This window comes from Uloborus diversus, chromosome 7, assembly GCF_026930045.1.
Source record: "Uloborus diversus isolate 005 chromosome 7, Udiv.v.3.1, whole genome shotgun sequence".
In the NCBI taxonomy this organism is placed as follows: Eukaryota; Metazoa; Arthropoda; class Arachnida; order Araneae; family Uloboridae; genus Uloborus; species Uloborus diversus.
Genome location: NC_072737.1, coordinates 165,096,975 through 165,241,153, shown reverse-complemented (window position 1 = coordinate 165,241,153; position 144,179 = coordinate 165,096,975). Strand labels below are relative to the sequence as shown.

The 144,179-nt window shown below is 34.7% G+C and overlaps 1 protein-coding gene across 1 annotated transcript; it reads left to right on the top strand.

Annotated features, from left to right (window-relative positions):
• Positions 1 to 79,157: 79,157 nt before the first annotated feature.
• LOC129227052 (TD and POZ domain-containing protein 4-like) lies at positions 79,158 to 143,538 on the top strand. The gene is made up of 3 exons (XM_054861694.1): positions 79,158 to 79,245; positions 130,485 to 130,926; positions 142,822 to 143,538. The coding sequence occupies exons 1-3, from the start codon at positions 79,165 to 79,167 to the stop codon at positions 143,472 to 143,474; spliced, it is 1,176 nt and encodes a 391-aa protein (XP_054717669.1). The 5' UTR covers positions 79,158 to 79,164; the 3' UTR covers positions 143,475 to 143,538.
• Positions 143,539 to 144,179: the final 641 nt, after the last annotated feature.

Below are 144,179 nucleotides of genomic sequence, written 5' to 3'. Positions count from 1 at the left end.
TTTTATTTCTGAAATTGAGTACGAACCCTGTGAATCAGCCGTTTTATGGAATCTAAACTGTTTAGAGCAACCGTGGTACGCGGCAGCCACTGTAAAAGATTTCTACGCTGTTTGAGGCAACAGGGAAGTACTTTTTTCCCTTTTTCCCCACTCATGCTGCGTCATAAGAATTGAGTTACTGTTAATTCGACCTGCATAAACCCAGGACGAAAATTATGTACTTATGCTTTGATTACTTAAAAATTTGTGCTGTGAAACAATCTTTTAGGGGTGCTGCAGCTTTGCAGCACATCTGGACAACCCGAAACTGACCATCTCAAAGGTTCACAGTTTGAAAATTTTTAACTAGAAATTCCGTTAATGTGAGTCAAGGTCACAGGTTGAATGTGTAGAATATGCATTTAAATCACCTATGCATAAAAATGTGATATATAAGAGTCATGCAGGAAGTAAGTTTCCCCAAAGCCGATAAAAGAAACAAAAACCATCATCTGGTAAGATTAATAGCAAAAGATACAGCAGTATTTCAGTTATTTCTTGACGTAAGAACTATTAGAATATTAGCAGCTGTTAGGGTAAGTTTTTGTCTTCCAGTGTCATAGAAGTCTGCAGTCAGGGAACGGAGTCAGTGTGTCACAGTTGCCAACTCTTTTATTGCCAATTCCACAAAAAAAAGGAAGGAAGTTTCGTTAAAATTTATTTGGCCATAGACCCGATAGTTCCGGATCTTGCTCCCAGCGACTTCCGCCTGTTCTTGGAAATTACTGTCCAGACATCACTTTCTCGCAGACAAAGTGGAGCAGACACCTCTGCCACGCTAACTTCATTTCCATGCAGTATACTATCATACAAGCAAACGCCAACAGTCCGGTTACGACATCCAGACTTAAATTTCTCCCTTGCTTTGGACACTTCATCCTTGAGTATTCATAACTGAACTGGAGTCAGATGTTCTCTCGTTCGTTAACATGAGACTTTTGTGTCTCGAAAATCCCCGTTCCAAGTCCGAAAAAAAAAACCGGTCGGAAAATTCACCATTCACATGTGAAAAGAGGTTGTACCCGAGAAAGCGGTTTCACCCAGTATCCTTAGCGGTACTGTACCCAGCAAATAAACAAACTCGTGTCGCATAGGGGTAGAAATACTTCTCGTGAACAGGGCTATTGAAGTTGAGATTACCTTCAAACAGGTAGCTAAAATTAATTCGTAGCAATGGTACCGCTCAACTAGTCGTCACCGGGCTGTCGGCGTTTGCTCTTAGTTCTGCCTTAGCCCCGGTTGTGAGGCGGAAACCTACAGCTTTTATTAAGATATATTCTTATGTTGATAAGTAGTTGAAATACTGCTGTTTCTTTCGGAATACATCTTTTCAGGGAATTATGTTTTGCTTCCTTTTATTTGCCGCAGGAAACTTAGTTCCTGGATGACCCCGTAAATATGCTACTTAAAAAGAGTATATATATTTAAAATGTCTATGTTGTTAGAAAAACAAAATGTTTCTTAAATTTTATTGCACTTGTCCGTTTCTAGAATATTTGATGTCAGCAAACAGAATTAAAATATGTGCTGCTTAAATAGTCGATGGATGTTCAAAAAGATTTTAGAAATAACTTATGTGATCTTTATATATGCTTTACATTCCTTACAGAATTTTTATAGAATATACTTTTAATATTAGTGTTTTACATACATGTACATATTTATATTGCATGTACTGCCATTAATGTATGAAAGCTTTGTAATAAATTACGTTTTAAATGTAATAATTACTTAAATAAAAACTAACGAGCGAAGAATTTATAAATGTTGATTGTTTTAGATTTGGTGCATTTTTTATGAATGACAGCAATATTTGTGCTTTACAGTACAGAAAATCGATTTAGCAAAGTGACCGGGACCGGACCTCTATTGACTTGAAATTTCGACTTAGCAAAAAAAAGTAAAATAGACCGAGGCAAATTGAAATGTCGCCAATGTAGCAGCATCACTAATCTAACCAGGAAACCATACGATAGTAATAATAAACAAAATTAAACAAGTAGGTATCGAAAGAGCCCAGTAAAAAATTTCTAAGTTATTTGCAATCGTGTCTCCGTTATCGAAATATGAGGTCTTATAAAGTCGCCAAGTTTAGCGAGTTCTGGTAAGGAATGGAAGACATCTTTCACGCACTTTGCACACGGATGTCTTGCCACACGCAGACGGTGAAATCACCTGGTTCTTCTCGCCAAACCTTCAAATTTGGCGCTCGTTTTTAAAATTTCAGCAGACTCGAGTAGCTTATTTCTCGTTACAGGGAAGGGGAGGGGGGGCACGAAGGCACGTAATTTTGTCCTCAAAAAAAGAAAGAAAGAAAGAAATATCGATAAGAAATCGAGATTACATTGCTACCTATTTGAACCTTTTTCATTAATACATGTGGTTCCCTGGTAAATTAAAGTTGCCGTATGATGCTATTTAGCACCCAATTTACTTGGAGAAATTTAAGCCCATTTAGAGAAAGACTCCCGTATGTTTTATGAAATGCAAAATGTCAAAATCTACATAGATTCGAATGGAAATTTTATCTAAAAACTGCTTTATAATTTCTTCTACGTTACATAACTGAAACAGCACAACACGATCTTTTAACAAAATTCTGGTTACAAACAAAACATGGTAAATTCGGGGACATTCAATTAAGTTGTACATTTCTAGAATAAACAATACACAAAACCTACTTTTCACAACCTGCACTTTATAAGGTGACATGAATCACTCATCAGCTTAATATCCGATTACATAAAAACAAAAAGTTTTAAAAATTACCACGCAGTTCCACACATAAAACAAAAATTTCACAACCCTCACTTCATAGGATGACTTGACACAAGCATCTGCTCTCTCCCATTGCATAAAAATTAAAATTTTAAAAAATTTCTCCCAGTTTCACACACAAAACATAAATTCCACTACACTTAATGTGATGACTTTACGCAAACATCTGCTTAATCTAATTGCAATTTTTTTTTTTTTTAAATTTTCCCCAGTTTCACGCACAAAACATAATTTTCACAACCTTATAAAGGGTGTCCCAAAATTAACGCAAGATTTGAATTTGCCACCATTTTTTCCATAAATTGTTGGCAGCCATGAAAAAAGAACAATTTGACAGTTGAGAGTTTAGGGTTAGTAAAAATGGGGTGTTATTGTACCATACAGCTAGAGAGAGAGTGAAACATTTCAATTACTGCATAAGGCATTTCCTAGTCGCGTACTCTCTCATTTCGGTGATCAGAATTGGCACCCTAGATCGTGTGATTTAACATTATTAAATTTCTTCTTATGTTGTTATTTGAATTCAAAGGTCTATGTCAACAAGCCCGCAACCACCCGTGCATTACCATGTTGCGATACCGAACGCCAATAACAGTAACTGCTTGACCAGCCTCAACTGTCATTATTTTTGAAACAATTGTTCAATAATGAAAACGCGTTGTTGTATCGTATAACGCTCCATTTTTGATTACCTTAAACTCTCAGCTGTCAAATTGTTCTTTTTTCAGGGTTGCCAACCATTTACTGCAAAAATGGCGGCAATTCAAATCTTGCGTTAATTTTGGGACACCCTTTACTTCACAGTAGGCTTGCCAGACGTCCCGGTTTTGAGACAAAATTCCGGTGTCCCGGCCGGTTTACTTCACGTCCTGGAAAAACATAAATTTGATTATATAGATGACCAAAAAAGTCTAAAAATAACTAACTGTGAAGAATTATTTAGGATAATTCTTCACAGTTTTTTTTTAGACTTCTCTGTCCTTTGTAACATTCATATTGAATTAGCTTGTGAAGGTTCTTACAATAAAATTAAAACCAAAAGAGTTCTAGCCAATGAAAAGTGCATTTAAATATTGTTCAATTTTTTTCCTTATTCAAAGTGCTTCTCCTTACTTAAGTAACTTGAAAATAGGAACATGTAAGAAATAAAATGTTGAAATTTATCTGCTTGGATCATGTACTAAATACTCCTGGTTTTGGTTCATAATTTAGTACCCATTCATTAATAATGTACTACCCTCTAAAACCAGCTAAGGATGTGAATCCTTTTGGATCCTCGCAACGTGGGAGGGCGGGGGTGGGGTGGGGGTTCTCTTCCGGTGTCCCGGTTGAACATTTCAGAAATCTGGCAAGCCTACTTCACAGGATGGTTTGAAGCAAACATCAGCTTAATCCAATTGGACAAAAAATTAAACTTTAAAAAAATTACCCCCAGTTTCACACATAAAATATGAATTTACAACCCACACTTCATTGGATGGCTTGATGCAAACATCAGCTTAATCCAATTGGACAAAAATTAAACTTTAAAAAATTACCCCCAGTTTCACACATAAAATATGAATTTACAACCCACACTTCATTGGATGGCTTGATGCAAACATCAGCTTAATCCAATTGGACAAAAATTAAACTTTAAAAAATTACCCCCGGTTTCACACATAAAATATGAATTTACAACCCACACTTCATAATCACCTGCTAGATCCGATTAAATAATAAAAAAATAATAATTAAAAATCAACCACATTCAATTCTATCTCTTCCACCAATCGTCTTCTTCTATTTTAAGAACAACTGAGGTTAAAAGCTGGAGCAAGCGAATCGAAGTCATCATCAGGACAGTATATGATATAAGGTAGAACAAATAAATAGATACTGTCCAACCACGGATTGCATGGAATTTTCAAACGTCCAGATAAGACAAATCTATGTGAATAAGGGGGAAAAGTAAAAATTTGATGCGCGTATTCTGCTCATTTGAATGCGACTGCTTCTGCAAAACCTGACATCGGTAAAAAATAATAGATTCGTCCATTTCCGGCTGTAAAACGGATGTTTGTCTTTCCATACAATCCGTGGTCAGACAGTATCAGTATTGCACACAATACCAACTGAAAGAAATGGATAAAACTTAAAAACAAAGAGATGGCGTATGAGCTGGCAGCGAAAAAACTTCATTTTGTGATAGGTTGAATCAGCGCGAACGCGCTAACAGTCAAGTTGCTAATTCTCCTTCATCCTACCTACTACAAAATAAAGTGGTCCGTTTCTGCTTCGAGTTCACGCGCCATCTCTACGTGGTAAAGACTTGGATATCAGAGTTGTAAATAATATCAACAGAAACAAATGGGTAGATATCAGAAATGTACACTTTGTCAACTGAAACAAATAAATCGAACACATCATCATCAGACCCTTACACACTGAATCCTGATCATCATCATCAGAACTTCATAAAATGAGTTGAGCAATCATTTGCTACATCCGATTACGTAAAAAAGTAAAATTAATAAAATAAAAAAAAATTACACCCAGTTCCATTTTTTCCACCAGTAGTCCCACCTTTTCATTTTAGAACGGCTCTGGTTAAAAGCTGGAACAAAGGAATCAAAGTCATCATCATCATCAGAATCGTACCTTAGATAAGTTGGAAAAAATGCATCGATATCAGAACAGTACACAAGATCAAAGGAATCAAGCACATCATCATCAGAACCGTACACCAAATCCTGATCATCGTCATCATCAGGATCGTACATACAGTCGAAGAGGATGCGATCATTTGGCACGGAAGATAGTTCTTGGAGAGGTTTTTCCGTTTCTATAAAGTTCTTATTTTCCATTATGTCCTCTCTCAGTACCAAGTTAACCTTTGTTAACAAAGTATTCGAGTTATCTGCTGCTAACGCAACAAGTGAGAGATCCTCGTTTATAAATTCATATTTCAAATTCTCGGAATGCCAGAAAACTGTTTTCTTCACAATTTTCCGCTTGCTTTTCTCTTCGCTTTTCTTTGGTAGATTCGTCTTCTTTTTCTTCTTCTTTTGACCTGTTATCGGTTTTTTCCTTGTAAATTGTGCGTGAGGAAGTTTTACAAACTCATAACGTGCAAAACTGCTCTGCAAAAATTTCCTCTTATGTTCCTCGCGCTCCCAAACCGATAATTCCCTCAGCTTGAACTCAACAAAACTGTTATATTTTTCACTGCAGTCCTGAAGTCCTTCTACAGAACCTTTTCTTGTCACAACACCTCTTACTTCTTCATTGCATTCTTTGCCAACTTCTTCTTCGGTGAATTCTTTTTGCCTTTCTTCTTTAACTAATTCCTCCTCTGCCGCGCCACATTGTTCAGCCTCAGCTAGTCCCAAACATTTCAGAGACTTTCCTGATTTGTTCGTCAGGGAGATGGTTCTCGGCTTCCCACCGCCTTGTTTTCTTACAATCATTCTGCAATATGGGTAACCAGCATTAGATGAATTGAACGCTCTTTCTGGCTTCATCGTCGTAGCCTGTAAGCTACCCCCTTCTTCTTTAATGTGTACATCAACCGCAATCTGATGATCTGGGACAAAGAAATCTTCCCTACGGTGCCCATTACCCGCGATTTGATTGTCTGGGACGAAAAAGTCTTCTTTATTGTGCATATTACCCGAGATTTGACGATCTTGGACGAATAATTTAGCACCCGATTCCGAACCACTCTTGGAGTTTAGAAAATTTTCTTCTTTATTCCTTCCTTTTCCTACAACATTCCTGTCATTTTTGAATGCTGTTTTTATGTCAGTAAGTTGCTTATTTCGGGATGAATGATGCAGCTCTGTTACTTTTGTAAATGGGAAACGTTTTTTCGTTTTGAATGCTGGAGGTAAACTTTGGTGGCTATGCACATTACCCGCAATTTTATGATCTGGGATGAAGAATTCAGCACCTGATTCTATACCACTCCTGGAGCTTGAAATACTTTCTTCCTTATTCCATCCATTTTCTGCATCATTCTTCAAATTTTTGGTTTCTGTTTTTACATCAGATGGTTGATTATTTAGAGTTGAGTAGTGCGGTTTTGTTTTTGAAAATGGGTAATGTTTTTTCGTTTTGGTTACTGGAGGTATACTTTGGTGACTATGCACATTACCCGCAATTTGATGATCTGCGGTGAAGAATTCAAGACCTGATTCTGTATCACTCCTGCAGCTTGAAATATTTTGTTCCTTATTCCATCCGTATTTTGCATCATTCTTCAAATTTTTGGGTTCTGTTTTAATATGAAATGGTTGATTATTTAGAGTTGAATGGTGCGGTTTTGTTTTCGAGAATGGGTAATGTGTTTTCGTTGTGGATACTGGAGGTATATTTTGACGGCTACGTACATTAGACGCGATTTGATGAGCTGGGAAGAAGAATTCAGTACCTGATTCTCTACAACTCAATGAGCATGAAATATTTTCTTTCTTATTCCCTGCTTTTTCTATATCATTCTTCGGATTTTCGGTTGCTGTTTTTACACCAGAAAGTTGTTCCTTTTGGGAATATTTGCGGTTTGTTTTCCGGATAGAACTGTTGGTAAATGAGGATAGCGATGCGTTTTCATATTTTTTACACAATGCTTCAGGTTTGGCAATGGAGACACGTTGCAACTTTCGGTCCTGATTATATTCTGCTATTTCGTACTCGGCACTTTCTCCTTTCTTTGTCACAATATTACAAGTATTATCGTCACTATTTCTTCGAGTCTGTGAAAATCGGATGCTTTTGCAAAATTTAAATAACTTTTCTTCCCTCCTCAACAATTCTTCGCTTTCACTCCCGTCCACTGCTTGCAGTTTTGAAGATTTCAAAGTTGTCGGAAAACTTTGGCCACTGCAATGTTTACTTCTATTCTGCTGAACAGGGTCTTTTGGAATATCAGAGTTTTTTTCCTCTGAAATATTGGAAAAAGTTTGATCATCAATATTTCTTCGCGTCGGTGAAAATCGGATGCTTTTGCAAAATTCAACTAATTTTTGTCTCCTTAAAAATTCTTCGCTTTCACTTCCGTCCACTGCTTGCAGTTTTGAAGATTTCAAAGTTGTCGAAAAACTTTGGCCACTGCAATGTTTACTTCTATTCTGCTGAACAGGGTCTTTTGGAATATCAGAGTTTTTTTCCTCTGAAATATTGGAAAAAGTTTGATCATCAATATTTCTTCGAGTCGGTGAAAATCGGATGCTTTTGCAAAATTCAACTAATTTTTGTCTCCTCAACAATTCTTCGCTTTCACTTCCGTCCACTGCTTGCAGTTTTGAAGATTTTAAAGTTGTCGGAAAAATTTGGCCACTGCAATGTTTACTTCTATTCTGCTGAACAGGGTCTTTTGGAATATCAGAGTTTTTTTCCTCTGAAATATTGGAAAAAGTTTGATCATCAATATTTCTTCGAGTCGGTGAAAATCGGATGCTTTTGCAAAATTCAACTAATTTTTGTCTCCTCAACAATTCTTCGCTTTCACTTCCGTCCACTGCTTGCAGTTTTGAAGATTTCAAAGTTGTCGGAAAACTTTGGCCACTGCAATGTTTACTTCTATTCTGCTGAACAGGGTCTTTTGGAATATCAGAGTTTTTTTCCTCTGAAATATTGGAAAAAGTTTTATCATCAATATTTCTTCGCGTCGGTGAAAATCGGATGCTTTTGCAAAATTCAACTAATTTTTGTCTCCTCAACAATTCTTCGCTTTCACTTCCGTCCACTGCTTGCAGTTTTGAAGATTTTAAAGTTGTCGGAAAACTTTGGCCACTGCAATGTTTACTTCTATTCTGCTGAACAGGGTCTTTTGGAACATCAGAGTTTTTTTGCTCTGAAGTATTGCAAAACGTTTTATCCATCGAGAACATGTATTTGCATTTTGCTTTTTTTCTTTTCTTTTTCATTTGTGGATCAAAGTCTTCATTTTTCTCAAAACATATTTTACTAATGGGTTCATCATTTAGTTTTTTGTCAATGTTACGTTCTCCATTGTCACATTCTGCAAATCCTGTTTGGTTTGCCTCAGTGCCCAAAGTATTATCTTCTATGTTCCTTTGAGTCTGTGGAAGCCCAATGTTTTCGGAAAGAACTGTTAATTTTTCTTGCTCTGCCGATAATTTTTCGTTTTTAACTTTGTCATGTTTTTCAAATGATGATTTTGAAGTTATTGGACGACGACTTTGGCCATTGCCATTCTTCAGAGCAAGCTCTTTTGGAATACCTCGCTGTTTTTGCTCTGAAATATGAGAAAGCGTGTCACCCACCGAGAACATGTTTTTGCATTTTGCTTTTTTTCTTTTCTTTTTCATTTGCGGATCAAAGTCTTCATTTTTCTCCAAACATATTTTACTAATGGGTTCATCATTTAGTTTTTTGTCAATGTTACGTTCTCTGTAGTCACATTCTGCAAATCCTGTTTTGTTTGCCTCAGCGCCCGAAGTATTATCTTCTATGTTCTGTTGAGTCCGTGGAAGTCCAATGTTTTCGGAAAGAACTGTTAATTTTTCTTGCTCTGCCGATAATTTTTCGTTTTTAACTTTGTCATGTTTTTCAAATGATGATTTTGAAGTTATTGGACGACCACTTTGGCCATTGCCATTTCTATTCTTCATAACAAGCTCTTTTGGAATATCTCGGTGTCTTTGCTCTGAAATATTAGAAAGCGTGTCACCCATCGAGAACACGTTTTTGCATTTTGCTTTTTTTTTTTCCTTTTTCATTTGTGGATCAAAGTCTTCGTTTTTCTCAAAAAATGTTTTACTAATGGGTTCATCATTTAGTTTTTCGTCAATGTTACGTTCTGTGCTGTCACATTCTGCAAATTCTGCTTTATGTGCCACTACGCCTGAAGTATTATCTTCTATGTTCCTTTGAGTCTGTGGAAACCCAATGATTTCGGAAAGAACTGCTAATTTTTCTTGCTCCGACGATAATTTTTCGTTTTTAACTTTGTCTTGTTTTTCAAATGATGATTTTGAAGTTATTGGACGACCGCTTTGGCCATTGCCATTTCTATCCTTCGGAGCAAGCTCTTTTGGAATGTCTGGGTGTTTTTGCTCTGAAATATTAGAAAGCGTTTTATTCGTCGAGAACATGTTTTTGCATTTTGCTTTTTTTCTTTTCTTTTTCATTTGCGGATCAAAGTCTTCGTTTTTTTCAAAACTTATTTCACTTTTAAGAATAGGGACAACGGGCAGTCTGTTGTCAATATTACGATCCATTTTGCTTGGCACGGTATCAGAAGTATTATCTTCATTGCTTCTTTCAATTTTAGGAAACTGAGGGTTTTCGGGAAGAAATACTGATTCCTCTTGCGCAATCATCGATTTTTTGCCTTTACTGTTATCTATCTTTTGTCCTTTTGACGAGTTTGAAGTTTTTGGACGGCACATTTTGTAAGCCTGATTACTTAATCTATTTTTCCAACTACCAAGTTTATAAGCATGCTGGTTCTTTGGCTCTGCAATGCTGGAAACTGTTTCATCTAATTTAGGATCCTTACTAAGATTTATTATTTCTTTCTTTTTCCTTTCTTTACTTACAAAAGGTTGTCCTGAAAGTTTCAAGCTAGGGTCCGTATGCTGGTTCTTTGGCTCTGCAATGCTGGAAACTGTTTCATCTAATTTAGAATCCTTACTGAGATTTATTCTTTCTTTCTTTTCTTTACTTATTACAAAAGGTTGTCCTGAAAGTTTCAAGATAGGGTCTGTATGCTGGTTCTTTGGCTCTGCAATACTGGAAATTGTTTTATCTAGTGTAGGATCGTTTCTAAGATTTCTTTTTTCATTCTTTTTCATTCCTTTACTTGCTACAGAAGATTGTACTGAAAGTATCTGACTAGTTTCTGGGTAGATATCAGTCATGTTTGCTTTACCTTTATCCGAATTCCGTTTGCTTTTCTTCTTTCCGGGTCTTTTATCCTCGTAATTAATGCTGCATACAGTCGGTTTAGTAGTTGACGAAATATCGCGTGCCGGTTCATTGGAGTTTCGACAATAGTTGTCATTTTTGGCCACGCTCGATCCCGCCATGTTATAGGCTGACGATTTATGCTGCAATGGAGGACTCTTGTCCCTGACGCTTCTGTTTGCGTTAACTGATACCCATTCCATATTTCGGGCGCTAAAAATATCACTTGGACTTTTTTTTTCAACTTTAACCCAAAATCCAAAACAGATCATCTGCAACTTGACGAAGAAGTAATCTTCAACCGCATCATCAAACGGCTTGAAGCTGTTTTTCACAGTTTCTAAGTTCAAAATGTGTAAGTACCTTGTGTTGTGGTAGAGTCTCAGGCAAGACGAAAGCTGGCGATTGATTCCAGAAAAGAAGTCTCTCTCGGCAGAATCCAAAAAGAATACGATCGACTCAGGTCGTAACTGTTGATATATATCCTGCAAAAGAAAGGGAAAATTCTAATTGACATTTCCATATAAACATCTGTCTTGGAGCAAGAACAGGCAATGCCAGATTTTAAACCAGGGGCCGACTGGCCCGCCGTCCCGATGCGTCCTCAAGCCTGAGCACCTTTAAAAAAAAAATTATCTTTTAGTGCAACTTTCTTTCGGTTTTTTTGAGCAATCACGATTGCTTATTGTTCTCATTTGGCGATCCTTGGCGTTGTGGTTCCTTTTTCATCTTGGACCAGGGGCCTCTGCAGCACCACCACCCATCGGCCTCCTGCCCTGAGCACAGTTCCCCGATAGCCGCTTCTCCTGGTCGGTGGCGTCCATGCCCTGCACACACGTACGCTCACACACACGCATCGTTACGCACATACACACTTCCACGCATAAGCGGTTACACACATACACACAGGTCTACGCATGCACGCACGTGCGCCGTAGTACACACATACCCAAATATACACAATTAACCCCCAGGAGAAAGGGCAGGCTTGGGGGGGGGGTCTTTTCTAGAAGCAATAAGTCAAATGAGTAGGGTCCTGTCGTGATTGCGAAAAACATAATTTGAATTCAAAAATTTCAGAATTCAAATTATTATTATTATTATTATTTTGCGGTAATCAACTTGTGCGACTCCTCTTCGTTTTTTCTTTCCTTTAAACCCGTTCACCTGTGCAACATTTTTTTCCCCTTTTTTTTCTTTTTGCACCTTTTTCCTTTTTGCACCTTTTTCTTTTTTACACCTTTTTTCTGCGCCCTTTGGAGACCAAGGTTGGCGCCCTCTTAAATGATTTAACACCTCAACACCCCTGATTCTTCACTTTATGTTTATAAGGTTTGACTGCAGAAGACCCCCAAAAAATGTTTGTTTAGGGTCCCACTGCATTACTCGGGCCCTGAAGGTATTATATAAAAAGATCCAATTCGTCACACATCACGTTTAGCAAATGTATGCATAGCAAGAACTTACAAGTTGACCTTAATTCGTTGAAGCGTTGATACTAAACTTGCCAGATATTTACTTCATGTAGTGAATTTTCCTGAAGTAACTGTGCTGCAAACTGACTATAGAGCAAATGTGCTGGAAGCAATCCTTGTTTCATTTGATTTAGAAAAGCATAAAATGAAGTTAAAATTAATATTATTAACTCCAGTTAAAATATTAATTTTAACACATTTAATGGAGTTTAAATGGTTATGGCTTGCATAGTATTGTCAAAACAGATGAACTTATCTGAAAAGTAGAGTTGCTGGAGAAAAACTAATTTCATATTTTGATTCAGAGCCCCAAACATATTGTAACGGATCCGGTGCGACTTCCAACTTTCTTTAAATGACGACACAGTTCTTAAGAAAACACAGGAGATTTATTTACACTATGTACAGGAAAGATCGTTAACAACTGCTAAATTAATCATCAGCAATTAACTGCTGATGATTATTTCCAATATTCACCTAATATGGAAATGTTATGGAAGACGATGATATTTTTTGAACTGCCTTGGCCGGCTAACAAATATTACAGTATTATAAAAATATATGATCACGGGAATTTTTCGTTTCTTGCAAATTTGCTTGTTTAGCAAAAAATTTACGGTATCAATGTCACCTGCATATTACTGTCGAATTGCAACGCGAGGGATGCGTTCCAAGGCTCCTAGCGTAGGTTGAAATTTCGCGTCGTGGGAAAGGGTATCTATACGATTTTTTATTGAGTATAGTATAGTAGCTGTTGCGCGAGTCCACTGTAGTTTAAAATTGCACATTGAAGTAAGCATTCTTAGTTATCTTTCATATTTCAGATATTTACTAATATTTGATTATAAATACTAGTACAGTTTGGGGTATTTTCCCATTTGTTTATTTTTTCTTTTTCACTGATTGAATGTTGATATATAAACATGATAAAAGTCGATTAGTAAATATTTAAGTTTTTAAAGTTATTCGGTGAAATTGAAAAAATGCTCTTATTTCATTTTATGAGTAGCGTAAAAAAGATGTTGTTTTAGTCCGGGCCTCTAGCTTGAAGCTCTAAATCAATTAATTAGTTCCTTCAAAAAAAAAGTTCCTATAAAATTAACTGATATAATGAAAATTAATGTTTTTCTCTTTTGTTTAAATTATGTTTTTCATCATCTAAATCATTTTTATATATATATGTACTACAGGACCCGACAGACGTTGTTCTGTTCAAACTTTGTAAATTAAAAAGTTAAAAAAATTCAATAAACTATCAAGTGTTTGAACCGTTTTGTTGAAAAAAATAAGTAAAAAGAAAATGTTTTAAAATGCTTGGTGTCAGAATGCGTATATTTATTACAACTTGATTTATCTAATGCCCATTGAGCAGTTGTTTTATTAACTATTTTTTCTCCCGTACTTGATATTTTGTTCCTTCCGCCATACTCAAAGAATAAAAAGCGTTCTCATATCTTAATATATAAAAATCTTTTGTGCGGACGTTTGTCACCATAAGGCTTTTAAACGGCTGGACCGATTTTGATCAATTTTTTTCTGTGTAATTAAATTGTGGCAAGCATGGTTTCGAAGCGCGATGGATCGAATTGGAAACATTTTGTTAATTAATTAATTAATTTAAACATTAGATGGTTATATCTCCCCAATGATTAATATATATTTTAACCTATTGTTGAGCGATAACTGAAATAAATATTTAACCCGTTGCCAAAGGACAATAAGAAAGCTCCGCTTTTTGTAATGAAATTTCCTACTGTGATATATCAATTGATAAAACGTAGAGAGAGAGAAAGTGAAGCCTTCATTTCTTTCTCTTGAAAGCAACGATTTTAGGTCCCGAGATCAGGGCCGTCGCCAAGTGGATTCGTTTGGGGGGGGGGGGGGTGTTGAAACTGATTTTGCCGACTGACTCCCGACATTTGCCGACAAATACATACGCACATAATATATATATATATATATATATATATATATATATATATATATATATATATATATATATATATATATATATATATATATATATATATATATATATATATATATATATAAATTGCCTTTGACTGAATTTTGTTACATATTGAAGTCTGGAACACGCATTGTAGACTAGCATTAGTAATGCTAAGGGGATGCATTAATTTCGATAAAAGTCAATATATACCGTCTTCCGGAATTGTCATCCTAAAAAATTTAGGCTTTGTTCTTTATTTTAAGAAAGAAAGGGCGCAGGTTCCTTCCCATTACCTTTTTCGCTGGGATCAATTTTGGACTTTATTATGGAAAGGATGGTTTTGGGTGCTTTTCTGTAAAGATTTCTTGAGAAAAAGATTTATGCTATCTTTGTTCACGCGAAGAAAAGGAATGGGGGGTTCGAAAGGTTTTTGAAACTAAAGTTTTAAAACCGCAGTTTTAGGCTATTTATTGGAGACTTTAGGTGAGAGGATAGGTACTGACAGATCATCAGTGGACAATGGCAGATTAGCTAGAAAAAAGGGAATGGCATAAACAAACATTCATGACCCTCGATTTTAAAAGACTTGATTGTTTAGGAAGTTTACGAGGAATTATATTTACTTTTAGAGGAGACATATTTAGGAAATTCGACAAAAAAAAAAAAAAAGAAGAAGAAAGGAAACATATTTTAACCATCCAAAATTTAAGTTTAACCCATAGGAATATTTTCTACTGACACAAAAAGTTTTCATACTACATGGTGAATTAATTATATTACATAAGCAAAGCATGTTTTTGGAAGAAAAAAAAATTTCACTGTAATCATCCGGTTAGGTATCTTTGAATACCTTGTTTCTGATTGAATATTTCCATAGCGCACTAAAAAGGAATACAAATCAAAAGAATTGCATTGTAAGCCGAGAAATAGAGTATATAATATGATATAGAGAATATAATATGACTTATACCATGATAATGAAAGGTCTGAAATAACGGGGTTCGGGAGGTTCTCCCCCTGAGAATTTAAAAAAATGTTATTCTGAAAATGAAATTTTGGACAACCTTTGACGATTTTAGGGTGAGAGCAGGCTCGGAAATTTTTTCGAAACCGAAGACTTAAGAATGCGATTTTAAGCTATCTTTGGATCCGTTAGGGGAAGGGATGGGGACTAGGGGGCGCTCCCTTTGCAATTTTGTGAAATTCAAGTTCCATAGGCAAACATAGACCACTATTAATCATATTAAAGAAAGAAGAGATTAATGACATGTTTTTAGTGTTGGGCGGAAACAGTGGGGTTAAAAGACTCATCCCCGAAAATTTCTGAGACTGAAATTCGAAAAACGTATTTTTACACGATCTGTGATGATGTTCAGAGGCTGTCCCTCGAAAAACTTTAACATTTCTTTTCTGTCTCCAAAAATGGGGTTTTTAAAATTCCCTTGTCAATAAAAGGCCATGTCTACCTAGTCGGAAACTAGGGGTCTGACCAGGGGCCCAGCTCGAAATCAGACTAGTATAAATTTTATCAGTTTAATGGGAGGAAAGGGGCCCAGAAAGCAAACCAACGACCAACAAGGGACCCGCCTTGGGCCTTGGCTCTCGGTGGCCCTGCTTTCAAGCCTCCATTTTCAAACAATTCACTCATCCCCTTTCATCTCTACACATAACCTAAAACTTCGCTTTTGAAACTTCAAAATGAAAGATTTTCTTGAGACATCCGCCAAGAGCTATATTTTCCCAAACGTCATCAAAATTAGCCTCAAACGCGTTTTAGGATTTCAATTTAAAAAAAAAAATAAATGGGGGTTTCCGAGCCACACGCTTTCCCAAGCATCAAAGATAGCCTGAAATTGCGCAAAATTTTGCCGAGATAAATTCTGAAACACCACCTCTCACCTTATGTCTGCAAAAATTGTCTAAAATTGCGTTTTGAAAACTTCCAAATCCGAAAAATTATATGTAGGAATATTGTAGGTGAAAACATTTCAGTATGTCTGTCTCCTAGTTAAGTTTCAATCATATTACTCATGCATAGATTTTGCGGCTATTTGTATCTTTTTAAAAATACCCAGATTCACAAATACGAGTGTATTGGAATTTTAAATTATTAATTAATAATTAAAAGCTACCAATTATTAGCCATAATTCGTAATGAAGCCTATTTAGCGATTCAACGAAAAATAATCCTAATATGAATAATAGCCCATGACCGAGTAACCCGCGTGTTTCAGCAATGAAACTCTCGCCATGATAATTTGATAATATATTTTGGTAATGTTTAACATGCAGGGAAAGGCTTTATCGTGACAAGGCTGAACTGGATCCGGTAACTTAACTGATTTACAGTCAGTTGAAATTGAATACCAAAAATCGAAGTTTCAGACGACGTATTTTGCAATGATAGCTTAGGTAACTTTTTACCCTTAAAAATCAGGAATCCTGAATGCCTGTATCCATCGATAACTTTTAACTTTACTTTTTTAGCGTTAGAGCGACTGGTATGACTTTTCATTACTAAATTTTAAATATTTTTCTCTATTTAAAACATAATTTTGGCGGTCTTTACTTTTCTCCACTTAATCTGATTTTCGTGATGATATCGTGGTTTATAAAAAAGTAGAAGTATAGATGTGAGGGTTGCCCCTCAGAAACTGTCTTGTTTGTTTATTTATCCACTTTTTTAAACTGAAGTTTGTCAAGCATTTCAATACCGCACTCACTACTTTTTTTTTTCTACTTTATTGGTTAAAAAAAGTGTTTGAAACGTATTTCAGCTGCCTTTAGTTTGGTAATTTTAATGATGTACATTTTGAAATGTTCTTAAATAATATTTTAAGATAGCATTTTCTTAAATTTTACAGTAAAAAAAACATTCATTTGTTTTCTTTTTCTTTCTTTCATTAATTTTCTTTTTTAACTTTCAACACTGCGAATGTGTAACAGGGGCCAATAGACATCCATTTTTCCATCCCGGCCAGCATCCAATTCATAACTTTTATTTTTCAATATTTTAATAGAAGATATGTAAAAAAGATAAGCTCAAAATAAAACTTTGAAAAATTACATTAAAATAATCATACCTCTTCTGACTGCATTTTAATAAGTTTTTTTTTCCTCAAACTAAGATCATATGCTTTCAGATTTTTCTTTCCTTGCCACAAAAAGAACATTATTGCTCGTTCACTTGCAAAGTGAAGTTCAAAATTTCAACTAAACTTTTTTTGTGATGTGCTAAATAAATAAAATAACCCTATGCAGGATAGTCATTCAAGTCGTCTGCTCTACTCCTTGATGCAGTCAGCATTGAAAATCAAACTCAATGCAATAGTCCGGTCAATTTAGACAATGGAAATAACAAAAATTCCGGGAAAGCTAAATTTTTGTAGAGACCTTGGGTTTAGCATTACAAATAAAGTGCCAAAAGTCCCCGTCGATCCCATGTGCGCTAAAAAAGTTATTCGGGGTCAAAGGTCAAAATTTTAGGTGTTTTGGATTTTTCTCAAAAACGGGAAATTTTATCGAAAAGTACCTCAGACCAAAGTTGTAGATCTCAAAATTCTCTATAAAAATGGTCCTTATGATTTTTATCTCCAAAACCAAACCATTTCCCAGATATTGCGTACTCTCAAAAGACAGCCAGCCACTTACAGAATCCCCTCTACTCGCATGACCCTTGAATAACATCTGGCTTAATCCGTGTGGCATCGTTCACGTACCCGGAGGTGCCCAACCCACTAAGGGCATGGGCGCACCCCTCAATATCGTGGAGCCCCCCTCAAAAGCAAGAGCAACCCTCGAAAAACTGAGAAAAATACCCCTCAAAACAATCCCCCTAAAAATTTCGATGGCGCAGTCTGGGCCATGACCCCTTCTAGGTGGGCTGACGTACATGCTTCTTTTAGAGTTAAACGTGCAATTCGAGTGAATAAACGTATTTATTACAAGCGTCTATTTTTTGAGCCGATCAATATTTAAGAAAAATGTCACAATTTTGCTTTATTGGCAACAAATTTTTGACTGAAGGTGAAACTGTTGTGCTGGGCAGTCGTGGAATGCCAACTTTAATCGATGCAAGTGTCGGGAGAAGTTATAAGAATGCTGATTATTTAAGAAGTCAAAAGTCCGTTACAATTCGCGTGGATTGCAGAAAATCATACACCCGGAAAAGTTCAATCTCTGCAGCAACGTGAGGATTTAATTCCAAGGCCAAATACTTCAAAAGTAAGTCCTGCTCGTACTGTAGCGCGATTAAGTGAATTTGAATCCAGCTTTTGTTTTCAAAAACACTGCTTATTTTGTGGCTGTGAAACGGATGAAGAGGCTGAGAAGAAGAAAGCGCAGAATTATCGCAGAAATATTCATAAAGCAGCGACTAAATCATACTCAACATTAAAACGTGCAAGGGCAGCTCTTGGTACACCTCCGAACGATCTTTAGCTAATTGTAAAAGGGATTCTTTGAATGCAAGTGTAGAAAATTTAAGAATTTTCTGCGATAATTCTGGGTTTTGTTCTTTTCAGCCTCTTCATCCGCTTCCTCACCACAAAATAAGCAGTGTTTTTTACAACAAAAGCTGGATACATTTTCACTTAATACCACTCTAGTACGAGGTGGACTTACTTTTGAAGTACTGGATATCTTCATTAGGGTGGATTGAAAAAAATCAAAATCTGATAAACGCTAAGTAATAACCCGGAAAAGTTGCCTTTTGTAAAGATATTTGGTTATGCAAAAGGATTTCGACCGCAAAAAATATCTTGAGGTGTCGCTCCGTCTTGAAGTTGATCATAAATGCATAAAAACTGGAAAAAGTTACAATAATTTCATCAAGTATCAAAATTTGATAAATTTGATGTTATCGCTCTTAGGAGCAGGCTTTTTGTGTAGATTACACATTGCATTAGATCATTTTAATAATAAACTATTTTAAAGTTCCACACATGCGTTGAATCTTGAATTTGACCAATATAGTGTCAGAATTGATTAACACAGTGTTGCTCCGTACCTAGAGAAAAAACATTAGAAGTTATGATTTGTAAAAGTTTGCTTTCATATTAATTAATTCTTACATAGATACGGAAAAAAAGAGCAATAGAAGCATTTCTTATCTAGTAAAAAAAATGTTAATTCTTCACTTAGCCTATAATTTTGGCTCAAAATGTCAAATTTACCTATGATAGAGAACAAAGGTTAAGTATAAAAATTTTAAAATATTAATGTTGCTTGCAACAGCCCACATAAGTCACCCTTTAAAACAAAAGACGTAGCTAAAGAAACTTTAATGGGTTTTGAGCCCTCAAACTGTAACCACATTGATTACAATAAAACATAAGTTTGGCGTGCGAGTTGAACTATTTTGCTTCTCATAATTTTCGGTCTTGATTGAAATTGTGGCTTGATGGTATTGTGGCTTAATATTTCTAGATTCTAATCTGAATTGAATAAATCCATCTCTTTTGGTTAGACAACAAACTGTACCTGACACTTCTTTCTGTTATTTTACCTATCGTCTCGCTGCTTTAGTATGACATGTGAGGTTTTGAAAGCCATACTACTCAGTAGGTACGCTATCAAGCAATTTCTTTCAAAGTTTTATCGAAAGTCCCCTTTTTGAAAGAGGGAGCTGCCGAGTTTTATCAGTTGTGCTTATCAATGAGCTCATAGTATTCTCTCAGCTTCAAAATCGAAATCTGGAATTGTAAATGTTCTTTGTCCATCTTCGAACTGGTCGTCGTAATCCGTCTCGAAACAAGTTCTCTGATGGTCATCCGCAATACATAGTGTTATATTTTTTAGATTCTCAAAGTAACCAGTTTGCAGAACAAGAGCTGATGATCCAAACATAATACGATGACAAGTTTGAAGAATTCGATTGTACAGCGAAAATTTACAATTCCAGATTTTAATTTGAGTTCTTTGATAAGCAGAAGTGGGTAAACTCGGATCATCTTCTTAAAAAAGGAATATCAGATACTAATGCGACTCGCCAGGCAAACTATGTTTTATTGTATGAAATGTGGTTACAGTTTGAGAGCTCAAAAAACATTTAAGGGGGGGGGGTTGTTTAGAGGGGTATTTTTCTCAATTTTTGGAGAAGACTCTTGTTTTTGAGGGGGGGGGGGTCCACGATATTGAGGGCTGCGCCCATGCCCTTAGTGGGTTGGGCATCTCCGAGTACGTGAACGATGCCACGCGGATTAGAATAGCCAGATGTTATTCAAGGCCATGCGAGTAGAGGGAATTCTGTAAGTGACTGGCTGTCTTTTGAGAGTACGCAATATATGGGAAATGGTTTGGTTTTGGAGATAAAAATCATAAGGACCATTTTTATAGAGAATTTTGAGATCTACAACTTTGGTCTGAGGTACTTTTCGATAAAACTTACCGTTTTTGAGAAAAATCCAAAAACCTAAAATTTTGACCTTTGACCCCGAATAACTTTTTTAGCGCACATGGGATCGACGGGGACTTTTGGCACTTTATTTGTAATGTTAAATCCAAGGTCTCTACAAAAATTTAGCTTTCCCGGAATTTTTGTTATTTGATCACTATTTTTATGTCTAAATTGACCGGGCTACAACTTTTGTCATCAAGGCTCCACAGCGCTAATAACCATTTTCTTCTTTTGGCGGAAAGGTCACACAGCAGGGCTCCGGACAGACCGTTCAAAACTAAACGCAAACAAAAACACAGTTGATCTAGGATTTCCTTAATTTTCCCTCGAGCTCCTAGTTCCCCCCTGAAGGTCCGACATTTCTGTGTTTCTGTTTCTAGTGTCAAACGGGTCTTTCTTATATACCCCCACACGACTACGCCGTCTCGGCGGCGACATTTCTGAGTACTACAATTGACGGACAAATGTCCTGACACTTGTGTGGTCGACAAATTACCGCAGCTAGTAAAATACTATTTCGATTTTTACTCGTTAGGCGTAGAAAAACTGGAAATAGTGCTCAATGTGCGTTCAGAAGTTTGTTTCAAAAACAAACACTTATGAGTGCAAATGTGACTTTGTATTGCAATATTTTCACTATCTTTCTCTCTATTTTAATTTGCTTTAGTTTCGGCGTCCCATGTATTTTTTCCACTTTGATATGGTTTTTATTGATGATACAATTTCATAAATGTGTCGACGGCCAGAAGCTATTGTATTTTTAAACTGAGAATTTTCCTGGGTTTTTCAAGTAATGTTCTAAATAATTATTTTTAAAAAATTGTTTGAAACGTGCATCTTGATTGCTCATAGTTTGGTAATCTTAATGTGCAATACAGATTTCCGGGTAATTTCGAAATAATATATTAAGGTTTCTTTTTCTTTTTAGATTTTACAGAATATACACTCGATTAGAATTTATGAATGTCGGACGGTTCAAATCCAAAACGTCCATGACATTCAGAATCTATATATATAAAAATGGACTTTGGTAAATTTGTTCCCTAAGATCTCAGAAACTACCCGGCAGATTTGGCTGAAACTTTCACCGTTTGTTCTTTTTGGTACTGGGGAGGTTTGTAGACTATTTCGATAAAAATCCGATTGATAGTTCCTTTTTTATTCTAATTTGTCCAAATTTTCGCATAAATGCCCCAATATGACGGTTAAAAAATACGTGCACATATTAAAATTATGGTGTCCATCGAAAGCGCTTATTTTTCTGCTGAAGATGGCATCTGTTAGAAAGTTCTAAGTTGTATGAAAAACGAGTTATGGACTTTTTTTGTTCCATGTTCGAAGGCTTTCCTCAACCCAATTCATTATTTAGTGTATCATCTCAACTCCCAGTTCATAGTTAGAATTGTTGAATGTTTTTGTGTTTCGTCTGACTATTTGAGGCTTTTCTCAAGTCAAATCTTAAAGTAACGTTTTTTCCCCAAGATTGGCTAATAATAACTAGATTTGGTTGATTATTTTCCATTTAAACGGAACTTTAGTGTAATTAATGGTTTTTTCTTTATTATTTGTGCTGATTGGATTTTTTAATCGTTATCCAATCTAACAGCAGAAACCTCGAAAAAATTTATGCAGAAAGATTTCAGTAGCGGATGCATTTGGCAGTTTTTTCAACTGTCGCGGTTTTTGAAGTCAAAGACTACGTAATAATGTTTGTCATCTTTCACCATGTAAACAAAATATCGTCAATCAAAGAATCTTTAAAAACTTTTTTAACTGTAAAATAATCCAGCAACTAAATTAGGCAAATCCATAAACAGCACAAAAACTTCCATTAATGTGACTTTGTGCACAAATTCAAACCATCGCAAAATTTTACTACTTATTTTGGAAACATTTCGGATTAAATTGTTTAGCGCCATTTTATGGTGACCAAAAGTATCTTAGCATATGGCGACAATATCTCTTTAACAAAAATTAGTAACATACCGTTTTACAAAGTAAGGAGGGGGAGCATTATCTAAGGTATCCCAAAACGATTCCCTCAAATTCGGTAACATTTTAAATCGCACCAAGAACCCACAATAATTGAAATTTTCCAAAATAACTAAAGCAAGTTTAAGGGGATCACGGGCGCGCGGCTACATTTTTTTAAACAGTTCGTTCTTCAATAGACATACAGAGAAAGTAAGACTCCGAGTAAAAAAAAAATAAGTATTAACTGATAAATCTTTTTAAACATGTGAAGTTTAATTTCATATTTCGGAAATTCTTCAAATTTGTATACACTTAAATTTCGTGTTTCAGTTTCTAAATGAATACTATTTTGCTCTTTTTACTTACTGCTACTTTAGTTTTATGAGTAAGGAAGAAGCTAGATTTTAAATCACGTCAAAAAGGTGTGTTTTAAGTTCTTTCACTTAAAACAGAAAACAAATGCAAGTAACGATTGTTTCTCATAATTATTGCTAACCCAGGCAACGCCGGGTATTTTTGCTAGTTAACTCTAAAAATAAAAATTGTCGATTGTAGCTGAAACTGCCGACTGATCCTGTGGCTTCAGCAAAATATTCTTATTCGGCAAAACTTGTTTGATGATTCGGCAAGTTTTGGGACATTATTGCTTTTTTTTTCTTAATTCCTGAATTTTCCTTCTCATGTGTGCATTGCATACCCATATTTTATTCTTCGGCAAATTGAGAACTTCTCTCAAATTGAGAATTTTCCAAAAATTTAAGTTCGGAACGTCAATAGATCAGTGTCGGCAAAATCAAATTTTGTTCATATGAATGTCGGTAAATTGGAAATACGGTGCAATTAGCAGTTGGTGAGTTGATTATGTCTTTCAGAAGAACAGTCGTCAGTATGATCGCAGGATACACTAGACACGCCTATACAAGCTATACTAGTATATACACGTTTTTGATTTTTCTTTCATTATTAAAACAAATTACTATGTATTCAAATATTTTGAATCTAGAATCAATTGAAAAGCAAAAATGCCGACTCTATAGATTAACTTTCTGAGGGGATCGATGCTTTATTGTGTCGGCAAAATGAGCTGTCGCAAAGTAAGCAATCGGCATAGTGAGCAAATGAAAAAAATGTTCGTGTCTGCGATATGAATTAGAATGAACATGAAGCGCAGTCAAACATGGTATACATACCCGCACAAACTCTTCGTGTTTTCTTTCATCCCGTAAATGCTTATTATTAATTATAAATCTGTGCATATGTGTATTATACATATTTAAAATTAAAAAAAAAAACACACACACACATTTTGTGTACTGAATGCTGAAACTAATGAGTCAAAAATGCCGACTCTGGAGAATTTGGTGATTACGCACTGGGTAGTGCGTATTTACGCAGTCGGTAAAAGAAGCGCCCTGAAGATGCACGCTCAATGGAACAGTCGGCGAAAGAATGCTGAATGATCGTGTTTGCTGTACGTAGTGTGAGCAAAATAAAAATGAATGTAAATAAAGATCCTTTTCACTATTTTCTCTTGCGCAAAGTACCCAAAAGATTAGATTTGCAACTTTGAAATATGAAAATGCGAAATTATTTTAAAAAAATTCAATCAATAAAAACTTTGAAAATCCGAAACATTGAAAATGCCGACTTAAACTGATTTTGCCGACTGGATAAAATCTCTGGGAGGGTGAGACACCCCCCTCACCCCCCTATGGCGACGGTCCTGCCCGAGATATATTTTAAAGTAAAGTACTGGAAGGTTCACGCAAAACATGTGTTCTGTCGTTGTAGTTTAAACATGTGACCGGATCGGTGCTTTAGGTTTTCCTAACCTAATGATCAGAAAGCACCGTACCTAGCAACATTTGTTTCTCGGCTCAAATCCATCTGAGTTTTGGCACCAATGTCAAGAATACTTTAAAGACTATCAAGCTAATCAGTACATTTTTAAAGGAAAAGACGATGGAATTTAAAGACGAAACGAATTTTATTTTCGTCCAGATAAATTACAGCTGGGTAGTTCTGTACACAAAAGATCAGTGCAGTGAAGATCATCATCTCTGGGTGGAAAAAACAAATTAGACAATATATGAAGTTTTAAAAGTTTTCTTTCAAAAAATCGGACCGCTAATCGGTCGGAGTTGGCTTCGCTTACTGATCGGCTGAATTACAGTAACGTGGTGGCTTGACGACTTTGGCTATAAACAATAGAGTTGCGTGATCATTTGTTTACAGCTTAAAGCCACTGTTAATGTAATTTATTGTATTTTTTGTTTAATTGGCGAAATATTTCAAATTGCAAAGAATTGTTTTTCGTTTTTAAAGAGTTTTTAGTCATTTTAGTTGGAGAATGTTTTTATTTTAGGGATGAGTGATTTTCACTTCTTCAGAGAATTGTTTTTACCTTTATCACTTTTTTAAACGATATCCTTTCGATTGTTTTATTCTTTTTCATATGGGGGGATGTTGCAGCGGGATTTCCCGTTTGTTCTAGATGGGTAGTTAGTTTTTTTACCCTCAATATCTGAGGACGCTTTTTATCCTTGAGTATGGCTAAAGGAACAAACCATCAAGTACGGGAGAAAAAGTAGTTAATAAAACAACTGCTCAGTGGGCATTAGATAAATTAAGTTGTAATAAATATACGCATTCTGACACCAAGCAGCTTAAAACATTTTCTTTTTACTTATTTTTTTCAACAAAACGGTTCAATCACTTGGTAGTTTATTGAAATTTTTTAAATTTTCAATTTACAAAGTTTGAACCAGAACAACGTCTGTCGGGTCCTCTAGTTAAGTGTAAAAAACTAACTACCCATCTAGAACAAACGGGAAATCCCGCTGCAACATCCCCCATATGAAAAAGAATAAAACAATCGAAAGGATATCGTTTGCCTCCCCCCCCCCGGCCTTCCGCCTTCCGATGCAAAATAAAGACATTATTCAACTAAAATGACTACACTCTTTAAAAATGAAAAACAATTCTTTGCAATTTGAAATATTTCGGCAAATAAACAAAAAATACAATAAATTACATCACCAGTATCTTTAAAATATAAACAAACGATCACGCAACTCTATTGTTTATAGCCAAAGTTGCCAAGCTACCGCGTTACTGTAATCCAGCCGATCAGTGAGCAAAGCCAAAGCCGATCGATTAGCGGTCCGATCTTTTGAACGAAAACTTTTAAAACTTCATGTATTGCCTAATTTGTTCTCTCCGCCAAAGATAAAGATCTTCCACGGCACTAATCTTTTGTTTACAGACATTTATTACAGACAGTTATCATTTAGTTAGGAAAATCTAAAGCACCGATCCGGTCACAGAGTTCAACTACGACGACAGAACACACGTTTTGCGTGAACCTTCCAGTACTTTAAAATATATCACGGACCTAAAATCGTTGTTTTCAAGAGAAATGAAGGCTTCACTTTCTCTCTCTCTCTACGTTTTATGACATAATCACAGTAGGAAATTTCATTACAAAAAGCAGAGCTGGCTTTCTTATTGTCCTTTGGCAACGGGTTAAATATTTATTTCAGTTCTCGCTCAACAATAGGTTAAAATAAATATTAATCATTTGGGAGAAATAACCATCCAAATTTTAAATTAATGAATTAATTACCAAAGACGTTTCCGATTCGATCCATCGCGCTTCGAAACCATGCTTGCCACAATTTAATTACACACAAAAAAATTGATCAAAATCGGTCCAGCCGTTTAAGGATAGTCAGTACCCCCTATACCATCAATGTTAATTTGCAAAGGTTCATGTACCTTTTTCTGAAAATCTATTAAAGATACAATAATGAAATTTTTTCTGTACCTTAAGTAGACTCTTTTCTCTATACTGCAGTAAAATTTTACAGAAAGGAAGCTTAGTTTTTATTTAAAAAATTCTAACGCGTAAGTCACTGTATTTTTTTCCAAAAATGCCATTTTGAAACACGAAATCAGCTCTATAACAAAATATATTTGGAATATGAGAAAAATTTTACTTCAGTATATGCATCTAGATATATGGAATAGGTGATAAAAATTTCAAATCCTAACACAATTTAGTTTCTTAGAAAAAAGAACATTTAGTTTCAAAAACACCATTTCGAGATATTGCAATTTAAAGGGGAAAATCATACCTTATCAACATATGTTTACCTTTTTTTGAAGCACTTTTTAACTTACTTCTAATATGAGCACGAACAAGAAATTTGTATCATTAAAAAGGTATTGAAATGGAGTTTCAAAATATATAAAAATCAAAAAATCAATTTTTTGAAAGTATTTAGGGTACTGACTCTCCTTAAAAGCCTTATGGTGACAAACGTCCGCACAGAAGATTTTTATATATTAAGATGACTGTATAAAATTTAAAACTAATTATGGACTGCATCCAGGGGTGTGCACAGAAATTTTGGGGCCCGTCACAAATGACTTTTCCAGGGTCCCCTCCATATTGTTCAGCCCTACCCCTAGATTTATTTAATCCCCTAGTTTTAAAAATATTGGGCCCTTTCAGACTCGGGCCCGGACCAACAGGTGTCCCTTCTCCTCTCCTCGAACCCGTGCACGCCCCTTACTGCATCTATTTACACTTTCAAGTAGCCGAGTTGCACTTCTTGAATGAAATATTCAGTCAGGAAAGGATTAAAATTTTTAAGGTTGATTTTCTTCAACTTTTAAATCCTTTCCTGCAGCGAATATTCGTAAAAATCGTTAAAAATATTTGGAATGACAAATTGGCTCAGCAAACGACGGAAAGAATAAATAATTCTTGGTAATATTCCATGTTCAAATGATTCAGTTTATTATTCTAAATCATTTTTTGAATCTTTTCGTTCAATCCTCAATCGGTGTATGCTTTTAATTTATTTATTTTTTTAAAGTAGCTAAAAAGTAGCGAAGTAGCGACTACTTTTCAAAGGTAGTTTGTAGTTGCTACATTTTGGAAAAAGTAGTTGTAATTGTAGTTAACTACATTTGTAATAAAGTAGTTGTAGTTGTAGTTCGCTACAAATAAAATGTAGTTTTTCCAACCACTGCTTCGGCCGAATGTAGGGGGGCTGTATATTCATTACAAGAAACTATTTACAGGTTACATTACTACAATAATTTTAGATGAAAGATAATTTAATAAACGCCAAATTTAGCTAGATTATAACAAATTAATCATAAAAATAACTACTATTTACTGAATTTGTAACAATATCTAAGATCCATTCTCAAACTCCGCACCAAACATACATTTTTTTTTTGTTCTCCTGTGTTATTTATTATTGCAAAAGCTCTAGAAGAAGATGCTGGGATACTTGGTGTTCCTCCCAAAGGGGTAAAGTTAAATAAACAAAAACTAACTTAACTATTTTAAATTTTATTTCTTCGTTTAAACAATTTCTTTAAATTAAAAGAAGAACACAAGCACCCACAAAGCATCTTAGTAGTTAGTTTGCTACTCCCGTAGCAAACCAAATCACACACAGCTCGTTCATTACTTCTTCGTTGATGGGGGGGGGGGGACGGTTATTTGGTTTTTACAACATCAATGATTAAATCAGCAAAAGTCAAAATGAATCTTTCCTCCCTCAATATATATTTTTATTATTAAACTGAAAATGATATGGTCAGTTCAGGGGAAAAATACTCGAATTAATACTAATAAGTCGATGCATCAGTTGCAATTTTTCAACAGTAGCAAATAAAGTCACCTACAGTACATTAGTAAAAGAGAAGAGAAAGATTGAACACTTGGAACCAGTGGCGGCTCCTGACTTGAAAAAGTGAGGAGGCCAGATCATGGGTGCACTCGCACCCCCCCCCCCCCCCCGCCCCCAGTTTTTGAAAAAAAATTAATTCTTTAAATTTTTTATTCATTAAATTCTTCTTTTTTTATTTTAATTCTTTCCGGCGCTGCAGTACGCTTTCCTTGCAGCTCCGGTAAGGGGCTGCAAGGGAGGCACTTTCACCGGCTTTTCACCCCACCTCATAAATTTTACCTTTCCAACGTATAAACCGCGGATTATACGCAGGAAATATGGTACAATCCATTTTTTATTTCAAGTACGTACGCACAAAAAAAAAAAAGGAAAATAAATAAAAAGTTATAAATTATTGTCTGAAAAAAAGTGAGGGGGCCCGGGCCCCCTACCACGAGCCGTCACTGTTTGTGGTTAACTGTAAAAAATGTCTACTATTCTAGTGAAAAAGTGACTAAAAGACATAAATCGCCCTTTTTTTTTTTAATTCCTGGGGCGAAAATTTTGTAAAATATTTGAAAATTTGCTCACATGTTTACCTCTTAGTTGGAGAGAAAAATTGGAACGTTTACCCACGGTTTTTTTTTTTTTTTTTGGAAAATAAACGTTTTAAAAAGTAGGAAAATGAAACGTAATGAAAAGTATTCACGATCAGAAATGCGTGCTGTTCATATTTTTAGACGAAAAGTTCCGTTTTTGCCCCCCCCCCCAATCGCGATTTTCGTAAAGGTTTCGTTTTTGCAATCCCGATTTTTGTAAAGATTTCGTTTTTGCAATCGCGATTTTTGCAAGTGATAACTTTTTCTTTTGCGATTTCTGTAAGAAATTTCGTTTTCGCTATTCTGCTTTTTTTTTTTTTTTTAAGTGTGCTTGCAATCTGAATGAAAGTCGGTAAATTTTTCTTGATTTTTAATTTCTTGTTGCCTTATTATAAATTTATTTCTGAATACGAGTGCTGATTTCTACACGATCGGAACTACCGCGAATGCAGCGTTTCTAGTACAGTAAAACCTCGCTATAACGATATTTCGGGGACCAAAGAAAAATATTGTTGTAGAAGGATATATTGTTATATCGAGGGCCTATATATTTTGATAATACAATAGGTTTTTTTAATTTAAATGTTATAGTATATGCATTACCTATAGGTGTAAATGTTTTTATATATAGTATATTTGTAATACATTTATTGACAAGGTGTTAATTATGATTAAATATTACTATCAATTGAAATAAATTCCGAAAATAAGTTCGTAAACATACCTCAAATCCGTTTTTATTGAAAAAAATTCAATATTTTTGTTTGTTTGGCCGCTTTTTTGACTGTTAAGTCAACCAACAAGGTATACATTGAGTCCAAAGCACGAAAATGATCCTCGTTTGTGGATGGAAGACTTGAAAAAAACGTCCGCAGGGATTTGACTGATTGAAGTGCTTCCTGGGTCGACAATAGGGATTGTGATGGACTCATATTATCATCATCATCATCTTTTTCCTCCTCATCATCTTCATTTGCCACTTACTCAAAAAAAAAAAAAAAAATTGAACATTTTCTGTTTTTTTACTTGGCAAGCATTTTTAGATGTTTAGTTTCCCTCTCCATGTGCATGTTTTCTTTTCCCAAAAAAAAAAAAAAAAAAAACACTGGTTTAAACAAAATAAAAGAACAATCTCAGGGGGGAGGAAGGACAGTTTCAGCTCTTTTTTTCCTTTATTCTAGACGCCTTTTTTATACAAGGGCGCATTTTCTTTTTGTTCATATGTGTAGCAAAAGAAATTTATACAATTGTACTGCTTTTTTATTTATTTTGGAAGGTGCATTTTTGTTTTGACTTGAGACAACTATCTCCAGCGCGACGCCATTTTGGAAACGCATTTTTTAAAAATGTAGCGCGAAACTTAGAGCTAACCATTTTTAAAGAAAAAATAAAGTTTTAAGGTTTTTTTTTTTTTTGAAACTAGGAGGGGTTACTTTCAGGATTTTACTGTACTTGAAAACCAAATAAAGAGGGGTTGAAAACTTAAAAAAACATCGCTTTACAGGGGTTTATTGCTGTAGAGAATATCGCAATATTAAAAGGAGGATAACATTAATTCCTATGCGAGTTCACTGGGACCACGAAATATTATCGTTGTAGAGGGATTTATCGTTGTATCGGATAGCGTTGTAGCGAGGTTTTACTGTATACTTTTTATGCAGTCAGTCTTTTACTGTTGTCTTTAATTAACTGTCAGACAATGAGAAGTTTTACCAGAATGTGTCAGCATTTGGTTTTTCAGTGTTCATTTTAAAAGTTTGGACTAAATGACTTTTGAGGGTTTTTTTTTTTTTTCTTTTCTAGAAATGTTTAGGGAAATTTTGCTATGCTATGTACGTCTAGCCCTTAAGGTTCCATTTTTTTTCTCTCCTGGGAAATAAAAATGGGGGTAAACATATGAGCAAATTTTCAATTATTTTACAAAATTTTCGCCCCAGGAATAAAACAGAAAAAAAAGGGCGATTTATGTCTTTTAGTCGCTTTTTCACTAGAATAGCAGACATTTTTTACAATTAACCAGAAAGTAGCCGTTTTTGAAAATATTTTGGCAAAAATAGTCGCAAGATGCGCGTTTGCTTGAAATTACTAGCTTCAGTCCATCCACTATTTAGAAGCCAGTGGCAGCTCTTGAGGCCAGTCATTTCAAAAACTTCCGGGGAGTGGGGGCAACGGGTTTGTATGTACTACATTTTATAAGGGAAAATCAACAATAAACAAAAAATTCACAACTACAGTATGTTTCTAAAATCCAGAGGGGGTCGATGGACGGGCATGCAGCAGGGTAATAAGCTGGCAGCTATGATAACGCGCTTACCATTAGGGATAAATCTGTATCCTTTGCATGCGCCAGAAAAAAGTTTTCATATCTGCTGTATAATTATCACAATGTGACTTAGGGGCCATTCATTAATTACGTAAAGGTCCTGAGAGAAAAGGGGGCGGAAAAATCTCTACATACCCTTACTTTGGGGGGGGGATCAAACCCATTCTTACGTAACATTTTTCCAAGTCGTTGTTTTACATTAGAAATCTTGCGGTCAAGTGGTTTGGCAGGGATCATAAACACTTGGAAGATAAAAACGTATTAGGATGAGCTGTTTTTTATTTGTTTTACAAAGAATGAAAAGTGTAAAGTGTAATGAAAGAATTGCACTATTGTATGGCATGTTTTATTTTTAGTTAGTATCGCATCTTTAATTTAATAATAGCGAATTTAATAACGATTCAAGTGACGTAAATTCCGTTATTTTGTTATTGTGAAAAACGAAATAGAATCTTATGTAAAAATAGGGGGGAGGGGCTTGGAAAATCTTACGTACCCTTACGTGGGGGGGAGGTGGGGGTCAAAAATTGCCAAAATCATCCTTACGTAATTAAAGAATGGTCCCTTACGTTCTTCTGGCTCTGAGGTACAGAAACTTTAGATCAGCATTTTTTTTTTTTCTTTTCAATGCTATCGCCATTGAAAATCACTCTTTGAAATGAAATTTTGTTTTCGATGCATTTAAGGAACTTTTATTAAAACATTTTCAAGAATGCAATTCAGTTTAAACTGAAATTTATATATATAAAAATGAATGTTTGTCTGTATGTCATCAATGAACTCAAAAACTACCCGGCAGATTTGGCTGAAACTTTCACCGTTTGTTATTTTTGGTACTGGGAATGTTTATAGACCAGTTCGAAAAAAATCCGATCGATAGTTCCTTTTTTATTCCAATTTAAGTCACAATCCATTGGATAAATACGAATAAAATTATCGGCTGCAGAAATTAATTCGCGTGAATTAATTCGTGTCTCATTGATAAGAAGTGAGCTGTTGCCATTTTTCTTGAGTTTGAACAAATAAATTCTTTCTTTATTGTTTTATGGCTTTTCATGCAACGGGGGGATTTAAAACTTTTTCTATTTGATATTTTTAGCGATTGATTGATCTTGCAAACTGCGTGAGTACAAAATTTGAGTATAGTCACGGCTTCACTTGATACTTGGACCGATTATTATGAAAATTGCTATATATATGTATTTTTCCACGGAGAAGGTGCATAATATGCTCATTGAAGCCACTCGCCACCAGGTGGCACTGCAGAGTAGCAACTTCTGCCCCGTTCAACCGATTGTCATGAAAATCAGTATAATGATGTTTTTTTTTTTTGTTGGCGTAGCAACGCGCGTCGGGTACAGCTAGTAGTACATAAACATATTATTTTAAAAAATATTTTTATCTCAATCAAAACATGTCACGTCGCATTTGTCGGTACCTCATTTGTCCCCGTTATCAAAAACTGTCACGATTTCATGAACCCTCCCCCCACCCCAGAGCAGCACACACACACGTACAAGAAAAATAAATTTCTTTCATTTTACAGATAAGAAATTTTATGGGCCAGAGCTAAGCTCTTTTACCCTGTATGATGGAGAGACATGAAGAAGTTGATTTGAAATTGTGTGAGGGGGGGGAGGTAAAATATACAAAAAGGAATCTTTTCAAGGCCACACTATTTACATATTTACAGTTGGTGCATTATACTTAAATTGACAGGAGTCTAGAATGCTGCCTATAAATAGACTTGTCAAATTTCTGAAAAGTTCAACTGGGACACCGAAATGCCCCCCCCCCCTCTTCACCTCCAGCGTTGCCATTATTCAAAAGGGTACACACCTCTAAGACTTTGAATGAGGAATAAAAAATTGAGCACTATTTTACTTTTCACTTTATAGGACTTTTTTTAGTATTTTTTGGTTTATACCTTGTTGTAAAAATCCTCACAAACTAATCCAGTTTTAATTTTATAAGTCAATGTTTCAAATGAGTAAGTAATTATCCTAAATAATCCTTCACACTTAATTATTTTTAAACCTTTTTGGGCATTTACAATCAAATTTATCTTTTTCCGGGACATGAAGTAAACCGGCCGAGCAGGGTTGGCAAAAACCCGGGTTTTTTTTAAAAAGCCCATGGACCCAGGGTTTTTTTTCAATAAAATCCAAAAAAACCCAACTAAAGCTGGGTTTTTAAAAAGAAATGTGGGTTTTTTTGTCTTTTTTTAGGGAAAATGTGGGGTAGTAGCATATTGTATCGTAACTATATGGACAAAGCACAAAAATTGTCTTGGGGTAAAAAAAGCTGGAAAATTCAGCGTTTTCTGAAGAAAAGTAAAAAAGATAACAAAACCCAAGAATGGCGAAGTTTCTGATTTTTTTAGTTTCCATGATTATCAACAGTTAAGGCAGAGTTACTTCTCGAGCAGTGGCGTAGCTACACTTTCTGCCGCCCGGGGCGGTTCCTCAATTTGCCGCCCTTTTGATGGGAAATAATTAATACATTAAAAAGTCAAAATTATTTAATAAGATTTTTAAAAAGAAGAAAAGAAACTTATCTTTTTTCTTTCGTATTTTTCCTGCAGAAGAAGAAAAAGGGAATTCAGATCCCCAACGAAATATTCCAAAAGTTAAGTGAAAAATTCGGAATTTTAAGTAACGCTTATAGAAAAGGGGCTTGGAGCTCAATCCAGATTTTTTTTTTTTTTTGTTCAAAATTAAAATTAATTTTATGCTTTCTTTGGTGACGTTAGGGGGTCGGAACTTCTCAAGCAAATTTTCCGAAATTGAGATGTTAAAAAAAGCAATTTTAGGCTATTTACAAAAACTTCAAGATACTGAAGAAGGTTTGGGGGTGCTGTACGGAAAGCTTTTTAACTAAACTGAAAAACACGTAACTGTAGGCTGTATCTAGTGGAGCCTCCCCAAACTCCAACAAAGATTGGACTTTCCTCCCGAAATATTTTCGAACTTGAAATCAATTTTAGTCTATCTTTGATGGCGTTAAAGAGAATAGGGAATGTTAGGGATCTCTCTGGAATTTTCCGATGAGGAAGCTTCAAAAACGCAAAGGCTGTCTTTGACGGCATAAGTTCCCAAAATGTTGGGAAGTCAAGTGGTTTTCCCGTCTCCCCATGAAACTTTTTGAAAATGACGTCCTAAAAACGCAATTTTAGCCGTTGTTTGGCAAACAAAGTTATGAGAGAGAGAGAGTTCGGAGGTGGTTTCCCGCCCAAAATCTTTTTCGAAACTTGCTCATTTTAAACTCTTCATCACTGAGAAAAAAAAAGCTTTGTGGTCTTCCCTCAGAAATTTCTAAAAAACGAAGTTTGGAGCCAACTGTGATGACGTTAGGTGATTTCGTGCACATTTGGGGTCTTTACCTAAGAATTTTTCTGAAATTTAACTTTCAAAAACCCTACTTTAAGTTCGAAGTTGATGTTCTAAATACACATTTTAGACTATCTTTAATCACGTTACAGGAAGCGTCAGAACTTGACCGCCCTCAGGAATTTGTTGGTATTGAAGTTTTAAAAACTCAATAATAGGCTAAAAGATGAGATAGGAAGGGATGGGGTGGGCATTATCCTTTGGAAATGTTTCGAGACTCGGGGCCTAAATCTGCACTTTTGGGCTGCTTGGTGACGTTAAGAGATAGGAAGGTTCGGTTGCTCTTCCCGAAAAATTTGACATTTTTTAAGCGTTTAAGAAAACAATTTTAAGCTGTTTTTGATGGGTTAAAACTCTGTGGCCTTAAAACACATTTTAAAGCTTTCTTTGGCAACGTTAGACAGCGAAAATGGGGGAGGATTGAAAATGGAGCCCCACAAAATGCTGTTTTAGGCTATGTTTGGCCAAGTTAATGGAGAATGGGATGGTTAGTGGCTCTCCTCTGGAAATTTTTCAAAATTCAAGTCCTGAAAATACATTTTAAGCTTTTTGACAGCATAGGAAAGATCTTAAAGGTCGGGGAAATTTTCCTTATTTTAAGTTTTAGAAGCGCTAATTCAGGGTCAATTTGGTTTCTCAGGGGGAGTTATAACTCCCTTTTGGATCCGTGCTATAGAAAATCACTTAATATTGAGAAATTCAGAAGTTCCCACCCAGGGTACGAGCAAGACTCACCCCCTCCTCCTTCCCTAGATCCGGTACTGCTATATTGCCAAATTTGGATGACTCTATTTTTCAGATTGAGGACGATAAGGTACCCTTTACATTCGATTCACCATACTGTGATTCATGAGAAGAAAAAGTTGAGCATCAAAAATCATTACTTTTGATGTAAATGTGAAAGCCTTTGCCTAGAGAAAATTTTACTGATTAAAAACCTTTCCTTAAACTGAATGACTAAATAAGTTTCTCTCTGAAACTCATTTAACTCATTTGTTTAAAGGATTTTGCTGATATAAAACAGTAACACCAGCAATTATTATTCGAGTTGCGAATAAATGTTTTTTTTAAATAAAATAAAATTCATTCTGTTTTAGTGAAAATTTTGTAATCAGTGACCAATCAAAGCAATTGTTGAAACAGATAATGCTATCTTCAAAATAAGCAAGAAATCGCCCACCATTTGATACCTCTCTCCTTTTACTCTTGTTGTCACTTTCCTTAAAAAAAAGTGATTTTTTTTAATTTAAATAAGGTGATTTCTCCAAGGAACTTTCTTAAAATAAAGTGATAGCTTCATTATATAACGAAACGTTATGAAGTGTATTTCTTTTGCAATAGTGAACCTTAACAGTAAAAGGGGAAAATCAAGGTCCCTTGACTTTACACTACCACCTCCCTCAATCTGTAGCTTCAGACGAAGGAAAAGAAACAACAAATAATAAATAGTGCTGAGATGTCCACAAGAAAAACACATGTTTTGTGTAAGAGTAATTTAATGATCATAGTTGTACCAAAACCTTACAATTCAAAGACCTTTTTTTTCCTTTCTTTTTTTTTTGCCTCCAGTTATAGATCAAAGGCATAATTTTCTTTTTGGGAAAAAAAAACTTTGAATTTTTTCGCATCAAAAGTGGGAAATTGCCGCCCCTCAAAAGGTGCCGCCCGGGGTGGACCGCCCCCTCCGCCCCTCCCTAGCTACGCCACTGTTCTCGAGTGATAAAATCTATTGTTCGTTTGTAATTACTAATTTTTTTTTTCATTTTACTTTATTGTATTTCATTTTGTTATGCAAAACTACTGTAGAACCTCAAGTAGTTTAAATCCCTTTTTACTGAATTCCAGCTTAATCAAGACATTTCTTTGAATTTTATGTTGCCTGTTTTTCTATTTCTGTGTACAGAGTAACAAATATTAAACTTTTTCGTAAGATAATGAAAATACTGTACAGTACATCCTTTTCTGTTTTCTGTCCGACCGTTTGAAAACCTGTTAATTTCTAAAAAATATACCTTGTTTATTCGAGATTTGTGACTTGTTGGTTTGCAGAAAATAATTCACATGAAAGCCTTTTAGCTAGCTAGAGTAGTTTCCTCTGTATAGTCTACAAATATTGAGAAAATCAGACGTGACAGGACTTAGTCAAGATAATTTGAGTTATTTATTGACCAGTTAAAGAAAAAAGTTAAATATATTTATTTAAAATCTTTGAAGTATTTTTTTTAGTGCTGTTAAGAGAAGAAATACTATTAAAGTTCAAAATTCATTTTTTATATCCATTGTCTGTGGTGAAGAACAAATAAAAAAGAAGTTTAAATTGTGAAAGTATTTAAATTAATTAATTTTTTAAAAAGCTTCTCGGAAAATTTTAAAAAACCCAAAAGTGGGCTAAATAATGGGGTTTTTTTAAATGGATTTTTTCAAAAAAACCTACTGGGTCCAATCCGGCCAACCCTGCGGCCGAGACGCCGGATTTTTGTCTGACAAACCGGGACTGTCCCGACAGACCGGGACGTCTGGCAAGCCTACCTATAAATGATGCCGCAGTATTTTTCAACACGATCATAATATCGTGGTCGCTCAGAAATGTCGTCACGCTCTAAGGAGAAGTGGGGTTCGTAAAGTTTGTGACAGTTTGTGACAAGCGGAAGAGAGGGGAAAACAAGAAGTGTGACATCAAATATTTTGGCTACATTAAAAGTATTTTTTAACCCGTTTTATTAAAATGTATAAGTTTTTTCGCATTCTGATGCCAAAATATGTATTAATTTGAGAGCATTAAATACAACTAATTCAACAAGCGACGACGTTTCAAATTAAACTGCACACTTCCAACATTTCCAGGGTTGGCTTTCTGCCGGCAGAAACTAGTTTTTGCCGTGCCAGTGGCAGAAACTGGTTATAACCGGTTAAAACCGGCAAAAACTTAAAATCGTTTTAAAAAACTAAACTACTTACTAAATGATATTTGTTTAAACTAAAAAATCAAATTTCATTTCATCATTGTAAAAAAATAAAATGTTATGCTAGTGCCCTTGATTTAGTTCAGAAAGGGAACTTTTCAATTGCTGATGCTCGTAATATTTGGATTAATCTAACAAAGGACGAAAATTCTATGGGTTCTTAGGATAGAGGAATGACATACAGAATTAAACTGGCATTACTGTTTGTAATTTGCTCGCAAATAAGCTTCATCTAAGTTGCTTGTGATTGAAATTATCATGTGCTTCAAGAAGAAAGTCAAATTTTACTTCCCAATATTAATCTAGATTTTGTACCTAATATCACGGCTTTGTAAAACAAATTGGCCCCACTTCTCGAAACTCATTTTTTCAGTTGAATTTTTACCACTACCCTAGTTACTACATGAGGGACCAGTTTAAAAAATATATACAATTTGAAAGTTTTATGAATACTGCTTGTTCCTTGATGCATTGCTTGCTAGCTCTTATGTTGCAAGAATATTCTAAAGTTTCTCATTCGTGCATATTAAATTGAGAAACTATTTAGATTTTTGGAACCGCCTTTTCCAAGAAGCAACTGCAGGGTCCAAACAATGTAGCATTTGATTCTGAATTGAGATAACATTGTAAATTAAACTGTGCTTTGGTTAACAATTATTTTTTCCATGCATTTTCTACTGTCAGTCTTTTTTTTTTTTTTTTTGTCATTTTGAGAGTTTTTGCCAGTTTCTGCCGAAAATGTGGCAGAAAGTGGTTTTTGCCATGCCGGTTTTAACCGGTTTCTACCAGTGGTTTTAACCGCCACGGTAGAAACTTGCCAGCCCTGAACATTTCACAATAATTACTTCAGAAAAAATATTAGTTTCTGATCTAAATTTGTGCAGTCGACAGAAATGGGCCACTTTTTTGCAATCATAACAAAAATGTTTATAACATTCAAAAACCCATACTAAGGGCTATTCCACCGTATGGTGCGGGACAAAAAAAAAAAAAAAAAAAGCTTAAATTTCATTAAAATTTTGTCATTTCTCTGAACATTTTAATCAAGTAAGGGTAGGCAAATTTTTTAATCTTCACATTTCATACAAAGATACACCTGACACAGTTATATTTTTATAAACGATTTTGTTATTTAAAATTTAATTTATTTGCATGCGTCACGTGTGGGACATCCAAAGTCAACCTTTTGTATATTTTATTAATTAGTTAATATTTTTGCTCTATTAATGTATTAATGTTAAAATTAATTTTAGATTTTGGAGAGCAAAGGTTCCAATCAGGGGTGCCCATCCCCCCCAAGCTCAATGGCGCAAATCCCCCCCCCTAAATTTTCACGCTTTCGAATCGGGTTAAAGATAACAGTTTTTAGAGTGTTTAATATGCAGTCAAATTCACGAGGGGGGGGGGGGGAAAGCGCTAACAAATACCATTTGATTACTGTTGGATTGCTGACCCGCCTTGCTTTCCTAAATTTTACAATGTGGAGCTTGAGTAAACAAGTTTTGGGTACCCCTGAAGTTTGCTACGTTTTATTTTTTTTTCAAACGTATAAATAATTACGGGGAGAGGGGATTCACCTTTCTGGCTTGGGATGGAGTAATTACTAGAATTATACAATAAAAATCTATACAATATGAATTTTTTTTTTTTTTTTTTTTTTTTTTGTCACTCAGGTAGGGGACCGGGGTTTCTCCCCGGAAAATTTTCGAAATCGTAGTTTTAAAACCAGTTTTAGAAGATCTCTGGTGATGTTAGGTGGGATAAAAGGTTTGGTGGTGCCTTCCCGGTAATTTTTCAGTATTGAAACTTTAAAAGTGCAATTGTAGATAGTCTAACGTTGTGTTAAGGAGGGCTCTCATTTGTTTTCAAAATTGTAGTTCTAAAAACGCAGTTTTAGACTTTCTTAGGAACGAAGAGATCCTATAGGGCTCGCCCCAGGAAATTTTTCAAAATTAAAGTCTTGAAAACGCTAGCTATGGTTGGGAGAAAAGCAGTTTTCTAAAACTGAAACTCTAAAATCGCAATTGTAGCCGACAGTTGTGACGTTAAGAAAAATAGTTTTCGGAAGCTCTCCCGGAATTTTCTCGAAATTGAAGCTCTGAAAACCAAATTTAAGGTAATTTTTGAATAATGTTGACGAGAGGGGGGGGGGGGGAGGAAGGGCACTCTACTTAAATTTTCGAATTTGTAGCTTGAAAAACGCAGTTTTAATGGATCTTGATAATATTAGTGGAAGGTGAATTTCGGTGCCATTCTCCTGGCAATTTTTTGAAATTGATGTGCCAAATACGCAATTCAAGGTTTGTCTTTGATCGTGTTAAGGAAGAGGGAATTAGGGGCTCTCTCCTATAAATTTTTCAAAATTGCAGTTCTCGAAACGCAGTTTTAGATGACTCTTGTTGATAAAGAAGGTGCTATTCTGGCGTTACAGTGGAGGCGCTCTTCTGGAAGTTTTCCAAAATTGACGTCGCATAGCCAGAAAAGATGGATCACACACACCGTGACAGATATTTGTCGGAAATCCTCAAAAATGGATTCAGCAATTCATCAACATCGAAAATCAGAATTCGAGAACTTTAACGAATCAAATATCCTTCTATACATATCCAGACAAAGAAGAAAATAAATATGATTTACGAAAAATAATTTAAACACCTTAAAAACAGACTGTACTACTTCCATCAGCGAAAACCAACACCACTGAAAGTTTTAATAAAAATCATCTAATGATAAATTGAAACAATCAGTTAAAAATGGTAGTGAAGATGGGAGTAAAGTGAAATGAGAGAGAAAAATTCTTTATAAGCTTAAGCAAGTTAATAAAGAAAATACGTTAATTGTCGATTGGAGGGGAAAAAAATATGTTATTCGCAAACTTCAAAACTAGTTCTTGACAATTGTCAAGGTGCAAATAAATCAGTGAAAGACTAAGAGCATACTAGTCAGAATTATTACAAGTAATAAAACATTTTCGACCTCTCTCCCTCTCATCAGTGTCACACGTATTCATCATGCAAAATTGTGCTACTTTTGCCAGAAAATTTATGAAAAATTGAAAAGAAATCAAATCGTCTGATCCACCTTTGAAACGGACACCAACTCCATGCCGTCTGTGATGTTTCTTTCATTGAAAAAGGGACGCGGTCATTAAATTTTGGAAAGAGTACCAGTGCTGTCGCTAGGTCAAAAAGCTTGGGGGGGGGGGGTGAAGGGTGTACGCTTTTGGTGGCCCCTTCATTGTTTCAAACTCATGTTCAAATATGCAGAGAGAGAGAGAAGATTTGGCTTCTGGTTTAGCAGGGAAAGTCATATTACTAGACCTTAGTGCTAGCAATATGAATTTAATTGTAAGGATAATATTCAGTCAGAATTAGGGGGCGTTGGAGGGATACCTTCTTGCATTATTTCGAAATTGAAGACATAAAAACGCAGTTTTAGACTATATTTTAAGTTTGGTAAGAAGGGGAGAGGAGGTCCAGGATAGCCTCTCCCGATAATTTTTCCAAATTTAAGTTCCCAGCACAATCGTACGTCATATTTAATTATTTTCAGAAGAGGGGGTCCGGGGGCTCGCCCCCGAGAGTTTTCAAGATTGTTATTTGAAAAACAGTTTTACACGATCTTTGGTGATGTTAAGGGAGGAAGAGACTCTGGGTCATCGTTCTATAATTTTTCAAAACACAATCTTCAAGCACACATTCCCTATTGTGAATTATTTGATTGTGAAATCCAAAAGACGAAATTTATTCGACCTTGAATGAGGATGAATGATTAATTGAGAGGGCGTTTCTCGGAGGTTACGTCGGGAGCACTCTCATGGTTTATCGAAATTGCAGTCCTAAATACTCAGGTGTAGGCCATCTTTAATGACGTTAGGCTAAAGGATGGGGTTTGAGAACTTTTTTCCGGGATATTTTTCAAAACTTAAATTTTTAAAACTCACTTCCAGGCCAAACTTTGAGGACGTAAAAAGAAGGTTTGGAGTTCCCCACTCTTCCTTTCAGTTTGGCTACGACTCTCCTATATTCATTGCAAATTTTAATTATTGATAAACATATTGTGGAAATATTTTTTTCCAATTTTCCTTTGCCAAACACGTTTATTTGCTTGGATTTTCCCTAATAAAGTTTTTCAATTCCCAGCCCAATATTTATTTTTCTTGTAATACAAGCGTTTACAGCCTTAGAGAAAGGACGTTTATCATTTTGAACGGATGTGGTAATTTTCTGCAATACCTTAGGTCTCTATTCCAATTCATTTTAATTTAAATGTGCCACCTGCATGTCCTGATCAAACTTTGATTTGCTTACGATTTTTACATTCAAACATTTAGAATTTTTGGCGTGAGTATTCATTACAATACTTTGGATCTCTCTTTGCATTTAACTGTTTTTTTTCTCTCTCTCTTGCTCTATTTCAAATTTATTCCGGCGACCCATACATTTTTCTCCTCTTAGCAATGATTTTCAGGACATTTTTCATCAAAAAAAAAAAAAGAAAAGAAAGAAAAACACGTGGGAATGTTTCGGCGACTCCTATACTATGGGGTGTCCTAATGAAGCTGTCCTATTTATTTATGTTGTTTTTTTTTTTTTTTTTTTTGACTGAATAACCATGAAGCACAGTTTTGCTTAACCAGGGCCGCCGAGAGACAAGTCGTGCACCATGTTAGTTTGGCGCCGGTCCTCCCTCCCATAATGCTAATTTTACTCTATGCACAAGAATTTGAGCCGAGTCCATAGTTTCCGACTAGGCAGACATACCCACTCTGGACTTGTGAAGAGTGTGCTGTATTGAATACTTTTTTTTGTGTGTTAATAAAAATGTTTGAAGCGTACATTTCTACGGCCCTTACTTAGATACTCTTAATAAAAGAGAATCATGGATGTTCCTAAATCGAATTTTAAAGTTACATTTTGTATTAAAATTTTACAGAAAAAATACTTTCTGTCACTATTATTTCAATTGTTCATTATAATTACTATTTTAATTTTTCAAAACAACGGAGAGTTTCCCTTTTTCTTCGTTAGTTGCTTCGTCAAAATGATATTGGCGACCCCACTTCTGAAAAACTGGGTGGAGAGGGGGTGGGGGGCTACGGCAACGGCCCTGAGGGGTATGTGAAAAAAGTATTATTAATGCATCTATTTTTTGTTGAATGTGTTTAAATATTTTTTCTTTCCAAAATTCAAAAAATTTCATGTTATAAAGAAAAAAAAAACCTTCTGGAAAAAAAATCCCCCCCCAAAAATTTTGATGGCGCAACTTGCGCCATAATCCCCCCCTGTGGGCACCCCTGGTTCCAATGTAGAAGGAAACAATACTTTAAACTTTAAGGCATTGAAAAAAAATTACAATTGGGACATTCCACGAAAGAGTAGTAACTTTGTACCGCACTTGACGTTTCATATATAACATTAAAAAGTAATTATTTTAAAAAGTAAATCTTCTTAAGTAATCATACATTTGTTTGTAATTTGTTAAGCAATAAAATTTTATCATTACCCTTTTAAATTATTACTTTTAATGAAATGTACAAGGTTTCAAGTGTGGAACAAAATTACCGTTTTTGGGAATGGCTCATTTTTTAAACTCTAGAACGAAATTAGTTTTTGCAAAAAAGTGTAAAAATGTTCAAAAACTTTTTGATGCAATTAACTTAAAATTAGACGTTAAAAATTACACTTACTTTGTATACTTCCCAAAACCTTCGCTGACAATTCTGATTTTGCGAAAAGAATTTGACCATCGTTACAATTTTCGAAGTTTTAATCACTTGCTGAACTTCGTCAGGCAATTCCCCAGAAATATTGATATTGATAAACTTCACATGTTCCATATCAAGTTTATAATTTTCTAGGCTCTGTAAAACTTTTAAAGATATTTGCTTCCAACTCCTCGTGCAACATATAACAGTCACTTTAAAACGAAGGTGAGCCGTTAAGTTTTCGAAAACCTGGACTAAAACTAGAACAATGGCTACCACTTCAGCACAAGTACCATCACAAAAGCAGCAAATACTTATTAAGTCGTTTTCTATCAGTCGACTGAATAAATTGGCGTTCTGGTCCAGTAAATCTCTAAATAATACAGCAACTGCACTAGAAGTAAACAAGCTGTTTTCGAATAAATGAGCAAATTTTTCATGGTAATCGTCAGCCAGGGAAACTTCAACTTCTTCTCGATCAACATTTTCAAGCTCGTGCGTCGGGTTCAAAAATCCTTTAAATGTTTTTAAGTTACACGGTTTGTTCAGTTTTAAACTGTTTTTTAAAAAATCACTATAGAATCTGCACAGTTCTAGATCAGTATCCATTGTCGAATCAATGAGTGTTAAAAATAGTAACGAATTCAACTCATTTGAACAGATGTAATACGAATTTCTTGTAGGAATTAAACTCAAGACTTGTCATCATCGCTCCTTTCTTCCGAGCTCAATCTCATACACAGCACAAAATTGTATTTACAACGTCTGCACCACACACCCAAACGTTTTGTTTTTCATTCTTCGCGCATGCGCACGTCATTGACGTTATATTATCTTCGTTATTCGCGTCATAACATGGTGGCGTAGTGCAGAAGAAGCAAAATACAATTTGAAACCTGGTTTTTCTTTTTTCTTTCTCGGAGCCATTGCAAATCTATTTTTTCTTTTCTTTTTTATTTTAGTCTCGTCTTTAGTTTAAGCAGCCCGGCTCCTGGGGTAGGCGGTCGTCTAGGTCGGCAGATTTTAGGGGCGACAACAAGGGCGCCCATGTGCAAAATTTTAAGGAGGGGCTCAAAATTTTTCCCCATGGTTTAGCAGAATATTTTCCCCATGGAAACCGATTTCAGAACAGATTAGCGATATTAAAATTTGACAATTTTTAATAACTTATTCATTAATGGCTAGAAAAGAAATTTTTATACATTTTTGCAAAGAAAAAAGCACTAAAAGCAAGGAAAAACTCATTTCTAAGGGGGGGGGGGCTTGGGGCTTGAGCCTCCTCCCCCCTGCCCTCCTCAGCGCCATAAGAGATTCACTACTTCAATGCTAAAAAAATTAAAAATAATAGTAATAATTTGGAGTGTGCACCAGTGCTTGGGCAGGCAAAGCAATAGTTCGGAACTAAACTAAAAATTTAATGTAATTTTAGAGGAAGCACATTGCGTGATTTAAAAGTCTTTTGAAAATATTACTTTCTGTTACAATGACATAATTCAATGGAGGTTGGGGGGGCGGCACTACTAGAGCCGGCGCTGAGTTTAAGAATGTTTCTCAAGAAATTTCATGAAAAAGGGAATGAATAAATAAATTAGTTAAAGGACCCTCCAACCGCGGCGGCCCTAGTTCTTGCGAGGTTCTCCTTTATAATTAGGAAAATGGCAGTGAAATAATGCCCGAGTGCAGACCCCTCATTTGAGGGGGTCAGGAGGAGTTAATTGCACCACCCCCTGGCTTTAAGAAATTAATAGAAGTAGTGCGATGCTACATAATATAAATGGACTGGGTTTTTGTTGTTTTCCAATAAAGTTTGCATTAAGCAGGCCCGTCATTTAGGGGGTTCAATCGCCTACCCCCCCTCCCGGCTTTAAAAAATGAAAGCTTTTACATAAAATATGTTTAAGTGCGCGCTTTTTTTTCTTGTTTTCCTACAAAATTTGCGTTGAGTGCACACCCTTTGACCCCCCCCTCCCCCAGAGCCGAATTTAGCTCCATATACCGCCCCTAGGCAGATTTGAAATATGCTTCCCCCCCCCCCTCTAAGAGGAGCAAAAACTCAAAAACACGCAAAAAAAAAGTGTTCCCAAAATTTAAATTGTCAAGCTTATGAAGAAATGATGACGTTTCACATTCAGGGGCGTCCCGATGGGAGGTATGCGTTCGATGGTGTTTCATTAGTAAATTGTAATTGGATTACTTTGCAAAGAGTCCTAGGTTTCCGCTTCTAAAAACTGCCCATTTGAAAACAAAAATATATCACGTTTAAAAAATTTTTGAAGACCTTTTTTTTTTGTTCTTCGGTTTTTAATTTAGCATGTTTCCTTTGTTTAAAATCAATCAGAATTTTTTGCTCGTCAATCATTTTCATTTGCCTCCGAGACTTAATATTAACAGAAAACAATTTTTAAATATTAATAATGTAAAAAAGAATAAATGTGAAGAAACCAGTACTGAATAAACTTTAGTTTAGCTCTAAAAATTTTAGTCAAACTCCAATCTTGTTGCGACTTCTGAATAAACGCAACGACTTTCTGAAATCGAGACCCGCTTTTCGTCTTTACGATGATCAATTACCATGATGGAAAAACATTTGATTTTTTTAAGATGTGTGAAAGTAATCATTATTAAATTACAAGAAAATATTGTCTCTGTGAAAATTGAAAGAATGCTTTTATATATTTTACTTTCAAGAATAAAAAAATCGCTTAAAAATGTGTGGTTAAAGCAAAGTTAGTTTTCCGCTGAACTCGTAAACCTTGTTAAAACAAAGCTAGCAATAACAAATTTTTTTTTTTAACTAACACTGGAATAAAAATATTTGAAAAGTTAAGTGCGAAACAAATAAAAACATTCATTATGATTTTTTTTTTTTTTTTTTTGGGGGGGGGTCTCTAAAGCCCGTGCTCCTCGGGCTTACACTTAAATCAGGCCCTGACTGGCCCGCTGGCTTATCGGCCCCCTGGGCCTATGCGCCCTCCAGCATGTGCACCCTCTGTGCGCCTTCGTTTTTTTTTTCCCCCTGCGTCCTCAAACCTATGCGTTTTTTTTTTTTTTTTTTTTTGGCACTCTCGAACTTTTTTTTTTTTTTTGCACTCCTTGAGAGAGGGAAGAAAATTTCTCTCTCAAATATTACCAAAGATCATCTAAAACTGCGTTTTTATAGCTACAATTTTAAAATTCACCGGAAAGAAATACCGGACTCTCCTAATTCGGAATGATTATTTAACTGTCGAAAACGATTAGGTTCATATTGCTAATGCGTAGAGATCGATCAATGTGTGTGTGTGTGTGTGAGACCACCTTTCTCCCTTCCTAAATACCAAATCAAAAAAGATGAAAATACTCTCTCTCTCCCTGCCACCCCCTTCTATACGCACTCGCCAGTTTTTTGCCCATGCGACGGCTCTTCCTGAAATAAAATATCCAAGTTTTACTATTTTTCTTGTTTTAATTATTTAATCATAAGAGAATCTTTGTAATGTTTTAATATTTATTTTATATTTTCTTCTAAAGTTTTTATTTTTTCTTTCAGTAAATCTAAATGTTTATTGCACTTCTTCAAGTGTTTCTAAGCAAAAATACAACTTCATGCCCTTTTGGAAAAAACAATGCATTGTTATAAATGGAACTGAAAAATGTAACCTGTCCTTGGTTCGAGAACGAACACTATTAACATTTCATAATGAATTCAGGTCCCCCCCCCCACCGAAGAGGGGTTATGGCGAAGACTGCGCCATTGAAATTTTTTGGGATGTTAAGGATGTTTTCCGTTTGGAGGGGGGCTCTTGCCTTTGGGGGCGTTTTCACGATTTGGGAGGGGGACTTGCTCTTATGGTGGCCCCCCTGAAGAATTGCTAATGTTATTAATCTTACTAAATTTCCACAGAATAGTGCGGGGGAATTGGCGCCCTCCCTAGTTCGCTTGGGGCGCAATACCCCATAGGTAGGCCACTGGAGAGACTTGTTTGTAAATCACTAAAATTGCGATTCCTTTACTAGTTTCAGTAGTAACTATTTTACCAATAGTTGACTAAAGAATCATCTCCATATATATAATAGCGATTGCACTGATGGAGTAACGTTCTGACGTCATCAACAATGAAACTCGCGCCATAGCATGATAATTTGATAATATTCCTTGGTAATGTTTGACGTGCAGGGAAATGCTTCTTAGGGTTCAACCCCCCCCCCCCCCGAAAAGTTCGATTTGACATTTAAATGTTCGTTAATATTTAAAAATTTCCAAAAAATATTATTCCATAACTCAAATGTCTTTCATATGTATATTAATTGCATAAAACGCTTTCATAATAGATAACCCGACGACTTGAACATTAACACAAATCGTGCAAAGCTCCGAATGAAACCCTCCCCGAAATTATTTTCTCGTTAGGGCCCTGAGGAAAACTCCGAATAAAAGAAAATGTAAAGATTAAGTAAAATTTACTCTTTTGGTATTTCCGGTTGTTGCACTTGAAATGCAGTTAATTGTTTTATAGTAAGCAGTTATGGTTCCCCCCTCCCCCACTATTTTTTCTTCTTTTCCCCCTTTTCTTTTCTTTTTCCTCCTTTTCCTTCTTTCCCCCTTTTCTTTTCTTCCCCCTTTTTTCTTCTACTCCCCTTTTTTTCCTTTTTTGGGGGGCAGGAGGGGCCCGGCAACATAACTGACAAGAGGCCCGCCTTGGCTCTCAGCGGCCCTGCGTCAGCGGAAGGATGGAGGTGGGGGGAGAGAGGAACTGTCTTGGAATTATGAAAAAGGTAAAAATAAACAAAGGAAGATAGATAAAAATGAGTGGGGAAAAAGTGGGGGGGGGGAATGGGGAAAGGACAGTATTAAAGATATGGGAGCCAAATGTTAGAAAAATATGGAACTGCACTAAGATCGTTAACTAAGTTAGAACTGTTCCTCAAAATATGAAAGGATTCCCAAAAGTCAAGATCTGATGAATTTAGGCATTTTTGGACAATCTGATAAGAGTTAAAATCAAAAGAGTGATTCGAATCCAACAATGTTGAGCAATACTAGACTTATTTAATTGTTGTTTTTTCACATAATTTTGATGCTCTTTCAAGCGAATTTTTAAAGCACGCCGAGTCTGTCCAATATAGGCAAGTTTACAACTACAATTAATTCTATAAATTCCATAACAATTAATAGGGTGAATAGGATCTTTAAGAGAAGAGAATGAAAGTTTATTAATAGGAGAGAACACCACCTGGAATTGGAAACGTTTTAGAATCTTAGCAACCTGATAGCTTACAGATGGAAAGAATGGCAAAACAACCAAATTCTTTCTGATGAATGTTCGGTTAAGAACATTAGTTTGGGATTTATTTGAAAGTTTTTTATAAATGGAATCAATCAAAGTTGGCGAATAGTCTCTATCAATTGCCACAGCTTTAAGATAATTAAGTTCCACTTTAAGAAGTTCCGACGAAGAACAAATATTAATTGCGCGATAAACAAAAGAATTGAAAGCAGAATATTTTTGATTTGGAGGATGAGACGATAGTCTATGAGGAGGTAAAGAAACAGCAAAAGGTTTGCGATAAACAGTAGTTTCAAAACCAATTTCAGTACGAGAAACAAGTACATCAAGAAATGAAATGCAATTATTCCGTTCTTTCTCACAAGAAAACTGAATATGAGGATCAATGGAGTTTAAAATAGATAAAACCTCATCACTCTCAAACTGATTCTGGTTCATTAGAACAAAACAATCATCAACATACCGAACATAAAATTGAAACTGCAGTTTTTGGAACAGCTTAACCTCAAAATAATGCATGTAAATATCACTAAGAATGGGGCTAAGTGGGTTACCCATAGCCAGACCATCTAACATAATATAAAAATTCCCATTAAAAACAAAAGAACATTGCTTAAGACAAGTACGGGTAAGGAAAATTAAATCCTCAATTTCCGTATTGGTGAAATGAAATTCAGAAAGTCTTCTACGAAGGCATAACAATGAACCCTCGACGGGAACGTTCGTAAATAAAGAGTTAACATCAAAAGAAGCCATAAAAGAATTATTTGGAACGAAACTATGAATTTTTTTAACAAACTCAACAGAATTTTTAATAGTAAATAAATTGTGACTCCTAAGGGGAGAAAACACCGAGACTAAATATTTTGCAAGTTTGTACGAAGCCGTACCAATATTGGAAACACTCGGCCTGAAAGGAATACCAGCTTTATGCACCTTAGGTAAAGCATAAAATCTAGCACAATTAGCAATAGATGGAACAACAGAGCGTTTAACATTTGAAGGAATAGACTTAACAGACTTGACAGCAGATGAAATAGTTTTTAACTCTTTATCACTAGGATCTTTAGAAATTTCAGCATATGGCCCAGAAGAAATCAAATCATTAGTTTTATCAACATAAGATGATTTGTCAAGAACAACAATTTGGCTACCCTTGTCAGCTTTGGTAACAACCAGATTAGAATTCGAAACTAAATCTTTAACAGAACGGCTAACAGTATTAGCAAATACAGGTTTAGAAATTTTCGAGTTAAAGTCAATATTAGAAGCTATAAGATGCCGAATCGAATCTTTTTGCGAGGAAGTTAAGGCACTAAATTTAAAAGCTTTCTCAACAGGAGCAATAAGCTTTGAAAAAGAAGGATTAACACTCACAGCAAAATTATGATTACATTTTAGAGCCTCAATTTGAGAATTACTTAATGGAACGCTAGAAAAATTAACAACAACATTCTTATTAACAACAGGTAAATTATCAAGAGGAACGACATGAGAAGATTTACAAAGCATAGCTAATTTCTTTTTCAAAACAATTTGATGTTTATCAGAGGAACGAAGGGTTCTAGACCAAGAATTTCTGTCAATAATGTTAAAGTTGGGAATGGAATTAGAAACCGAAAGATGTAAATCATAAAGTTCACGTTCAATAAACGATAAATGTTTCCTAGTTTCCTGGATCGAAGCTCTGAGTAAAGCCAATTTCGACCGAAAGATTACTTTGTCAATTTTGACAGAACGTGGTAAATTACATTTCGAAGAAATAAACTTCGGAATAATTTTCTTGCGCCTACACTCTTGAAGAAATTTTAAATGGTTCAAAAAACGAAATTTCTTAATCCGAAGATTGGCAAACCTATTGATTTGAGACATAATCAAAAGCAAAACCAAAACATATGAAAATAAACAAAATCAAACAATAACAGAATGAATAAGAAACAAGAAGTGAAAAGTCACGATCAAAATACAACAATAGACAAAAATTCCGAAAACAAAAACAAAAACACAAATTGCATAAAAGGCGGAAAATGTAAATGTAAGGCCCGTTTAAGCCACAAATAAGATAAATAAATACCTTTGTGCTGAACAGTAAAATCAGACAAAACAACATAAGTAGAAGCACAAATTTGTAAATTACAGCAGACACGTGTTTCGGCGTTACAGGGAACGCCTTCTTCAATGCAAAAAATAATGAGCTTATGGATGAAAAGACATCCGATAAAAGCCAAGAGCAGATAAGCATGCAGCTTAAAAGATAAAAACAGCGGATTAGCCAAACACCAATGACAAAGTTATTAACCGATCAGGAACCAATAGGAATGCAAGCAAAGGTCAAGAGCTTTCTCTTAGGTACGAACCCAGAAAGAAAGAATTCAATTGGACAAAGATTAAGCCGAAGCTTAAACGAATTGAAACTTTATTTTTTATTTTTGGTAGTAAGTTTATGCCTCCAAAAAAAAAAAGCGGAAAAACTCCTCCCTTTTTTTTTCTTTTCATGGGGCAAAGTGAGGAAAAAATATTTTTCTAATGAAATTATTAAAGATATTTTTGATCAAATAAATAAGTAAATAAAAGAAAGAATTTATAAATGAAAAGGAATTGAAAAAATACACGAATGCATTAATAAATAAATAAGTTAGTAAATGAGAAAAAAAAATAAATGAGTGAATAAAATAGTGAACGAATAAGAAAATAAGTGAATGCACGAACGAACAAATATAAAGGAATTATTCAATGAAGGAAGAAGGAATGCATTTTTACTAATTAATAATTGAATAAGTTAGGGATTTGATAAAAACCGAATTTGTAATAGAAATGAACTATTTCACTTCGCCCCAACACTAATGTTTGACTTACGACAAATATTACAATATGAGTATCAATTTTTGATAATAGTTAAGTTTTCGATTTTTCAATTTTATTTTTATATGATAGAGTAACATGTATGAACATAATAGGTGAAAAAAAATTTGCGATACGATAAGTAGTTTTTTTTAAATTAATTTTTAAAGTTCAAGCGCTTGTGACGTCAAATGGCATAGGAAGTGACGTCATGGGCTCTTCCGATAGGGGAGAAGCCGAAGGTTACGCATTCGACTTCGAAGACGAAACGTAAAAGGCTTATCTCCTCGCATTTAACTCCTCGCGTTTCTGGAACATTAAACCTCTCATCCTCTCGGAAATATTCGAATATCATCATTGATGTTAATGAGGAAGATTATTTAGATTGAGCTTTAACGAATCCGGTCTCCATAGTGTGTTCAAAAGGATTATTGAATTTCTAAAATATATAAATATCAGCGCGCTCAAAATGTCCGTAGCGAAAACAAGGGATCTTCTGCGGAAGGCTGCCCATTCGCGCCCTGTGACGTAGGCTCGTGACGTTTCAGAAGCACGCACTTTTGCGCATGGATTTTTAAAAATTCATTAAAAATCAACCACGGTGTTTTAAAATTCGGCGACGGTGAATTTTTTAGTTTTGAGGGTCAATTAACAATATCCAATAGCCAAAATATGAACATTTAATAGGTTGCAACTTCCCTATTGCTTGTAATATCATATTCTTTGATTTTCAGAGGTAATTTTTTCCTGACTGGAATAGACTAAATGTGCTACGCATAGTTAAAATATTTCTAGATAAGTGGCGCGAGGAAGCAGAGTAAATATCTCACCATTTCACTTTGCCCTACATTCCCGCAGTATTTCGAAATTGTAGTCATGTAGTCTAAAAAACAGTTTTAATTAGTCAATCTTTTATGCAGAGGCAGCGCGGCGATTGGGACTGAAAAGTGGAGGGGGGGGGGCGACAACAACTAAAAGCCACGAGATTTCTTAGCGGCAGCAAAAAAAAAATAATAATAATAATAATAATAATGCTGATGCTGGTTTTTAGAGCACATGAGTGGCAATTGATGTAAATTTAGCAGCTTAACTTAAGTTTTTCTTATAATTTTGATGAATTATGTACACAATAACTTTCCCCAATTAAACACGTAGCCATGAATTAGACTTTCATTATTTACCCCAAAGTATTTTGAGATGTTACAAACACTTGGTAATCATTTCATTAAGCAAATATGACTTGTTTTAGTTAAATAATTGATTTACTAATATCTAAACAAAGAATGCATAAAAGTTACTGCTTGTGCTCTTGTGCTAAATAATGTTTTGTAAACAGATATACAAAGTAACACAAATAATTATGATATGAAAGTTTTGACACTACTGCTTTTTTATAACTTCTAGTTTTGGTTTCTAAATTAGAAAATAAAATAAATAAATGAACCATAAAAAGTGGGGGAAGGCGGTACTCTCTCCCCTCCCCCCCAGGATGTAGCAAAGAGTTGCTTAAAATTAAAGCTTTGTAACTATTTTCCCAAATTTTCAAAGTTGTCAAGCACTTGAAAATGAAATTTATTCTTTCAAGTACTTTTCTTTCTTTCTTTTTTAAAGCAATCACGATTGCTTATTGATTTCATTTGACTGTTTTTGGCGTGCTATCATTTTATTTTCCCACCGCCACCCTCCGCACCATCACCGTCGACCGGCTCCTCACGTTGCTGCTCCTAGAGCGAAAGCCGTCTCCAGGTTGCATCCATGTCCTACACACACGCGCATACATACACAACGACACACACGCGCGCACACATTCACACACACACACACACACGCATACACACAGACACAAACACATATGCCTACACACACATACCCCCCACACACAAACACAAACGCCTACATACACACACTCGTGATTGCGAAAAACATAATTTGAATTCAAGATGTCAAAATTCAAATTAATTTTTTTTTCTTTTTTCTTTCCAGGGACGAATGATCTAATTTTTTGGTAGTTAGGAGCCCCCAACAAAGTTGTAGCTTAAAATAAGAAGTAAACTAAGAAATAACAACACCCAAAAGCACAAATTGCAGATATTATTGACTATAACTTGTTTAGCTTATATGTAAATCCAGCCCTGACCCTAGCCATTCAAGCAATTCATAGTATAAACACTTGATAAGAAATAAAATTTAAGCACTTTTCAAGTAGCCTCAAACACTTATTTAATTATTTTCAAGGGCTCTAGAAAATTAAAATTACTTAAAAGCACTTCCTTCTTCCTTTGCACTTTCCAGCCTCTAACAGTTTGATACTTTACTGTAGTTTTACCGATCATTCCAACTTTGTAAGAAGCTTCTGTTTTAAGTAATAATAATGAAAAAAAAACAACATATATTTCTGAAAGTATGCTGTAACTACAATGAGACCCACCACCTTTCAAATTACAAATATAGAAACTAATTTCATATTGAATTGAATTGAATACGAGTCTTCCGACTTCCACAAATTATAGAGGACTGCGTTTATTTCACGCCTTGCCTCTGTTACTAATAGGTGATGTGTCTCTCCAAAAGTTCCTTAGAAGTAGTCAGAACTAGGTCCAACCGCCAAGGGGTTAACTAAAACGAAGTGCATAAAAATTCAGATACAAGCAAAGATAGACAAGAGGAAAACCAAAAGAGAGAGAAAAATAGAAACCACATGCATGACAAAAGCAAAGTAAAGTCGAAGAGATAGCAGCACAACCAACAGACACAAAGGGAAAAAAGAATGAAAGCATGCAACAACAAAGAGCTGTCAAAGAAAGAAAGAGCATAAAGTCTGAGCCACTCCAGGGGAGAAGATCGTATCATGAGCCAAAAAATTGCCGTTATAACTGATATTGTTCTTGAAAATATAGTCCAATAACTTTTCTCTATGGTTATTTGTATTACTGCAAAAGTGCAGAATATGATCCACAGTTTCCATCACTCCACATTTATCGCAATTTGGGGAATTAGAGGATTTAAGTTTGAAAAGCTTGTTTTTAGTGATAATACTATCACAAATTAATCTATTTAGGAAGATTTCCATCTTTCTATTTTTAACTGTATTGTTTGCTTTAACAGAAGGAATTTTTCTATTTTTAAACTTTTCAAAGTATTTAGATTTCTTCCAATTTTCCTGATGTTCTTCATTTTGCCTACTTGTTAAAAATCTACATGTATCTTTCCAGGTTGTGATGTTTAAGCTTGGGGTGAATGAATTGTTTGTTGCTTCTTTTGCAAGAGTATCTGCTTCTTCATTTAAATCAATGTCTGAGTGGCTAGGGGTCCATACTAAAGTAATATCATTTTTATTGGTTAATTTCTCTAGATAAATTCTTGTAATTCTAACAAGGGGGTCCTGATTATTTTTTTCATTTCTAATAGCATTTATCACACTAAGGCTGTCTGTAAGAATAATAGTCGGAGACTCAGCATTAATTAAGTATTTGGTGGCATAGTAAATGGCAGCAAGCTCAGCTGTAAAAATAGAGCAAAAGCTAGGAATTTGAATTTTTCTCTTAACATCTTTATTTTGATTCACGATCCCAAAACCGACATAATTCCGGTTTTTGGAACCATCTGTAGCTCAGACTTCTTTACCTTTATTTTCATTTAAAAATTCTAGAAAGTCCTGTTTTAGTTCTTCTTTAACTTGTGTTCATTGAAATCTTCTTTCATCCGTGATTATTTTAAGTTTTTTGTTGTACCATGGTGGGTTGTTTTCCAATTTTTTATCCTTCCAGTGATTGGTGTTATATAAGAACATAAAGCTTTTATAGAAGTTTATAACATCTTCTTCCACCTCTGTTGAACTTGTTTGATTGTGTGTTTCAGTGTTGATTTGTTTATCTTCCTTATACATTATTTTCAGCTTCCACTTTATGATTTTCCATTTCAACCTATTCTCGTACTTATCAATATTAGTGAAATGTCTAATAACATCATTTGGTGCGAAGTTGTTAAGTTTTAGTGCATTCCTGATAACTTTATTTGTGATAGTATCTAGTTTATTTCTGTTATATTTAGTGTCCTTAATTCTACAAATGTTTCCATAATCAATTTGCGGTAGTACTACTTGTTTGATAATTTTAAGAAGGTTATCATTATTGAAGCCTGTTCTACTTCCCAAATACTTAATGACATTACTGCTTTTATTGATTTTCCTTTCAACTTCATTAGTATGTTTTCTCCATGATAGGTTGTGATCAATATGGACTCCCAGTAATTTATGTTGAACTTTCCAAGGAATGGTTTTTCCATTTATCTTTATGATATCTGTATATTTATTTCTCGTGGCTGTCATGTCTTGGATGCTGCTCTTTTCCGCTGAGAATGATAACTTGTTGATTTCTGACCATTTCTCAATATCAGTTATAAAATTTTTGAGGGCTGTTGCTGCAGTGTCTTTGTCTTTGTTAAAGATTATACAGGAGATATCATCCACATATATATATACTTTGCAGGTGTCGTTACAACAGTAAAAATCCGTCATAAAACAATTGAACAAAAAAGGCGATAAAATAGACCCCTGTGGTAGTCCAAAATCGACATTTCTTTCTGCTGATATCTTACTTCTCCATTTAACTATCAGTTTCCTATTCTTCAGCCACTCTTTAATTCAGTTTATAAGGTCCTGTTCTATTTTCAATGACCTAAGTTTTTCTACTAGGATTTCATTGTTTATGTTATCGTATGCTCCTTTTATATCCATAGATACAAGAAAAACTGTGTTCTTTTCTTTTCTTAAAAACTTTATAGAATTAATTATTTGACCTACACAATCTTCGGCACTTTTCCCTTTCCTGAATCCGTGCATGTAATTAGGGAATATTTTATTTTCTTCTTCCCACCATGTTAGCCTTTTCAAAATGAGCTTTTCCATCAATTTGCAAAAACATTGGGTTAAGGCAATAGGTCGGTAACTATCTATATCATGTGGGTTTCTCCCAGTTTTGCATATAGGTATTATCATTGATGTTTTCCAATTATCTGGTATTTTTCCTTCTTTAAGGCTATAGTTGAAAATATTTAGACACATCTTAATTGCTTTTTCTGGTAAATTTCTAATAATTTTATTCGAAATTTTATCTGATCCAGCTGTTGTGTTTTTAAGTTCATTTATCTCTTTTTGCAATTCTTCTATTGTAAAAATGTGGGTATTGCCTTTGATTTTCCTTTCTATTGCATAATTTTTTTCAGTTGTGTCTATTTTCTTTTCAAAATGTTTAGCAAAAAGCTCCACTTGTTTGTCTTCTTCAAAATATTCAATATTGTCTTTTATTAAAACATGGTTATTGGTTGGTGTTCTATTCATAATGTTTTTGAGCTTGTTAACAGACTTATAGATATCTTTAGGTTGTTTTATTTTGTAGTTTATGTGTTCCCAGTACTTTCTTTTGGCTTCAATTATACATTTTCTGAAGATCGCTAATTTTTTTTTTATATTCAATCCAATCAGCAACATGTTGTGATCTGTAGGCTTTGTTTTTTGCTTGATTCTTCTGTTTTTTCTTTTTTGCACACTCCCTGTTCCACCAATTATCATTTGAGTTATTATTGTTATAATTAATCACTTTAGTAACATTTTCAACATTAGAATCAATAAGGTGAGTGAATTGAATATAATTGTTACAGTTAAACCCATTAAAATCAATATTATTCATAATTTTACTCATATTCTCTTTAAAATTGTTCCAATTAACGTATCTTTTGATTTTGGTGCTATTTTTCTTTTCTGTATTTCTAACTATGATAGGATAATGATCACTTTCCCCGTGTTCATCGATTCTAAACCAAAATAACTCTCTGACCAGTTCTGCACTTACTATGGTTAAATCAAGAATTCCATCGTCTTTTTTTTTTTTTTTTGTTTATACGTGTGGGAATGTTTTTATTAATTATACAAATGTTGTTATCCTGAATCCACTCATAGAATTTAGTAGAGCTGGGAAAAGATTTCCTGTCACCCGTTATAGTATTTCTTGCGTTGAAGTCCCCTGTGAAAATTTGATTCCTTCCCTTTTGTATTATTTTTAAAATATTTTAAATCAGCATCTGTGAAGGTTCCTGGCGGCCTGTAACAATTGATGATTTGATAGTATTTTTTGTTATATAAAATTTTTATGCTATTAATTTCAAAATTAGAATTTAAGATGTTAATCTTTACTTTGCAGGCTGAGAAATTGCTTCTAACATATATACAAAGTCCTCCCCCTTTACTGAGGGAAGAACGTTCTTTTGAAAAACAATAATACCCGTTGATTACAGGGATGTCACAATTATTGCTCCAAGTCTCTTGGAGGCAAATAATAGTGGGAGATAACCAAGAAATAAGGTTTTTCAAATAAATAAAATTTTTTGCCAAACTGCGGCAGTTCCATGATAACAAAAAACAAGCCAGGAAAACGACCAAAAAAGAAAGGACACAACCCCCTAATCAGGATTGTGGACCACACCCTCAGCATCCATAGGATCACCATCAAAGGGAAAACCCTCCATATTCTCAGAGTCCGATAGAATAGATCCCGCGTTTGGAAGAATTTTATCACAACTTCTACTTCCCATAATATCTCTGTACTGCATTATCATAGCAATTTCAGAAGTATTCAACTTTTCATTCTCTAATGTGATATTACATTTTGAGCTATATTTAACAATTTGTAGTTCCTCTTTAATATTTTTTATTTCAAGTTTTAGATACACGATTTCTTTTTCTCTATCCTTCAGCTCTTTTTTTAAATTATTAATTATTGCATCTTTATTTTCCTCCTCCTTTTTACCTTCTTTAACCATGTCTGCATACGTTGTGTTTTTTCCTCGTTCATTCCCTTTATTTTCTGAAAATCTTATTAACACAGGGCAATTCTTATTTTCTGCATTGTGGTTGCCTTGGCATCGAAAGCAAGTAGTTAAAGTGCCGCAGTTTTCGTGTTCTAATCCACAGTCAGCACACCTTACCGTTCCTTTACAATATTTGGCAGGATGCCCTATTTTTTTACAATTTTTACAAATAAGAGGCTTTTCTATGAATTTACTGATTTTATAATTGACCCAACCTATTTTTCAGCTCTGTTTGTGATGCCCAGTTCTTTTACTAGGACCACAGGTATAGGCGTTTCAGCCCCTTTTTTTTTTTGAACCGGATGACTTGAGTGACTCTCATACCTCTTTCAGAAAGTTCTTTAGCAATGAAACCCACTGAAAGGTCTACATCTATGTTTCTAATCACATATTTCGTACTTATTGCATCCTCTATTAACCTTGTACCGACTTCTATACCTAAGAATAAATTTATTTCACTAACCTTCTTAATGGTATCAGTACTGCTTGTTGTAACAATAATGTTTCCATTTCTGGTGAAATAAACGTCATCTTCTTTTTTAACTATTTTGCCAATTTCATTATGGAAGTGCATTCCCTTGTTCTTCGGCAATTCTTTATTTATTCCAAAAATGACAATTTTACTTTTAGTTGCTCCATTTCCCAGCGCTGCTTGAATTTTATCCGTTCGAGACAAACTTGCCTCGTAAACATATTCGTTCCTTTTAGTGACTTTATCTTTCACACTTTCCTCCATGACCCTATCTGGGCCATTTTTTCGTTTATTAGCCATACTTACTCCTCCCCAGAAGGAAACCAAAAACAGATGCTATGCATCTAATTTCATATATAACAAGGATGATTGAACGATTAAAATTTAGTATATCGCTTGAATATGATTACAAATGTTTAACAAGGTAGGGAGAACTATAGGGAAATCACTAGATTTTGGTTAACTCTTTTGTTAAGAAAAAAAAAGAACTGAAATTTAATGTGATGCTTAAAAAAATAAATAAATGAATTAACTCATTAAAAAAACTATTAAATGTTAATTAACATTTAAAACTTGCTATTTATGCTTTATATCATATTAAAATCTAAATGCAGTGGAAAATTCACCATGATGTATAAATATTTTTTTAATTGTAAGAAAAACAAGGGAATATTTCCATTCGATAGACTCTGGCGACGTCGCCAAATTTTTGGCGATAAATTATTTCACGATTGCAACCCTGTTCCTTCCGATTCTCACCCGGCAACTCTACCAACGTCTCCGAACCGATCCGCGTGCGCTTTGGCGATAATACGTTTTCCGATGGCAACCCAGCAACCCTACTCACCCTCTTTGAACCACCGGGAACCTAGTCTGACTAATAATAGGAACAGGAAACGCTGCAGGGTTACCATATTTGGCAACTTATCGCTCAGTTGAAAGATACTAATTATTCACTTCAAAGATGTGGATAAAGACAGAACAAGCACTTAACTTGGTCACAGTTAAAAATGGTATAAGTAGAAATTCTTCACATTAATAATATTTTTTAAATTAGTATTTTCCACAAACGTAAAAAAAGTCTTGAAAAATCGTAAACATCGCATAATTTAATAAATTTTTTTTTTTTTTTTTTGCGTTTTAAGTCAATTTATTTTTGGTGTTTTCTGTGATTTGATTGTACGATCAAGCAGGTCATTCGCAGAGTCTTTTTTCTTAAAAATCAGATAATGACAATTAAAATAATAATAATGAACAAGAAACGGAGAAACATTGGTGAAATTTTAATTAATGCTTCCATGAGCATCGTCAGAAGAGTAGGGAAAGTATCGAATGCTCCAAACTCACTTCATATAGGGACTCTATAGATGGGACAGCGGCCCTATGCTCATGTGCTCACGATGATGATATGTCGCGAGAAATGAAGGTTGAATGCTTAATTGTTTAGCCTACAGAATAATCTAAACTACTTGAGAATGTAAAATTATCCTAATTTTAAATTTTTATTAAAAAAAATCACTTGCGCACAAATGAGTGTTGAAAAATACCTTTAATTGCCCCCCCCCCCCCCAAAAAAAAACACACACACACACACACATACACTGACGTCCCATCTCTAAAAAACAAGAAGCAGGATATTTTGAAAACGCAGGGCTCCTAAAACTGAATGAAAAAAAATACATTTTATGTTATTTTGTTTTTTACCGTGATATGGAATACTAGTCTAGGTTCGGGGCAAGGCCTCATTTCTAATTTAAAAAGTGTTATAAGAGCCAGTGGCTTGGCTAGAAAAATTGCACTAAGTCTTTAGAAATTATATTAATGCGTAAATAGTCAGGATCCCGTCGATAATGAGAAAAAACACGATACAGACTGCGCCATTGAGATTTTTAGAAGTTTTGGACAATTTGTGGATGCTCTGTAACATCTGAAGGGGTACGTCATCATTCTTAATGGACATCTTTGAAAAAAAAATAATAATAATAAATAAAAATTGCAAACAAGTGCAGGAACTGCACTGCCGTGCGCTGGAATTTAGAACAAAACAGAATATAAAAACAGAAAATGAATACATTTAGAAAATAAAAGTTTTTTAAATTTCGTTTATATGGGTCGCAAAAAAGGTAATTTTTCTCTCTCTATTCAAGGAATATGGTCAGTAAGATGGTCTGAAGAAAATCGGTAAAACTTCACTGCATTTTTGGGGAAATAAATGGAATAAAATGAAGAAAATTGAATAAGTGTATGAAAAGCTTTCGTTTTTTTTTTTTTTTTTGATCGCGGTTTTTCAAAAGGTTTCGATTTCATGATTGCGATTTTTGGTAATTATTGGTATACCTAATTTTTCACTTAATTTCAGGCAGGGCCTGATTACTGAATAGGTCAACTAGGCTGTGGCCCCAAACGGCTTTTTTTTTTTTTCCAAACTGATTTCGTCTTTTTCTAAAATTGTAAGAGTTGACTACACAGGGCTCCCTGATGTCTTAACCAGGCCCTAATTTTGGGAAAAAAATAGATGGTTTGACCAGTTACGGTTTTAGATTTAGGGCCCGTCAGAATACAAAGTTGGAGGCCCTCTCTAAAACAGAAGTATGTAAAACATTAATCATATGTGCACTTTTGTGCGTCATTCGGATCCCCTCTACAGTTGCGACATAATTCGCCACTGGGTTTGACTTTAGATGATTTTGATCTGCTCTATGTTTTTCAGATATACATTTTCTTAGCTGGTATACACCACTTGGACTATATTTTGGTTTATACACCACATTATTTTATTAGATTGGTTTATATACCACATGGTGTGAATCAGTGGCGGATCCAGCCGATTGTTTTGGGAGGGGCCATCCGAAATTTGTGAACAAACTCCCCAGGGCCGAATTGAGTTTCTTGCCGCCCCTAGGCAAATTTGAAATCTGCCGCCCCCTCCCCCCTAAAAGAAGCAAAATATCCTTGACTCAAAAAAACGTTAAAAAGTGTTAACCAGGTTCAAACTGTCAAACTTATGAAAAAATGATCGCGTTTCACATTCTGAGGCGGCCCCGATGAAATGATCACAGTGATCTCCCAAAAAATTTTTTATTCGGCAAATTTTGTTGACGATTCGGCAAATACCATGATTGAAAAACATTTGACTTTCATAAGATGTGTGAAAGTAATCACTATTAAATTACAAGAAAAATTTGTCTCTGTGGAAAATGAAAGAATACTAATGTTTTACTTTCAAGAATAACAATTTAATTCAAATGTGTGTTATAATAGCAAATTTGCCGCCCCTGAAAAGTTTGCCGCCCTAGGTAACTGTCTACTCTGCCTATTGGGAAATTGGACTCTGATGATAATTCCTCAGAAATTTTATTAAAATGAAGTTTTAAAAACTCAATTTTCGGGGTAATGAGCATTAGGTGAGGGGGTGGATTTAGGAATCTCCCTCGAAACTGTTTCAAAATTTAAATTTCTGAGTAATTTTTGAAAATTAGGAAACTAAAAACGCATTTTGTCTATTTTTGATGATGTAAGGAGAAAGGTCAGGTTTCGGGCGCTGATCCCAAAATACTTTTTGAAAATAAAGCTTAGAAACCAAAATATTCTGTTATTATACATTGAGAAGTTAGAAGAGGCGGGGTGCTCTTCTAACTCTTCAGCTGTCCAGCCTAAAAATGCACCTTTAGGTAATGTTTGCTTACGTTTAAGGAAGTGTGAAGGTGCTTAGAATCCTTCCTTCCTGGAAATATTTTGTCTTTGAAGCTCTAAAAATTCGATTTTTAACTATATTTATATATATTTTAGAAAGGGATAGAAGATTCGTGAGCTCCTCCAAAAAACCTCCTTTTAAAGCTATCATCATGATATAAACTAGTGGGAGAGGGGGTCCTATCAAAACTCGTTTGTAATTGAAGTTCCAAAAAAATTCATTTAAGTTGCTTTTAAGCAAGTTCAGTGATAGGTAGTTTCCGTTGACATTTTTTCCAAATAAAAGACTTAAAATGCAATTTTTTGTTACATTTCAAAACATTTGTGAAAGGGCACGGGAAAAGGGGGTTCTCCTCCTAGTTTCGAAATCAAAGCCATAAAAACGAAAATTTAGGCTCTATTTGGTCTTGTGAACAATAGGTATACTCTAAGAACAGCAGCATTTAGAGATCGTCCAAGTGTCTGTAGTTGGAATCAAGAAATGATGTAAAAGATGGAGAAAAATTTTGGAAATAAAAGTTTTGTTTTGAGGATTAGGGATATAATTTATCTCCCAATTAAGGTCTATATTTCTTTTTCAGTAAAATACATGTGTTAAATTTTGTTATCTCTTCTTATAATATTTTTTTCCTTAAAAAAAATCCTACAATCACAAGGCTTTGAGAGGGGCCATGGCCCCCCTCTAGATCCGCCCCTGGTGTGAATCATGACATTCTTTGTTTATATATGTACAGCGCTGTACTAGTGGAAACAGAAGGTAGTTTGTAGAAAATTGAAGAAAAAAAAAAGTGTGTTTACGCTAAAATTTGAAATGAAGATGAAGGGTAATTTAGGTCAAAATAATGGAAATTGGAATCAAGAATTTTCGTAAATCATCCCATTTACTAAGGTTAGATGCGCATTAGTCTATGAACTATAACGAAATTCCCCATAAACGTCCCTATTAAATATTTTCTTTATGTCATGGAATTTTTTGAGATTTTTTGTTTAAGTTTCTTTACTTTATGATATTTAAAAAAAAAAGTCTTCAATTGTTCACATGAGCCCCTATAATAACTCTGCTCACTATCAAATTTCAAAGTTTTGCAGCATGTCTGTTTATTGGATAGACAAGAAAAAAATTATAAGACTACACAAAAAATAATTTTTTAAAAATTGTTCATAAAAAAAGGGACTTTTAATGATTGCAACTAGGGGGCATTAAAGTTCTCTTCTAGAACATTTGGTTTTTAGTCATATTATCATTCTCAGCATGGAATTTTATACTTTCTGGCTATTGACCATAATGTTCATTCATTTTACAGCTTCCTTTGAATTAAATCTTATGTAGATAGCAAAAAGATTAAATTGTGCACAACTATTTTTATATCATGTAGTGCGGTTCTAGTAGTTCTGCAGCTCTAGGCAATATTGACAAGTGCCCCCACCCCCCATTGAATAATAAAAATAATAATATATTAATAAAATAATAGTAAAGTGCTTAAAATTAAAGCGAGTTTCTAGTTAAATTCCAAATTGATTTTTGCATATCCAAGCACTGGTACACACTTTAATTTTAACACTAAAGTAGTGCATCTTATGCCATAGAAACAGATATTAATATTTTCAAAAAACTTTCAAATCATGCAATTTGCCACCTCTAAAATTAAATTGAATTTCTAGTTCAATTCCAAACTATATTTAGCATATTCAAGAGCTGGTACACAGTCTTAAATATATATATATATATATATATATATATATATATATATATATATATATATATATATATATATATATATATATATATATATATATATATATATATATATATATATATATATATATATATATATATATATATATATATATATATATATATATATATATATATATTTGAGCAAAAACGATTGCTTATTGCTTTCAGTTGACTGTTTTTGATGTCCTATCATTTTTCCCACCGCCACCCTCCACAGCATTACCGTCGATCGGGTCCTCACGATGCTGCACCTCTAGCGAAAACCGTCTCCAGGGTTCGTCAATATCCTACACTTACACGCACCTACACACATATACATATATACACCTACACACATACACAAACACACACACATACACACAACTACCCACACACTCATGCCTGCACACACACAAACACATATGAGTACACACACATACACATACCCCCACACACACATATATACAACTACCCACACACTCATGCCTGCACACAGACGCAAACACACATGCCTACACACACACACATACCCTCCACACACAAACACACACGCTTACATATACACACATACGCGTGATTTCGAAAAACATAATTTGAATTCAAGATGAAAAATTCAAATTAATTTTTTTTTTCTTCTTTTTGCATTGAAGCAGTGAATCTTATGACGCTGAAACAGTTATTCATACTTAAAAGAAAAAAATGTTTCAACTTTGAAATTTTCTACCCCAAAATCAGCTGCCCTAGGCGATTGCCTACCCCAGGAGCCAGGCCTGATATCATGTAATGTATATGCGTTAAATTATGAAAGAATGTTTGATTAACTATTGCAGATGCAAATTATAACACTAAACACACAATTACTTTGAAGATTGAAAAGGGTGCCCTTCTCTAGGTCCAGGGGTCTCATCGCCCTGAGCCCTCTGCAACCTTAGCCAACAAAAGAAATTATGACAGCATTTAATATGCATGTACAAAACAAAGTTGGAATTTTCATGTAATGGAACTATAATTCTTCTCCTCTCTTGCCCGAGTTCTATAACGGGAAAAAAATATAACATGTAAAGTACAGCTGTCAATCATTAACACCCAAGTTAAATGCACATTTTCTTCATTTTAATTTTTATAATTTGTTGCCCAATGGGAAGGCAATAATGAATAATGTTATACCATGGTTAAGTTATGAGGCAAGTGCAAAATATATCCCTCAATCCTTGAGGTGTAACAAGTTTCTACCGCATTTAATTAGTTTAAAAAAGAAAATTGAGTCCATGTTTTTAAATGTTGGGTATCATACTTTATTACAATATTGAATACACGAAAAACATGTTACAATCATAGAAGTGCATCAAATATATATAGTTGTTTATACTTGTGATTTATTGATAGCAATTTAAAGGGTTCAATATAGATTCAAAGCTACTTCTGCAAAATTCATCCACTGCTCTCTGAAGAAACTTTGAAGAGATAATGCAAACCGAAAAGCACAAACAGAAAGGATGGCATTAATTAAAACCAAATCTTCCTGCTGTATGCTACTCAGTACAAACATTTACTTGAAAAGGAAATTGCGGGATTGGACCAATCCTTGTATTGAAACTCCTGGTTCCAGTTCTGGATCTTAGGGCTCAAAACAAAAGGTCGTAGGATAGCTGTAAAAGCAAGAAATGATTTAATATTAAACAAGACACTTTGAAAATGTGATTTAAATCTTAGGATGTCTTCAAATTTCTTAGTAATACTTGACAGCAAATTAAAACTATTTACGTATATTTCCTTGAAATTCAATTTCTTCCAATGCAAACTGAAAAACATCAACAGAAAGGTTGGCACTAATTAAAACCAATTCTTCCTGCTATAATATACCTACAAACAAATTTAATTAAAATGTTGTTCAATTTTCCTTCACACTTTATCCAGGCTTAGGACTGGCAGCTGTTAATGCTGGCGTGTTTAAAAATTATGTTAAAACGATTTAAAAAAAAAGAAAGAAAGAACAAAAAATGCATTTTAACTTTTAAACTGTAGCATGAAATGAACTACTGCATGAGCATACACTAGGATTGATTTCCACTTCGCATTCGAATGAGGTATGGATCAGTCTTAGTTTTGTGGGTCTTCTGTCTCTGATGAAAAAAATTGCCACCAAGAGACTTGCAAAAATTCAAGCATTGGAATTTAAAACTGCCCTCATCAGTTCTGCACAGCAGCTGTAAAATAAAGTACATTAACATAAAAAAGTATTTTGTGAGGTAAGTATGCAGAGAAAGGTAGAGCAATAACTTATTTCTCTTAACTTTCAAAAATCAGTTTCACATGTAATTATTTATTTGCAACCCACAAGAGTGTTATAAATTTGCTTCCTAAAAGCAAGCAGGGGTTGAAGTTTAGAAAAATAGTCACTGGCCCAATGGACTAGTAAAATCTAAATTTCCCAGAACAGCACACATTTAGTGGTCCATTATCACATCCTGATTTTAAACAATACAAAAAAAGGGGGAAAAACAAAATAAAGTAACATGATAATATAGAGTCAATTTACAATTCTTAATCGACATGACACAAGAGGTAAAATCACTATGTTATAATGCTATAGAAATCTTTTAATATAGTCTTTTTTGCAGAATGAAAATCTAAACATTGTAAATAAAGGTGCAAACTTTCTTATGGTATCGAAATTGTGATGCTTACAATTTCTGAAAGGAAAGCAGAAATTAAAAACTTCCCTGGTCAAGTGGACCACTACAATTTGTATTTCGCTGGTCCAGTAGATACTTTTGTGGTCGATCCTGGACTAGTAGACCACTGTTAATTTTGAACCCTGGCAAGTATATCAAAGGAAGACATAAAATTTTGACTATTGAGAATTTGTTGAGCAAAATTCTCAATAGTCAAACACATACCCTACAATTCACGTTATCAATGTGAGTGTTATGAGGAGGATAACTTACATCACTATCAAAGATATTTAAAAGTTTACAAAAGAAGTTTCTCCATACCATTATAAAATCAGAATAAACATCTAAATTTTTGCAAACCTTTTAGGATCCTAAAAGTTGATCATTCTATATCTTTTACTGTAAATAACAGTAGGAACCAATGACAATTGATATTTGCTGCTAGAAAAAACATAATCTGACCGAGAAATTTCTTCTCTGGCACCATTGGCGTCGTCGGCTGAAATTTATTAGGGGGGACCATTCTAACTCTGTCATTTTCAAGTTGCATTAAGAAAAATTCGTATATATATATATATATATATATATATATATATATATATATATATATATATATATATATATATATATATATATATATATATATATATATATATATATATATATATATATATATATACTAGCTGTACCCGACGCGCGTTGCTACGCCAACAAAAAAAATATATCATTATACTGATTTTCATGACAATCGGTTGAACGGGGCAGAAGTTGCTACTCTGCAGTGCCACCTGGTGGCGAGTGGCTTCAATGAGCATATTATGCACCTTCTCCGTGGAAAAATACACATATATATATAGCAATTTTCATAATAATCGGTCCAGGTATCAAGTGAAGCCGTGACTATACTCAAATTTTGTACTCACGCAGTTTGCAAGATCAATCCATCGCTAAAAATATCAAATAGAAAAAGTTTTAAATCCCCCTGTTGCATGAAAACAATAAAGAAAGAATTTATTTGTTCAAACTCAAGAAAAATGGTAACAGCTAACTTCTTATCAATGAGATCTTTCACGCAAATTAATTTCTGCAGCCGATCATTTTATTCGTATTTATCCAATGGATTGTAACTTAAATTGGAATAAAAAAGGAACTATCGATCGGATTTTTTCGAACTGGTCTATAAACATTCCCAGTATACCAAAAATAACAAACGGTGAAAGTTTCAGCCAAATCTGCCGGGTAGTTTTTGAGTTCATGGATGACATACAGACAAACATTCATTTATATATAAGACAAATACTTGACATCATCAAATAGATATGGGTTTACATTTAATACAGTACTTTTAAACGGGAACATCTTGATTTACATATTTCACAATAAGTTTAAAAAAATTAAATACCAAAAATTACATTTTTTCTAGACTGCACATGGGATACGAATATCCGTGCTATTTTTTTGTGATCAATTTCGTCCAAGATTCAACCGCTTTTGTGTCATAGTCGACCGAAGATACAATTTCAGCTTTCTCAGTGCACTGAAGCTTCTTTCAGCTTTACACGACGAAGGGCGGCACACCAAGAGTAGTCGCACCAAATTTTCAACATTTTGAAATAGTGGACAATCGAATTAACCGTTCTTAATGAATGAAATCATCAAAAACGAAATCCAGTTTTATTGAATCAGCCGCCGTATAGAATCAAAGAAGTTTAGACAAAATGTGACTCATATAAGCTGCGACAACGGTATAATTAAATTTTTATATTACATAGTGATAAACCCAGCAGCTCTAAGTTCTTGCCACAAGTTGGATTCGAGTGAGTTTAATTTGATGTTTTTTAATCAAAAAATTAAAGTATATAATTCACCGTTATGACATTCACGAACCTACGAAAAACACAACTACAAAAATAAAAGACACAAATAATTAAGCTCTCATGATATCATATTTTAATAATGCAACCTTTTAAAGTATTTTCTTAATTTTTTTCAGGTTTTTGTAACAAATGCACCAAAATTTTGCTTTTTTGTTGAATCCTCCAAACACTCAATGCATATGAAACCAAAAAACAGCAAAAACCATGCCCATGTAAATACATTAATTTCTGATTTCTCAAAGATAGTAGGGAAAGTTCCCCTCCTGATCCTCTTTAAGTGACAGGCCTGCCTTGAGAGGCACACCCCACAGATTGAAAAGTACTGGCCTACAATGAGAACAAACAGCATTTGGTGTATAATTGAATTCTGATCAGCGGACGATGGGAAAGAGATAGAGAAATGAACTGCTTTTTTCTGCCACGTGACAATAAGTTTTAAAATGGTTACTTAATAAAATTTGTTCAATAAAGCAGGATTATTAATGGATAATTTTCTGTTAAGCTATAATAACTAAAAGGAGCATTACTTATTCCATTAAACTTTATAAAAGATGAAACATTTCAAAAAAAAAAAAAAAAAAAAATAGAGAGAAAATTTAACACATTAGCTTCGATAGGTCTCATAATGTCAAAATATTGACTGTAAAGCATACCTGATTAGCAGGCATTCAGGGGCTACTCGATAGGAGGTCACTGTGAACTTTCATAAACTTTCCTTTCCCAGAAAATTTTGTCTGACGAGTCTTCAAATTTCGAGTAGTTTTTTGTGAAATAATGCATCAAAAAGATATTTTCATTAGATGTAGTGATGTGGGTAATTAGGAATTTCATTCGGAAAATCGAGAAGTAACCCCATTTGAATAGTATAAAATCGGCGAGCCCCTGCATGTATTACACTAAACAGAATGGTACTTACCTATCACGTTCTTTTGACTTTTTGAAGACTGTTCCGTGGATGTTGATAATGATTCAGTAGTTAAAAATTGCTCAGGTTCATTTGATGTAGAAGGTTTGCTACATTTTTCCGTTTCAAGCCATCTTTCCATAGCCGTAATCGAATATGTAAAAAAAATTATTTTTACCAAGATAGGAGCGTTCTTCAGGTCACCTACTCTCAAGGAGACCAAAAGACCACATGAAATTATCTTTATTTTTGTCGGAACGTTTCCCCAATAGGGAAGCTCCTTTTATTTCTGTCTTTTTTTTTTCTGGTCATCTTGTGCTCCTTTTTTCGTTGGTCTATTGGAAGTGACATCACAGTATCCATCGCTATGCTGGCTTACGATTTGCTTTTGAAATTGCACGTTAATTTTTAGACTCCTCCTCTTTGTTTTCTATAACGTAACGATTTTTTGGTCAAATTTGAAATGCCACAAACCCATATGAGAAACCGCGCTTCGGTAAGGTTCTTTGAAGCCACGTGTTGAATAATGTCAAACACATGACACGTCCTTTCCCTTTCTACCCCAAACTTAAACTTTGACCAGCTAAGTGGTATTCTAACTTTTTGTGCATCCTTTGACCAGGGTGTTGTTGCCAGCTGCAAAAAACCGCCAAAGAGGTCTGGTGTCTCATTTTGTTTGGGTAGCATCGGGGTCGCTATAAATTGATTCGAATCGGAGAAACAAACACTGCAAAACTCGGAACAGAAACCTGGAAGCGCCGAGAAACGAGATAAGAAAGAAAGGGACAGAAATTTAGATCCCCGTCTGACTTCTGTTGACTTATTAGCACTAGGGAGAAGGTGTCCCCTTTCTAGCATCCTCCGCGGAGAGCAGAGCCATGGTTTGTCATTGGAGTTCACTTTCCGACTTTCCGTTCACTATACACATCACCTATTTTGTTTTTTTTAGTTCATTTTTTTTTTCGATGTTCATTTCGTTTTATTTGATGTGAATTAAACATGGTAAATTATGTATTATGCAAGTGTTTAAAGTCTTCAAAGCAAAAATAATTTCCCCAAAATAATGAATTTCATCTTGACAATGATCGAGGGGGTCCGATTTTCAAATATTGAGGAGGTCCGATCCTCAAATATTGGGGGGGTCCGGACCCCTTGGACCCCCCCGGCCGTGACGCCCATGTCTGGCACGACACATTCTTCATTTGTAAGAGCTGACTATGATATGATTTTGCAGCAAGTGAATTATTACTTACTGAATTTTGTGTTATATGATTTGGAAGCCATCTACGATGCTGTCAAATAACCAACCGTTTCAGAAGATAATGCGTTTTAACTTTAAAAATACTTACTTTATAGGCAGTTAGGATATCAAGATTTTAATTCCATTCACTTTTAGAGCACGCCGGTATATCATCAAAGTTTCTTCTGGGAACATCAACTTCTTAAATTCGTATTTCATCATCGAATCACCAATAATTAGTAGTCGCATACCAGTAAGGAATGTAAAGTACAAATCAAAATGAATAAATTAAAACAAAAAAGTAAAATACAAATAAATGCGGCGACGAGTTCGTTTTGGCGACTCTTTTGGCATGTTTCCTGTTCCTATTATCTGGAAGAATCCCGGGAACCGGTCCCCGATCGAGCTAACGTCGCTCCCCCCTATACCCTTTTTCCTCCCACTACGTTCGTTGCGTTCCACGCGTGCTTTTTTCCCATCGCTCTCGATTTTGCAGGATTCTTCTTGAAAAGCTTGTAAGTACTACTAATATTTCACTATTTTAATGTCTAAAATGTTAATTTTATTATCTGTGCTTTAATCTAAAATTATTTTAATCATTATTTTAATATATTAGCCGCATTTTTGCAAAAAGCATGGAGCCATGCCGCTCAACGTATCTATTCATCATTTGATTAAAAATGATCAAATTCAATTGCATGATCGCATTTAATTGCACGAATTTTATTATTTTTGTGCTCTGCGTTTCATTTTTAACCTAGATGCATTTGGATTCCTGCTAACGGCATTTTTACTAACGCATCGGCCATGCCGCGGCGAACGTGTGTTTTTTGGTGATTATTTTCTTTAATCTAACTCAATGTGATTAATCTTCTTTTTTTGGATCTTTCTAATGAATTGTTTTTGGCAAATAAGCATTGGGAAAGCATTGTATACAGTTGCTTTTTGATATCCCTTACTTTTTCAATATTTGATTGTTTATTGATTTATATTCATATCTGTTTTTCCCCTGTGTTGATTAATAATTTTGGTTTGTTTTTCCTTGTGCAGGCCTCGGAACTAGTCTCTTTTCTAGCTATTTGTCTCTCTTTTTTTGAAATGTCTCTTAAATCTCTATTTTCATGATTTAGTCTCTAAACTTTTTTTTCCGCGAGTTCTATGAAAATCTTACTTTTGACGCCTGTTGAAACGATTTCAGTTCGCGGAATTTCGTTTAGCAAACGTACGCAGCTTGACCAATCAGATCGCTTCTAATGATAAGAAAAATGGCTGTAAAAAAGGAACTTTGTCAATGGAGTGTAGTGCAATAAACCACTCCCCTACGTGCAGTTTTTTTTTTTTCAAAGAGCTATTGTGTGAAGCTTAAGGGGGGGAGGGGAATAGTCCTCAAGCCCTCTGTGTCGCCAATTCTAGGATAAGCTGTAAAGTTCAGAAGCTATCAATACAGAATAGACTTTTTTTATTGTGCAAATGTAGTTTTATTTTTCTTCTTCTTTTTTTTTTTTGTGAACATAATTTCAGGGGGAAGCGGGGAAGTATCGAATTTGAAAGGGATAAACATTTGCTTTTCAATTACTTCTGAATTAAAATAGAATATTTGTTGAAAAACTGTCAAAAAAATGGAAGATTAAAACGATAAAAAAAAGTGTAAACATGGAGCCACGTGCTTCGCGGAAAATTGGTTGCTGTTTATAAGATATCAATCTTTTTCCATCCTTCAAATATTTCAATTATTTTTCAGTTTGGAAGCTCTTATATGCAAATGTAGGACAGTTTCTTTCATTTTCATAATTTATTTTATGATTATTATTTTTTCTTTTGTGAACTTTATTTCAGGGAAACATTGGATCGGAAAGGCATAAGCATTTGATTTTACATTTATTAAAAAGCTGTTTAAAATAAAGTAATGGAAGAATAAAAGTATGTGAACGTGGAGCCACGTGCTTCGCGGAAAATTGATCGCTGTGTATAAGATTTCAATCTTTTTGCATCTTTCAAATATTTAAATTATTTTTCAGTTTGGAAGCTATTATATGCTAATGAAGGATAGCTTTTGTTTTTGTTATAATTTATTTTATTTTATTTTTGTGAACTTAATTTCAGGTAAACATTTGATCGGAGAGGAATAAGCATTTGGTTTTTAATTTGTTGTGAGCTAAAACAGAACATTTATTGAAAAGATTTTAAAAATAAATAAAGTAATGGAAGAAGCAAACATGGAACCACGTGCTTCGCCGAAAATTGATCGCAGTGTATTAGATTTCAATCTTTGTGCATCCTTCGAATATTTCAATTATTTTTCAGTTTGGAAGCTATTATATACAAATGTAGGACAGGTTTTTTTATTTAAATAATTTATTTTATGATTATTATTATTATTTTCTTTTTGTGAACTTATTTATCGAATCGGAAAGGCGTAAGCATTTGATTTTTAATTTGCTGTGAGCTAAAATAAAACATTTATTGAAAAGCTATCTATCTATACTAGTGATGGGTATAATCGAGATCATTTGATAATCGATATCTCGGAAATCGAGTACTTCTGATAATCGAGTGATTGATAATCGAGATCTTTTTAAGTCGATCACTCGAGTGATTGATAATTGAGATCTTATGAAATCGAGTACTCGAGCGATTGACTTCTCGAGATCTTTGAAATCGAGTACTCGAGCGATTGACTTCTCGAGATCTTTTGAATCGAGTACTCGAGCGATTGACTTCTCGAGATCTTTTGAATCGAGATCTCGAGACGTTTGACTCGAGTAGTTCATTTTCTGAGCTTTTCCAAAATTGAGTTGACTGCTACGGGGGTGCCCACTAAAAGGGGGGTGGGGCATGCCGCAGCCTGTGCAACTAAAATTTTTAGAGCCGGTTTTTTGAGAGGTTTTTTTTAATCTCATTTTTGGAAGGGGGAGGGGGTCCATGGCGCAGCCTGCGAAACCGAAATTTTTAGAAGCGGTTTTTTGAGAGTTTTTTTTTAATCTCATTTTAAGAGGGGGGGGGGAGAGCTCTTTCTAGACGGATGCTCCGTAACATTTGAGAGGGTGCGCCATCGCCCTGCGAAAGGGGGGAGGTGGACTTCCTTGACTTCAGTTGAATTCCCGAGTTGTTTTGGCAGGGGTGCGCTCGAGATAGGAATGTGACATTTAGCCTACCATTTAGGGGTATAATAAGGGGTGAACCCTCCTGGCTTTCAAAAGTTTTAGGTTAAGTTGTGGGGGCGGGGTATTGACACCCCCCTTTTAGAAGGGGGATTAATACACTCCCCCCAAATTCCATGAAAAATTCTAGTTTTTACATTTAAGTGGGTTTAGTTTTTTGTTTTCCGATAAAATGAGCAGATACACCTTTTGTCCCCTTACCCTCCGGTAAAGTTCGAAATGTAAGCTTGTTTTAGGGGGTCGATTCGATAGATTTTAGTCTTCATTTTGGGATCGCGATCCTTGGGGGATGCAGGTTCGACTAGATTCCCTGTTAGCTTGTCAGAAACTAGGAGCTCGGCATTTGGGCGACTGAGCGATTTATTCGAACGGTTATGCATTTGAACTAATGATTTTCAGTTATCACGTGATTATTTCGAATGATTTCGGGCTCTCAAACACAAAGTTAATTATGTAAACAAGTAAGGGAATAGTTGCTCTGCGCAAAAGTACTCATTCTTTCCTAGTTTATAGCTTTGCTTTTTTTTTTTTTTGATGCTTTTGTTAAGAGTAGTTAAGTATATTTATCTGACTAATACATGAGAAGGGAGGGTAAAATATTTCTGATTGCGTTTTCCAGAGGATTGGGATTCCTGGCGCATTGAAAAACGTACAAGTGTGACTTGAAGTGCATTGAAATTCATGATTATTTTTTTTCTTTCTTGATCCGCTCTTTTTTATTTTTATTTTTCATTCGTCGACTTTAGGAATATGCAATAACAGTAAAAGTGTAGGGAGTGAAGTTGAAATGTTTCTGAGTGCATTAAAAAGAAATATTGAAGTTTGTCGTGTGGGATTAATTTTAGCTTCCACTCTTCGGCCCAATTTTTAAATAAAAACTACATTTTATACAGATTGTTTTTTTTTTTTTTTTTTGAAATTCCATACGCAAGATATTTGTGACTTCTTGTGTGCGTAGCATTTATTTTCGCGTGGGTAGTTAAATTTAAGTATTTTGCTTGTTTTACTCGCTTCTGTTTATGTCATATTCCTTATAGTTTCGTAAATGTTGATTAGTATATTATTTACTCAACTTAAAAATTTTCAGTCAATTAATGTGCTGATTTTATGGGTTTTTTTTTTTTTTTTTTTTTTTGTAAAGTTGAGACAAAACTGCTGGAAATGCTTAGGCTCGCAACGGTCCATTTCGGAACTTAAGGTTCCGTAGCTACGTTTCATTTTCCGTGCGCTGGTCCTCAAGAAGATTAAAATTGATTGTCAAGTTTCTCTGAAAAGCAGATTACGTATTCGGTTTTCAAATCATCCGAAATGCTTGATAACCGAGCATTCCACAACAAACAATATATTATATAAGAGAGCGCGGGGGAAGGGGGTAAATGGCGCAGACCGCACCATTGAAGTTTTGAAAAGGAAAGGGTAACTTAAGCGGGCTTTAATTTATTTTAGGGGTTCAACGTCGCATTTGAGGGATGAGTGTCATCGCCATGGGGGGGGGGGGCATACCGGTCAAGGGCGCCCATATGTAAAATTTTAAGGCGGGGGGGGGGGCTCAGATATTTTCCCCATGGTTTAATAGGATATTTTCCCCATAGAAACCGATTTCAGTACAGATTAGAGTTATTAAAATTTGACATTTTTAATAACTCATTGATTAATTGCTGGAGAAGAAATGATTTAACATTTTTTGCAAAAGAAAAAAAAAAAAGTACTAAAAGCAAGGATGTCTTAATTTCAAAGAAGGGGAAGGGGGCTTGAGCCCCCACTTGCCCCCCCCCCCCTATATGGAAGCCCTTGATACCGGTTTAATATATTTTTAAGTTTAACAACTCTCAATTTTAAACCTGCTAGTGTCGCCCAACGACTTGCCCATATTATCATTATCCCTCACTTTTTAATAGAAATTGTACATACGTACGTATTTAATCTTAATAACTGTCAAGTTCAAAACAGTATGGAAAGCGTTTCTCTATCCTTTGCTTCAAGATTTCACCACCGGATCACACCAGGGGCGGATACAGAAAACCATTTGAAGGTGGGTGGGGATCATGCTGAAGAAAGCCCTCCCCCATGAACGAAATTCCCGTTTTAAGTACGAAAAAATTCTGAAACTTTTTTGGGGGTCAATAAAAAGCCCCAAATCGGTCAGGAATAAGGCACATAATTGGGGATAAACGTTGCAAATTAATTTCACAAGCAATAAAACAAAGTAGTAGTTCAAATATTTTCTTTGAAAAATAATTGATGTATTGAAAAGATAAGATACTGTCATCGTTTGCATTTTATGCATAAATTATTTGAACACAATGTGTACGGATACTATTCTCGAGAGTTCAGGGGGGGGGGTATCATGACCCCCACGACCCTCCATTGTATCCGCCACTCACACAACACATGCCCCTCCATAAATCCGCTCATATGATAATTAACAATTTTCGTTCTAAAAATATCGTTCGATTATTAAGGAATCTCTCAATTATCGAAAATTCGAAGCCAAACATTCAACTATTACCCCATTCGAATAAAGCAAGAGAAAAGCAATCATTCGATTTTAAAAATCATTCCAAATCTATTCATTCCAATAGCAAAGGGCACCACCTATGAAGCTCTTCCCCCAAGAGCAATACCCCCCAAAAGAGACAAAAACCCCTAAAAATTACAATCCCGCAGTTTACGTCAAAACTCCCCCCCCCCCTCCCCTCTTATTTGCACCCATAGGAATGAATTACACGAGAAGTTAACCACTTGTTTTATTAAGAAATAACTAAGTACTTTTGTGCCGAGAAGTAACATGAAATAACAAACGTTTTGTATCCCAAATATACAGAGTATTGCAGAAACGTGTTTCGGAGTTTTAAGGTACCCTTTTTTCAACAAAATAGTAAGCTTTTACATATAAGGGGCCATTCCTTTGTTCCGTATGGATGATTTTGGCCATTTTTGACCCCTTCCCCCCATGTAAGGGTACGTAAGGTTTTTCAAACCCCTCCCCCTATTCTTGCGTAAGATTCCATTTCGTTTTTCGAAATAATGAAATAACTAATTTAATATCACTGGAATCGAAATTTAATTCACTATTATTAAATTAAACCTTTTTGTGTGAAGAAATATATACTGAAAAGTTGAAATCTAGACTGAATGTGTTTTCGACATTTTTTTGTATATGATGCGATAGTAGTTAAAAATAAAACATGCCATACAATAGTGCAATTCTTTTATTATGTTTTACATAATTAATTCTTCGTAAAACAAATAAAAAACAGTCATCCTAATACGTTTTTATTTTCCAGACGCAAATGAAACATCGACTTGGAAAATACTGCGTAAGAATGCGCTTGAACCCCTCCCCCCCCCCCCGAAGTATGTAGACATTTTTCCAACCCCACCCCCTCGGGACCCTTACGTAATTAATGAATGGTCCGTAAAGACATCCAGTAATGTCCTTACATCCACAATCTCACTATTTTGCGTTGAAAAAAGGGTTCCTTGAAACCCCGAAACACGTGTCTGCCTATTGCAATTGTATCATTGCCCAATCGTATAGTCGAAGGTGAACGTAAGGGGGAAGCCGTCCCCTCAGGTTTGCAACTCAAGTATTCCCCCTTTTTACCTGAACTATAATTTTAATGCCTCTCAAGTTAGAACCTTATTATCGCCTCCAACCTTTACTTCCACCACCGGGACACACAACACATGTCTCCCACAGACCCGTCCATGTGTTCATTCATTAACACCTTTCGCTCAGAACATATCATTAGACTACCAAGCATCCCCAAAGAATCATTTGATAATCAAGCATTCAACAGTATACATTCAATTATAACACTATTCGAATGAAACATTTGAAAGGCAATTATTTGATTGTAATACCATTTAGATCGCAAGGGTATCTATCTATTCCTCAAGTGTGCTGGCACACTTTTTAAAATTAATGATTCTCTCTCCCCCTCAAGAAGGACTCTCCCTAAAAAAGTCTAACGTCCATCAGGAATTTCAATGGCGCAGTCTGCGCAATGACCCACCTCCCCTGTGGGTTCCTCAGCGCAGCCCGTCTTTCTGGGGGAAGGGTTAAAAGGTTTCAATGCAAATTTTTTCGGAAGACAGAAAAGAACCATGCTTATTCATAAGTAAAATCATTAACTTTTCAAAGCCAGCCCTTTGACCGCCTAAATTACGGATCCGGCCTTGCATCTAAAACACTTCAGAAGCAAGGGTGCCCACCCGCCCTGAGGTCAAGCCCCCTCCCCCCACCCTAAATATCGCAGAGACCTCCCCCCAACAAATGAGAAAAATACCCCTTAAAACATCCCCCCCCCCTAAAATGTCAATAGCACAGTCTGCGCCATGACCCCCCCCCCTCCCTCCATAGGTGGGCACCCTTGTCAGAAGTCAACTATATTGAGAGCTTCATTCGATTATCAAATCGATCGAAGAATACACTGCTCGAGTGATTGACATCTCGAGAACTCAACATCTCGAGAAGTTCAAAGCGAGAACTCGAGTAGTTGATCGCTCGAGCACTCGGAAAGTGATAATCGAGAAGTCGAGCAGTTGATCGCTCGAGTTCTCAGAAAGGGATAATCGAGAACTCGAGAAGTTCATCGCTCGAGAACTCGAAAAGAGATAATCGAGAACTCGAGATACGATAATCGAGAACTCGTGGTAATCGAGTTCTCGAATGATCTTGAATAATCGAGTGATTCGATTATGAGAACTCGATTATGCCCATCACTAATCTATACATATAGTAAAATAAGATGTTTGTGTGTGTGTGTGTGTGGCGCGCATCCTGGGAAAACGGTAAGGCCTAGAAAGATGAAATTTGATATACAGGTGTAGTTTTTGCTGAAGTTGTGCACCTCGGGCTTCGATTTTTGATATTTTAATTAGAAAAAAAAGTTATTTAATGTTTTACGTGATTTTTAGTACTTTTAACCTCACAGGCCCCGAACCAATCGCGCCAGACACATATTTTTTGTATTATAGTATCGGAAATTTAATTTTAAATATGATGAACAAAAAAATTTTCAAGATAGAGCAATTTTTGTATTTTTTATGAATTTTTGAAAAAACCTTTATTTTGCATTTTTTTCTGGGTTTAATTTTTTTCTAAACGCATCCCGTGAAAAATATAATAACCTCTTTTCTACAATTTTACTATGTAGTAGCCAGAACATTTCGTCCTCTACAGAAAAAAAAAGTTTTCAAAAATATTCAAAAGTTTTTTTTTTTTACAATTTTTTAAAGGAAGAACGAAGATATGAGCTACCGCTTCACGGAAGATCTGCTGTCCGCTGACCGTTTCGGATATCACGTAACGCACCCACGGAATCTAACTGAAGTACGTAACTTGCTTTTTTCTTTTCTTCCTTTCGAAGTATTCATTCGCTTTTTTTTTCTTTCCAGGTATTTCATTTGTTTCTCCCCCCCCCCCCCCCGAATGTTTTGCTAAACATTCGATTTCGGTAAATCAAACGGACCACATCGGATCGGTTTGGTCACTTTTTTTTTTTGAATTTCAATAAAAACTGTTTTTTATACTTTGGCAAACTCCGGGTACCACAGAGACACCAATTTTTTGTGCTATTAAAATAAATAAGTAAGCGCGCTTTTTTTGCATGATTTTCTTTTTGTTACGGAATAAGATTGGAGGTTAGATCAAAATAAATAGAGATAGATGAGAAAATTTAGAGATAGATCGAATATAGGTAGATAGATATACATTGAGTGTACAAAAAAAATTTTTTTTTTTCGAATTAGTACTTTTTTTCTTTGAAAAAGATTGTTAATTACTATCAGAGGTAAATTTGCATGGATCTAGAGAAAGATAAATCTACAGGTCGATGTACAGTGAGAATGAATGGCACAAAAAAAAAAAAAAAAAAAAGATAGAGATGGATTGATTAATACTGCTGCCAAATTTATTTAAACAACCGCCGAAGGCGGCAAACTTGAAGTAAAAAGGTAAATGACAAGTTAGCCAAACAGCCGCCGTAGGTGGCTGCTTGCACATTGGATGTCAATGCCCCCCTCCCTCCACCACATACACCATGACTTTGAAAAAACAATGCTTTCACATAAAAGTGGAAGTGCTTTTTGTTATTTTTCGACAAAATTTGCATGAAGAGTACGTCGTTTGTGTCTCCCCTCCCCCTCCTTTAAAAATATTCCTAACGACGAAACTGGAGATAGATCTAGAAAATATTTTATTTAAATTAATAATGATATAGATTGATTGATAACGCCACGAAACTTATTTAAGCAGCCGCCGAAGGTGGCAAGATTGGCGTAAAAAAGCAGATAATAATATTGATATATAGAGAAAAACATTGATTAATACCTTCGCTAAATTGTCTAAGCAGCCGGCGAAGGCGGCAACCCTGGCATAAAAAGGCGGACCAGCTGGTCGCCGAAGGCGGCTAGTTTAAAATAGAGTAATGGAAAAATAAAAGTTTGCGAACACGGAGCCACGTGCTTCGCCGAAAATTGATCGCTGTGTAATAGATTTCAATCTTTTTGCATCCATCAAATATTTCATGTATTTTTTACTTTCGAAGTTCTCATATGGAAGCATAGGATAGCTTCTTGTACTGCAATAATGTATTTTAATTTTATTTTTATTATCTTTTTTTCTTTTTGCAAACTTAATTTCCATGTAAGATTTCATTCTTTTTGCTTTCTTCAAATATTTTTCAGTTTTGGAGCAATCATGTGCCAGTGTAGGATAGCTTTTTTTTAATTACAATATAATGTATTTTAATTTTATTTACTTTTTTATTACCTTATTTTTTATGAACATAGTTTAAAGATAGAAAGAAATAAGCATTTCATTTTTAATTTTTTTTTAAATTTAAATAAAATATTTTTTAAAAAGCATTGAAAAAACAAAACTGAAAATTATAAAATAATAATAATATGCCAAACTGACGTTGTTATTTCTTATTTTACTTTTTATGCACAAAGGTATTTTTTAACCAGGGGTGCCGACCTAGGAGGGAGGGGGGGGGTCATGGCACACACTGCGCCATTGAAATTTTTAGGGAGGGTTGTTTTGAGAGGTATTTTTTCATTTTTAGGGGGTGGGGGGGGCTCTTACTTTTTTTGTGGGGGTGGGGGTCTTTGCAAAATTTAGGGGCGGTGTGCCCTTTTTCTAAGGGGAGGGAGCACCCCTGATTTAACTTGAGCTTCGTAGAGAACTGATTATTGTATTTTAGACTTCAATCCTTTTGCATCCGAAAATAATATAATTATTAAGTTTGAAAACTATCACATCCACATCCTTGTATGAAATGGCTTTTTCATTGCAATAAACTTATTTTAAGGAAAGTACTACATTTGAAACAAATAAACATTTAATTTATTGTTTGAAATTAATTTATAAATAATTAAGTAATAAAAAGAAGAGTATTCAGACATTGCAAAAAGTTTCGCAGAAAATTGCTTGCTGCATTTCAGATTTCAATCCTTTTGCGTAATTTATTTATTATTATTTTTGTTAGATATTTCGAGGAACTTTTCTTTTCAGTTTTGTTTCAAAACTGAAGTAAAACTTAGCTTTAAATGTTTTTCTTCTCAAAATTGAATTTATAATCCTTTTCTATCCTGCAAATATTTCAATTAGTTTTAAATGTGGAAGTTATTCTTATCATATTAGCTTAGAATGCCTTTTTATTTTAATTTATTCTTAATGAATTATTGATAAATCTTTTTTGCAGACTGAACTTGAATGAAATTAGCATTTTTGTTTGATCATTTGGAAAAAGAGAATAAATTAAAATTAAATAGTTATTTCAAAATTTCTAATGAGATATTTGGATGCCTCACTTGACAAATTGACTAACTCCATAAAACAAAAAGTAGATAATAGTTATGAAGAAGATGGTGTTATCCATAAGAGTAAATAGGCCCTCGTGGCTCGTGTTACATTTTCTGCCATCACATGTTCAGAAAGATACTGAACCCATATTTAATATAAATTCACATACTAAGCATTGATAAACTATTAAAGCAGAAATGATGATTTTTTTAAAAAGTGGAGTTAATCGATTTGACAATTGAGGCATCCATTAAAAAATATATATAAATAAATGAAAAGCTTTCAACTTTGTATGCTTTGCAGAAAAATGTTAGCTGTGTTAGAGGTTGCATGCTGCAGAGTGTAGAAATCATTTTTTTTTTTTTGAAGTATTTTATCAAAGCCTGGACTATATACGGACCTCCTATTGCTAGTCAACAATTAGCCAAATTTTAAAAGTTTTAGCCTTATCCCAAAACTTTTAGCAAAAGACTTAAATTCAATAAATGTTTAAAGGAGAATTTTTGTGTTTTTTTTTTCTTCACTTCAATGAGAAAAACGAATAATTTTATAAAAAATGCATTGTAGTGCTTATTATTTTCACTATGCAGTTTACACTTAAGGCTGCTCTTCAGTGGGGAAGAAAAACGATCCCGCTTGAAAATGGGTCTTTTCTTTAAACGAAAGCAGTGTACATCAGTGAAATGATTGACACTTCAACAACCAATAGAACGAACGGTGACCGATGAAAGTGTGGATCATGTGACCTGTCACATTTTGCAGGGGGACAGACCGGACGCTCCCCCTGTTGTGCAAGCCAAGGGAGGTACGAAACGGGGAACCCCGCTCTGCTATGCCATCTAGGGCTTCCAGAGAACGGACCTTTCGGCCGGGGCCCCCCTACCCGTAAGGGAACGAGAACTAAACCACTTACGACTTTAGACACCGTGGACCCAGGTACGGACCTGACTCCGGTGGTGCCCATTGCCTACTCACTGTTCCACTCGATAGCCATTGGGCAGATACAAATCTGCTCAAACGCAAGTAAAGAGTGGTCAGCCAAGGGAGGTATAGCTGTCGGCGAAATGAAACCGCAGCTTTTTACAGACCCTTCCAAGGAAATTCTAGTTCTTTCCCTCTTGAGTCTTGTCTACATAGGTAAAAGAAAAATAACTCAATGTAAAAGGCGCGGAATTTTACATTGCCGCGTATTTTGCAATCCTACTTGTGATATTAATTTATTTGTATTCGCGCTAAAATTAATTTTGAAACGAAGATTTTTTCCCTCATTAATACGGTTTCAGATCTCATCTAGGAAAAATTAACAAATGAATGAATATTTGCAATAAATAAATTCATAAATTCGTTTTATTTTTAGAACAATGTTCGTTATTGAAAATTGATGATTTCAAAAAGGAAGGAAAAAAAAAAGATAGCCTGCATGACCACACTGAATTTTAACGAAATGAACTCTTGAATTGTAACCAAAAAATTTTCTTTAAAAATGGATGATCCTACTTAATATATTTAAAAAATCAAGTGCCGAATAAAAGTGGGGACTAAAAATACCAGTTATCGGTTGGCGAAATTGTTTCGCTTCCGCTGCCTGTTTGCCACTCTCCCTAACCCCATCCGAGTTGCCAGAAAGCATTCTTCTTAAAAATGAAACTAGATCCTCTTTGCATAGTTAATACTTAATTGCACAATTAACATTAATGCCACTAATTAGTTACACTAATCTTTATTTGAACTGATAATATTTACATTTTAGTGGTAAATTAAATGCTACTTTGTTGGCTAGTTACCTGTTTTACAAATGGAGTGGCGACTACAAAAAATGTGGCTACTATAATTGCCTTTTCTCACCACTGGTGACCAGAAAATTCCCCCAATCTTTATCTTTGAATCCTTTTCTTTTTGAAAAAATATTTATTTATTTATCTTATTACTATATGCAGATGAGAAGGTTACGATAGCATTTCTCAAGGGGTTCTTATAGTGAAAGTTCTTTCAAATTGAGCATAACGGCAAAGTCGCGGACGGCAACGGAGAAGGATACCCTGAATTTGAAAAATTAAAGATTTTTCTGTGATCTTTCTTTGTATGCAGGGGTGCTCACCCTGCTCCAAACTCAAAGGCACAAATCACCCCTTCACCCACTCTCAAGGTTTGTAAACTATCTTACGCTGAAATTTTGGAATAAAGCTAAACCTAGCACTTTTAGAGTTTCAGATTCCCAGGTACTAAATTCGGCAAAATACATGAGGTATTACATACACTATATGACCAAAAGTATTGGGACACTTTCAAAAATTCACAATTTTACAGATTTCTCGAGAAATAAAAGACCAATTGCTCTCTGCTCTGTAATTTTTTTCACATGAAAAGTATACTCCAGAGTCAAATCCAATAACAATTAAGTCTGCTATTCATTTAGGGGACCAGCAACAAAATATACGTTCTTATCATGAATCACTCTGTAACGATGGCAGGAAAGTGTTGCCAGTTTGCGAACGACCACTTACCATTCGTCGCATATCCTAGAATTATAGAAATTCGGCTCATTAGATCGCTGATAACTTTTTAAATTTTAAAGAAATTGCGGTGGAATTTTTTTCATGGATTGTAAGAAGTATCTGAGCTTTGGATTATGAACGTTATAAATTGCTATCTTCCGTGCATGCGCAGTGAAAAAATAATTGCTTTAATTGTTCATATTTCATCAATTTTTCCATATTTTAACTTCAAATTTTATTATTATGTCTCTCTAAAATGCTGTCAAATATTCTAAAAATTTAGTAACGTTCGACGAAATACTCTGCGTGATATGAGGCGAAAACCTTCAAAAAATTTGCATTTTTGAAAGAAATGCTTATATTTCCATGGGTATAAGAGATACTTTCACATAAATATAAAAATAAGTTTTTGATAAATTTTTTCTGAAAATTATAGCTTATTCCCAGCAATTTACAATGAAAAATGACCAAAAATCCTTTTTTTTTTATTTCCTCAATTTGTTGTTGATCCCTAAATGAATAGCAGACTTAATTTTTATTGGAAAATGACAACTAGAGTATACATTTTATGCGAAGCAAATTATAGAGCAATTGCTCTATTATTTCTCGAGAAATCCCTAAAAATGTGAATTTTTGAAAGTGTCCCAATATTTTTGGTCATATAGTGTATATAGCGCTTCTGCTTCAACACATTGAGTTTTTATTAAAATTTTCTAACAAGTCTTGTGAGTATCTGATCCTTGTGTTAGTTGTCATGTAATAAATATTAAGGGTTGTCCTTTTTCTCAGGAGGTACGAAAATATCTGCCTGAAAAAAAAATCTCGAAATACTTAGGTGAAAAAAATCTCAACCCCTCGCTCTGCCAGATTTTAAAGTTTTTATCGCTCTGCCTCGTTATTATGCATCTTGCATTTAATGAATCAATAATAAAAAATAAAAAAAAGGGCAAGAAACAGATTTGCAGGAAATACATAAAGTTACGACAAAAATGAAAATGAACAGCTTACATTTAGGAAAGCAATTATAAGTACAAGTAAGGGTGTTTCACAATTAAAAAAAAAAAAAAAGACAAACTTTTTTTTTAAAGTTCTGTGTTACGCACTTCTGTACCGAAAAGTTATAGTATCGTGTCTTCAGTCACAGAATAAAATGAATGTTCTAATCAAATGATTATTAGTAATTTTATCATTCGTACTGAACAAAAATCTTTTTTGAGATCCCACATTTTCCATTCTATTGACTCCTAGTAATATGCAAATACAGCGAGAGAAAGGATTTAGCTTCTTGTTTAAGAGAGGGAACCATTTCTATATTTAATTAATATGATCTTTATCGTAAGCATACTATTTACTCAGAAATACTCCCTATTTTTCCAAGCACTCTGTTTGGGGGCTATGCCTTTTAATTTTCTCGAAAATAAAATTTTCAAAATGCAGTTTTAAACGATCTTTGGTAGTATTTGGAAAATGGTTCGGAAGCTTTCCCCGCATTTTTTCGAAATAGTCTAAAAACGCAGTCTTAGTGTGATGTTTGGGGGGTGGGGGGGGAGGCAAAAATGTCAAAGTGTTATAAACATGATTGTAGGCCATCTTTAGTAACGTTCTGGGACATGCAGGTTTTTGAAATCAAAGTTCCAAAAATGCAATTTAAGAAAACTTTTTTTTTTTTTTTTTATGGTCAAAGAAAGACTTTTCGCAAACTCCCTTCCCGAAATTTTTCGAAATTAAAGTCATAAAAACGAAATTTTAAGACGATCTTTAATTATGTTTTTTTTAAGGGAGGAGGAGGGGGGGGGGTGCTTATGTGACCTGAAAACCATTAATGTCCGTAATTATTTTTTTCTACATTGTATTAAAATATTGATCTAGCTTCTGAAAATGAAAATAGAAAGCAGTGAAAACTTGTAACCCCCATTCTATATTGTTCACATCTTAGTTAGCTTTGTCAGCAACATAAGGCTGAAAACGTCATAAAAACTAATACATACAATGCTTAGTAATTCTAGCATGGTGTGTTTTTTACATTAACCGAATCATATTAAATTACTAATATATTTTTCATGATTTCCTATGTATTTAATGAGTATGTTGGTGTACGGGATGTTTTCCGCAACTGGATAAATGTTTTTGAAAAGTATTTTTATTCTCCAAAAATACAGCTTCCAAATTCTTAAAAAGACAAACAAATAAAAAAAACTTTTTATTGTAAAAAGTTTCTGAAGACATCAGAAAGCCTTCTGTATTTTTGTTTTCTTATCAATCTTAAATGTCGGTATTAGTAATCTGGAAATTTTGTATTTGGATGAAATTTTGTTTTTAATTTCATCCACATTGATGTTTTTTTTTTTTTCTGAAATGTAATTTTACACCCACCTCCCCTTTTAAAAGTAAAATCTACTTAAGTTAAACCTTGAATGAACACAAACAATTAGTAACTATGGCGACGAAAATTTGACTTCTTAGTAAATATTAAAACAACGAGCTAGAGTTATTCTTGTCATCATGACAATCTGAAAAATCAGAGCAACATCAGCTTTGGTCAAGTAAAGATAATAAGCATTCGCAATTGATCAAAAAAAAAAAAAACTTATTTTTTTCTGGAAGAATAAATATTGCCCTGAATTTTAGTTGTTTTCCAAAAATGATAGCGCTGTTGGAGAAATAATATTTAAGCAAACGTACTTAAAGAAATATAAAACATGTTTTTTAATTGTAAAGACCAGTGGTTGGAAAAACTACATTTTTTTTTTGTAGCGAACTACAACTACAACTACTTTGTTACAAATGTAGTTAACTACAACTACTTTTTTCAAAATGTAGCAACTACAAACTACTTTTGAAATGTAGTCGCTACTTCGCTACTTTCCAAAAAATAAGTAAATAAAAAACATACACAATAGGTTGTCCCTCAAAAAATGAGAGTCGATTTTTCAAGTCGCGTACACTCTTGTATTTTTCTTCTTATGTCAAAACAATTGTGAAGAAAAGTTTCATAAAATTTGCACAACGGCAACCCGTGCCGACTTGCACCTGAAAGTGTAAAACAGTACTTGTATGCTAGGCCAAATCGAAAAAAAAAAAAAGCTTTTTTTAGAAACTCGAAATTCCTGTAGAAAAAACGCTGCCCTTTTCCCAACACCCCACATGTACCACAAGAACAATTCAAATTAAAAAAAAATAGATATGTCACACTTGACCTAAAATTTATAATTTTATTTAAAAAATTGTTTTTTTTTTTTATTATTTTTCAGTTATATTTTAAAAAATTACATATAAATTTTAATAGAATATCAAGTTCAAAAATTACTGGCGAACACATTTACAGATCAACAATTACAAACGAATAATAAAAAAATATATATTTTAAATGAAAAATTTAACTCAACCTGGAAAAAATCCATATCTTTGAGTACTATGTGGGAGACTGAAAAATTGCAGGAAAGCAAAAATTTCTTTTTAACGTAATTACCTACTTTTCTACTTTACTGTTTATATTTTTTAGCTTGATAATTTCATAAAATCTTAAACTAAAACTTAATCAAAAACTTATTTTTGAAGAAACTATAAATGTTAGGCCACGTGTGGGATATCTAAATGGTTTTTAATTTGAATAAATATTTTTGTGGTGCATATGTGGGGTGTAGGAGCAACGTTTTATCAACAGAATTGTTGAGTTTCTAAAAAAACATTTTATTTTAATTTGGTCTAGCACTATGCAAGTGCTGGTTCACACTTTCAGACATAATCGGCACTTGTTGCCGTTGTTCAAATTATATGATTTTTTTTTTTTTTTTTTGACATAAAAGGATAAAATATAAGAGAGTGTGCGACTTGAAAAATCAACATTCGATTTTGGGGGGGGGGACACCGTAATACACACACCGTAAGAGGATTGAACAAAGAAAAGATTGATAAATAAACTCATCAGAAGACACTAAGAAAAATATCCGTTATCATACTCTCATACACTGTAATGCTCGCATTAAGTCCTCCAAAACAGTTAATTTTAATCCTTTTCTATAATAGTTTCAGTAGCTTCTTTTTATTTGGTGAATACTGTCGAAAATTTAAGCCTCGCTAAAATATTTTTGTTTTTCAATCTTCGATCTGTTCATATAAAATTCACCAAATTTCAACTCGCGAAATCACTGATGTCTTCATTTTCGTGAAAATAGTGCTTTTTTCAATATAAATATTGGTGAAATAAAGAAAATTACGACGGCAAACAAACTAATGGCGTCGAACAGATAGATCGTATGGCGTCAAAATGAAATGCCTGAGGTCAGCTCGTATTTTTATGAGTCTTATTTCTCATTGCATTCACTGATGTACTTGTGTAAAATTTGCGCCAGTCAAATTTGTTTGAAACTTAATTCTTTTTTTTTTTTTTTTCAGTTTAGTTAAAAGTAGTTTCCAGAAATCGCTACGAACTACTATTTTTTTGTAGTTAACTACTCACCACACTACTTTTTTTTTAAAGTAGTGCGCTACACTACAAACTACTCAAAAATGTAGCTACTACAGTAGCGTCGCTACTTGTAGCGCGCTACTTCCAACCACTGGTAAAGACTATCTATACAAGCTTGATTCGCTCTGAAAAGTATGGAATAACACAAGTACATGATTTTTTGATTTAAACACTCAAAACTTGCAGTTAATCACAATATCGATATATTTAAGCTATTTCCAAAACAGTTAATTAAAAATAAGTATTTTAACTTATTTTTTTTTCATTGTTTCCGGCAATAAATAAAAACTTGAGGTAAAAGCAGGAATTATGACACAAAATGTAAGCTAGGAAATATTCTTTAATAAAAATAAAATTAGCTACAATTCGCATTGCTGCACTGGAAAATAAAAATTATGCTATTTTGTTTCTCACGTAATGTTTTAAAAACTGTATGATATCGTACATGTCTTAAAATAAAGAGTAATATTTCGACCCCATAAGAAACGTTTCACGATTCTATTTGGGGTCAAATTATGCATCGTTTTCTTCCTTAGGAAGTTTTCTAAAGAGAAATACAGTAAAATCCTATTACAACGTATACTAATGCAACGAAATACTTGTTTCAACCAAATAAGTTTCTAGTCCCGATTCTGAAATTCGATGAATTTTACTGTATATTATGAATTACATGTTCAATGTGTATCTACCTTCTAAAGAAATTTGACGAGTCTGGCTCTTAAAGACACAAATAATTTTCAAAAACGCTTGTTGAGCTGTGGAAAGCACTTTATGTGTGTACATTTGTAGTAACATAAAACACATGTAAAACGATGCAAAATACCTAGTATCTGGAATCTGTAATACGATTTAATCCATATATAAAAATATTTTTCTACTGGAAGGGAAAAATGTCAACTTTTAGCATTCGACAGCATTGTAACAATGTTCATTATATTGTTAATAAACAATTTGACTCAGAAATATCCCTTTCCACAAATTTGAAAAAAAAAAAAAAAGCAGATGTTGCTAATTTAACAGCTAATAGCACGCATCTACATGAAATCACTTTCAAAAGCACTTGATTCTTCAAGAGGAAAAAAGAGGAGAACGTCCAGTGAAGGTCATTGAGGGTAACTAATGAGAGGGTAATAAATCTTACACCCCATTAGCACGCCCCTTCAAAAAAAGGGGCGTTTTCTATGAGGGGCGGAGCGAATGCAAAAAGTGAACGTATTTTGAAATTTTTTTCAATAGTTAGAACCCGATATTTGTTTAAAAAATGGTCGCATTATTTCAAACAAGATCTCAAAAGAGAGCTGGAAATATTTTGCGTGTTATGGCGTTCTTAAAATTTCGATAGCACGAGTTCCAGATGTTTTACAGAGCGAAATGTCCAACAGTACCTCGTTTTCGAAGAAATTCCTTTTTTCTCGAATTTTAAAAAATCGGAGAATGGACACATCAAAAAAGTAAAAACTAAAATACACAGACATAGTCTTGAAAAATACTCAAAAAAAAAAAAAAAAAAAAAAGATCCGAAAACTTCACAGGAATTTGTAAAACAAACTCCAACTTTCCTCCGTAGGTTAACATTAGATCCGAATCTTTCAGACTCTCAGTGAAGAGCACCCTTAAGTTTAATAAACATTTAATAACAATGCATTAGATATTGAGTTCCTAATTTATTCTTATTTTTTTATTACAGAATTTCTAATAATAGTTTTGAGGATTGAGGAAAAATCTTATTTCTGTTTTTTTGTGAAAATTTCTAAGAATTTTATTTTAGCCAATATTTTTGCCTGATTGGAGTTTTTTGGCTGTTATGATTTTATAGCATTTGGCGTAGTGACAGATGCGTAGTGCAGGCTCCGTTTTATCATACCAAACCACTGTAGAAATCATGTTGCTATTTTCTTGGCTTAGAATGAATTATTTTTAATAACTTTTCTTGTTTTTGCTATTAATGCTCACAGTATTTTAGATTTGAAAGACTGAGTTATTTGATTCCTTTTTTGTTTTTAAATTAAGATAGTATTTTGAAACACAACTTATTTGTATGATATTTATTATTGCTGTTTTTCAAATGGAGAAAAAAAGAATATTTAAGAACTTTAAAAGATAAAGCAAAAAAAAAAAAAACACTGGTTTGCTCTTGATCTGATACATTAAGTAATTTAATTTCAGTTTTTTAACCATTAAAGAAGCATTTTTTTCAATACTAGATTTAAAGTAAAATTTAAATTTTATATGTTATCAATACAGTATATTTTGCCTTTTTTTTGCATTTTTTGGGAGAGAGGAAGGGGAGAACCCAAATTTATTCAAATTGTCATCATTCAAGTTTCTTATTTCTAAGGTTGTCATTTGGTTATACATTTTTAAATTCATGTTAATTCTGCTGTCCAGTGTTCATCTTAATAAATGAACCTACGGATTTTTATTGAGTGTTTATAAGTTGTGTATTTCATGTGGCAGGGTTTCAGCCGAACATATTCTCTTGGGCATGTTTTTTGGAAAAAAATTAACTAGACTACAGATATTGAGCAATTATACATTATAGCATTTATTGTATAGAATAATGTTAAAACTTGAATTTAACAGCAAGTGTTCCTTTTTGTTTCTGAACCCATAGTGCAGTTAAGATTACATTGGTACCCATTTACCCATTATGTTATAGTTTTGCTGTTTATGTGCCATGTTTCTTTCTTTTTTCCTTATAAGTTGAAATAGCAATCTTCAATTCAAAATTGCATCCTGAAACAAATGCTAAGCACCCAGGCACACACTCACCTTGTCATCTTACTGATCTTATCAGAGAAACGTCGGTGAATGAATTGACATATAAAACTAATAAAATGTGCCTTGAATCTGAAGTTAACTAGTTATGAAGTTAAATGTATTCTTTTGTACAGATTCGAATTTCACTCCTTTGGCATATAACACACAGTCAGTGCCTTGGCTACGATTGTTGATTTTTATACAATACTTATAAAGCTTTTTTTTCATACTGTTAAAATATTTAATGGATTAGTCAAATTTATTCTACCCGAAAAGATGTAAGGCTCATGCCCCTGGGCTACTGCAAAATAGGCCTGAGCATGTCTACTTTTAGTCTATTTTTTATGGTTTAAAGTATCTTTTGTCTACTTTTTTGGGTGCTTATTTTGTTCCTAGGCCTGCTTGTGTTAATTTACTTGATTTTGGCTCTAGATGGCCTGCTTAAAACAGACGAACGTCTCAGCCCGGGAGTCAGCAATCCCGAGCAAAACTACTCCTGATAATATTCATCCGAAGCTCCCTTATTTTAATCTGCAGGCCCGTGTCCAGATTTTCATAAAGGGAGGGGTTTTAATCTTACCTGCGGGAGGGGGGGGGGAATTCAACCCCCCACCCCAACCTTTAGTTTACAAAAATTACCGATCCCAGTAAGGCGTTTATACACCTGGAAGGACTGTTGACCCCACCCCCCCTTTTTTTTGAGGGATGGTTTTGGCAGTTCTTCCACCTTAGTTTTTCCGAAATATTATTTCAGTTGAGAAAGCTTTAACAGTTGTAAATTGCAGAAAAACTTAAGAAAAGAGATTAATACTTTAAAGAAAAACTTACCTGAGGTATTTTTCAGCGCATTTCAATTTCAGTTCTTTGAAGTCAAAGCATTTTCTTCTCCTTTTTTTCCTGCAATATAAAATCCAAAGCAGCAAACGCAGACCGCGTACGTCTTTCCTATTTTTTGTTGCTACACTGATGATTTCCAGCTGTACAGACACCGGTCACCCCACCGTTCGGTTACAAAAAATTCCCATATTAACTGCAATAGTTCTTGGAAATAACTACCGGAGCTTTGTGTGCCACCTGTGGGACATTCTGTCTTGAATATCAGAGAAATGGGAGGTTTTTATGGCTGATCATCCATAACTAAACTGGGAAAAGGCGTGAAAAGGAGGGAAAAAAATTTCTAGGAAGTCCCCGTTCAACTTCAACATGTGTGGCGAGTGGTCAGTCCCAGGGTTGCCAACTTAGGAGTTTTCCCCCTAGATTTAGGGGGAAAATTTTAGAATGGGATTTATTTAGGGGGATAAAATTTTTAGGGGTAAATTTAGGATTTTATCAGGTAAAAATATTTTTCTTTTACATTTGTAAATGTTATTTTTCGATTATTTCATTTATTTTTTCACTCTAATCTATTTTTTGAGCCTTTATAACCATTGGTTTTGATCAGAAATGACATAAAAACGATAAAAATGCCTTTATTCACTCAGCAAACAAAAAATAGCAATGGTCACGTGACCTTTTAACCCCATGTATGACGTCATAGTCAAAGGATCACGTGACTTTCTGACGTCATTTAGAGGTTTTTGGGGGTTTTATGAGTTGAGTTTAGGGGGAAACATTTTTAGGAGTTGGCAACCCTGCAGTCCCGTTTGATTATCATCTTTCTCTTTCCGACTCTCACACTTTCATAACGCTGTCACAAAAAAAAGAAAAAAAAAACTATGAGGGCGAGAAAATTAACGAAATAAAAAAGTTTTATTGTGCCATGTTTTTAAAATAAACTAAAAAGTATAAAATGATTTCTCTAAGCTTCATGTAGATTTAAAGCCTCATCCAGTTTCAGAACTTCTCACAGATTGTCTGGAAAATTTGTGATTGCGAGTTTTTTCAAAATACTTCTGCTTCTGAGCTTTAAAATGGAAACTATGAAGCGCAGGGAGCAGGCAACAAACGTTTCATGCATTTCTAATTTAACTAACAATTTTATCGCTCTGCAAAATTCAAATAACTGATGTGTAAGTTTTTTCATTGGTAGTTTTATTTACACTTATAGTTATGTAGTACATGAGCCTCATTTTTTTTCCCTTTTAAAGCTCACAAGTATTTTGACAGTTATTAAAAATTCACAATCACGAATTTTCCAGATAATCTGTAAGAAATTCTGAAACTGGATGGGGTTATTAAGAAGCTTAGAGACATTATTTTATAGTTTTTAGTTTATTATAAAAACATGGTGCATTAAAACTTTTTTATTTCGTTATTTTTTCCCTGCGTTTTATTATTGCGTGTCTGAAATGCACCATTCTATTTTATATACTTCGATCAGACAGTGAAATTGACGATGACGTAATTCGGTAAATTTATTCAGTAGATAAAACAATCTTAAACAATAAACTCCAGTAAAAAAAAAAAAAAAAAGACAGTCAAGAGACTGTCGACAGAAGAGAAAACTTAAAACTACAAAATAAATTTGGTGTGTTTGTGTGCGTGTGTGTGTGTATGTGCGTGGGTTTGTGTGTGGTGTGTGTTTAATTTTTATTTAAAATCAAACGTAGTTTCAAAAATTAAAATTTTATACTTCGTAAATTCAAAATATCAGCTACAGTCTAGTTTTTACTTTTACCAGCAATCTGAGCATCAATTATATGCATTTTGGTATGGTCTATTTCAGTTCGTTTATAATGTCAACGAGTGTATATTGATGCAAATATAGGATATATCTGAAAATAAATTCTTAGTTTGTGTTATTCAGTTTTCCATGCCCATAAAAATAATAAGCGATACACATACTCAGGGCCGGATTAGCCATAGAGCAGAAGTAGCAAATGCTACGGGCCTGTTGGGGAGAATTTCTGATCTAATAATATCTCCCCAATGTTTCTTTGATACTAGCAGAGTGAGTTCGGAAATAAGACTTAACAAACTATCTCTAACTTTCATGAAGTTTATTTAAACAAGAATGTAAATAGTTAAAACACGCTGTAAATGATAAAAATAAATACTAACAACATTATCTCTCCACATGCTACTTTTGCATGAGATAACTAACACTGCAATGCAAACTGCATGACTATTGACTAAAAACTTCGATGAAGTAGACCCATTGGGAAATAAGCTAAGTCCAGCTCATCATTTCTAATAAAGGGCGAACGGCACGAACAAGCAAGTTCGCATACCGATCGAGCGACCGCCTACAACGACGAGAGATGATCGAAGAGAGAGCGAACTAATTAAAGGGGATATCACACGAGAGAAATTACAGGACATCACAACCGCAATAGCAACCGTAACGCTATCCGGAACTGGTTTTTCTACTCACTTCCACAAACGATTGCTCCAAAATTCTCGTGTGCTATGGAAATTCGCAGTTGCTCGTATAGGGGCAAACTTTTTCCTCCGCTAGAAAAAAATTGCCTTTAATTCTGGGCAAGTTACGAAGGTACCAATCAGGGCGCTGGGATTTCGTGACGTCAGGCAGCGTCACTGTAAAATACATTTGCAATCGTGGCGACAGAAATGTGGGGATTCCTTTTTATTGTTCTATTTATTTTATGTTTCAAAAATTTTCAGTTACATTTCAAAAAACGGATGAGCGACATTTAGTCTTTGGTTTTGCATCTGATTTTGAATTTAAATTGCTATTATATGTTAGTTAACATCAGTGCGAATTTTATGCATTTCTTAATTTATATTGGTGTTTTTCGTTTCATTGGGTTTTTGAAAATTGTTTTGCACAAATGTTACAATGGGGTCGTTTCCAAAATTTTAAACGTATTTTTTTCTGAAAGAGCATGTTTAAAACCATAGGATCTGACCATTTTTTAAATAATTTGTTTTTGTTTAATATTTTAAAAAAATTACTTAAATCGTGGCGCTTTCATTGTTTACATTTCTGTCGTGTGACGTCACGAATGATGAAATGCCATTCGTGTTGACATTCACAGAGCAAAATATTTAATTCGCATTTTTACTCACGTGTATTTGTGACGTCATCAAGACCACGCCTTGTTTGAAAAATCCGACATTAAAAAAAAATAATTAAAAAATAACGGTTGGGAAAATGAAAGTATTTTTGGGTCCAAGTTATTTATTTATTTATTTATTTATTTATTTTTTTGCTTATTCTATCAATTTTAGTGATAAAAGTACTACTTTTGACTGGAGGAAACCACCCCATTCTGATACTTGAACAATTACAGTAAATTTTTTCCTTGACAAAGTTACGTGAAAATTCCTTTTTAAAAATCATAGCATTGAAGCTGTACTTTTCTTTTTTAATTCAAACTGATGGGTACATACAGTATGTACCATTTGAAAATACTTAAAATGTAGGAGAATGTGAGGCAAAGTGAAATGGTGAAATATTTACTCTACTTTTAGCTCCACCTATTTAGTAATATTTTTACTGTGTAGTAACACATGTACTCTATTCCAGTCAAGAAAAATAATTCCTCTGAAAATCAAAGAACATGATAATACAAAGAATTTTTTAAAAATGATACGAACATTGTAATATTTTGAGATGTCAAAAATTATGTTTGGCATTATTAAATGATAAAGTTATTTTCATTAACATTTGAAATATTGATTGAGACGTACTAATATTCAATGCAGTGTTAATTTGCTCAGTATTAAGCTTATTTGTATTATAAATGCTTGTATAACTTGTATAAATGCGCATCATCGTTTCATTACATTTTTTTTAAAGCGTCGCTTTATTTTTAAATGTCTGGAACTATTTTTAACCGACTTCAAAAAGGAGGCGGTTATCAGTTCATACCGTATGTGTGTTTTTTTTTTGTTTGTCCACTCATAGCGTCTCACCTAATGAACCGATTTTGATGATTCTTTTTTTAATGGATAGAGGATGGCTCAACTTAGGTCCCATTACTTTGTTTGACCATATTTGTTCTTTAGATAAAAAGTTATGGGCAAAAAACAGTAAATTTCCCTATTAAATAATTAAAATCATATTGTAGCGAAGTTCGCTCTTTTCATCCGTGGATAACGGTGGCTCAGTGGTAGAATTCTCGTCTCCCACACGAGCAACCCGGGTTCAAATCCCGACTGGGACAAAGTGAATTTTACTAAAATTTCGTTTCTACTGTTTCCCGTATTTTCTCGAATGTTCTATTAATTTCTGTATCTTTTCAAGTCTGGAAAGTTCCAGCACTTTTTCAAGTTGTATATAAGGAGATGTAACGTTCATTCGTGGTTCTGAATAAAGATCTCGAGTTGAGACTAAAGGCCATATCACACATAACGAAATCCGCTCAACCTACGCGTTCAACTTCAAGCTTTCATTCAACTTTCTCTGGGAGAAGTTGAACAGGGTTTCCAGGCTCTCAAACGAAGGGTTGATCCTAAACGTGGCTTCTGTCTACCATTTTAGGCGACTTAGCACAATGTACTCTGAGCGATGTTTTTTGGATTTATTGGGGTTTTTTTTTTCTCAATTTATTTCAAAGCTGTAAATAAATTTCAGTTTTGAAAGTTGCAATCTTTCGAAATTATGAAAAGTGATTTATAAACATGTTGATTTTACTAGCTCAATACAGAGATAACAGCCCTTTTACCTAATAACAATGAGTAAAAGCAGGCCTGGATCTGTAAGTTTTGATCCCCCCTCCTCCGATAAGAATTGAATAAAAACATGGAAGCTTTTCTTCACTGTTTGTTTTAATTCAATATTATTATTTATTTATGTTTTAACTCGCTATTTTGATTATCATACAAAGTTTTTTTTTTTTTTTTGACTTATTTTGTTTTTGAGGGAGTTTGAAATTCTTAACTCCTGATTTTTTCCCTCTCATTTTACGTATAAGTTCATTACAAAATCAATGGATCATAAGAAACTTTTTACAATAAAAAATTTTGTTTTATCCATCTTTCTGGGTCCAATAGTAAGTTTTTTTTTTTTGCAAATGTTGGTAATTCTTATGTAACTATTACGTTTTTTACACTTTGATTGCTCTTGCTGCTTTTCATAATGTATTTAAAGGTTTTTTTTTAAATAATTTTATTTGAAACGGACATTTTCGTAGCTCATGTTAAGGTAATTCTATGTAATTATTTCACATTTGCTGATTTTCCAAAATAAAATCTTTTAATTATCCTGATACTTTACAGAAATGTCCTAAATGTGTTTGCAACGTTGAAGGTTTAAGTATATTCGTTTGTTTAAAAACTTTCCCAATTTTTTGGGTCGTTGCCCCCCCCCCCCACCTGCGGGCATGCAGATCTGGACCTGAGTAAGAGTCGATATTTATAAATAACTTGTCTGTTAATGTAAAAGTTGTGATTTTTAAACCAGTAAACTTGTCTACCACGTTAAAATATGTGACAAAATTTAATAACAGCAATTATAAATCAAGTAAATGGACATTTCTGAGTTATTACTTTTAAACACTTATCTGCCGAAAACCTGACTAAAAAATTTGTATTTACTATAAAATTACTACAACAAATGATTCTCAGTTTAAAGTATTTTGATTTCATACACTAGAGGAAACTTTTCGACTATTTTATATATATATATATATATATATATATATATATATATATATATATATATATATATATATATATATATATATATATATATATATATATATATATATTTAGTAAAAAATCCCAAACAGAATGTTGATTCAACAAGCTGCTTGTCTGTAGAATGAGAGAGCTACTATTAGTATAGGATAACAAGTATTGGAAATAGCAGTATATTGAATAGTAACAATAATAATGACTATTTATTCCTTAAATTTTTTAAAGTTGAAAGTGCAAGGCAATGCATACATTTGTCTAGTTTAATTTTCAAACTTTAATAAAATTTTGCATCTTTAGTCAATATTTACATTTATTCCCACTCTAAATCTTTTCTCCTCAAAGCATGCAGTGATAAAATACTAATTTCAAATCCTTTTGCACACCATATCTATTTCTAAATTTGGAATGGATCAATTCAAAACTAGAAAATATCCTCTCTATTGATGCTGAACATGAGTATATTGTGAGGAGATAACATTTCTGGGCTTATTGGCCGTGGTCTAATTGGAGTAGAAATTCCAGACGTTTCGGCTTGCTTTGCTGCAGCCATCATCAGTGGTTTGAGTTTGGTGAGACTGATTCCTGGCTTCGGTGGCTCCGGTATTTAAGCAAACTGCTGCTGCGCTGCTGGTCCTGATTGGGAGGCGTTCTCAAGCCGCTGGTGGAATGCACACGAAATTTATTACTTTAAAAAAATCAAAACTTAAATTTTTAAATAGTGAAGAGTATAAAGTACTTATTGCATAGTTTACAAGTCACATAGAACCCAAGAATATCAACTTTTCTACTGATTTAGGCAGGTTTGTACTACTTTTCATAGTTTGAGAAATTGGACTTAAAATGGTCCTATTGATTTAATTGAGTCATGCAGGTATATTCAATTAAGTAAGAAATTGTGAGTTGTTTTACTTTTGTTCTCTGAGAAGAACAATGCTTCATAGATGTTTTTGCAGAGCATACTGAAAGAACATTATCTTTTATAATATATACCAAGAAAGAAAAAAAATTAAAAAATAGTTCATTTTTTCTAGTATTCTTTAGAGAAACTGACACAGAAAATTTATACATAAACTTTATTTACAATAAGTTTCATACACACACACTCATATGAATTAATACATAATTTCAATTACATTTCAAAGTTCAACAGTAATTAACTTCGCCCTGGAACAAAGTTTTTGACTGCAACCTCTATAACTGCATCTGTACACAATAACTTGAAATTCTTTCTCACATAATCTAAAATTATGAAAACAAATTACACAAGTATATATAACATGAATATTATGCAGGGAGGAAGACAGGCAAAGTACACCCTAGCTTTTATGAAATGTAAAATCAATGTATTTCCGTAAAGTTTGGCATGGTGTGTGTGCTGTTTTTAAACAATCCACATGTTATACCAGACAGCCCGGTTATCATATCCAGAGACTACAGTTTCGTTTTTATTAGAACTCATCAGTTCGGAAGAGCGAATAACCGATCTGGAGGCAGATGTCATCTCAGCGATAACATCTGCCTAGCCTCTGATTGTGATAACCGGGTGTCTGGTATTTTATACGCAGAAGAAAACTTAAGTAAAGGATGATAAATTGTAGCAAAAAAAAAAAAAAATGTGTTGCTATTAATAACAATTGATTTATGATGTGCATATACTTAAATGTTTAGGACAAAGGAGCTAAACATTTATTTCATTTATTCATTTGTTTATTTTTTGTGCATATTTCTATTGCATGAATTTATTTTATTAAAGAAGATGAACTTTTGTTGCTATTAAATGTTTGGAAAGTGAAGCTTATCTATGAATTAATATTTAACTTTGTGTATGTGTAATGCAATATTTGGCCAACTTTGATGCACTATAACTCTGACACCAGATGAATTTCAGTCACCAAATTGTAATCATAGGTTCACACAATAAAAAGGTGCTACGTGTATCAATTTCATTGTTTTTCACTCGGTCACTCTTGAAATAATTTACTTTAAACTTTGCGAAAATGCAATATTTGGCCAACTTTAATGCTCTATAACTCTAGTACCAGTCGAGTCTCTGTCATCAAATTGTAATCATATTTTCATGTCATAAAAAAGGTGTTACCTGTATTAATTTCATAATTTTTCACTAGTCCCTTTTGAGATATTTGACTTTAAACTTAGCCAAAATTCGATTTTTCCCATTTTTGAAAAAGTTTGCAAAAGAAAAAAAAAAGGACAAAGTTTCCAAGTTTAAAATTCCTACAGCAAGTAGTCCTATATTTTATCTTCACAAGAAAAAATATATAGCTGAGACTCTCCTCCTTTTACTAATTTTGTTGCACTAAAACTCGTATTTTATGCTAATTTTCAGTTTGTAATTGTTAATTTTTTTTCTTCACCTTTCTCACCATTTAAATAATATTTTGCAAGCAAAACGTATCTGGGCATCCTTCTGGTGATGTAGGATTTTATTTTGTCCTGCTAACTGTAAAATTAACCGAGTTAGATTCATTTACGTAAAACTTGTTTTTGGTCCAAAAACGGCAACTAAGCAAACTTAAAATGGTGGGTTAAATAAAAGTATGAATCTAAAAAATTTTCTTTTAACACTTTTGAACTCACCTAGTAGTGAGAATTAACTAGTAAAAAAATTAGGAAAATCAAAAATGTCGAACAACACGGCCTGGGTGATTTCTACGGATTGACCCATTACCGTTGCTCTTGCTTCAGATTGTTTACAAACATTCATTGATTTGGCAAGATTGCACACTACAAGATTGGCGAATTTGGCAAGGAAATTCTTACGACGACTTTGGACTAGAAATTGACCTTTTAACACAATAATAAGGTGGAGGTTTCTGAAATATTACGTTTTATATTTGTTTTTGACGAAAATATAGTAATAATAACTCACCTGAAGTTATTCTAGCAGTTTATTCCATTCCTTGCACACGCTGTTGATGTTGTTACAGGCGGCCATGTTGTATTTTGACGTAACAGGTCAAAGGATTGCTTCCTCCTGATTGGCTGAAAGTTGAGGTTGATCCAACTTTTTTGCCGAGAAGATAAAAAGTTGAATGGAATACGTTCAACCTCGGAAAGCATAGCACACGGGGATTTTCCGGTCGGAATTCGCTCTCGCGGTTGAGTCGAACCGAAGTTGATCGTCAGGTTGAACGAATTTCGCTACGTGTGATATGGCCTTTACGAGTATTCGCTTCATTTGGCTTTCACATTGTCTTCGCTATCTTCATCTACGCGACAATATGAAACTCATTGTTATAAAAGTTTGGTGCCATATAACTGTAACATTAATAGTAATTGTAATGATAATTTTGAATAAAGGCTTTTCTAAAGCAATACAGTGATATAGAGCCGCACTTCTTACTAGGTAACTTCTTACTTTTACTGAAATATCTACATTTACACTAAAAAGAATGAAATAAAAAAATTTTGAAAAAAAAAAAAATAGAACCGACTTCAAAATTGCTCTAAAAAGTGAAAAATAATTTTATTCTTTAAACACCTTCGATAATACTTTTAAACATAATTTTTGAAGTTGGTGCAAAAACAAAAAGTAAAATCCATTGTAACCATCCTTCGTTCATATTTTTATCAAAAAATCATCCAAACTTAGGAACGAAACATTTATATCGTTACTCAAATATGCTGTCATCAATGCGTAATGCATGTGGTAGTGAAGAAACTGGACCTGGTTAAATTTATACTTGTAGTTGAGTTATGGCTGTGAATGATTTTATCGATCGTTTTTGCGCCAACTTCAAAAATTATGTTTAAAAGTATTATCGAAGGTGTTTAAAGAATAAAATTATTTTTCACTTTTTAGAGCAATTTTGAAGTCGGTTCTATTTTTTTTTTTTTTTTTTTTCAAAATTTTTTTATAATTAACTCGGCCACAGATTTTCCTGTGTGCAATATGTATCTACTGGCGTTATATTTGTGTAAGTTAAAGTGTTAGCACATCTCCAATATATTTATGAACTCAAAGTTTAAAAAAATAATTATGAAAGGCCTATTGATCAGAGTTTGCTGGCTTTTTTTTTTCTTTTTTTTAATTTTTCATGTTTGTTTTTAGCTATGAATTTAGGTATAATTTGTTAGAATTAAAATTCCTTCTTACCTGTCAATAAGTGACTAATAATTCCTATCTAAAATTAAGATTTAATTTAGTAGTTATGGGAAAAAATAAGCCTAGAGAAGTCATATATTCTGTATGTCTTCTTTAAATGTAATAAGAGTATCACTTTAAATCAAACATTCAATTAATAGTAATAAAAGTTTTCTGTTTTTCTGAAATTTTCACCATAAGTTCTACAAATTAATGTTAAAACTCAAATATGAATTTAACAGGAGGAGCTTTGGAGACTGCATGAAATAATAATTGATGCTCTAGCTCTGAAATCATTGCCTTGATCATTCCCCCCCCCCTTTTTTTTGCCATCTTTTCACAAACCCACATACAATTAAAGCTGCAAGAGCTGCATTAAGTATTTGATTACTAATTTCATCCATAAGTGTCAAATTAAAGCAACGCAGTGTGATAACCAAATGCAGAATTGACAAAAAGCGATGAATAAGCGCAAGAGCACATGGATGTAAACTAAAAAATGGTAGCCCCCGTTGTGAACAAATCCAGCAACCGTCCGCGCAACCGGCAGCAACCCTGTAGGCAACTTCCCTTCCGTAAAACCAGTTCCAGATAGCGTTGACGAGGAAAAAGTTGTGCATCAAAAATCATTACTTTTGATGTAGATGTGAGAGGCTTTGCCTAGACATCATTTTACTGATTCAAAACCTTTCATTAAAATGGATGACTAAATGTGAAACTCATTGTTTCAAGGAATTTGATGAGGTAAAGCAGTAAATACAAGCAATTATTATTTGAATTGGGATAAAGTGCTTTTATAAAAGGAACATGAAATTCATTCTGTCTTAATGAAAATTTTTAATCAATGACCAATCAAAGCAATTGTTGAAACTCAGTAATGTAATCCTGAAAACGAGCAAGAAATCGCCCACCCTTTGAGACCTCTCTCTTCTTACTCTTGTTGTCACTTTCCTTTAAGAAGAGTTTTTTTTTTGAAAATAAAGCGTTTTCCTAGGAACTTTCTTAAAATCAAGTGGTAGCTTCATCATATTCCGAAAGGGAAAGCAACCTTAACAGTAAAAAAAAAAATAAATAAATAAAAAAGGCAATAATCTTGCTCTCTTGACGTTACACTACCACCTCTCTCAATCTGTAGCTTCAGACGAAAGAAGAGAAAAAACAAACAACAGTGCTGAGATGACCACAAGAGAAACACTATGTTTTGTATTAGAATAATTTTATTATCACAGTCGTACCGAAACCTTACAATTCGAAGCTTTTTTTTTTTTTTTGCCTCCAGTAATAGATCAAAAATATGGTTTACTTATTGGGAAAATGCATTGATTTTTTTCGCATCAAAAGTGCGAAAGTGCCGCCCCCCCCCCAAAAAAAAAGTGTCGCCCGGGGCGGACCGCCCCCTCCGCCCCACCCTAGCTACGCCACTGACAGTGTGCAATAATTATTTTTTCATTTGAAAGTTCACCATAATGAAACAAGTACTAAAATTCTTCTTTGATACAATTTTCTAAAAAGGGTACTTTTTTTGAAAAGTGTGTTACAGTAGTATACCTTTATAACGCCGGTCTATATAACACAATTCTCTATAAACCGCACAACTTTTCAGAAGTTACCAATAGGGTTTAAAGTAAAAAAAAAAAAATCCCTCTGTTTTTATTTGCAAACATAAAAATTGTTAGGCAAATTAAATTTTGAAACAGTTTTTCATCTTTCCATCTTAATTCAAAACTTTTAAATGAAAATTAATACCCACAGTAAACAGGAAATACCAGATGGCTCTTAAAAATACAGTTGTTATGCAAACCATGAAGCTAGCAGAAGTGCAGGATAATTCACTTTCTTTTGATTGTGAAACATATTTATTTGTGAATGACTAACAGTAATATTAGTGCTTTAATACTCATTGCAGATAAAATTCATTCTGAAGTGCTGATATATAGATATATTCTGAACATTAGTTTTAAAATTTGTGAAATGATCTATATAACGCAAAACCTGTATAACTCAAAAGCTCCAGTCCCAAGGTGTGCATTATAACGGTCTTCTACTGTACTTTAGTCAAATAGAAGTAGTTGTTGAGTTTGGATAAATTTGAGGAGGGAAAAGGATGTTTCAGATGCAAATATTTTGATTATAAGAATGCAAAAAAAAAGTTAAATAGTTAAATAGTATTACTACTTTTTTTTTCTTTATCCCCTAAAATAGCATTTTCTTCACAAAATGCTTTGAGACTCCAATCTACTCAAATCTGAATTTTTGCCCGTGATTTTGCTTTTCCTTTCCTTTTTTTTTCAAGAAGCAGTTACTCAAACTCTAAAAATTGAAAGTAGTGGGTTTTGAAATAAATATGCCTATTTCAAAGTAACCCCCCAGTCTCTATGAACTACAATGTGTAGTTCTGTTTGTTTGATCTCAAGGGATTCAAATCGGTTTAAAATTTTCACATAGGTTAAGACAAAATATGGACCAAATCTCGATGCATTAAGGAATGGACATTTGGTTGGAGTCAAAGTTCACCAGGATGGAAGTTTGCATTTATACATTAATGGAATAGATCAAGGTATAGCTGCTGAAGAAGTACCACATCCTGTGTATGCTGTTGTTGACAGTTATGGCCAGTGTAAACAGGTGAGTTTTTACCATCCTGTTTTTAAGAAATTTCATTTTGATGCATCAGATATGCACTGGCCGCAAAAAGTCAAGGTACATAGTGTTTTTCGAAGCTCACCATAAAAAAAAATGGCAGTAACAATAAAATGCATAGTTTGCATGAATGATAATAACGAACTCTAAGACCATTTGTTAAAAAAACGATAGCTACCACATTTATTTTATAGAAAAGAACATATCTTTATGAGTGAGAAAAAAATGTGCTAATATCAAGCTTTTGTACTTTTGTGTGTAAAGTTGTGTTGATTTTCAACTGTTGTTGGCAATTTCGGTAACAATAGTCAATAGAGTAGAAAATGTCTGAGACATCATTTACCCGATTCGTTAAGGTGGCAGGCGGTTGGATGGATGGAAATAGGATTGTAGCAGGCTGATGCTGCTTGATGTCTCAATGTTTCTCTTAGTCTTGTTCAGCAACTTTGGGATCTATATCTATCCGAGGATTATTGTGCCGCAGCTTGTTGCAGCCCACTTTGTAGCATCAGGAAGAAGAATCTCTGCTACTGCTGTGCAAAATCGTCTTCACAATTCAGGTCTCTATGCAACAGAGCCGGCCTTAGCGCATGCGGGGCCCGATTGGAGAATTCTAGAGGGGCCCTTTACAGAATAATTGTACAAATTGAACTGTGCCGTCGATTTTTCCGAGGCGGGCAAGGAATCGAAACTGCCGCAATTATCCGTCTTTTTTCAATTGTTGGATTTTTACTTATATGTTTTTCTTAAAAAAGAAATCAATGAATGCTCACAAAAATAAGAGAATTTTTAGAACGTAGTTAAGTAACTCTGAGGTTCTTTATACACAATCATAGGCGGCTGGTGCAAGAAAAAAGTGTGTATTGTGGAGGTGGGGGTTCAAAAAAAAGGGGGGCAAGCAGCGCCCCGATGCTAATTTTTTCCATTATTTTTGTGTAAAATCGGACTAGGTTATGGGATTTTAACATGCTAATTGAATAACTTCCAAAAAATGTGGAATACAGGCTCCAAAATCCGGACGGATGACCAACGTAGACTTCCCTCTTCCAACCCAAAGTTCTATTTTCGTGAAATAACAAGAGAAAAGTCCATTTAGTTAGAATTTTTAGTCCTTATTTGTTTTCGTGAAATAAGTCAATGCACCAAGTAAAAATCTTTTTTCTGTCGATCATTATTGTTTAACTCTGAAAAGTGAGGGAGCAAGTCCCTTCACTCTTGGAAATAAGCGGGAAGTTGCCCCCCCCCCGTACGAGTCGCCTATGTGCGCAATTTATAGTTTTAACGGAAAAGCAAAATGCACCAAAATTTACCAGTTCTAAAAAAGCAATTTTAGACAGTCTTTGTTATGTCAGAAGTACAAAGAACGGAGTTGTAGGGAACACGGAGCTCTTCTTAGAAATTTTTCGAAACTGAAGTTTAAGAAGGTAGTTTTGGTATGGACGTGAGGTTGGGGGGGGGGGGGGGGGACATTAGAGATCAGATAAACTGCGAACGGCTCCCGGAAGTTGTCGTCTGAAATCGCAAATTTCAGCAATTTTTTTTTGTAAAACTAAGGGAAAGGGGGAAGAGCCGGAGGTTCCCTTCCTACTATTTTTTGCTATGCCCTAAATTTTTATGCCCTAATTTTTTCCGAAATTTTAATCCCAGTTAGGTGATGTTTGATGAAGATAGAGAATAAAGGGAGTTTGGTGATCCCCTACGAAAAACTTTCAAAATCAAAGGCTTTAATGCGCAATTTGTACTATCATCGTTCATCGATAACGTTAGGGGATTCGGTACTCTTCGAAAAATTTTCGATATTGAAGTCGAAAAACGCAATTTTAGACCCTGTTTGGGAACGACAAAGAAAAAGCGAAAGGATTCCTTCAGGAATTTTTTTTTGAAACTGAAATCAATTTTATGCTACCCATGGGAAGGAAGGGTTCGAGGGCAGTATTTTCTAAAAGGGAAATTTTAGGCTGCCCTGATGCGAAGGAAATGGGTCATTAGTTAGGAAAAGGGATTCAGAGACCTTCCCCCGGAAATCTTTCGAAATTTAAATTTTCAAAATACTATTTTAGGCTACCTTTGGAGACATTAAAGGAGAAGGAGGGGAAGAGGGTTGTGTAACTTAAGAATCTTCCTTCCTTGAAAATGTTTTAAAATTGAAAACTTAATGATGTAATTTTTGTCAGTTTTTTGTGATAAAGTTGAGGTAAGGGAGGGCGTTCAAATAGGCGCTCGAGTAGCCTTCTCCTGATTTTTTTTTTTTTTTTGATTGAATTCTTAAAAACGTACATTCGGTCACGTTAGAAGAAATATCAGGATTTGGTAGCTGCCCCAAGAAATTTTTTGGCATTGAAGATTGAAAAACCTAATTCCAGGCTGTATGTATAAGCGTTAGGAGAAGAATGGAAGCTGTAGGCAATTTGTGTTCTTTAGAATTGTTATGGAGATGTTTTACGCATATCAAGCATGCATTATTTGAGGTTTATTATTTATTCAATTATTTATTTATTTTTCGGAATTGCACCAATGTCAGTGTTAATTGTATATTAGAGAAATTGTCATTGCTGTTGAGTTTTAGCATTTTTATCAACACAAGCAAAGTAAAAAAAAAAATAATAATAATAAATTTATAAATGAAATAGTAGATAACTTTGGAAATTCCTAAAATTTCGGGGTCTCAAGGCAATTTCCGCATTGCCCATGAAGAGGAAGATCCTGGGATAGGGACCCTTGGCTATTATGTTATTGCTCATTGTATTAATTGCCGATAATCATAAAAAAATTGTACATTGGTTCTCCACTCTTAGTTCCTTTCTTTTGACCAGAAGTTATAGGGTACAGCGGGTGCGGCCTTGGATGTGAATTTTAAAATGTTCAACTGACTATATACTTTCATTTTTTCTTCTAGAAATTTATTTGAAACCAGTAGTTTTGGAAATATATTTTGCTAACTTTAATAGAGATGCTAAAAGCTACAGGAAATTCCCCTACTCCCTTAATCGCACTGAAAGTAGCTCCATACTTCCAGATTAAATACCAATAATTAATATCAGTTAAGTTCATTTGAACTTTTTATTTAATTTTTTTCTCATTTATTTTCGTGAGGAATGAAAAAAAAAAAGGTTTTGTTAGTACGGGGCCCCTGCTGGCGCGGGGCCCAATTGGGTCCTTTTGCTCTAATCGGCTTAAGGCCGGCTCTGCTATGCAAGATGACCAGTTGTGTGTGTTCCTCTCAACGGACCGAAGCAAAGGATCCTTGATCCATATGCCTTCCCATATGCTGGTGCTATTGGTAATGATTTCATTCTGATGGAGGTAATGCGCGACTTCACCAAGCTCAGATTGTTGAGGAGTATCTTGAGGATCATGGTTTGGAATGAATAGAATGGCCAGATCGATCTCCAGACTTGAATCCAATAATCAGGGCTCATAGTCCTCCTATATTTCCTATATTTTCTCACTTACTCCTATATTTTTTCATCAGATGTTAAATGCTACCCAAATATTCAAAATGCTTTGATCCATTATTTCCTTCTTTCTCCCTTGCAATGTGCACTCTTACATCTTAAATGTTGGCATATGTACTAAACTTATGTTTGATAATTTTTATGAAATATATAAAATATTTACTTGCAACTTTTAACTTGTTTTCAATTAATTATTTTCTTCTAAGTTTACTTTGGAATTTTAATAGTATAATATGTTAATTTGAAGTCAGGGACCGAGACAGACACATCACTACTATCGTTAAGCACACGTGCCATCAAATTCCTTCTAGAAGCATTTGTGTGACGTCATTCACTACGGAGTTCCCACCAAAGGTGAACGAAAGTGAAACAAACATTCGGTCGATTCGACCAATGTGAATGAGTGCTGATAAGAATCTTTTACCCCAGTCATGCAGAATGATTGGTAATACATTATAAGTAAGGAAAAACATTATTTTACTCTTGGTGTTGTGAGGTGATGAGATAAGATTATTTACTGCTGTTATTAACAGGCATTTATGCCTAACAGGGCCCCGCGCTTCTGAGGCCCCGCGCCATGAGAAAAAAATTCCAGAAAAAACTACTTTCCCGCACTTTCATTCGTTTACATTTTACTATTTAGATATAACTTTACTAAATGGGCAGGCAAATTAAAAATTTTATATTTTTGATTAAAGTGCAGACTCGTTATGGAATAATACCATGCTGACCAGTATCATCGGTGCAGAGAGGAAGGCAAGGGGGGGGGGAGGCCTCTTGCGTCATTTAGAGACGGTAGGTAACAATATCTTTAGTCACGTCAGAGGAAGCACGAAGGGGATGTGAGGGATCGCTGGATGCTTTCCAGAAATTTCTCTTAATTGAAGTCTTAAAAACGCAATTTTAGTTAATCTTCCTTAGTGTTAGGAGAAAAAGCTCAGTTAGGTCAGAAAATTTTAAAAACTGACCTAAAAATTACAATTTTAGGCAATGTTAGGAGAACGAATAATATGGTTTTCTCTTAGATTTTTTTTTTTTTTTTTTCTAAAAAGGTATTTTATTAAATCTAAGGGATTTAGGAATCCTTCCTAAAACTTTTAGCTGTTCAAGCCTAAAAAAAAGCAAATTTCGGCTGTTCTATTAGAATAGAAGAAAGGGGATGGGGTTCTTTCCTGAAATTGTGTTCAAAACTGAAGTCCATTTCAAGCTATCTTTGGGAAGAAAGGGTTAGAGGGATCGACCTATAATATAGTTGAAAACAAAATTTCAAGCTGTGTGAGAAGTTTAGAGAAAGGGATGAGGAACTGAACTCCACCGGAAAATTTTTTAACTTGAAGTTTCAAATCACGATTTTGGATTATCACTTGTTATCGGGATATCTTTAGGGGGGGGGATACGGATTTTCTTCACAAAATATTGGAAACTGGAATCTTCAAGACACAGGCTGTCTTTAGTTCTAACTTTGGGTAACGAGTGATGGTTTGGATCATTTCCCACGAATGGTGATAAGCTAGGGAAATAAATGGCTATAATTCCTTTAAAATCGAGACTGTTCAAGGATTCTCTTCGGAATTTAGGGTCTAAAATGCAATTTTAAGCAATTTTTGGGGAACGCAGGAGAAGGAAGATTCTGAAATTCCCTAAGCACAAATCCTAAAAAGTCTTTGGGGCGATATTAGACAAGCTAGGGGGAAAGGGTTACCATCCACAAATTGTTTGAAAGTGTCTTTCGTCTTAAAGATTACGAAATTGGTGTCCGGAAAAGGTAATAATTAGACATCCTGAACTCTTTGGTCGTTTAACTTCATGTCAATTTGTCGCCCTCAAAAATTTCCTCCCGCGACACTACAAGGAGCAAAATTAAGAGATCATGACATAAGAGAAGAAAAGATTCTTTGACTCTTCACACGTATGCTGAGCGAAATAAATTGTTAATAGAGTATAATTCTTTGAAGAACTAAAATAATCATGTGTAGAAGAAATATTTTAAAGCTCGTTTTAAACTTTTTCCTCTGAGTGGGAGGGAACTAAAAAGCTGCCGCTAATGCCCTGAACCTAACCCATTTCTTTTGCATCACCAAAGGTAGCTGAAAACTTTTTTATTTGAACTTAAATTTCCGAAAATTTCAGAGATAAAATTGTTTAACATGAACGAAAACTCGCTAAAACTGCTTTCTGGAGCTTCGAAAAATGTCCATGGGTGAAATCCCGAGCCCGATCACTTCCTATAACATCATCTAAGGTGGCCTACAAATGCGTATTTCGGACTATAATTTCAAAAAATTTCTTTGGGATTGTACCTCTCCCCCCTTCAACATTGTTAACGATGGGCTAAAATGTACTTTTAAGACTTCAATTTCGAAAATTTTCCCGGTTGCCTTGGAGAGTGCCTGAACTCCATCCCATACTAAACGCAATCAGCGATGGCCTACAATCACGTTTTCAACACTTCGATTTCGAGAAATCTCCAGGGAATGGCTCTCTTGAACTCCCCCCCCCCTACCCCAAAATCAGCTAAAATCGTAAAAACATACCATTTTAGTATAAAAATGTTCTACTAAAATTGTTTTTTAGATAATAATAGGTAATAAATTCGAAAATTTTCCAATGGGGCCTCCTTGAGCACCCCTCTCTCTACAACATCATTAAAGATAATCAAAAGTTTTCTTTAAGAATTCAATTTTAAAAATTGCCTGGAGAGAGTCGCTGTAAACTCAAATTTTTCCCTTTAGTTTTACCTAAGATGGAATGCAATCGCGTTTTTTAACTTCAGTTTCAAAAAATCTCCGAATAAGGAGCTCTGAACCTTCTCTCTTCCAAATATCATCGGGGGTCGTTAGAAATGAGTTTTTAGAATTGAAATATCGAAAATTTTCCAGGGGTAAGACCGTGGACCCCCCTCCCTGTTTTTAATATATCGTCCAAAAATTGCGTTTTTGGAATTTAAAGCTAAAAACGTGTAGTGATGGGAAAGACGAAGGGCAATATAAGGCGAAAAGGGGTTATAACCCTCGTAAAGCTCTAAAATCATATCCATATTTATGTATTTATGCGTGTTATAAGTCCACCTCCCGTATAAGAAGTGCACAATTTTTTACAATGTCATGTAAAAATGAGGGCCCCTTGGAAACATTTGCTACGGGCCCCGCGCTGGCTTAATCCGGCACTGCACATACTGAACAACCAATTTACTGCATTTCCCCCTCTTTAGCTGACTTGCCGAAAAGATCTATTCCATTCACAAACCTTATCGTTCAGAAATGGGGGACCGTATACTTCAGTCGAATGTTAGGGGGTTGTATGTACATTACAAGAAACTATTTACAGGTTACGATACTAAGATAATTTTAGATGAAAGATAATGGAATAAACGCCAAATTTAGCAACATTACAACAAATTAATTAAAAAAATAATTACTATTTACGGAATTTATAACATTATTTACAAGGCAGTGGTGGAAGATTATGAACAGTTAATCACGAGGTCTGCAGGTGTTTCATATTCATTGGAATTTAATAAGGTTTTAGCAGAGCTGTGGAGTCGGAGTCGGACTGATTTTGGGGTAAAGGAGTCGGAGTCGGAGTCATTAGAAAACATGCCGACTCCGACTCCGGGTTTCTTTTTTACTTTCATTTTCAGACTCTCCTTGCATTTTTTAAAACTGACTACCAATTAGTTCGATTGCATGTATAAAAAACTACTAATGAGAAAATAACTGCGATTATATCAGCTAGGCCCGTAGCTCGGGTGGAAACTTTTGAGAATGTTCGGCAAATTCAAATAAGTTCTGGCGTGAAAGCACGAATCTAAAAGATCCGATGAAATACTCTAGTGTTTTTTTTTTTTTAATTAAGATCATTTCTATGTGCTTAATATTCTCCCTAAAATGTATGGAACAAAATAATTGTAAGTGATTTCTTGGTTACAACACTTAATAAATGCAGTTAATCTTAAAATCTTCATATTAAGGTTAATTCTAAAGCAGACTATAAAATTTAAATTAAAAATTTAGCAAAGAAGAAATATAGGTATAGTAAAAGCTATTCGTACAAATTTGTATACCGCCGCATTTTGTGTAAAATTTGCTCCTGACGTATATGCGCCTTACTTTCGTTGAAATTTTATCAGTGAAAAATAATTTAAAATATGTTCGGGAAAATTTTCAGAATTAAACTACGTATTTATATTTTTTACAAACTCTGAAATTAACTTTGGATGTCACCTACCAAATTGGTGTCACCCGGGGCAAACCATCCTCTCTCTTGCAACTTTCAAAAATTGAAAGCACACGATTTTATCAATATGTATTTCTTAAACATTAAAAGGGGGCAAATTACCTTTTAAATTATTGAAAAAAAATGGTATTTTTAAGTCATCTCACTTTTAAACTCGTAACTATTGGAAAATTTGATTTCTAAACTGAATTTTTAACGTTTGTATGCATCTTAGGTTTACTATAAAATACAAGATGCGAAATTTTCATGAAAAGGAATTACTATTTCAATCTCTATTTCAATCTCTTGTGGTTTTTCCCCCTTCCTGAACGGGGAGAGGGAATTGAAAAAATACAATAAAATAAAAATAAAAAAAATCTGGAGTTGGAGTCGGAGTCGGGCGTTTCAAAATCCAGGAGTCGGAGTCGGTCCTTTTCCTTCAGACTCCGCAGCCCTGGGTTTTAGATATGAAAATAAAGAACTTTTTGCACATTTTGAAGAGAAAAGGGGAATTCTGTCCATTACTCATCCTTCCCTCATCCTATCTGTTACTGGGTATCGTCAGAACTGTCAGTGTCTGTTACAGACCTTTTTTCCAAATTGAGCAAATGAAAATAGAACTCATTCAGAAGCAGTCAAACGTTAGATGAGATGTAGTCGCATAAGAGAAAAATAGTTTAAAAAATCCAAATACATTAAAAGGCTCAGAAAATGGAGTTAACGTGAGAGCGATGTCTTAAGCATGTCTGTTACTGGTGCCATTACCAGGGCCGGATTAAAGATTTCGGGGCCCATAGGCATTAGTAGTGTTGGGGTCCCCTCACACATATATTTTATACATAATCTCATATATTATTTCTCTAGCCTGTATTTCTGTCACCCCGCAAAATCTTCCTTATTCCTTTATCAAATTTCATAACTTCCCTCATTTTAAAGATTATTGTTTTAGGTTCTAACTACAATTTTAAGTATTACCAATAATGTTTATTATTAAAACTAAAATGTGTTTATGTTTACTTTTCATTTTAGAGCTAGAAAAAAAGATGTATAGATCATTACTCAGTAAAATATTTATGAAGCATTTTATACCATTATTATTAACTGTAGCGGATTTGAGAAGGGCGAGGGGAGATGACCGTTTCCCTCCCGAAGAGATAAAACTAACTTAATTACATTATTAACTAAATTTTAAGTTACTTTTTCAGAACATAAGTAAAAACTAAAAAACGGAAAACACACACACATAAAACATATATTTCAATAAAGTCCCTTTGATTTTGTTATGAGGGCAATATTGCAGTCAGAGGTCAGTCCAAAAAAAAAAAAAACATAAAGTTCACAAATTTCGAATTCAAAAAGGTACAAAATGTCACGATTCCTTCATTAATACTTCTTTGAAACAGGGATGAGATTTTTCCGGCTTTTGCCGGAATTCCGGCTTTTTCTGTTCACTTTTAGAACCTTTCCTCTTTTTCCTCCTTTTTTTGCCTCTTTCAAGCCTTATTTTTCTCAAAAATCGGAAAAAAATGCGATTTTTTCAAATTTTCGATTCCCGATTTCTTATTTTTTCTACTTTTCTCCCTCGAATCTTCATCCTCCACGATATCTGACAAAAACGTATAGTTTGGAACCATGCCAACGATGTCAAACACGTGCTGCGCCGAAATTTGCATGCCTTGTTTGAGATTTCAATCTTTTTGCATCCTGCAGGTATTTCAATTATTTTTGATGTTGGGTTGTTTTTCACTATATGCTACCTTATATCTGCTTATTTTGTTCATCATTTCAGTGATATTTTTATCTCTTTAATTTATTTTGGAAAAAATGCAAAAGTCAATCAAAAAATGTGGCATAGCACCCACAGTCTCGAATTTTATTGAAACTTAACATGGTTACATTTTTTGTATATTTAAGAAAGTGTAAAAAATATTTATGGGGGAATCTCAAACCGTTTAGGCTTTACAGCCTGTTAAAAGTTTTGAGATTTCATGATTAAATGAAGCGGCTGCAAGTTGTTCTTTTGATTCCGAAATCGTATTAGGAAGTTTTTAAAGACAAATTTTGGGTTCCAGTGCAAGGAAAAAGATAACTAATCGTTTATATACATATATATTTATTTATTTTCAATTCTTACTATGAAAAGTATGTTCTACCACATAAAGAAATTTTAGATTTTTCTCTCCGTTGTAAATTTTTACTTTAAAAACAGACCCGAATTTTAAAATGTATGTTCCCACTCGTTTAACACTATAAACTCAAATGGTTTTAATGAAAAAAATATTTTTCTCTAAAAAATATGAAAAGTTGACACTATTGTGTGATACAGGCAAGATTGACCTCTGATTCCCTCAACCCTTTGTTCAATAGCTCAGGGGTTAGAAATTGTTGCCTTTTTTTCAAAATTTAAAGATTTTTTTTATTAATAAACACTCTTGCAAGAAATGGTACAATGCAGCAAACTGTACAAAATTATTACTTATACTTAATTAAATACGTATTACCTTTAAAACTGGTAAATTAGCCATTTTTTTATTGAATTTTCGAAAATCATGGCTTCCAGGTTCTATTTTAATGCGGTTTTGGATGTCATCCCTTTTACGAAATTTTTTTGGATTTCCTTCTTTTTGCTCTCTGACCACTCTCATCCCTGTTGAAAGAAAAATTTGTTTTTTCTGTTTAACACCCTCTTGTTTTAATTACAATATTTCAAAGTAATACAGAGCATTATTATACCATTTTGGTGAAATTATTTAAGATTTATGCGACTTAAAATAGTAAAAAAATATTTTACCAACACATTTGAAGTAAATAAGAATTATGTACTTTAAAGTAGATTAATCGGCTTTAAGGCTTCTTTTAAAAGAACTTAAAGGACCCTCACAAAACTGCTTAACAAAACATTATATGGGGCAGGGGACACTTTTGACTTTTTCATGACCCTCCCCAAAACTTATATCTACCCACGTCTGAGAGCTAATTAAGTGGTAAAAAATTAATATCTTGTTACAAATAATATGCCTGCAGCAGAAATGAATGATACATAAAACGAATTCTTGCTTCTTTTTTAAATCAGTACTTGTTTTCTTACCTTTCTCATAGGAAACTTCTTGCTTAGAAAAGTATTTCAATATCGTTGTGCTTTGCTGCTTCGAATTTCGGCAAGTGCCTAAAGGGACACAACGCGCCTTTCCGCAGATACATGAGTTCAAGTTCTCTTTGATGACCCGCCCATGCTTTTTTAGACTACAACCACCAGAGTCGCTTAATTCAACCCTATTGTAAACTCCGAAAACAAGACTACAAAGGCGGCAGAATTGAAGGGCAGTTTATTTACTCTGGGGAGATGAAAAATTTCGGCAAAGTGACTTGTTCACTTATTATTAGCCATTCCAAGAAATCCCACTAATAACAGCCCTGTAACAGCCAGGACCTCATAATACTCCAGTCCTGCTAACAGCTGCTTTTCTTGGAATCAGAGCTGAAATGTTATCTCTGGTTTCTTTCCTTTGTGTTGAACAACTTGCACCTTATTAATGTGGTGGAAGGAAAGGATTTTCAGATTCCCTTGTCTTTTTCTTTTCTTCTGAGAGAAGCAGAGAGATCTGCTAAAATATTTTAAGAAGAGCTTTTTACAAGAAAATCTATGTCCGTGTCAGGATAAGTTAGCCTTCACACTCTAATAAAGGGAACTTCAATAGTTTAACCATAGAAAATGGGGGTGGGGCTACTAAAAAAAAATATCCGCAATAAGGGTTGTACGTTCGGCGAGGTTTTCACTCTATCAGAATTTAAAAAATTTATAATACGCTCGTAAATGAAAAACTAAACTTGTTTTGTGGCGAATCAAATGTAGATGTAACTGAAAATTTGTATGTACATCATATTTCATCTATAAGAGATACAGTAAATTTACTTGGTCACAGGTGCATAATCTTCAACTACTTTTTTGATAAAACAATAGGTTTAGCAGTTACTTATTCTCCAAAATTTGAAAATTGTAGTTCTAAAATTGCAGTTTTAGACGATCTATGGAGATATTAAGGTAAAGAGCGATGCGGGGGCCATCCCCCTGAAACTTTTGGAAATTGAAGCCATAAAAACGCGGTTGTATGCTTTTTGTTAAAATGTGCACCACCAGTTTCTTGAAATTCAAGCTCGGAAAACGTAATTTAAGACAACCTTCGATAAAAGGGCGGGGGAGGGGGTGGGGGAGTTTTGAAGGGGCTCGCGCACAGAAATGTTTCGTAAATGAAACACTAAAGCGGGATTTAAGATGTTTTTCGATGATGTTGGCTAAAGAGAGAGAGGAGTATTCTCCCGAAAAATTTTCGATCTGTAAAAACGCATGCAGTTTTAAAAGATTTTCGGTAATGTTAATAAATGGAGAGATTCGGAGTCCTTCCCTGGCAAATTTCCAAAATTAAAATTCAATTACCGCAATCGTAGGTGATTTTCAGTACTGTTAGAGGAGTAGGGGGGTTTGGGAGATTTCTCCCGAAAAATTTTCCGAATTGAAGCCTTAACAATGAAATTTTTGAGGATCTTCGGTAATATTAGGATGAGGACAGGTTCGGGAGACCCTCAGGGAGTTTTTTTTCAAATTAAAGTCCAAAAGCTGAAATTGATTCGATCTTGAATGATAATGATTGAGTAATCGAGAAGGCTTTTATCGGGGGTTTTGGGAGCACTCTCAAGATTTTTCGAAATTGCAGTCATAAATACTCATGTGTAGGCCATCTTTAATGACGTCAGACCGAGGTGGGGTTTGAGAACGTTTTCTCGGAATTAATTCAAAACCTAAGTTTTAAAAACTCATTTCCAGGCCGCTTTGGGACGTAAAAAGAAGGGTTTGGAGTTCCCCGCTCTCCCCTCAATTCGATTGTATCCCTATCTTCATTTTAAATTTTAATTTTTCATAAAAATACTGTGGCAAGACTTTCTTTCAATTTTCCTTTGCCGAAAACGATTTTTTGCTTAGATTTTCCATTGTAAAATTTTCTCTTTCCTGCCTAATATTTTAGTTGTCTTGAAATACAAGCATCTGCGTCCCCAGAGAAAGAACTTTTAACATTTTGAACGGATGTGGTAATTTTCTGCGATACCTAAAGCCCTGGTTTCCTAGAAGCGAAATCACCGAGCTTTGACGTCGCTGCTCGGCGTGACGCTGAAATCAAAGTCAAGTGATTCCGGTGTGCCACTCACAACGCCGTTTTTGCTCCGGCGCGCATGCGCAGAAGAATCAAGTTTTCCTCTCGGCGAGAAGCGACGCCGAAGGTCGGCGATTCTCTCCTAGGAAACCAATGCTTTAGGTCTTGATTTCACTTCATTTTATTTTTAATATGCTTCCTGCATCTCTTGATCAAGCTTTGATTTACTTGCAGTTTTTACGTTCAAAAGTTTAGAACTTCCATTAGTGGGAGTATTCATTGCACTACTTAGAATCTCTCTTTACATTAACTGTCTTTTTTTTCTTCTATTTGAAACATATTTCGGCGACCCATGCATTTTCTCTACTTAACAATTATTTGCAGGACATAGTTTTCATCAAAAAAATTACATATGGGAATGTTTCGGCGGCCCCAATGAACCTATCCTATTTATTTATCTTTTTTTTTTTTTTTGAACTGAAGAACCATGAAGCATGGTTTTGTATAACCAGGGCAGCTGAGAGACAAAGCGTGCACCATGTTAGTTTTGTCGCTGTTCCTCCCTCCCATTATGCTAATTTTACTCTACGCATAATATTTTAATTTGAGCCGAGCCCACAGTTTCCGGCTTGCCAGACATACCCACTCTGCGGCCAAGTAAACAGTGTACTGAATACTCTTTTTTTTTTTTTGCGTTAAAAAATGTTTGAGACGTACATTTCCGCGGCCCTACTAAGATAATCTTAATAAAAGAGTTTCATGGATGGTTCTAAATTGTATTTTAGGATTACATTTTCTATTCAAATTTTACACAAAAAATGCTTTTTGTTGCTATTATTTCAATTGTTGATTTATAAGAATTATTATTTCATTTTTTTGAACAATGAAGAGTTTCCCTTTTTCTTCGTTTCTTGCATCGCTAAAATGTAATTGGCGGCCCCACTTCTGAAAAACGGGGGGGGGGGGTAACTCTCCCCCACCCCCACACACCTTGACTTCTGCCCTGCATTCTGAATACAATGAATAAATATTAATTATGAGCCTAAACTAGGAGTAACAATAAAGGACACAAGCAGATGAGTTACTTTAGTGAGAAGAAATACCGAGTAAAAACTTGAGCAATATTTACATCTAGTTTTCATTCTATAGGAATTTTTTTAGAAAGTCCTTTTTGGTTTTAATGTTGCGAAAATTCTCACAGGCTGATTCGATACTATGTTTCAAATGAAAAAGTAATAATTCAAAACAATCCTTCACAGTTAATTGTTTTTAGACAAAAATACAAAAGTGTATGTGACTTGAAAATTTGACTTTCATATTTTGAGGGACAACCTATTGTGTATGCTTCGTATTTACTTATTTTTTGAAAGTAGCGAAGTAGCGACTACATTTCAAAAGTTGTTTGTAGTTGCTACATTTTGAAAAAAGTTGTTGTAGTTGTAGTTAACTACATTTGTAGCAAAGTAGTTGTAGTTGTAGTTCGCTACAAAAAAAATGTAGTTTTTCCAACCACTGGTCCGGACTACAGAAGAGACCCAAAACCAATGTTGAAAAAAAAAAAAACCCTGCCCTCCGAGGAATTCAGTCCTAAATCCGCCTATTCTTTGCATTAATTAGATCTCTTTGCAATAATATGTGAAATTTGAAAACATTTGGGGGAAAACAATGACATTAAAAAAAAAAAAAACTTTTTTTGAAAAAAAACCCCCTCATGGTTAAAAAAAAAAACACTTCGTTTAAACTCAACAACCTTGTTTGAGAGAGGAGTGGGAAAATATCCCGTAAGCACACCTCGAAGTTTTCAAGCTTATTTTGTGCTATTCGCAACTCCAACATACTATAGCCACTGCAGCCACCGTCTAATGGCGGATGAAAAAGTAAAATAAACGCACGCCGCGCCGTAGCGTAGAAAATGCTAATAAGCCTAGTAATTTTTGTTTGTATGCATGACTTGTTTGTTTTATTCTTTTTAAAGTCTTGTGGATATGCTGGTCCACATAGAAAGGTCCACATTAATTTAAAGTGAAATTTTCTAGCAACGTCTTGTCAAAACCAGTCTATCCCAATGAGGGGGGAAATCAAATATCTGATGAGCGTGTTCCGTTCATTTCAGTGTGACTGCTTAATTTAGAGGCTAACACACATCTACAAAAGCTGGCATCCCTGAAAGCTAATAGATACTTCCATTTCCGCCTGTAAACTGGATGTTTGACTTTCAATGTCATCGGTGGTCAGACTATAAAGATATTATATTTATAAAGATATTATATTTATAAAGATATATCTATAAAGATATTTTTAATTTTATTAGCTGCTTTAGAATTTACATAAATATCTATTTGAGAGAGCAACAGCAATTTTCGGGTATTATAAACAGAAGTTTTTTTTTATTTTCTACTTTTTAATCCGAACCAAGCTAATAGAAATAATCTAGATTCATCTCGATTTTAAACATTTTATTCATGTAAAGCTATGCAGTTTTTCTTTTGAATTAAAATAAAATTACCTTCAGAAGGGTCCGATGGGACTAACACTGCTTTGCAGACTGTACTTCGTTTTCTTCAGACGATGTTAACTTTCTCTTTTTAGAGCAATCCCTTTCGTCATTTTAATTTTTTTCTTTGAGTTGAAAAAAGCTTGTTATCGGTCTTGTTCATTTCATTATGCAACAACTTTCACTTAGAATGTACTACTTTAAACAGACTGTACGTTTCCAAAAGAATACGCAGTAAATACTGGCTGAAGAATCAATGATTGCAATGGATACTCTGTTTAACAAAGGTAGTTTTGACTATGACCTATGACACACACGAGACCAGACCAACAAAAACCTCTATCGTCTCGAATTCCAGTTATGCTATCATTTTCGGATTCGAAGCCCAATGATCTTCAAAGCAGCAAACAAAAACATTTTCTTCAACTCAGAAACAGAGGAATTGTCTTCAAGAGCTGAGGAGGCAGTAAATGCGTTTCCAGGAATATTAACCGAAGGAGAGTCGTTTCGCGCACTTTCTTGGAAGAAGAGTTAAGGGGTGAAATTCACAGGTTTGGCAGGTTAAGATGAACATTAAAGTTCATGGTTATAGGTCATTCAAGTTAAAAGCCATTTCGCTCTGTTATCTGGTTGCTCTCTTTCTTAAAATTGTAATTCCTTAGAAAACTGAAATGATAGGAGTGAAAAGAAAGTATAAGTTTTTTTTTTTTCAAGTGAGGAAAAAAGGAAAATCGTTGACTACTGGCCAAGTTAGATTTGCTGCAATTGCTAACCTCAAGAGGATAAATAATGAATCCAAAAAAAAAAAAAAAAATCAGGGACCAAAAAGCAATAAAAGACTTTTCTTAAAAAAGATATGCTTTAAGTTTTTTTTACTGTCAAAATGATTCCTTAAACTCGCAATAAAGCACTTAATAATGTAATAATAGAATAAATACCTAACAAAACTAATAAAGAGGAATTTTAATCAAGAGCCCATATTGTCTTTAGTATCGATTTCAAATTTTCACCATCATATTTCAAATTTCTATAAAAAGTTTCTTAAAGCCTCGTAATTCAAAACCTCTTTATCTCGATTTTTTAAATGTGAAATTCGAAATATACAGATTCGATTGCATGCAATATTCCCACTGCGCGGCTCATAAAATTAAACATATTTAACAATTTGCAGAATCTCTGACAAAGAAAGGCTGCTTATACGTGGATTTAACAATCTCATTTCTAAAGCGAAGAGTCAAATTTCACTCAGTTATCAAAAAATTGTCGCAGCAGAGGGAGGCGTCTTTATACTTGAGGGTCACTCATGGAGCAGATTTTCAATGGCATTTGGGGGGGGAGCGAAGTGAATTTTTGACCTTTGTTACACAGAAAAAAGTCGCAGTAATTTTTTTCTTTTTCTTCTTTTTTTTCTTTCACTTCCCTTTTCTTTTTCTCCTTTTTTTTGAGACTAACGTTTCGGGGGGGGGGGGGGGGGTTTGTCCCCAAACCCCCCCCCCCTTAGCTACGCCCCTGGTTGAATTCGATATGTATCAATTCTTGATGGAACTATATTTTCATTGTGGCGATAAGAACACTATAAATATTTCATGTAACAAAACCTTTGTTTACCAGTGTTATCAAAAGAGGAAGATGATACTTCGTCTCGTTTGGCTTGAGCTAACTGTTCTTCATTTGTAGCTTATTTCTCAAACTGCCGAATCGTTTAATTTTAATTTTTTCTGTTTCGTTTGTTCCTAATTTCTGAATTATAATTTAATTCTGTCATGCATCATCAATAAAATTCTCACGGATACATGGTGGTAGTTTTCTTTTTAATTGATCTTCCATTATTTCTTTAAACTTATCGAATTCTGTAATCTTTCTACCATTTTAATCCACACATGATAAAAAATAAAAATGGTTTATAACTGACATGCGAAATCTTGCCAAGGGTTCTTAGCTTCTACAATATTAAAATTATAACCCTAAACAAATTTTTTGTGAAACTCTTCAGCTAATAATGTAAGCAGTAAAGTTAAGTTCGCGCACTATTTTGGCGATGAAAATTCTTAGCGTTAAACATTTTTCATTTTGTTCTACAATAATACATACAAGAAAATATTTTGCATACTGTCTATTCCAACTAAATGCTGCAATAAAATATAGTTAATTAAGTTTATTATCTTTAAACTAGGCGGACTTAAAAGCCCTAATTCTGCTAATGTTATCGAACTTAAGATTAAAAAAAAAAAACTATATTCTTACAAATTCACACAAAACAGTAAAAAGAAAAATTACCTTGTATAATGTTATCCTCCTTCAAAAAAAAAAAAAAAAAAAAAAAAAAAAAAAAAAAAAAAAAAAAAAAAGAAGAAGAAGCTACGAACAGACGAGCATAATTTCATGCAAATGCGAAAAGTTAGTTAATCACGCTTTCGCCATTTACGACATTCAACTCCCTTTTTAGTGGGAAATAATGAAAACTAACATTATTTTGAGAAGCTCGCGAGAATACTATTAAGGGAGGAAACAATTTCTGTTGCTGAATGCAATCTAAGATACATCGAATGCGGGCTATGTTTACCAACAGACATACGTGGAACGCAATGTTTTACCTTTTTATTTAATTCGCTAAATCACCGCAAGGTAGCGTATTCGAGCGCTGGAGTTGCGAATAACCTTTCCGGAGATTACCTCGAACATATAAACACACAAAAATCCGCCCCCTCTCTTTATAATATTGTAACGGATTCGGTGCGACTTCCACTTTCTTGAAATGAAGACACAGTTCTTGATAAAAGCACAGGAAATTTATTTACACTATGTACAGGAAAGATCTTCAACAACTGCTAAATTATTCATCAGCAATTAAGCAATTATCACACAACACCGTAAACTCAACGTTTACACACGCATTTACTTCCAAATGCGAAAACAACACAGCGAAATGCCTCGCTATAAACAGAGCAAAAATGCACTCAGTTCGAAAATCTCAATCGAAACTCCCCGTTTATCCATCGCTAACGGCTTTTATAAACATCCAAGAATTTTCTACAACATTCTTTCTGCTTCGAGAAATGCGTAGACCGTTATCAAACTTTATCAATGAAAATAAAAAGAATAGGGGTTGTATACTTTAGCCATATGTTAAGGGGTTGTATATTCATTACGGGAAACTATTTACAGGTTACGTTCCTACAATAATTACTATTTACAAGATTTGTAACATTGCCCCCTTCCTAAGGACTGCACGTCCCGGGCAGTACAATCCCCAGAAAGGGTGCCAAACTTCTATCACAAGTTTACAAATATACACATTAATTAATAACTAACAGATACAGAAAACACAATAATAACAAGAAATATTACTAAACATTAAAAGCAAAAAAAAAAAAAAATTATCTACAACTTTTATGTTATCAACCATGGTTGTTTACGTAATACTCATGAACTATGGCCATAGTATGGGGCTAACCGATCATAATGTACAACCCTAGGTTTTGCATTAGGTGATTTTTGGATCCTCACTACGACGTCATTCAGTCGGTTAACGACTTTGTAGGGTCCATCCCAATGCGACTGCAATTTGGGTGAAAGACCTTTCCGTCGGATGGGATTCCATAACCAAACCTTGTCGCCTTCGTTGAATTCATGTCCAGTAGACCTTGTGTCGTATCGGGTCTTCATCTTCTCCGCCGCGATGTTGATTCGCTCTCGTGCGAAGTTATGAACGTCTTCCAACCGGGCCTGGAGATCCTGAATGTACTCCTCAGGCGATGAAGGCGCATCCGGAGGACGACCGAAGACGAGATCACAAGGTAGCCGAAGCTCTCGTCCGAAGAGCATCTGAGATGGGGCAAATCCGGTAGTCTCGTGGACAGCACTGCGGTAGGCCAGCAGGAACAAAGGTAGCTTCTTGTCCCAATCCTGTTGATTTCTGGATACCATAAGCGAGAGATTATTTAGGATTGTGCGGTTAAATCTCTCCACCATGCCGTCCGATTGTGGATGTAGTGGTGTTGTCCTAGTTTTCTCAATTCCGAGAATTTGACATAGGCCCTTAAACACAGCAGAGATGAAATTCCTCCCTTGATCGGAATGAATCTGCAAAGGTGTTCCATATCTCGAGATCCAATGTTGGACTAGAGTCTCTGCTACGGTGGTAGCCTCTTGATCTGGAATGGGATATGCTTCCGGCCATTTGGTGAAGTAGTCGATGGAAACAAGAATGTATTTGTTCCCATCAGCAGTTCTTGGTAGAGGACCCAGGATGTCGATCCCAATTCGTTCGAAAGGAGCTCCAACGTTGTACAGATGTAGCTTCCCTCTGCTTCTCTTCTTCGGTCCTTTACGAGCAGCACAGGCGTCACAAGAATGGCACCACTTCTCCACGTCATCCTTCGCCTTGCTCCAGAAGAAGCGCTCCCGAACTTTATTCAGGGTTTTCAAGACACCAAAATGTCCTCCAGTCGCACTACTATGTATTTCTTTCAAAACATCTGAAATCCTTGATCGGGGAAGTAGTAACTGCCACCTAGATGCTTTACCGTCATCAGATTCCCATTTTCGGTACAGTACGCCGTTCCGTAAATGGAGTGAGTTCCATAAAGCCCAGTATCTTTTTGTTGCAGGAGTGAAGGTGGAAACGTCCTGCCAGCTAGGGCGTCGACTGTCACTTTCCATGAACTCCAAAATTGGTTTTATGTCGGGGTCTTCAAGTTGATCTTTTCGAACTTGGTCATCACTCCATGGATCAGGTTCTGATGAAGTTGGAGTCACTGTCACCTGATAGGCAGTAGGGCTAGTCGTTCCATACTGTTTCTCGATTCGGGAACAATAATTGCAGTTCTCAGGACAGGGTCTCCTTGATAAAGCGTCAGCATTACCGTGAGATAACCCTTTTCGATGCTTGATCTCCATGTCATATTCCTGGAGCCGCTGTATCCATCTGGCTATCTGGCCTTCTGGATTCTTGAAGTTCAAAAGCCAAGTTAACGAGGCATGATCTGTCCGAAGCAGAAATTTTCGGCCGTAGAGGTAATGATGGAAGTGTTCTACAGCTTTCACTATGGCCAGTAACTCCTTTCTGGTGACGCAGTAATTTCGCTCCGACTTTGATAAGCATTTGCTCCAGTAAGCGATGACATGTTCATTTCCGTCAATTTCTTGGGATAAAACAGCTCCAATTCCCTCGTTGCTCGCATCAGTGTCCAGGATGAAGGATTTTTCAGGCTGAGGATAGGCGAGGATAGGCGTTGATGTTAAAGCCTCCTTCAGTCGTAGAAATGCATCTTCGCATTCTTTGGACCATTCAAACTTTTGCTTGCTCTCCGTCAGCTTATGCAAAGGTCGTGCAATGTTGGAAAAACCCTTCACAAACTTCCTGTAGTACGTGCAGAGCCCCAGGAAACTTCGCAACTGATGGATGTTTTCGGGACGACTCCAACTCCTGACCGCAGATACCTTCTCTGGATCGGTTTGCACACCCTCAGAAGAGATGATGTGACCAAGGTAGTTCACTTCCCGGCGGAACAAATTACATTTGGACGGGCTTAACTTCAGATTGGCTTCCTTAAGCTTTTGCAGCACCTTCCTAAGATTTGCCAGATGTTCTTCGAAGCTGCGTCCCACGATGATGATATCGTCTAAGTAGACCAGACAGGATTCGTAGGAAAGTCCTCTTAACACTGTCTCCATAAGACGCTCGAACGTAGCTGGTGCATTGCAGAGGCCGAAGGGCATCACTTTAAACTGCCACAAGCCTTGTCCAGTTGTAAACGCTGTCTTCTCTCGGTCGTCAGGGTGTATTTCAACCTGCCAGTAGCCGCTCTTCAAGTCCAGGGTCGAAAACCACTTGTGTCCGGAAAGAGTGTCTAAGGTGTCGTCTATCCGTGGAAGAGGGTAACTGTCTTTCTTGGTGATTTCATTAAGTCGTCGGTAATCGACACAAAATCTGGTGGAGCCATCTTTCTTTCGGACCAAGACGATGGGAGAGGCCCAAGGACTGGATGAAGGTTCGATTACATCATTCTCCTTCATCTCTTTCAGGAGGGTCTCAACCTCTTCCTTCTTGGCGAACGGTAGTCGTCTTGGATGCTGTTTAATAGGGGGGTGTTCTCCAGTATAGATCCTATGCTGCGTCAAATTCGTCCGACCCACATCCTCCGATGTAGATGAAAACAGATGCTTGAAGTCGTCCACCAATTGTTCCGCAGCAGTTCTTTGATCCTTCGATAAGGGTGCACTCCCAATTAACTTCGATGTCAAGGACTCAGAAGACACAGTCTCGGGGGAATTGATTCTTCTAATGATGCAGTTTACGGGAGTACAAGTTGCTAACACTTCGCCTTTCCGGATATTCCTTGGCCTTTCACTCACGTTGGCGACTCTCACAGGAATTACATCCTTAGAAAGGTCCACAAGCGTAGATGCTACCAGCACTCCTTTTAGGCTATTGCTTAGGTTAGGGTATTCAATGAGTCCAAATCGAAAACTATTGGTTTCTTCAATGGAGCCAGGTATTAATGATTCTGACCTTGAGGGAATCGATAAATCTGTTTGGGCTATTATTTGATGAGCGGATTTTACATCACTTTCTGCAGGGAAAACGGCTATGTCTTCTCTCATCGAGTGCAGCTCATTAGTCTTGAAGTCGAGAGTGAAGTCATATTTCTTCAAAAAGTCCAATCCGAGAATGAAGGGGTCCGTGATATTAGCGACGAATGCCGTATGATGGTAGGTGGCACTCCCAAACACTATTTCCAAGTCCACTTTACCGTCAATCTCAATTTTGTCACCTGTCACAGTCTGGAGACTTACGCGTGGCGATGTCCACAGCAGTTTCAATCCAAATTCACGAGCCACATCTGTCCTAATGATTGTCACATTGGCTCCAGTGTCGACAATCAGTCTGCAGGGGTTCCCATTTACATGTGCGTAAATGAAAAGTCCATCACTGCCACTACTAGAAGAGGAAATCTGCAGAACTCTAGTGGTGGTGATTTCCTTCCCTCGCGTAGCTTGGCGAGCCGGACAACTCCTTCGCAGGTGTCCTTCACTACCGCATTTCCAGCACTTCTGCTCTTGTTTCTTTTGGGCTGTTATGCTGCTCAGATGTCTTGTCAAGTCACCGAGTTGTCTCTCAAGTTCAGCGAGGTGGGACGACCTGGAATCAGACTCATCAGCTTCCTGAGTCCGGATTAGATGGCGATCCACACGGGTTGCTTCTTGGGCGGCCTCGTATCTCATCGCATACACAACGGCAGAATTCAGGTCTTTGACATCCGCCATCCGTAGAGCTTTCTGGATTTCCGGATCTCGAACCCCGTCGATGAAGTAGTTGAGTGCCAGGTTGTCTCGAACATCCGCAGGACAGTCACAAAAAGCAAGATGAGACAATTTCTCGACGTCCGCCGCTAGCTCTTGCAGAGTTTCCCCGGTTTTCTGGAAACGGGACTTCAACTGGAGTCGACTGAAATCTTTCTGACACTTCTCACCGAAGCGAAGCTCCAACGCAGCTGTGAGGGCGGCGAAATCCAGGCGCTGGCAGTCCGGAAGGGTCTGGAGAATGTCCGCTGCGTCACCTCTCAGGGATGCTGCAAGATGACAGGCCTTGGTAGCAGAGTCCCATCCGTTCGCTTCCGCCACTATCATGAATTGAGTTTTGTAAACCTGCCACGAAGTTTTCCCATCAAATGTGGCAAGTTTAATAGACGGTCGAGCAAGCGATGTGGGAGCGCCAAACTGTACAGAGCTGCTTCCCGCGGTCGCCAATCTCCTTTCCATGTCTTTAATTATTTCTTCCTTAAATGAAGTAAATTTCTTGTCTTCTTCTTCCAACTTATTTTCCACACTGGCGATACGCTCTTCCACAGTATCAAATTTTTCTTCCAGAGCATCAACTTTATCTCCCATGGCGGTTAGTTGATTCTCCATCATGGTTTTCATCGACGTTAGGTCACCTTTTATTTCATTTTGACTTGTAGTAATTTTAGCAGTTAAATCACTATTTAACTGTTCCTGGTTAGTCGCCAATTCATTTTTTATTTGCTCTTGATTAGCTGCCATATCATTTTTTAATTGTTCTTGATTAGCTGCCATATCACTCTTCACAGAGTTGATTGCATCAAGCAGTTGTTTTAATTGTTCATCCATTGCGCGAGTAATCACCATAAAAATAAAGTCCAAATTTAAAAAGTCTTTATGAAAAAATGTCCAAAGTCACACTTACTGCAAGAAAGTCCTGAAGTAGCCCCACGTTGGGCGCCAAATTGTAACGGATTCGGTGCGACTTCCACTTTCTTGAAATGAAGACACAGTTCTTGATAAAAGCACAGGAAATTTATTTACACTATGTACAGGAAAGATCTTCAACAACTGCTAAATTATTCATCAGCAATTAAGCAATTATCACACAACACCGTAAACTCAACGTTTACACACGCATTTACTTCCAAATGCGAAAACAACACAGCGAAATGCCTCGCTATAAACAGAGCAAAAATGCACTCAGTTCGAAAATCTCAATCGAAACTCCCCGTTTATCCATCGCTAACGGCTTTTATAAACATCCAAGAATTTTCTACAACATTCTTTCTGCTTCGAGAAATGCGTAGACCGTTATCAAACTTTATCAATGAAAATAAAAAGAATAGGGGTTGTATACTTTAGCCATATGTTAAGGGGTTGTATATTCATTACGGGAAACTATTTACAGGTTACGTTCCTACAATAATTACTATTTACAAGATTTGTAACAATATTAGTATAGACTATATATAGGGGCCTTACCCGATATATAAGAGTCGACGCATCAGCTTAAGATCAGCCATTTTGGATCGGAGCGTGATTTGTTTGAGTGGTTGTCTTTTCTGGCAACTTATCGCCTTTGGTGATTTTTTACAGCGAGCAATCATTAGCGGCCCGTGAATTGTTTTTAAAAGAAAATATCATTTTTGGCCCATTTGGCAAAACAAGAAACTTTGTTCTGGTAACCCTAGCTCCGTAACAATGAAAAATCCAATCTAAAAAGGCTAAAATTAAGCTGATGCATCGTTATATGTATCAGGATGTGCAGTGCATGATTATTTTATTTAACTGTTTTCTAACTTTTTCTTGCCAAATCATGGCCCCATTAAATACTAGAGACGTACCGAGTAGCACTTTGGCCGAGTACCGAGTTACCGAGTACTCTGCCTTTCACGACTCGGCCGAGTTACCAAGTACCAATTATGTTTTAAGAAGAACCACCGACACACATGTGATGAATTTTGAACTTATTGGAATAGTAGTATAGACCTCCTTGTCCATATAATAGTTTTTAAAACTAAATTCCTGCTGAAGTTTAATTACGCATTATATAAACAATTTTGTTTGTGTCAAAAATTTTACCAAAAAATTATTCTTAAAATTAAAAATAAATAAAAGGTATGATTAATCAAGTTGGAATTAAAACAAATTACAGTAAAATCCCTCTAATGCGGACACTAACAGGACAATTTTTTTTCGTCCGCAGTAGAGAGGTGTCCGCAGGACAGGGGTTTAATAATGTTATTTGCATTGGAACTGGGGAATTAAAAATTGTCCGCATAAGAGGGGTGTCCGTTAGGAGGGGTTTCACTGTATACCAATCAATTATAGTTCTAGTCCGCCAAACATAAATATTTTTTAAAAGCAGATAAAACAAATGTGCAGAAACACTGCAGACACGTGTTTCTGCCCCCCCCCCCGTTACAAGGAACATCTTTTTCAGTGCATAACATGTGAGCTAAAGAATGTAAAGACATTCGACAAAAAAATCCGGCTTTTGTCGAATGCCTTTAAATCTACGAGCTCCCATTTTGTGCATTGAAAAAGGAATTCTTTGTAACGCCAAAACACGTGTCTGCAATGTTTCTGCACTGTGCTTTTAACGTTCTTTTATTTCCTTTAATTTTTTAAGCAAAGGTATTTTTATATTTTTTATAGCTAATTTTTGTTTGTAGCAAAAGACCATTTTTAATATAAAAATTCCATATTTTCTATACTTGCATTTTTTGCATAATTTTTAATAAACAAGTTTTATTAACTTTGGGGACATTAAAATAAAGATTTATTCCATTGAAGCATTACAAACTTCATTATTCTCAAAATTTAAATTTGACTTATAAATTTTAATTGTAAATGATTGCAGAATATAATGCTTGCTCTTTTTTTTTTACATAAATTTTAGTATCTGTCTTGGACAATATTCAATTTTTTGCAACTACACGGTATTGACCGAGTATCTGATCAGAATTTGGCTGAGTACCGAGTACTCGGCAAATTGGCCGAGTAGGCCGAGTACCGAGTAGTTACCGAGTACTCGGTACGTCTCTACTAAATACGCTTACTAAATAAGAATTAATTGGGGCCATGGTCAAATATAATTTACGAAAAAATATCGAACACTGAAAATTGTCTAGTTATTTTTTATTTATATTTAGGACATGGCAACAAGATGCATCGAGAGAGAGTCTAGAATGGTTTCGGATTCGATAAATTTTAAATGGAAGTTGAAGAATTTCACCATTGATGACCTGCTGGTACATGATCGCTGCCGCTTAAGAAGTCCCCCCTTCAAATGTTTTAAAGCCGTTTTTTGTTTGGAGTTCTATCTCAACTCAGATTTTGTTAATCTGAAACTGATTCAAAGGAATAATGCTAATCCACCCTGGATTTCAGATTGCGTACTTGGGCTAACCTATTCAAATAAGTCGAACCAACATTTTGAACAGTTTAGTGCACCAATCAGAGGACGACGACCTGAAGATATTAAATGGTATTTCACTTTGAAAACAATTACAAATTCAGCTGAAAATATATTGGATATATGGTGCAATTTCACAGCCTCAACCTTAAAGCAAGTCGAAGATGATAAGTCCGATGGTGAGAAATTTCATTTCATTATTTCACTTTGGTTCATTTTATGCAATACTAGGGCAGTACCCGCACGGCGACGCCTGTGCTAAGAATTTAAAGGAAGTCACTTGAATAAATACAAATTCAACCCCCTCCCCTTCTGATGTAAAATGATCATGTTTTCTTTAACTAAAATGCTTGTACACCTTCTCAAAAAAAAAAAAAAAACTATTAAAGTTTGTTTGGAATTTAAAACTATTTGCCGAAACATTAAATTAGATCTACAGTTGGGTAGAATTACGGTAACCGGGTCGCGTTGGCGTATTTTTTCAAAAACAGCCAAATTTGGCACCTACGACTCAATGTAAACAAAGTACTACATTGCAAACAAAAGAAATCTTCCATTAAAAGACACCCAAAGAAAAGGGGCGGCTCAAACTATCGCCTTGGTAACTGGAACTGTTTATTAATCTTTTTTCTTTTTCTGATTATAATCGTAAAGAAGCAAAAAAAAATAAAAAAAAGGAACCACAACATCAAGGGCGGTCAAATAAAAGCAATAAGCAATCGTGATTGCTCAAAAAAAAAAAAAAAAAATCTAAAATTTTGAATTTAAATTATGTTTTTCGCAATCACGAACTACGACAGGACCCTACTCATTGGAGTTATTGTTTCTAGAAACGGCTCCTGTCCCCCCAAGCCTGCCCCTCCTCCTGGGCGGTTACGTGTGCATAGTTGTGTCTTGTGTGTGTGTGTGTAGGCGTGTGTGTATGTGTGCGCATGTGTAGACTTGTATGTGTGCGTAGACCTGTGTGTATGCACGTAGGCGTGTGTGTATGAGTGTAAAGACTTGTGTGTATGAGCGCGCGTGTGTGTAGGACATGGACGCCATCGACCAGGAGAAACTGATTCCAGGAGGCAGTACTTGGAGCCGAGGCCGGTGGGCGGTGGTGCTGGAGTCCCTGGTCCAAGCTGAAAAAGGAACCACAACATCAAGGACGGTCAAATGAAAGCAATAAGCAATCGTGATTGCTCAAAAAAAAAAAAAAAAATTCTTCTTTCATTTTTAAATGATGAAAATATAGCAAAATATGCAGAAACATATCATAAAGCCTAATTTTTTTTTAAATAGAACTTTATTATTTTCTTATTTTAAAATTAAGTTTGCTGAATAGACAAATGAGAGGCAACTTTTTTCAAGATGTTAATATAATCTGTGTGGGAAGATCAAGCGCATAAAACGAAAAGTTTCATGACATAAATGATGTTTCACTTTTTATATTTGATTTCCTTAGGAACATAAAGATGAAACATACATTTCTAGCAAATTTAACAACATTGAAAGTTGGATAGAAAACGACATTAGTCTGAAAGAGTTCGTCAATAAATTGAAAAAGCCCTTAAGTAAATTTAACGTTCAATTAAAACTTAAAACAATCAACTAAATAAGTTAAATTATATCTAAAGATCCATCCAGAGAACGTTAGAACTAAAATTTTAATTTAAACTTACTAAATAAGTTATCACGATAAGTAATGAATTTTAAACTGAAGATGGAACAATAAAACACGAAGGAAATTACTTACTGCAAACAAATTCCAAAAAAGTATCCAAAGATATGAATAACTAGTTTTTAAATCTATAACTTAAAATAGTTAAAAGAAACAAACATTCCCCGATGTAAAATTTTATAAAATGTTTCTAAGATCTAACAAGAAGTTCTGTCTAGAACTAGACGAGCCTACTTTCCCGTATACCCATACTACTTTCTAGTACCTGATCAATATTCTCAAAAATAGCTAAAATCGCAATTTTTTTCAAACATATTTTTTTAAATATTTTAAGCTGATTTCTAGGAATAAAATATTGCTTACTATTCTTTTAAAAAAATACGAACAAATAAATAAGCAGCACGTTTTAAACAAAGCAGCTAATACACTTCTTTCCATTAAAATAAAATTATCTTTAACAGCTTTCAAAACGAAAATCATTAAAATAAATACATCATATAAAAAAATCGTTTCTTTTTCCCCTGTTGCCAAAAATAATTTTTTAAACGAATTAATGCACTTACCAAAATAAATAAAAACAATAAAATGTCAACTTAAAGAAATAATTTTCATTGTCAAAAAAATAAAAATTAAAAAAATAAAAAAAAATAATTTGAATTCTGAAATTTTGAATTCAAATTATGTTTTTCGCAATCACGAGTTGCGACAGGGCCCTACTCATTGCGGGCTATTGTTTCTAGAAACAGTTCCTGTCCCCTCAAGCCTACCCCCTTCCTTTGCGGTTATGTGTGTATAGTTGTGTGTGCGCGTGCAGGCGTGTGTGCTTGGAGTCGGTCAAATGAAAGCTAGAGGTCGTCAAGAGCTACATGCAGGCACGCGTGCGTGCATGTGTAGGCGTGTGTGTATGTATGTAAAGGCTTGTGTTTATGAGCGTGTGTGTATGTGTATGAGCGCGCCTGTGTGTAGGACATGGACGCCTCCGACCGGGAGAAGCGGATAGCTCAGGACCACCGCCTGCAGAGGCCGGTGGGCGGTGGTGCTGGTGTCCCTGGTCCAAGCTGAAAAAGGAACCAGACGCCAAGGACGGTCAAATGAAAAATAAGCAATCGTGATTGCTCAAAAAAAAAAAAAAAGTCTGCGCATATCTTTAACATAAATGACTTCGAGTTTATTCGCCGAAAACTGAATACCTAAATTAAAACTTAAGTGTGAAAATAAAAACAAGGCATATCAACAATAATTATTTCACAGTTAAAACCACAGCAGCGGAGTCGATCTCAATTTGGGATAAAAGAGTCGGAGTCGAATATCCAAGAATCGGAGTAAGTCATTTGTCCTCCATGTAAAAAATGTTTGCCAAAGCTACGAAGTCAGAGTCGAAGTCGGGGAGTCGGAGTCAGATTAATTGTCAGGCACAGGAGTCAGAGTCGGATTCAGGTGCCCCTAAATTCTCGGAGTCGGAGTCGGGAGTAGGTCGTCAAGAGCTATTTCCAACAAAGTTTGTTTGAAGTAAATCCGCCTTTAAGTTCGGAATCTATATTGACTTTCAGTTTCCCCTTAGGGGCTAATGTTAAGAGATTTGAAGTGCTCAAAATTGAACGAAAACTTGTTCAAATCAAAAGGATATTTTCGATACATGTTTTTCATCAAAAGCTTTTCCCTACAAAGTTTGTTTGCAACCACTTCGCTTCGAAGTTCAAGATTTATTTTTGATTTGAATTTCCCCGTAGGTGCTAATGTTAAGTTTTTTTGAACTGTTCAAAATTGAACGAAAAATTGTTCAAATAATTATGGGAATGAGATGTCCTCGCCGAGATCTTTTTAACAAAAAATAATTTGTTCGAATCGAACTATTTATTCAAAAGTTATTAGGTTTGGACAGGCAGACAGACCGACAGACATTTTCCCCCATCTCAATACCCTACTTTCCAATTTTTAATTTTTCAATATTTATCTAATTTTTTTTATTTGTTTTTGACTTTTTTTTGTTTTTCGGGATATTTTCTTCTTTATCTGATTTTTACTGGGAAAGTAGGCTAAAAATTGAAGAAACACAACATATGTTGTCAGTTTTCAGAAAAAAAAAATCACCTTTGAGAAAAATATTGTTCTATGGAATTAAAATAAAAATATTTAGTAGACAAATAAATTACAATTTAGTGTTGTGAATTCTGAAATGGTTGATTGGCCAAACGAATAGCGAATAAGCTTTGGTGTAGGGTTGCCGAAATTGCTCCTTCGCCAAGGTAAGGTAGCTGGTTGCCAGAATGAAACATTTATCGCCGCGACCCGGTTACCGTAAATTCTACCTACAGTTGCTTTAAAACTTAAAATAATCCTCCAACTGTATACTTCATCGCTAATTAATGCGCCACGCAACCACGGCCCTTTAGCAAGTGAAGCGGAATTTGTTTTACAATTTAAAATGTTTCACCAAATAAACAAAAACAAAAAAAAAATAAAATAAAAATAAATAAATAAATAAATAAAAATAAAAATTAATTTGAATTCTAACATCTTAAATTCAAATCCATCGATTAGAAGAAACGGATTCCAGGAGGCAGTGCTCGGAGCCGCGCCTGCAGAGGCCGGTGAGCGGTTTTGCTGGTCCAAGCTGAAAAAGGAACCACAACATCAAGGACGGTGAAATGAAAGCAATAAACAATCGTGATTGCTCAAAAAAAAAAAAAAAAAAAAAAATTCTTTCATTTTTAAATGATGAAAATATAGCAAAATATGCAGAAACATATCATAAAGCCTAATTTTTTTTAAATAGAACTTAGATAACTAATAGAAAAAAAAAACGTTGAATTACATTAACAGTATCTTTCAGACGTAAAAGATTTTTGCGACTCTATTGTTTATCGCCAAACTAACCAAGCGACCCCGCTACCGTAACCCAGCTATTAGCGATCGAAGCTCCGATTGAATAGCTATCTTATCTGTAACAAAAAAAAGAAAAAACTCCCGTGGGACATTCGAAAATCGTCGTAAAAAAAAGGAAAATCCTATATTTCATTCGAAGAAAAACAAATCAAGTTTCTTTGGAATTCAAAAAAATCCGCCAAAACATTGAACTGCATTTACTGTAACTGTAAATGCAAGTTGCTTTAAAACTTAAAATAATCCACCAACTGTATTGTTCATCGCCTAACGCGCCAAGGGACCACTCTACCAGAACCCAGCCCTTTTGCAAGTGACGCGAACTCCGATCGATGAGCGATTCGATCATTAATGAAAACGTTTAACCGGAAAAAAAAATTAATTCCCTTAATTAAAAGGAGTCCCCCCCCCCTGGGGATATTCGCCGGGATATTTCGATAATTGGGAATTTGGCGCTGTCGTCTCATCTCATTTTTAGCGTAAATAACTTCATTTTGGTAATCCTGCTGATTTGTACTAACCGTATGTGAATATATGTTTCCGGTTTCTTTGTTTAGATTTGCAACGAAAATACCTCTCGCGCATGCGCTGGAGCCAAAGATTGACGCCAATGAAAAAAGATCGTTAGATTCCCAATTATCGAAATCTTCCCAATTAATCATATATTCACTCACCAAACCAAAAACAAAGATTTAAAAAAAAAGCAATGCTTAAAAACCGCAAAATAGCAACAAAGATATTTATACCCGAATTTTGGTGCTTCGCGTTACCCCTTTTTAGATGCAAGAAGATGAGATTGCTTCCATTAGCTGACATCTTTTTGCAACGAAAAAATTGGTTCATTGTAATTATGTCTGTAATATTTATTGCTATCTTGGCACATTCAACGATAGTTTTGTATTTTCCCTCTTTTGACAATTTTTTGCTAGTGCTAGAATCGGTTAGAAGTATTTATATTTTTTCATCTTTAACATATTTTGTAAAATTTAAATCCTCAGTTTTTGGGATACATTGTGATATGCATCGTAACATCGCGATGTAAGGTTTGCGGTACATTACGATGCAGAAATTCCTACATCGCCCAGCACTATTTGGGGCTTAAAAATAATTAAAAAATAAAATTTCTTATGAAACTACAATTTAGCTGAAAAGTTTTTCGTACATTTGCGTCAAAAGCAATGAGGATAAGATGAAATTTTAGAAATGAATTTTTCATTTCTAAAGAAAATTATTTAAAATAATTAAAAAAAAAAAAAAGATTTTTAGCACATTTTGCATTATTTTCATTAGTTTGCAGTAAAATAAAAAATTCAATTCTGCTTTATTTTTGGAATCTTAGGTACTGAAGCATTTTGTCTACATCCATCTTGTGAATGACCAAGTATGGCGAATATGCTTCACACGTCTCTAAAATGCTGAAGGATCGCCTTTCCGGTCAGAAAACGATCTGTATCTCGATCGACCCTTTACTCAGTATATATCCGCAGGCTTTCCTTTTCAAAGCAATTAATTGTCATTCTCCCTATTGAGTTTGTTTATAATCCTGTTCACACCTGGAATTTTAATCTTGGGAACTAGCAATAGCGGAGAAGAAAAAATATGGCGACTAGGGAAGTTCTTTTGGTCGCCACGTGACCGGTGGCGACCATTAATTTTGACCCCTAAAACACACTTATTTCTCCTGTACAAATCAAGGGGGAAAAACATTGCTTGGACTTCTCCTAGAGCGATAGGTTTCAGCAAAATATCTTACTGTTTCTAATCATCAGAAAGCAATCAAATTACTAATTTTTAAATATACAAGTTCTATTTCATGACGAGCATCCCTATACGAATACAGAGAGCTAAAGTGGCCTCAATAAAGCTCTACAGGGTATCGCGGTCGCTCAGCACACCGGGGGTCAGGGGGGGGGGAGAAGGGACACAGAGCCTAAAGGAGGCGAAATATTTTTAGAACTAGGGGTGAATTACAGAAATAAACAATATGGGGGGAGGGTGGAAAAGTCATTTGTGACGTGCCCCAAAATTTCTATGCACGCTCTCTCTCAGCGATTCAAGCACTGCACAAATCGTAACTGAAACCTAAAACTGAAAAGTTATTTGAAAAAACTTTTAACCTGTCCCCCCCCCCCAACGATTTTCGTATGCATATTTGAAGTTTTTATGGGAAAGAAGCGGGGGGGGGGGCGTTCGAGCTTCGTCATAGTTTTTGAAAATTTCACTGTCTTCAGAAAATTTTACTTGAGTCCTATTGAAATTGAGCGATATCTTGCCAACTCTAGTTGCCTCTTGGCGGACTTTCGTTGCTTGGCGGCCGTCAATGATCGTTTTCTTCAGTACGCTGCACAATCGCTTACGTTGTAGTTTGTATCTGCCATTTTTCTAATATGCTTTCCTTCAAATAGATGTGTAATTAAGATGATTGCTGTTAATTCTTGTGCTCTGCTGAAATCAATAACAAGTCCACTATCACCCCTGATTCATTCTCATCGGAAGATCAAAACCGTTTCTAACATTCATATAGACATGGAAGTATTTGATGAGGAGGTTTTAATTGATCTCACGAAAAAACAAGCTGATTTGTGCATCGCATGACTTCCTTTTACGCCAATTTAATGACGCCTGCCTTGGAGTAAGCAAGGAAACACTAAATATTTTCACTCCTAGTTTTTTTGCGAACCGAAGCAAAGAAACGTTTTACAGATTTATTTCCCCATTATTGGCAATTTTAATGTGATTCAGTGGTCAACTCTTTAAATATCACTCACCAACATTGGCCAAATTAAAACCAGATTTAAAAATTAAAAAAAAAAAAAGAAAAAAAATCGCCAAATTTTTCGCCAAGTGTGCGACAAAACTTGGCAGCCAAAAGCTTGGCGATATATCGCCAAGTGTTTGATAAATTATAACACCACTTGAGTTAGCATTGAAATGAACAATGATTTCCCCCCAAAAATGTGTAAAAGACCCCCTTAGGAACATCCGAATGCAACCTAAAGGGTAGGTGCACAACTAGACCCCGCTAGGAGTCTACGTACCAAATTTCAACTTTCTAGGACATACCGTTTTTGAGTCATGCGAGATACATACACAAATACGCACATACATACGGACGTCACGAGAAAATTCGTTGTAATTAACTCGGGGATCGTCAGAATGGATATTTCTGGTGTCTGTACGTTCCTAGGCATATATCCACGTGTGGTTGGGTCGAAAAAAAAACTCAACATTTATTCGGGGGTGAGCAAAATGGAAATTAAGGCTGATTTTTGAGTGAAATTTTTTTTGCGAATACAATACTTCCTTTTTGGTAAAAGGAAGTAAAAAGGGGCATAGCAGGGACGTAGCCAAGGGGGGGTCCAGGGGGTCCGGACCCCCCCCCCCCTTCCTGATAGGTCACTGTCCCCCTGCACTTACATAAACAGAATTTAAAAAAAAATAATTAAATAAAAAATTCTTTTGTCCTAAATATTTTCTTTAAACGACAACTTTCTCACATTCAGTTTAGTTCAAAACAACAGAACCTCTGGGAGTGGGGGGGGGGGGAGCGACAGAAGTCTTCAACCCGTGGTACGCGACGCAGACCTGACCAAAAGAGACATTTTATCTTAGTCCCCTGCCTCGCAAGAAAATCGCCAGCAGCTATCCGAAAAAGGAGACACTATCGTAGTGCCCCTCCCCGCAAGGAAATCGCCGGCAGCTCATAAGCAAACATTTATTGTTAACGAAAGCTTGATGAGAGTCATCAATGATGAAAATGTCGGAGACAGGCAGACAGAAGACCCTGGGCAGACAGGAAATTTGTAGGAATGTTTTTGCGGGAAGGTCATACAAGGAGGAAAGCGACAGTGGGGTCAGCCGCCCTTGTAATATAGTCTTTTTAGAAGGTGCCTAAGGCTCCTAGTCTTGGATAGTGCAGAACTCTGTTAGGTAGCACATTCCCTTTCTCATTCGCTGCCATTGGTATGGGTCGGTTGCACGAATGTTTTCCTCCAAAGTTAAAGGGAAAAATCAGGAGCAAAATCATAAACACATAAGAAAAAATTAGCCAACCCCTTTGGGTAAGTTGTATTGCAGTTCTTTTTAATGTGATTTTTTTCTTCTTTTTTTTAACAATAGGAGCAATTTTATGCATTGTCATTTATGCGTTTCTCATTTATTTAAAAATTTATTCAGACAAAAATAGCATCGAATATCATTTCATTTTTAACCAATCAATTCAATTTATTTCATTTCTAATTTTCATTCGTAACAATGATGAATTACTTATATCATTGTGTCCCGAAAGCTCGCAACTTTTAGCATTCATCTAATACTCTAAACCTAGTTATTTTACTAACAATACGGAAATATAAAAATTTTAAATTTCTACCCTTTTTCTTTGGAGGTAATATTTGCCCTATTTGTGATAATACGGCAGCACTAAAATTAGATCCCAAATTAGATATACTGTAAAAAGCTAATCATCCTTCGGTGACAAATATAAAAGGTTTAGAGGTAGTTTGAAGCCTCGATTAGCAAACATTTTGCTCTAAGTCATCAGATGTTATAATCTAAAGGTTTAAAAGAAGACAAATCTCTTGTAAAAACTCTAAGAAAAGTTGTAAATGCCTTTCTACAACATGGTTGTAGATTGCCTTTCTACAACCATGAAACTAATGTCTGGAAATTCGTTCTGAATATTAGTTCATTTTCATCACAAGGTAACAGATTTTTTTTTCTTTCACTCTTTCTGAGCAAAAATGTACCGAAAAGAACTAGAATTGTTGCAAATGTTTTATCTCTTGCGTTTTTATATATGATTTATAAAAAAGGAAAAAAAAAATATGTATCTGGGGGTAGTAAAAAAAAAGATGAATAAATAAAGGTTAATATTAATATAACAAAATTGATTTCAGTGATATCAAAGTTTAAAAAAACAAAGAAATTCAATTAAAAAAAAAGTTTGGATGTGTTTGATTTTTTTAGTTTTAAGTTTGGAATGATTAACACATGTGTAAAGATATATACGTTTAAAGATACATATATATTTCACAAAGAAATTCTTTTAAATCATTATTTTAAAATACTAACTGAATTGTGTTCACGAGGTCAAAAGGAAAAGTTATTAATTAGTTTAACTGAAAATATATATTTTCTTCTATCTTCTAGTTCCATTTTTCGAATAAAATACTATATAATATTCGTGCATATGCTTCATTTAGCAAATTTTTTGATAGCTATTTACTGACTTCTTTGTATTTAAGAATTATTTTACAAGTATCTGTACATTCATGGTTAAAAAGCACAGTAGACTCCGAATGCAAGAATAATAGTTGTTGTTCTTATCCTCATATATATAACAGCCAATGATCGAGTAACTCTCTTGACCTCATCAACAATGAAACTCGCTCCACGCCATGATAATTTGATAATATGCTTTGGTAATGTTTAAAATGCAGGGAAAGGCTTTATTGTAACAAGGCTGAACTGGATCCAGTAACTTAACTGTTTTACTGGTGAGACTGTCATTTTAGGGCACTAAAGAAACGAAAAAGTGGTCAACAATGAACGTTATCTACTGAAGCTTAGGGTTAATCCACTGCAGTTAGGGTTTAAAATATCAACTATCAAAATGTCACCAAACAGGCAATTTCTTCATTCAAATGTGGAATCAATTTTCATCCATCATATCTTGACGGGCGATTTTCTAGTTGTTATATAATTTCAAAATATCAATTTAAATCATATCTAGATTTTTAATTTACAACTTTTCTTAGAGTTTTTACAAGAGATTTGTCTTCTTTTAAACATTTAGATTATAACATTTGAAGACTTACAGCAAAATGTTTGCTAATTGAGTCTTCAAACTACCGATAAACCTTTTATATTTGTCACCGAAATATGATTAGCTTTTTACAGTATATCTAATTTTGGTGCTGCCGTATTATCACAAATAGGGCAAAGATTAACTCCTAAAGGATCGAAATCGGATGACTACCGCCAAATGTAGAAATTTAAAATTTTTATATTTCCATATTGTTAGTAAAATAACTAGGACTAGAGTGTCAAATTTTGTTGCGATGATTCATTACTGTTACTATCGGTCATTTCCTTACAGTTGTTGTTTAAATTGAAATTTTAAATTTAGAATGGAACATTTTGCACAGAAGTTGTTTTGAATCAGCTTAAACTAAATCAAATCCATAGTTCTGTTCATTTGTTTTCCTGAAGAGGGGTAAAGACTATACATAAAAATATTATGTATATACAACGTGTTCGTAAGTGTATTTATTCATTTTCCAAAGTTCTAAAAGTAATACTTCCTCTTATCACCCTTAAATGACTCTGCATGCGAAACTCCTAAAATAGAAAATGTCCAAGAAAAATGTTTAATACCTTTGACGGCCTAAAAAATAGTATTTTTAAATAAATTATCATTCAAATTTTCTTCAAAATTTTGACAAAGAAATTTTATTGTTTAACTTAATTCATCGTAAATACCATAACTGATCCTTAGATATCTATTTTAGCAATACATCACAAGAAAATACTTATTAACGAGCAATGACACTTTCTATGTATTTTAGTTGTTTGAACGGCTTTAATAATGTTTTCCTAAGCTTTTATATGAAAATACTATAAAAAAAAGATGAAGATTGGAAATATCATTCCATTTCTTATTGCTGAATGAATTCTAAAAATTTAAATGAATTAAGAAACATTTCGAGCTTTTCTTTAATGAGCCTTGGCGATATTTTCGTCCATAGAAGCATTAAATGCTATCCAAAATCCAATTCGAAACAGTCAGGAGTGGGGAATTATGGAGCATTTATTGAGTTAGACAGTTAATAATGTAGTTAAAATAAATATGGGCGGTTTTTTTTTTTCTGAAAGCAAATATATTGCAAAGCTTTAATTATCATATTTATATTACATCATTACTTAATTAATCTAATTATCATACTTATTAGTTGATTGGAATAGTATCAATTTATACAATTAACAGTTAATGCTTCTGATTTAGCATGCTTCCATTTTTAAAGTTCGAGCAACCTTGGACCCCCCCCCCCCCCCTTAACAAAATCCTAGCTACGTGCCTGGGCATAGAGGTTAAAGTAAAAGTAATAATAAATATATTGTGCTTTTTCCCACTTTTTTCGTTGTCAAGTCATAGTCATATCTATACATTTTACAAATTGTTTTGGGGCAAGTGCTTTAAATGAATAATTACTAATGCTAATCCATAGAAACTTTTTTGAAAAAGTTACTTAGCATATTTAAGTATCATTAACAATTTAAATTTTTCCTTTCAAAGTTTGGCATGGAGGCCCTGGTTCGCGAACCACCAAGGTGGCCGCGAACCAAAGTATAGGAAGCACAGACGTAAAGAATTGAAATTTTGCATATAGGCTCTGAGTGGGGTCTAGTTGTGCACTTCCCTATTAGCTTGCATTCGGATATTCTAAAAAAGATTTTTCAAATTGAGTTTTAATTTACGGAAAAATAAAACTTCTCACATTTAATTTCATTCTTGCTTTTCTTTCAGAGGATGAAGAAAACGTTTCAAATTCTTCAAATTCGGGACCATTGATAGTTGTGGAAAATATTGGACAAGCTTTAGAGCATTGTCGTCTTTCAGACGTCACTTTGAAAGTGGGAAATGTTGAACTCCAGGCCCATAAAATAATCCTGGCAAGTCGCTCCAAAGTGTTTGATGCAATGTTTGATAGTCGAAACTGCCTCCCCTCAGAAGAACAAGACCCCCCACCAAATAAGAGACTAAGATCCAATAAAACAGCCCAGAACCTGAAGGAAAGCCACCAAGATGTGGTTAATATTATTGAGATGAAGCCTTCCATCGCCAAGGAAATGTTGCTGTACATCTATACAGGGAAAATCGAAAAATTATCAATGGATAGAGCCATGGATCTTTACGTTGCTGCTGATAGGTACGATTTGCAAGGGCTTAAGGAACAATGTCAGTGTTTCATCCAGAAGCACGTTTCTGTTGAAGACATATGCCAAGTAGCGGAACTTGCAGAGCTGCACGACGACAAAAAACTTGCTAAGGTTGTAAGAACAGTTTTTAAAGCGAACTCTAAAAGTATATTGGTGTCCAAGGACTGGAAAGGATTTGCGGCAAAGAATCCTGTTTTGTACTCCAATCTTATGGAGGGAGCTTTATTAAGTCCAAGTTAAGTTTATTCAACACCTTTATATTCATTAAAACTCACGGAAAGAATGTATGTAAGGAGTCATTTGAATTAAAGAAGCAAATTGTGAAATTGTTAACTTTTATTCAGTTTATAATAAATGAAATAGGGGGGGAGGGACTCTAGAACTTTCTTAACAAAGCCCTAACATTAATGATAACAGAACATAGCACAAAGGTAACCTGAACTGCACCATAGTTTCAAGAACAAAATGCATAAGAAAAATAAAAACATAAGGCACAAATTTTGCAGGAAACGGCATACACTTGTTTCAGGGTTATAAGGAATCCTTTATTCAATACAAAAAAAGTGAGCTTATGGTCTATTCAACCACACTTCTGCCCTAAAAAAGGGTTCCTTATAATCCCAAAACACGTGTATCCAGCTTTCAGCAAAATTTGCCTTTACATTTTATTTATTACTATTATTTATTTATTTATTTATTATTTTGCTTTACAAGCACAAAGGAATTTATTCAATTCCTTAAATGCACCTGCTTTAAAATTCATAAAGAAAGTTTCTGAATGCAAAAGCATTGAGCTGGGGATCAAAAGCATCGTTGTAACTCTGAAACACGTGCATGCAGTTTACTGCAAATTTGTGCGACTTAACATAATAGTATTTCTTAAATTTCTGAATACTTCTGAACTGCAGTCAGAGCTGGGGGGGGGGGAGAAAAAAAAAAGCTCAA

Bases quoted from the DNA above. Each gene is read 5' to 3' on its own strand.
- LOC129227052 (XM_054861694.1), top strand. From the start codon at position 79,165: ATGAGCTACCGCTTCACGGAAGATCTGCTGTCCGCTGACCGTTTCGGA. The intron at 79,246-130,484 runs GTACGTAACTTG...ATTTATATTTAG, and splicing joins ACCCACGGAATCTAACTGAA to GACATGGCAACAAGATGCAT. The intron at 130,927-142,821 runs GTGAGAAATTTC...CTTTTCTTTCAG, and splicing joins CGAAGATGATAAGTCCGATG to AGGATGAAGAAAACGTTTCA.